Raw genomic sequence first — 125,899 nt, 5'->3', positions numbered from 1 at the left:
AATGTCAAATACCTATAACTTTTTTTGAATTCAATATTTATATTTTGTAGATTCCAAAATGTTTTTGTTGTTTTCATTGCAAATTCTGAAAACAAATATATTGTAGATTCAATAAAAATATTTTTGTCTTCAAATATTATTTTACCTACTTTTAAAAATATATTGTAAAAGCAACACTTTTCCAAAACATACACAGGCTCATTTTGTCAATGTAAGTGTAAATGTAAGTGTAAGTGTAAGTGTTTTCAATGCTCGCGCAATGCTCGGCTTCCCAGTCGCCATTTCTAGGCTTTATTTAAAACGCAAAAATGGACTCGTCGGAAGAAGTTCTTTTTTGAACAAGTTGTCAATTGCTTTCTTGGTAAGGAATTCAGTATTTGCATTTTAATACGTGTTTCCAACGATTTTTTTTCCTAATTCCAGCAAATCAATACACCGTGGAACGTTGCCCGTTCGAAACGCAAACTTTTAATTGCATACCGTTAATAAAAGGTCATAATTCCGTTCTTGTATTTTTGTAAAATTGATAAACCTATTGAATCACTATTTGTACCGTTTGTTAATAAATAAAAAATGATACCATAAACAATTATTAAATTTATTTAAAATTATTTCTTGAATAGGAAAACTACTAAAATTAAAAATTAAAATATTTAAGCAAAACCAATTTTTTTTTTAAATTATAAAAAACAAATTGTTATACTTATATATAGATATATATAGATACCATATGCAATATTCAAATGATGTTATATGAAAATGCCTGCAGTTGCCTGTTGAACTGTGGTCGTTACTTTACCCAACAAGGTCTACACTAATCACTGTAAAAAAATTGGCTGCTACTTTTTGCTATATTGTGAGTAATTGACATTTTTATGCATCACTTTTTGAGACATTTATGTTAATAACTGTATAATAAAGCATGCTATATAAAGTAATGGGTATTTATTGGATGAGTCAAACCATTTTGATAATTATCAGAGTATAAAACTTATACATTTGACGTATATAGGTAAAAAAAGGAAAAACGCAATTTTAGATGTTAGTTTTCCTAATTGCCCGACATTTCTCAACACTTCAAATTACACAACTTTGCCGTAAAAATCATTCGGCTAGAATGCTCAAAAGATAGACTCGAGCGTCCACTATGTGGCGTAAAAATGAACTAATTATAAACTTTCAAAAAGATGGCGCTTTTAGTATTGAGTAACTTTGTAGAACATTGTATTGCTGTAGAAAGCAAACCAACGGCGCTAGAGGTTTTGGCCACGCGAATGGCTTCGGCTGGAGGTCAGTACGGAAAACAAATCTCGCTTCACTTTTCAATAGGTTCTATCTACATTGATCGATTTCTCTTCATCGACACTCTCTTTCGTAAATAACTCGGCTTCACAAATGTTTCCTGTCGTCTTCGTCGAATTAGATGCTAGATTGTTGCTTCTTCCATCGAAAATATCCGGCCGTGGCGATTCAAAGTTGATCAAGGTTGATCAAATAATTTGTACCCCTGCTTCCAGTTTGATTACATGAGCATTTTCTGTGATCGTTGGTTCTGAATATGGACAAACAGGTAGATGAATTCTATTCCTACTCTTAACTGTAATAAGCTTGGTGGCCCTGAAAAGAGCCGTTTGTTGTCAAAGTTGGTGATGATTTAACCTCCGAAACCAAACAGAGTGCGTCTCTGTCACTTCAAACGTAGGATGACATCCATGCCGCTTACGCTTGGTGTGTTTAGTGTAGGTGACAGCATCACGGATCTAATTTTTCAGGAACACCTTCAGCACACCTCTTAATCAGACCGAAGATACGTCAGACACCGCCACGGCGAGCCAGACGACGGATGGTGGTTATCTCGAAAGAATTTCCGTTTGGTTCTGAATATGGCGATGAGTGTGCAAAATATTACGCATTCCATCCTCCCTATTCGCACGCGCCCGAGGGTCGGAGGAGAATGCCACTTCGACTTGTTTCGTCTACTTACTACTCTCTGACGACTGTGCTGGGGAAGCAGCATATGCATGTAGGTAATTGGTGGATTTTGTTAGTTAATTCGACGCTTTTGGACAATGCTGGACATTTACCAGTTTTTCAATAGTTTCTTGTTGAAAATCAACATTTGGAAGCATTGTTATCGATGCGTAGCCATATTTCTGATCGATTGGTGATAAAATTATTGAAATTGGACCAGGGGCAGCTGAATTATTAACGTTCAAATCTTTCTTAATTTGTTACATGCAGGCATGGAAAATCATTTGCATTCATTTCGTGCATTCATTTACATTCATTTGCCTCTAACTTTTTTCTTCAACAGCATTTCGCAAAATTAATGTATGGAGCTTTTGTAGGTTTTGTTATTAACTACAACTTTTGTTAACAAGTCAAATCCGTATCTTCTTATGCATGACGAACCAGAGCCAACAGAAGCCACTACTGTTTTTCAGTGAATGTATTTTACATTCACTGAAAAACAGTTACAAGTTCTGCCCACTCTAGTTCGTGATACATGAGAGATACAGATTTGAATTATGAGCAAAAGTTGTAGCTAATAACAAAACCTATAAAAGCTTTGTGCACATTTTGCGGAATGCTGTTGATGAAAAAAGTTAGAGGCAAATGAATGTAAATGAATGTATGAAATGAATGCAACTGATTTTCCATGCCTGGTTACATGTTCCATTTTCGGTTTTCACAAGTGTACCCCCATATAGAAAGCAAAGACGTAGTCCTACGTAAAAAATCTCGTACTATGTTATCAATTTTTAAATCCATCGACCTCACATATTGTCTAAGTTCTCGGAAGAACTGCTCGTTTATAAAAAAAGGAAAAATTTCATCAAAATACATTACTAATTTGTCAACCGTCATTTCACAAGTTTGAGAAAGTTTTCGAAAAAACATTATAAAAGAAGGAAAAAATACAGCCTACAGCTGAAAATCTCCTAAATAAATTTAAAAAGAAGGGAAAATCTCCTAAAAATATATTACCAATTTTTACACTTCCACTTCTAGTATTCCGCCGCCTCACTAAAACCACAAACGAAGTGACAGACGGAGTGGCTCGAAAACTTTGGCGACTAACCTGCTATTGCAATTTTTCAGTGTACCACATGGCAACACCACTACTACTGGATTGTACCAACAATCAATACGAAACTAACGATTTTAAATTGGCTCACCACTTTAGTAGCCTATTGGTCCCAAGCAAACGATTAACGTACCCTATGCTAGTTGAAATTCTATTACTACACTATGTTTGTTTTGATTCGCTATGAAAGTTTGACAGATAACATCAGGGGTGTGTGGATTCATGCAGAACATGCAGGGGTGAGTGAAATAGCTTGGGACTGCTTGGGACCGTTGGTCTGGTACTGAGTGAGCCAAAAATAATAATGATTTTCTTCGGGACCCAGTGGTCTTAGAGTTACCTCTATGATTGTACCACATGGCAACACTACTACCACAAACGAAGTGACAGACGACTAACTGGCGAAGAAATCCATTTAAATAATGTGGTTCACTGTAATAGATTTTTCTTGGAAGCTTGCGCCATCATCCACCAGATGGGATAGTATTTTTGTTTTGGTTTTGCACAAAGTTGATTTTTTTTTTCTTTATTTAGGAGATTTTTAGCCGTAGGCTGGTTCATCTCCGAAAGTTGATTTTGTGTACAATGATTCTTTGACAGTGTGTAAAGAGTGCGTATCATTTTGTCATTTTTTTATGCATTTCAGTTTTGAGTAGAGTGAAAGAGATAGAACCAAAAACATTCTAGTACATTTGGTGAAAATGCTAGTTCAATCCAGTAGTAGTGTTGCCATGTGGTACAATCCAGTAGTAGTGGCACAAACGAAGTGACAGACGACTAACTGGCGAAGAAATCAATTAAAATAATGTGGTTCACTGTAATAGAATTTTCTTAGAAGCTTGTGCCATCAGCCACCAGATGGGCTAGTATTTTTGTTTTGATTTGAACATAGTAGACAGTGTGCAAAGAGTGTATCATTTTGTCATTTTTTTTTTTTTTTTTTTATGCATTTCAGTTTAGAGTAGAGTGAAAGAGATAGAATCAAAACATTCTAGTACATTAAGTGTTGCCATGTGGTACAATCCATTAGTAGTGTTGCCATGTGGTACAATCCAGTAGTAGTGGTGTTGCCATGTGGTACACTGAAAAATTGCAATAGCAGGTGCGTCACCAAAGTTTTCGAGCCGCTCCGTCTGTCAATATTGCAATTAGCAGGTTACCCACGTAACCATAGGCACGTTATTTCGTCTTTTTGGTTATATACAGCTGGACAACGGCCACACCAGTGTTTGTAAGTTCTGCTGAGGCCCGTACATAACCAAAAAGGCGAAATAACGTGCCTATGGTTACTTGGGTAGTCACCAAAGTTTTCGAGCCACTCCGTCTGTCACTTCGTTTGTGCTACTACTGGATTGAACTAGCATTTTCACCAAATGTACTAGAATGTTTTGGTTCTATCTCTTTCACTCTACTCAAAACTGAAATGCATAAAAAAATGACAAAATGATACGCGCTCTTTGCACACTGTCAAAGAATCATTGTACACAAAATCAACTTTGTGCAAAACCAAAACAAAAATACTATCCCATCTAGTGGATGATGGCACAAGCTTCCAAGAAAATTCCATTACAGTGAACCACATTATTTAAATGGATTTCTTCGCCAGTTAAGGTCGTACTAGGCAGTTCTCATATTGTCTAACAATAAACCAAAAATATACATTACTTAGCGAACCTCTATTCATCATCCGCACTGGCCAGCCCCAACTCATCATCGCATTCATCTTCCGTAATTTTCTTCTTCTTCAGTTTCTTCAGCGTTCGGATGTCGTTTGCCAGTTCTTCCAAGTCTTCCTTCGAAAATTTGGCCTTTTTCTTCTTCGTCGGATCAACGTCTCCGGCTTCGATGGCCGCTTTCCTCTTCTGTTTGGCATCCCTGCGTTTCTTACGAACTTCCTTCCGTTCTTCCCGTTCATGTTTGGCCAGTTCCCAAGGAATGGATTTCTTTTTCATCAGCTTCTTCTTTCCTTTCCATTCGCCAGTTTCCTGGTACACTTTCAGTTTCTTGTCGTACGAAGCTTGTTTCTGCTTGTCTTTGTAGGTGAGCTTGTAGATGTCGATTGGCTCAGCTGGTCCTTGGAAGGTCTTTTTGAAATGTTCCTTCATTTCTGGCATCTTCGGCAGTTGAAGCATTCCGTAACTGGTGGCGACTTTTCCCAAGTCGAGATCTTTCACCCTTAGAATCAGATTGCACTCGTGCTTGCTGTAAGCTTGAATGTGGGAAACAAACGCTCGACTAGCCTTGTCGTAGATGCCACGGTCGCTCTTTTGGATTCGGTGAAGAGCTTTCAGTGTCTCCTGAAATTTTTTCTCATGCGCTTCCAATGTTACTTTCTTTAGTGAAACTTTCTGATTCCGTGTCAGAAAGTCTACGTAGGCATCTTCCGAAGGTAGAAGCAATATTAGTGCATTGCCTACGTTGCCTTGACGTGCCGTCCGACCAACTCGGTGTACGAAGGCAGATGCATTTGATGGTGCATCCCACTGTAACACCCAGTCCACTTCCGGAATGTCCACCCCCCGTGCTAATAAATCCGTACATAGAAGCAGAGCGTTTTCCGAGTCCCTAAAGTCCTTTAAAATTTTATTCCTCTGTGATTTCATCTTTCCGTGAAGAGCCAGCACCTTTGTCGGTTTTAGTAGCTCGGTCAAAGCAATTCCCCAATACTCAACGCAGGCACATGTTGGGAAGAAAAGCATCGCTTTTTTCACCTGTTGCTTTTCAATGAAATCCAACAAGACGGAAAGCTTAAACTCTGGCTCAACAATAACGTAATAATTTTGCAACAACTTCGGTGTACTGACGGTGGCCTTTTCCTTGACACTGACCAACACCGGATTACGCAAACCGGCACGCATTAAATCCTTCACTTCCTTGGTTTGCGTAGCCGAGAAGAGACCGGTCCTTCTTTGTCGCGGTAGATACCCCAAAATTGTATTGATTGTAGTTTCGAAACCAAGATCCAACAACCTGTCCGCTTCGTCCAGCACGAGAAACTCTAAGCCCCTTACCTTTGCCGTCAAATTCAAATCACCCTTCCGCTCGAACAAATCTTTGAGTCTACCCGGAGTAGCAATAAGAACGTTTGCTCCTTCTTTCCTGATCGAATCCACATCTTCCTCGACAGGATTTCCTCCGATCAGAAGTTTCTGTTTGAACATCGACAATTGATCATGTTCCAGAAAACCTTGCAGCACAGCGCTAATTTGCACGGCTAGCTCTCGAGTCGGGGAAATGATTATTGCACCGATTTCAGATTTCTTCCAAGCCGTGTCACGCTGTCTTTTTAGCAACAATTCCAACAATGGTACAACGAAAGCCAGAGTCTTGCCGGAACCGGTAACTGCTTCAGCGGCGACATCCTTGTACGATAGGAGCAATGGGATTGTAGCTGCCTGCATGGATAACAATAAAAAAAAATGCTAAATTTATTCGATACTAGTATATCCGATGGCCGCGCCGATACTTACTTGAACCGGTGTCATTTTTTGGAAGCCAAAACCCTCTATCACTTGAAGCACCGGGGCGCTGAGTGGCTTAGTGAGATCGGTCCACTTGGCACTGGGTTTGGCCATGGTTAGGGCTGTTTGATAGCTCTTTTATTGAGAATGACCGTTGCGCAACTTTGATCACACAGCCAATTTTCTAACAAAGTTATAATCTTCTAAAAACAAGTTATTATTCTAGCAAAAGCAACCGATCATAAGAAGAATAATTCGCACATGTGAATACTTTTGTTTTGATTTGCATTTTAAACTTTTTTTACTGCCGTTTTGACAGTTTTTTTTTCCTTGAAGGGGTTTTTCGAATTTGGTCGAAAAGAGATCTGGCATAAATAGTCCTCTACAGGCGGGTTCGTATTGGTACGATTTGCGTGTGTTAGTAAGATGAAATTTTTTGATAGCTGCGAGAATTTTTTTTTTTCTGTAAGAACTGTCATTCTAAAGTAAAAATCAGTGCCAACATTTCAAAGGGGCGTAATTGCATTTGTAAACAATGGCTTTAGTCGTCGATTTCTCGCGAATAAAATCTCTCTCATGAAAAATAATTACACCAGCAGGTAGAGGAATGTTTCCTCTATCAGCAAGCAATGTAATTTTGTAGAGGTAAGATTTCATTCGCGAGAAATTTACGGTTAAAGTCATTGTTTACAAAAGCAATTACGCCCCTTTGAAATGTTGGCACTGAAATAAACAACAAAACGAAAACAAATCCTAAGCTTGTACGGTAACAGCCAAATACTCTTTTATGAGTAAAAGTTAACCCATTTTTTATAAAAGTGGCTTTACTCATTTATGACTAAATTATTAAAATAACAATGAGTTTCTGCAAACAGTACACAGCAAAAAAAAATGTAATATCGATCAACGTAATTCAAGCTGATGTATGAAATCAGGCATAACATTTGATAACGGCACAAAAGCATTTGTAAACAAACTTTCTAAGGCCCTTTACACGCGAACCAAAGTACGTCAACGCAAACCAACAACATTATCGGATAGGTGCAACTATCACCTTTCCGAAAGTGGTATTGGTTTGCGTGGGCGTACTTTGGTTCGCGTGTAAAGGGCCTTAGAAAGTTTGTTTACAAATGCTTTTGTGCCGTTTTCAAATGTTATGCCTGAAATGTTATGCCTGAAATAATGATGTAATAGCAAAAAGCAGATACAATATTACATCAATGGATGTAATTTTGTTCGCAAAATCGATGTACATCGTACAATGTGATATTACACAACCGATGGATTGACCTGGTTGCAGCAGTTTGGATGTAATATTCAACAACTTGTTTTGCTGTGTAGCTAACAGTTACTACTTAATTGGCAAAATAAATTACTCATTAATTAGTAGTACCACTTTTATTGACAATGGTTAACTTTTACTCATAAATGGGTGTTAAATCAGGCATAACATTTGATAACGGCACAAAAGCATTTGTAAACAAACTTTCTAAGACCCTTTACACGCGAACCAAAGTACGCCCACGCAAACCAATACCACTGTCGGAAAGGTGATAGTTGTCCCTATCCGATGATGTTGTTGGTTTGCATGGGCGTACTTTGGTTCGCGTGTAAAAGGCCTTACAAAGTTTGTTTACAAATGCTTTTGTGCCGTTATCAAATGTTATGCCTGAGATTATTACCAACATTATTACCGTGTACATGGCAGCCCGCATAAACGCGAACCATACGTTGACCTTACCGAAAATGGTTACAAATTGTTTATAATCCCTGCTAAACTTTAACTGAAATGGTTATGGAACTTTACATGAACGTTTGTGTGATAAAGTTTTAACCTTATGTATTATGGTTTTTTGGAAGTAAACCTTACAAATAATGGGTTGTTAAGAACCATTACCATTCTAAATTCTTGTTTTCTCCATACATTTTCTGAAAGAAAACTATATTAGAACCTTTTTACTTATGGTTTGAGAATTTTAATGGTAATGGTTATGGTAGTCAGTAAGGTCCATGGATGGTTTTGTATTGTCGGTCAACTTTACGTGGAATATATCGCGAATTGGTAATCATTAATTTACAGGCAACCTTGTAAAGTTCCATAACCATTTCAGTTAAAGTTTAGCAGGGATTATAAACAATTTGTAACCATTTTCGGTAAGGTCAAGATATGGTTCGCGTTTATGCGGGAGTATACACTAGTATGTGTAAAATAATATTGGCCCTTATTACGGGTGTCACTTCACGGTGAAAACGAAGTGAAGGGAGCAGTTGTCACTCACGGTGAAGTGATTTCCGTGTAAATCAAATGGGAATCACTTCACCGTGAGTGATAAGTTGTCACTTCACCGTGAAGTGACATCGGTAATAAGGGCCATTATTAGATTAGTGTTCGTGAGATCCTGCTTGAAGAACTCAATTCTCTAATAAATCAGTGCCAACATTTCAAAGGGGCGTAATTGCTTTTGTAAACAATGACTTTAGCCGTCAATTTCTGGCGAATGAAATCTTACCTCTCCAAAATTACAATGCTAGCTGGTAGAGGAAACATTCCTCTACCCGCTGGTGTCATTATTTTTCATGAGTGAGCTTTTATTCGCGAGAAATCGACGGCTAAAGCCATTGTTTACAAATGCAATTACGCCCCTTTGAAATGTTGGCACTGAAATGATGTGTAAATATTTACATGATTGATAAATCTCAGGTGCACGCTATTTCAAAACTACCCAAACTTGGGTAGAATCCACCCAGATCCGGCAAAACTGAACCTACCCAAAAATGGGTAAACTGTGTTGGGAGTGACAAGTTGACAAATGAACAACGTCGATCGAATTCATGTCAATAGAGATTAGTGACGTTTAACGCACGCACACTAGCGGAAGCAACGCCGTGTAAAGTTGTTTATTATTTTCCTCTGGCTAACCTAAAAAATGTATGAAAGTAAACCTGTCAAAATGAGTTTGACATCGATTTGTTATGTATTTTCCTCGGATATTCATTAACACGCTCTCACATATCGCACCAATACAACCAGACGTGACATTCCACATCGAACGCTCGACTGTTTCGGTCAAGTATTGCTTGCACTCCGTAATCGGTACTAGTTTTTTTCCCCTATTGAGGTTTTTTTTCAATCCGCTTTCATACTGAGTGCCCTAATAAAAATTGTATGGTTAATTTGCTTAACGACGTGTTCTGGGTATCATCCAAACCATTTGTGGAATAGTTCAATGATTTGGGTTATCGTTCGTTTATGGTTATTTTTTATTAGGGTGGTGTTGTAGTATACAACAGTGCAGTGAGCATCGCGGAATTGTAATTGCCGCTCAATCGTTCGAGAAAGGAAGCAGTCATTTCCGGCCGAGTCCGGCAGATGAGCTGTACATCTCTAACCAACAAGTTTCATCGCATCACGAAACGGCAAACTCAAGGTCATCGAGTTCACCAGCCGGCGAGCCAGCCGGTGCTTTGTTGCAAACACTCGAGGGCAACAATAGAACGATCATCACCATCATTCTCACATCAGGATAGATCATCGTCATCAGCCACACTCCGTGCGCTTGTGTGGAGAGTTAAGTAACAAACGGTTATCTTCCGTTCTCCGCAACCTGATTAATCTCCATACAGTGTTGATTAACTTTTCTGACACTGTTTTTTCCTGAAAAAATTTTCTTTTTTTTTTTCTCTTTTTTTTTCATTTACTGTTTTTTTTTTTTGCAAGTTGATTAATCTCCCTATAGTGTTGATTAACTTTCCTGGCATTATTTTTTTCCATTTTAAAGTTTTTTTTTTTTTTTTTTGCTTTGTTGGATTAAGTATTATTTTTACCGTTATATTTTTTTCTTATTTTTTTTTTTTATTTTTTTTTTTTTCTCAACGCATATATATATATATATATATATATATATATATATATATATAATATATATATATATTTCCTTTTTTATGTCGAAATCTGTTGCGGAGGTACTTAAGACCCCGCAATGGATTAAACCAATGATGGCGGGGGTATTTCGCTAGCAGATATCTCCGATGATGAGTCTGTTAAATCTCCATCATTCGAAAATCTGCTTCTCACTGAAGAGGAAATGGATACCTCAGGGGATTCTACTTCGGACCCCAAAACGAGCACTGGAGCTTACCCAAAGGTGATGTCTAAACAACAACCTCCTTCACCCCCTGCCCCCCCTTCTCCACCATCGCCCCCTCGTCCACCTGTTCCCCCTACTCCAACCGTTCCCTTAAAAATTTCTGCGACCCCCCGCCATAAAGCTTACCCAAGCGACTCAAAAGGTCCGTGGGTTGTTTTTTTCCGGCCCAAACAAAAACCTTTGAATATTTCTCGGATTTCGAAGGATCTGACAAAACATTTTTCGGCCGTAACCGATATCTTTAAGGTAACGTCAAACAAACTGCGCGTTACCGTTGATGACCTGAAACAGGCAAACCGGATTGTTGCCTGTGAGCTTTTTTCGATCGAATATCGAGTCTACGTCCCCAGTTGTGACGTAGAAATTGAAGGAGTGGTCACCGAATCGAGTCTGACTTGTGAGGATTTCCTGCAAGTCGAATCTTTCGGCATTTTCAAAAACCGTGCCCTCCCGAAAGTCAAGATACTGGACTGCATTCAACTGCAGTCAGTGTCGCACATAGGCACAAAAAAAAAGTATACCCTCTCAGATTCGTTTCGTGTGACCTTTTCAGGATCGGCATTACCTGACTACGTCACAATTGGGAAGGTTCGACTACCTGTACGCTTGTTTGTACCGAGGGTAATGAATTGCTTGAAATGCAAACAACTAGGTCACACCGCGGACTTTTGTTCCAACAAACCGCGGTGCGATCAATGTGGGGAGGAGCATACGGAGGGTCCTTGTCATGCTACCCCAAAATGCGTTTACTGTAAGGATGCTCCGCATGCTCTGAGTGATTGCCCGAAGTACAAACAGCAGGGAGAAAAACTAAAGCGGTCTTTGCAAGCTCGCTCTAAGCGCTCGTTAGCAGAAATTTTAAAAACGACCGCTTCATCTTCCCAAACCACCCCAAAAAGCAACAACACATTCCACCTCCTGCCAGATGATGATCAGGGCTCTGACTCAGAGGTGGGTGAGAGTAATCCTTTTGTCTTTAATGGCAACACGAGGAAGCGGTCCAAAATAAACGTCACCCAAAAACCTCGTAAGGCCTCTCGTATGGACTACCAACCTACCTTGACAAATTTAAGAGGTAGCGGAAATGTACCGAAACCCCCACCACCGGGATTTAAATCTTGTAATTTTAACAAGGACTTTCCGCCACTTCCGGGATCATCTAAAACCCCAGATATCCCAGTTTTTCAGCCAGAAAAACAGCTGAATAATCAGCAAGAACATGATGCCATGTTCACGTTTTCTGAAATTGTGGAGAGCATCTTCAATATATTCAACGTCTCTGACTCAACTCGGAACATTATTAATTTAGTGCTTCCATTCGTGAAAACTCTTTTGAAGCAACTAGCTTCTAGGTGGTCCTTCCTTGCATCGATCATATCCTTTGATGGATAATTTTCCGAATGAGGTCGGGGATATGATCTCTGTTCTTCAGTGGAACTGTAGAAGTCTTATACCGAAACTTGACACATTCAAATTTTTAGTTCACAACTCACTTTGTGATGCATTTGCTCTTTGTGAAACATGGCTTTCTTCAGACACCGATCTCCCTTTCCACGATTTTAACATTATTCGCCTTGATCGAGCAGATTCGTATGGAGGGGTGCTTCTCGGGATTCATAAGCTCCATTCCTTTCATAGAATCGATCTGCCTTCCGTGACAGGCATTGAAGTTGTCGCATGTCAGGTAAATATTCGAGGTAAAAGCCTCAGTATTGCCTCAGTATATCTTCCTCCAAGAACTGCGATTTCTCGCCAAGGTCTCTCAGATATCTGCTCAGCTTTATCTGAGCCTCGGTTGATATTAGGAGATTTTAACTCCCACGGTACAGGCTGGGGGGAACTGTACGATGACAACCGCTCAACCCTGATATACGACCTTTGCGATAACTTCAATATGACAATTCTAAACACTGGGGAAGTAACACGAGTGGCCAAACCTCCAGCAAGAGAAAGTAGATTAGACCTCTCCCTCAGTTCGAGCTCACTATCGTTGGATTGCTCGTGGAAAGTAATTCAAGATCCCTACGGTAGTGACCACTTGCCAATCAAAATTTCTATTACCAATGGTTCATCTTCCACTCGCTCGGTTGACATCGCGTACGACCTCACGAAAAACATCGACTGGCAAAAATTTGCGTCCGCGGTTCTCGGTGGTACTGATTCGGTTGAGATACTCCCTCCGCTGGATGAGTACTCCTTTTTATCGCGACTTATCGTTGACTGCGCTCTTCAAGCACAGACGAAACGCGTTCCGGGTGTTTTCGTTCGCAAACGACCTCTCACTCCGTGGTGGGATAAGGATTGCACCGACGCGAACAGCGAGAAGTCCGCCGCGTTTAAACGCTTCCGCAAACACGGTAAGGTCGAGGATTTCGAGCGGTACACCGACCTCGAGAAAACTTTTAAGAGCTTGATTAAAGCCAAAAAACGCGGTTACTGGCGTCGGTTCGTCGATGGTTTGTCGAGAGAGACTTCGATGAGAACACTCTGGAATGTCGGCAGGAGAATGCGCAACGCGTCATCACCGGTCAACGAAGACAAGGAGTACTCAGACAGTTGGATATTCAGCTTCGCGCAGAAAGTTTGCCCGGATTCGGTGTCGGTTCAAACCAACGTTCGTGATAGTCCGTCGGGTAGTAACGAAATAGATTCTCCGTTTTCGATGGTGGAATTCTCACTTGCTCTCCTCTCATGTAACAACTCAGCTCCAGGAATGGATAGAATCAAGTTCAACTTGCTCAAAAATCTCCCAGACGTCGCGAAGAGACGCTTGTTGAACTTATTCAATCAATTTCTGGAGCACAACATTGTTCCGGATGATTGGAGGCAAGTAAGAGTTATCGCCATTCGAAAACCCGGTAAACCCGCGTCGGATTATAACTCGTACCGTCCCATCGCGATGCTGTCCTGTATACGGAAATTGTTGGAGAAAATGATTCTTTTTCGTCTAGACAAATGGGTCGAGTCGAATGGTTTACTTTCAGATACGCAATTTGGATTTCGGAGAGGCAAAGGAACGAGCGACTGTCTTGCGTTGCTTTCAACTGAAATTCAACTGGCCTATGCGCAAAAACAGCAAATGGGTTCAGTTTTCTTGGATATTAAGGGGGCTTTTGATTCTGTTTGTATCGATGTCCTTTCGGATAAACTCCACGATAGTGGGCTTTCACCAATTATGAACAACTATTTGAGCAACTTGTTGTCTGAGAAATATATGAGCTTTCCTCATGGAAACTCGACAACTTCACGAATTAGTTACATGGGTCTCCCCCAGGGCTCATGTTTAAGCCCCCTTCTTTATAATTTTTACGTTAAAGACATTGATGGTTGTCTTGATGAAAATTGCTCGCTAAGGCAGCTTGCAGATGACGGCGTTGTGTCCGTTATAGGGCCAAGTGCACCGGACCTGCAAGGACCATTGCAAGATACCTTAGACAATTTGTCTACTTGGGCTATGAAGCTGGGTATCGAATTCTCTCCGGAGAAAACTGAGTTGGTTGTTTTTTCTAGGAAGCATCATCCTGCACAGTTACAGCTTCAACTAAAGGGTAGAACAATCACTCAAAGTATATCTTTCAAGTATTTAGGTGTCTGGTTCGATTCCAAATGCACATGGGGAAAACATATTGCGTATCTAAAACAAAAATGCCAACAAAGAATCAATTTTCTTCGTACAATTACCGGAACTTGGTGGGGAGCACACCCGGAAGATCTTATCAGGTTGTATCGAACAACCATCTTGTCGGTTCTAGAGTACGGTAGCTTCTGCTTTCAATCCGCGGCGAAAACACATATCTTGAAGCTGCAACGAGTTCAATACCGTTGCCTCCGAATCGTTGTGAAGTATTGAATCCTTTGGTAATAGAACAGTTTGAGAAGCTGCTCGACCAAAATCCTCAAACAAGATTCATGAGTTTGTACTATGAGTACATGACGCTGGAGGTTGGTCCTTCTTCATTAATCTCCAATCGTGATTGCTTCCAAGCCTTCTATAGTTCCTCTGTAAATTTTGATCGGACCATGATGCAAGAAATCCATGGAATACCAGATCACCATCGGTCGATGGTTGTTCCCTCAATTTTTGCAATCAAGTACCACCATGTAAGTAACGATAAAAGATTTTTCACAGATGGGTCAACCATAAATGCTTCCACTGGATTTGGTGTATTTAATCAATTTCATAGCGCCTCCTATAAACTGCAGAAACCATGCTCCGTATACGTTGCGGAACTCGCAGCTATATTTTACGCAGTAGAGCGAATTGCCTCACTACCTTCTGACCATTATTTCATTTTTACGGATAGTCTTAGCTCATTGGAGGCTATTCGTTCAATGAGGCCGATGAAGCACTCCTCGTATTTCCTGCCTGAAATACGATCTAAACTGAGTGCTTTATCTAACTGCTCCTATACTATCACCTTAGCTTGGGTCCCATCTCATTGCTCAATTCCGGGTAATGAGAAAGCGGACTCATTGGCTAAGGTGGGCGCTATGGAAGGCGATATTTTTGAGCGACAAATCGCCTTCAACGAATTTTTCTCCATTGCTCGCCAGCAAGTCCTCATCAGTTGGCAACAAAAATGGAATGATGGTGAATTGGGAAGATGGTTACATTCTATTCTCCCACAGGTGTCGAACAAACCATGGTTCAAAGGGTTGGACATGAGCCGCGACTTTATACGCGTTATTTCAAGGCTTATGTCCAATCACTGCTCGTTAGACTCGCACTTCTATCGAATTGGGCTCTCAGGCAGCAATTTATGTGCGTGTGGCAGTGGTTATCACGATATCGAGCATGTTGTTTGGTCGTGTACCTTACACCGTGTTGCCAGATCTGAGTTATCCACATCCCTCAGGGCCCGAGGAAAACAACCCGCGATACCCGTTAGAGATGTCTTGGCGAGCCGAGACCTTGACTATTTGAATTTAATTTATGTGTTTTTAAAACGGATAGATTTGAGGATTTAGAAGTTAGTGTCATCTTGTGTTCTCCCAAGTTGTTAGCTACCCATCGGTGTACCCCCATGTTTGTCTTTTTCATCAGAGTGTCGCCTAGTTCGAGATCAAGAGCACATTGCTCTCCAAACCTTGTGTTCACAATCCCTACCCTGCCATCCATTTGTTACAATTTGTTACCCCTAACCTCGAGATAGCCGCGAGTAATCGGCCCCCGCTTTACTAACGTTAGTTTTAAGTAATTTTGTTATCTAAACAATGAATATCGGCTCCGCAAAGCTACAGCAAATGAGCCTGGAAAAATAAACGAATTATTAAAAAAAAAAAAATAACCAGACGTGAAAATCTCAATGTTGTTCATTTGTCAATGTAGGTTCATTTTTGACCGATCTGGGTGGATTGTACCCAAATTTGGGTAGTTTTGAAATAGCGTGCATGACATTTTGATCTTCACGATAAGACAGGAATACCTAGAAGCAGGGTAACTTCCACTCACTTGCTATAAAAAAATGTTTTTCGGAATTATGAAATCATGACATAGTATAATGCAAATTAGTACTTGTAAGTTACAAGAAGAGGTCGTGAAGTATGTGTTTGACTCATACAACCTGTCAATTTCACTTTGAGAGCGTCACAATCACCGGTCTTATGATTCGTGAGCGTTCACTCAGAGTGAGCGCTCACGAGTCGTAAAATCGCTGATTGTGACGCACTGAAAGCAATATTGACAGATTTTATGTGTCAAACAACTTCACGACCTCTTCTTGTAACTTACAAGTACTAATTTGAATTATACTATTTCATGATTTCATAATTCCGAAAAACATTTTTTTATAGCAAGTGAGTGGAAATAACCCTGCCTAGAAGTCAGTAAAAAATAACGATAATCGAACAAAAGTGCACATACCTAAATTATCGGTAAACATCGATTACCTAAAATTATCGTAAACGTTAAAAATTACCTATTTTTAAACGTTAAAAATTACCTATTTTTAAACGTTACTTTTTACCGAAAATACTGGGGTGCAAATCAAAAAATATGTGTGGTGAAGGAGTGTTAGGTTACGAACGCTTGTTACTTTGTCATTTATAGATGAAATTAAAATCCAAATACGCCAATCGATAGGATATTACTTTACGAACCTGTTGAAATAAATATTTATCCAATTTTTCCGTAATTAAACTATTGAAAATGTACAAATGATAATTTTATCACTGATTTCATGAAATAAGCCTTTTTTCCCAAACCCAGTCATCACAAACGAATACCACTTGGTTGCACACCATTCTACTTGAACCTGAAAAGATAAAAATCAGCGCTGCTCTCATGCCTCTGCTCATTACCGCTTCGGACGGCGTGGCACTAGGTCCTGCATCAAGCAGGACTAGGTCAGCGGCTAAAGGTGGATCACGGCGTGTCCACCACAATGAGGGATGAGACTTGAAAAAACGTGCATGTAAAACCCCCTCCTGCTTAACAACCCCCTCCCCCTCCCCCTTAACAATATCCCGAAAAAGACATGGACTTTGACGATCATTTTTTTTCGGGAAATAAATTTTAAGCAAACCCTAATAATGTATAAACAATTAATTTTTTACATGCAGAGCCAACATTTTCAAAAAAATATTGCCTCATAGGAGACATACACTCGATGAATTACCAACAACTGACTGTAAAACATATCTGGTACCTCTATATATGCAATTATATTAACATCCAAAGTCCATCCTTTTTTTACATATTCTGCACAAAAGAAACTTTTTGCTCCGCCCCATTCATAAAAAAACGGCGGGAAATCCTATCAGGTTCTGAACCGGAAAAGATATAAAACAGCGCTGCTGTCATGCGTTTGCTCATTTTCGCTTCGGACGGCGTGGCAGTAAGCAGGACCAAATCAGCGGCTAAAGGTGGATCACGGCGTGACCACAATGAGGAAAAGTAATGATGTAAACCCCCTTTCACAACAACCTCTCTCCCTTTCCCTTCACAACAATCTCCCCACCCCTCAACAACCTCTCCTAACCCCACCCCCCCCCACTCATCAACAACCTTTCCTACCCCCCCCCCCACACTCATCAACAAACTTTCCTACCCCCCCCCCCCCCCTCAAATCCCACACATGAGTTGTTGCAACGTGATCAACAAATCAATATCTATGTGTCGGCCATATACTTCATATATGTACATACATACATATAAAAACCATGCGTGACCACACATACTATTCATTTGCGTATAAATTTCATTTATTTAAATGAAAATCATGTGGAATTTCACATGGATATTTGTCAAGAAAAATGTGTAAATTGTTTTGAGTCAACCATAACCGAAACATTGAAATACTTTTGAAAATTTTAAGATAAAGTATAAAAGTAAAAAATGCATGAAAAACATCAATTTTGTGTGGTTCTTCGTCATACTGCGGTCGTGTCTAGGACACAACCCTTTAATTTTTTTTCTTTCTGTTTTATAGGTTTTAGCAATGCTATCGCAAGTACAGCGCTGCAGCAGATGCTATTATAAGATTATTTTTTTTTCGGATTTGATGGTACATTATGTACCCACTCACAATTATATAAACACAAAATCGTTGCAGAATAACAGCTCATTGCGCGCCAACGCTACTGTTTTTCCGAAGCTGGCTGGTGGCTGCCTCTAATCGAACACTCCGAGGACTACTCTGCTTACGGAATTTGACTGGTTTCCTCAAACCTTTGATAGCTCGAGCGATCGAGTACCTTTCCGCAACTCAGCAGCAGCGGGAGGAAGCAGAGCAGATGCCAGCTAGATGGACGGGAGGGATGCCGCGGGATGCTGACAACAGGGCTGGTAGCAGGTCACTTTTTAGTGACTTGGTCACTATTTTCAAGTCAGTCACTAAAAAGTCACTTTTTTCATCAAAAAGTCACTAAAGTCACTATTCCTTCAAATTTAGTCACTAAAGTCACTTTTTACGACCAATGTTGAGAGTCAAGAATTTGACTTTAAAAACCCAAAGTAAAATCTGACAAGAAGAGTTGCGAACATATCAAGCTGAACATTGCATTAGGTCCTAAGTAACATTGATCGATTCTCTTCGTCGACTTTCTCTTTCGTTAATAGCTTGAGCACATAGCCTTGCTGTGTTTGTTTTATCAGATGCTAGATAAAAGCTTTTTTACCAATCTGTGTGCTGAAAATACCTGGGAATGATTTTTTTACCCTTCTTACAAAGAAGGGTATAGATATCACTTGAAAAACCGACTATCGATCCGAGGCCCAGAGGGCCGAGTGTCATATACCATTCGACTCAGCTCGACGAGATCGGAACATGTCTGTGTGTGTGTGTGTGTGTGTGTGTGTGTGTGTGTGTGTGTGTGTACGTGTGTATGTGTGTATGTGTGTATGTGTGTGTGTATGTAACGAAATGAATGCGCTCACGTTTCTCAGCAACCGCTCAACCGATTTGGACAAACTTGGCGCCAAATGATAGGTCTTGGGGTCCCATTGAACGCTATTGAACGGTTTTGGAATCGGTGTACCGGTTCCGGAGATATGGCCGGAATAAGATCCGGTGAATATGGGCCTTCACGCTGGATTTAACGGAAAACGTATCAAAACCATCATGCGACACATCAAATTACTACAGAATTCAAAAATAAAGGGTGTCCACGATGAAATTGCCACACTATGAAATTGCTCTAACTTTTTAACCGTTGGGTAGAATTTAATGAAAATTTGGGTGGATTTAGTTCATAGTGCATTATTTACATCCTGCAAGTTTTAAAGTCCTGTGATCAAAACTCGCGGAAATGGAGTCGAAAGAACAGCTCGTGCGTGATAAAATCTTGCGCATTCATCACGAGAACAAGGATCTCTCGCATCGTTCCATCGCTAAAACGTTGGGAATCGCGAATTCCACGGTGTCGCGAGTGATTAAGCGGTTCGAGGAACGGTTGACCACCGATCGGAAGCCCAGAAGTGAAGGAAAAAGTATTCCGTACAACACCAAAAATCACAACCGCGTAGTTGGGGCCTTCAACCGAAATCCGAACGCCTCCGTTAGGGATGTGGCTAAGAAGCTGCACCTAAGCCGAAGTTTTGTCCAGAAGGCCAAAACTAAGGCTGGGCTTCGAACGTTCAAGGTACAAAAGGCCCCTAATCGCGACGAGAAGCAGAACAAGTCCGCCAAAACCCGTGCCAGGAAGTTGTACCTCAACATGCTGACGAAAGTTGAATGCTGCATCATGGACGACAAACAGATCCCCGGCAACCTGTTTTTCACGGCCAAGGATAAGTTCAGCGTTCCGGAGCATGTCCGCACTCAGAAGATGTCCAAATTTGCGAAGAAATTTCTGGTTTGGCAAGCCATCTGCACGTGCGGGAAGCGGAGTGCACCTTTCGTGACCCAGGACACGATGAACGGACAGGTGTACATAAAAGAGTACCTCCAGAAGCGGCTGCTTCCTCTCCTGAAGGCCCACAACGTCCCAACAATCTTTTGGCCGGATTTGGCCTCATGCCACTGCTCCAAGGACGTGCTGAAGTGGTATGCGGACAATAAGGTCAATTTCGTGCCGAAAATGTTCAACCCTCCCAACACTCCGGAGCTCCGCCCCATCGAGAAGTACTGGGCGATTATGAAGCAGCACCTTCTTAAACGACCTAAGGTAGTGAAGACAGTCGAGGAACTGAAGAAAGTATGGGTTTACATGCAAAAAACGGTTGATTCACAGGTTGTGCAGAATCTTATGGCCGGGGTTAAGGCCAAGGTGCGGGCATTTGCGTATGGACTGTAAATAAAATACGAGTAAAATGGTAAAATGAAGTTTAATAGTTATTTCTCAATCCCTGAAAATTTGATGGCAATCGGATGAAAACTCGAATTTTGCGAATCAATTTTGTGTGTGGCAATTTCATCGTGGACACCCTTTAAGATCAATGCAAGTCGTGTTAAATGTTCCAGACCACATTGGACACACTTGGACATGTTCCGGGTACCCCGGGGAAGTTGCTTGAATATGAATTGAATTAAAACCCATTAAATCACATTAAAATACGATGATAAGGTGATTGGTAGCCTCACCAAATAGACTACACCCGGATATATTCCGGGTACCCCCAGGCAGTGGCGTAGCGTCACTGGATGACACGGGGGTGGGGGGCTTGGTCACTGATAATGATAATAAAACAAATAAACTTGAATAAGTAAGAAGGGTCTGATCACACCATAGGTGGATAAATTCGGGTTTTTTATCTTGAATTTGGCATTTTTTTATCTTGAAAAATGATATAAATGTTCAGAGATTTCAAAAAATGTTCTAAATTTAATATTCTGGCTATTTTACATTGAGATCTTGAAAGTTATCCAAACCTACGCTGCAAAAAAAAAGTTACTTAAAATGCACCTGAAAAGGCACGTAGATATTTTCACATAGAAATCAATTGATTTACACGAAAATTTGTTCGGACTTTCCGATGATCTTCAAATTGGCATCACTTAAAAGTAACGGTACGGGAATTGGCAAGTAAATGTTACTGGATTTTGTTGTAATGATAAAGTAAACTGGTGATACACTATAGATATATATTTCGATTTATTTGAGTCATTAAATGATTGCATGATAGGAAAAAAAAACACTAATTTACATTATTTAATAATTGGCACTGTTGATCTCGAAGTACATTAATCGTATAGTAACACCCTTATAGTTCGTCAATTGTTGATTCTTAGCACCTCGAATAATCAATTCCCGTATTCTGCAATTTCATTTTTAATTTATAAATGAGTGTTAATTTATAAAAAATATAAAACTTATACTTGAAAACATGAAGAATCCTGATAATTCCAACTCGTCCAACAACTAGGAAAGCGCACTTTCTGCTATGGCCATTTTTGAATTACGAATACGACAAAAAAAATCAAGATAGAGCTGGGAATTGGGGCGTAACAGCTTTTGTATATATATACAATGACTTCTTTCGATGACGATGATGATGATGTGCGGCACGTGAACCCTCTTGAATTCCTATTTGGAAGAGGTTACCTGAATTTTCAGGTAAAAATTACCTTTCCCGTTGGTTCCATGTAAAAAAAAATGGTTTAGGAAAATTTTCAAGCTCTCAACATTTGTTCAAAAGCCAGAAATTTGAATAATCTGTAACCCCTCGGTAGCTTTAGTATTTGTCCAAATATCGAGAAAAATAAACCATGTCACAGGTTCTTGAGTTCCTTTTTAAGTCCATTAAATTGTATTGTATTTTTCCATACTTATATTCCGGTAATACCAAAAAAAATCCAGGTCCAGGTCTTAGAAAAAAAAATTAAAGAACTATAAAATGTATTCCTAAATCTCTATTTTTCACGATTGAGATTTTAAGTCCTAGACGAATTCAATTTTGTTTTATGTCCGTGATCATTCCATCTTGGTCATAATAATGAGATTTTTTCTTAAACTGCTATCTAGAAAAGCTGTCTAGATCCCAGAGTTATGATTCTTTTTCTATGTTTGAGGTGTTACAGAAGATTCTATTCTTGGGAGGAATACAGCAAAGTAGAAAGACGACCAGTTAGTAATATAGCGACTACATAGAAGAGAGGGATCTTTTATTAATATACTAATGGCTAAATTAGATCTATATACATTTAATTCTGGACTAAAGTTCTTCAAGTTGTTAAACGTATCGCTTCATACATATCCTAGATCCTCAAAAATTGCTATCCTGAAATTGTCTAAAATCGGTACTTTGAACATTTTTCTCTGTGCCTCAATTTCGCGATCTAATAACAATTTCTTGTGAGGAAATGGAGGTTAGAATTGGACCGTACTCTTGCTTATTCAATTCATACTTTTTTTTATAACAAATTGATGTGATCTTTAAATCATTTGTTTTATTTTAAAAAGCATGAAAAATATCGGAATAGCGGAACAATATCTTTCCGATCAATAAATGTCACTATTGGTCACTTTTTAATTGTTTAAAGGTCACTATTTGGTCACTATTTTCATAATTTTAGTCACTAAAGTCACTACTATTACATCGCATACCCACTACTAGCCCTGTGACAACTAGAATAGGCAAAACAAACAATATCTCGGTGTGATTTTGCTTGATCCGGTTTGTAATTCAAAATCAACAGTTGAAATGGCCTCATCAGCTTTTGTAAACAAAACTTTTTGTTGCCTTTTTTCGTGAATCGGAGGTCGTCTACGCATACCAACAACGCTATCAGATAAGGGAAGCTTCAACAGGTGAGCTCCGATCCACGAGAAAAGGCCGCAAGATGTTTTCTTTACAAAAGCTAATGAGGTCTTTTCTTTTTTTATTGGGTATCAAGCTGGAGCTGCGTGACAGCTTAGTTTTCAAGACTTGACCCATTTGAATAAATTTTGCTTTTATCTTTGACAATACAGCAGAAGGACTAGCCTATGTTGGCCGCTTGAACACTGGATTCCGTATGTATTGTTTCAAGATAGTTATGGAAAAAATGCTGTGACGTGTGCGCGTAGATACATCCGCGTAGTAAACCGATTGAATAAGTAGGGTAGATGTACCAATTATGGCTATAGTTTGTCAGCCGAAATCAATTATTTAGTTCAATTGTTTACATGAATTCATATATTATACCAAATAGTAAAGCTTAAAGTTTAATTATTGAGATAAACCTATCAAATGTAAAGAATTGATTGATAAAACTTAATTATAATTAAGATAATGATGCTTATGCAGAGCACCCATTATGGCCATATGGTCACTTTTCTTCGCCATATGTATGTTCCTATTATGGTTATACTCAGGTTTTCCATTGAAATAAATCATACTGAATAATAAATTATGCTGAATTATGGGCAAAAAATCGTGCAAATTATGGGCAAAAAATCGTGCATTGTGCAGTCCATTGTAACCTCTGGTATAAGCATGTCTTCTTCATTGGGTTCAGCCGGTACAGCACTTAACTCAATCAAAATAGATCCATCATAGCGTTCATAGCAGGGGTCCAAATTATCAATGTTTATAATCTGACATTCGTTAGAACCAGTATCTGCAGGTATTGAAGGTGAAAAACTAGGATCTTGAAGTAACTCGATATTCTGTGTCCCATCAAGATCAAGCTGCATCGAAGACGAGTTACGATTTCCTTGCAAAGTGGATAAGTCATCGAATTTAACGTAGAAAAAACGAATAACGCGTTCTTCTCGCCTTCAATTTTTCCCATTGTTTCGCTACCAATCAAGTCATAAGCTTCAATAATTTTATCAATGTGGATGCGCACATAGTCAGAAGATAATGCAAATTGATTCATAGCTTCAGTCAAAATCGGCAACGGTTGTGGACTTCCCATTTGATTCGATAGGTGTTCTGATAGGAGCGGCGAGAGGAGCGGTTCGTTTGTTGCTTGTGGTAAAACAGGTTCTTGAAGAAAACTCTATAACAATCCATTGGGCAAAGACGGGGTTTTCACTATGCACTTGGTATAGTCAACTGAATTTGCATCAAAGGGCTGCAGACCACATGCTCGAAAGCCATTCTGAATTGTAGTGCTTTTGATTGCCCTTTCAACTGTTGTGTTCAGAACCCCACCGAAGTGCCGCAATGTAAGAGACTCACCCTGATGTTTTATTCTCCATTCTTCAACCACTTTTCTCCATTCGCTTTTCAGCGGTTTAAAAACGGCAACATCAGCTGGTTGCGTAATATGCGTCGTGTTTGGATACAGAGAAATAAGCACGATTCCTAAAGACTGGCATATATCTGCTACTTCCACCGCTTTGTGTGAAGAATGACCATCGACGAAGTAAATTATTGGAAACTTTACACCTTGTCTCACGAGGAATGGATGGAAAATTTTTAGGATGTATTTACGGAAGTTGTGCGTGTCCATCCATCCACGTTCACTCTGACCCAGGCCCCAATCAGATGGAAAACCTTGTGCCACTTCTTTTCGGATGCGCTTTCCCGGAATAATGACGTGAGGACTTACGACAACTCCAGATGCTCCGAAGGAAAACATCACAGTGACATTTTGCTTTCCAGCTGCCTGTTCAATTTCATAAACATTGCGGGATCCTGTGCGCGCAATAACCTCCTTTGTACTGGGGTGAAGGTAAAACGATGTTTCATCCCCATTGAACACTCGGATCCTCCAGTACTTCACGCAATTCATTCTTCATCTACCAGTTGTCCACTGTCTCAAACCAACCCCGAATATCATTTTCGGTGACTCGCTCACTTGCGGTTGACACTTGTTCCGGTGTTCGGGGAGAAAATCCTGGATTACGTCGCAAAAAAGCCTTGAACCATTTTCGTCCTAGAACAATTAAATTTTCCTATTTTGGTATTCATTGGTCTAATTTCTAATAAAAAGATAAAAATTTACCTGGTCGATTATTCTTGAATGGGTTCTCCCGTGAATTCGCTGACAGAAACTCTGCTATTTTGAAGATCAGCGCTTCACGTGTAACAGGAAATCCGTGGTCCTGCATCCCACAAAGCCATGTGACAACTTTATTTTCTTCCTCTGTTGATAGCACCGAGTGTGGTCCAGGCTTGAATTTTTGTTGCCATTGGCCACTTAGTCTGTATCGAATGGTGGAGATGGGTATCCCGAACTCTTTGCATCCGGCATAAACTGATTTTCCAGCTTTTATGCTTCGGATGCATGATGTGATAGCCTCTTCGGAGTATTGTTTACATGCTGATCTTTTCGCCATTCTACATGAAGTACAATTGTCTATAATTATGCTTATTAGTGTGTAAAATCAATGTTTATTCATACCTGAGATGAGAAATCCTGAGCAAAAAGTAGAAATCACTGAGAAATCAACTAAACACTTGCTTATGTAAATATGGAGCTATGGCCAAAAGTGACAGATCGCAGTAGGTACTTTCGCTTGTAGCGATAATGGGTACACCAAATGAAAAATGTACCTACTATGGTGATACTAGAAAATTATATTTTTTCGACATATTTCAAATGTTTTACTTGCTAACATGAACAACGAGCACGTGCATGAAAAGTCTACGCTAGTAAAATGTTAAAAAAGGCTTATTGTTTAAGAAAAAAATCAATATTTCATTTGCATGTTTCGTACCCATCGGATAACAAAAATTACTTTTGCAAGCATGCATATTTTCAAACTCGTTTATATCGGGTTGTAATGTCCTGAACATATATTTTTATATAATTAAAGTGTACAGGCATGTCTGAAAATACACTGGTAAGCATTAATCGAATGATCATGTGAAGTTTTTTTCCAGATAATTTATAAAATGTCTTCACTATAGCCATAATTGGTACTATAGCTATAACTGGTTCATCTACCCTAGATCCGTTTCGAACGAAATTATCTAAATTATGTAAGTTACGAAAACCGCGCGAATTCCGAAAGCCGTGCGAGACAACCGAAGCGAGAAAAAAAGGCTTATTATCATTTAAAGAGTGCCACCAAAATAAATGTGATAGCCTATGTTGGCAAGTTGATTAATTTTGGTTTCCTCCCTAGATATTCTACTTATTTACTACTGAGCTTTGTATCAAATTAGTTAATTTAAAGAACGTATCAATCATTTCAAGATTTCGCAACCACACCGAACAAATTCAATACTACATAAGCTCAAAAGCGTTTGACAAGCTCTACCGAATTGCGTATCACGTCTGCGTAAGCTCCGTAGACGTAGGCGCGTTAAATCCGACAGTCGGCAAAGGTTTAACCTGTACCAACACCGCTTAAGGAACGACCTCGAGTCAGTAAAACCGTTTAGAGCTAAACATCTAAATTACGTAAGATACGAAAATCGCGCAAATTGTGAACGCCACGCGAAACAACCGTAGAGAGAAAAAACAGCTTATTATCACTTAAAGAGTGCCACCAAAATAAATGTGATAGCCTATGTTGGCAAGTTGATTAATTTTGGTTTCCTCCCTAGATATTCTACTTATTTACTACTGAGCTTTGTATCAAATTAGTTAATTTAAAGAACGTATCAATCATTTCAAGATTTCGCAACCACACCGAACAAATTCAATACTACATAAGCTCAAAAGCGTTTGACAAGCTCTACCGAATTGCGTATCACGTCTGCGTAAGCTCCGTAGACGTAGGCGCGTTAAATCCGACAGTCGGCAAAGGTTTAACCTGTACCAACACCGCTTAAGGAACGACCTCGAGTCAGTAAAACCGTTTAGAGCTAAACATCTAAATTACGTAAGATACGAAAATCGCGCAAATTGTGAACGCCACGCGAAACAACCGTAGAGAGAAAAAACATCTTATTATCACTTGCCACCAAAATAAATGTGATAGCCTATGTTGACAAGTTGATTAATTTTGGTTTCCTCCCTAAATATTCTTCTTATTTTACTGTTGAGCTTTGTTTCAATTTAGTTATTTTACCGCACGTATCAATCATTTCAAGATTTCGCGACCGTACCGAACAAATACTATACTACAGAAGCTCAAAAAAAAACTTTTGGTGAGCTCAACCGCATTGCGAATCACTTCAGCGTAAGCTCCGTAAACGTAGGCGCGTTGATTCCGACAGCCGCGAAAAGTTAAACATGCATCAATACCACATAAGGAAAGATCGATTTTACGTAGGGTTTAGTTCATAGATTAACATTGACTGCTGTTTACAAATGTATGTACTTGAACACTAAGAAATAAGTTAACTCAAATGCTTTAACCGCATATATAAGAGATTTCGCGTATTGAGAGAATAATGTAGTAATCGAGTACAACAAACTCAGGGGAATACAATACCTCCAAAAGTTTAAAAGCTATTAATTGTCACCTACCTCTACTTTTACTTATTTCCTAAACTATTCATCTCCTTGTTAATCTACTTAATGCTATTGGTCTGCCTGCGTTTTCTTTTTAAAGTTCAAGACTAAATAAGAAGATTTACTCTACAACTTTAAAGGTTAGTTGCCTCCCTAAGCGGACCCCCCGCATCCTAATTCTTTTGTTAATCTACTTAATGTCATTAGACTTTCTGAAGTTTCTTAATTAAGTTCATTTGATGATTATGATATCTCATTAGTCTAATTTAATAAATTATTAAAAGCTCTAATTCACCTAATCAAGTATAACCCATGCTTTATTAAGTACCTGCACTTGTGATTGCAATCTAAAATTAAACGTGTTTCAAGTACTTTTGATTTAAGCCTATACCTATTTATTATATCTTAGTTCGACCCAGGTAACACCTTCATGTGACTAAAATGCTTCATTTTGAAGTTAGTTTCCTAGCTGATTTTTAAATTATATAGGGTATATGTTCCAATTACGATCTCACGTTTCCACTGTGTCGCACCACAAAATACATATGGGTATGTCACAATAGAAGCACACCACGGTGGAAATCCCGAGCCATAGTTCAAACACTTATCCCAAATCAAAATGAAGCACATATAAGATTAGTTACAATACCATGTACAAAAATTATGTTTAACATTGTTTCCTGAGTAATACTTCAATGAAAACAACAATGAAAGCTTGTCACGCAAATAGAAGGAGCACCGTAGGGCACTTTCTGAAATATTTCAATAGTATAATTCCCTTGCAAACCCAAATAAATCTATCTGCGTAAAAATAAATAAAATAACAGTGATTTGCGGCAAAACCCGCCAGTATCACACCCAACGTCAGTGCCTATACGTAAGCGTACTACGACGCAGCTCTCAATCGAAGGAGTAACAAGTGTGATACTATCACTGCTAGACTAGATCTTTGGTTCTCTCATGCAGTGGTTTATCAGAGAGGGGAAGCTTAGTAATCCCCATTGCCTGCCCATGGCGCCATTCTATCGCGGCATGAGCCAGCAACACCGGCCATAAACCTACCGTCTCCAACACTCCACTAAAAAGCATGAAATTAAGCCCGCCTACCAGCATCAAGGTGCAAAAACTAGCCAAGGGGAGGGAAAAGCTAATGAGGTCTTTTCAATCTTTAATCTTAATTCATTAAACTCACCCTACGGATTGACTGTCGTTCGGTTTCCGCAAGCCGTCGAAAGCTCGAGTAACTTCCCGGAAGGATTACAGCAGCTGCAGCAGGAGCAGGAACAAGCGGGTCACTTAATGCGCACAAATTTCACCCAATTTAAGGTAAAAAGTAAAGTAAATATTTGAAAACTAATTTTAGGTTATTTTATCTTAGCGTGAATCAAGGTAGCTACATATAGGTGTTCTAATGTGTCAAATTCGTGATTCAGCCATGTTGGATTTTTGTATGGGACAGCGACCGAGCTTGTTTACAATTTGCTCTAAAACCGCATCCCCCCCCCCCCCACCCCCCGCGACCTCCTCACCTATATAGTGACAAAGCTGTATCACCATGGCGTGAATGTCTTCAACTCAGTCTTCAAGAATCGATTTTGGTTCAGTGTTCGAAAATCCCAAAATCAACTGTCAGTGACGATTGTCAATTTCGGTTGTCAAATCTGACGCCAAATGCTAATTTTTCTCTTAACTGGCAATACTTCAGTCTGAAAAAAATATCGAGAAAATCTATCTAAGAAAAAAATGACTAAATCTACGTAAACAGTACCATTGAAATGTCATCAGAATTAGGTTAACCGCGACGGTACAAAAACCTTATGATCACCAAGCTTGACGGACATATTTCTTCCAGTCAGGTACGAACGCAGCCAAGAATGAAAGTTACCATCAATTCCTAATTCGTCAAACTTGGCCAGGGCGATTTCGTGATCCATTTTATTCCATTTTCCATCAATTTTATTCGTAAGCCTTTCTCCATTTGGCGAACGACGAAATAAGTAAATGTCCAAGGTTGGTGGTAGCGATGGTGGTAGCCGCCAAGATAGGTTCTATACGCATTCAAGTCAGTTGAATTCAACTGAGTTGATCAATTGACTTGCTTTATCTAAACTCAGCTTAATAGAAAATCCGAACAGATCAATGCGAAGAGTAAAACACCGACAAACCGACACGAATTACCATAGAAATTACCACGTAATTTCTGCTCAAAGCACACTACCGACATCTGTCGTCGTGTTCGCGAAAAATGTTTATCTAAGCCACGAACACGAGTGCAAAATGTATGGATTGGTTCGTGTCTGATCTATTCTGGACAAGTTATTATGTGTGGCAGGATAATATCTAAAAATGGGATTAAACCATCTGCTTTCTGTTTATGGCCGTACGACTGCGCCTATTGATTTAACACACGGCGGCTATTTATCCAGGATTCGCTCCTCAAGCCGCTGCCATAAAATACTAACTAAGTTACCTGTGTATAATTCTTATGGGCGGGGTTGCATCGCACCGTCATCAAATGAGAATTTAACCGAAGACAACAAATCAAGAAGACTGGCAACTTTGCCAGAATCTAAGCGACATATACAATGGCGCTGCGCTTGAGTGAAGGTGGAAGCAACGCATAGAAAAATGAGCAAATACTCAAACCCTTCGTCTGAGGATGTAATCTTGGCTATCAAATTCGTTCGAAGCAGTTACCTTTGAGCGGCAGATGACGCGATTGTACCTGTCTCATGGCGTTCGTATGAGAAAATGGAAGAGTTGCCAGTCTTCTTGATTTGTTGTCTTCGATTTAACATAAGCGCGACAATATTTTTATCTAGATGGAAAGTTTCTATGGTTTTGACAGATGGTATCGCTGCACATTTGAAGCGGCCGGTATACATTTTCGAGTGAAAGTTAAGTTTATGTTTCATGTCGGTTTGTCGGTGAGTAAAACGCTGTCCAGACTGGAGAGTTATAACATGTTATAACGGTTGTCAAATAATTGCAACACAGAAACCACCATCAAGATAGCGCTATAACATGTTATAACTCTGTAGTCTGAACGTACTATAAAGCCATTTCAAAATCCAAATACTCATTCTCTGTTGCAGATACGAGCTATCTTTTTTAACCAAGGGGCACGTTAATTTGAATCTAACAATTAAATTGCAAAATTTTGCTTAATTCCTACATACTGTACTTTCAAAATAAAGGAAAGGTGTGTTCTTTCAAATGAAAAAAAAAAATAGAATCGGAAAATTAATTTCGGATCAATAAAATATCAAGCAAGATGCTATTTTCGAATATAAATATATATGCAGGGTATTTATTTCCATTTTCCCCTTTTTCGATTATTGTATACATTGAGATAGCTGCATAAGAATACGAATTTCATATTTGTAGTGTTTGCTTTGTAGCGATCTAATACAGTTTGTTCTTTTTTCCTGCGACACATCTGTGCTTATATAAACCTTCTTTCCATATATTTATTGTAAGTTATTCTCTTGTTGTCCTTCCATCTAATAATAGCTGCTAACAGTAGCTGTCACAATTATCATACAACCAGAATGCAGTTTTATCTATTTTCTGTCAACCGATAAGTTCCTATAAACTATTGGTACCTAAAGCTTTCGCCATTCCGAGTACAATTACCAGTTACATCATCGGTAAATAACAAATGTGTGAACTTTAACGTCCGACCACAGTTGATTTCTGTTTATATTGAAATTTCTATGACAGCCGAAATAAAAAAATAACAAATATTTATCATAAATATAACAAACCTACCTGTCAGTCCTAAGTGCAGAGTAATTGTGCAAAAGAAATGAATGTAAAATAATAAATTAGTTGCTAAATTTAACAAATATCAATTTAATTTCATTTGCCGCTTTTGGAACTAAACAAAATATACCTGTACTTTTGGAAAACAGAAATGTTTTTTCTCTCCTATTTTAATGTTTTTGGATATGCTGTATACCTATACTCAAATGATGCTTTTGTTGATGCTTGCTTTATGACTTACATATATCTATGTGTGTTTGCAATATGTGGTTTGATAATTTTGTTTGGTGACTATAATCGAAGGCAACATATCAAGAAGACTGGGAACTCTTCCATTTTTTCAAACGCGTCATCTGCCGCTCAAAGGTGAATGCTACGAACGAATTGAACAGCAAAGGTTCCATCCTCAGAAGAAAGGTTTGTGTATCTGCTCATTTTTTCTATGCGTTGCTTTCACCTTCCCTCAAGCACAGCGCTAGTGTCTGTCGCTCGGATTCAGGCAAAGTTGCCAGTCTTCTTGATATGTTGTCTTCGCTATAATCCAATGTACAGTTTTGGCTAAGTAAAGCAATTCAGCTTTCAGTTCAATTCGCTGCAGAAGAAAATGTGGCTGGATGATCAGAATTGATTTATAGCATGTTTTGCTATAGGGGTTCATTCACAAGTTTTTATGAAAGGTTGGGTGGGACGTTGCATTCGATTCTTATTTCATATATATATAACACAATGAGGCCTTCCTGCCAAGATCTTTGTAAAGCCCTCTTCCGTGGCTGTGAAGCATTTTTTCCAGTAGGAAAAATCCTAAAATCATCGCAGCCTTGCTATTGACCAATTGACCAATATCATAGTCAAATTCGAGTTGTTTAGAAATAGCGTGTAGAGCCCTTTAATAAAAATGTGCACGGTAAGAAAAAAGTAGTTTGTCTCCTTTTTCTCCTTCTAATGTTGTCAAAAATGATAGATCAAAACCACCCAACAGAAGTAGTAAAGTGTGGGAACCCTACGTTGAGTATAATCATATTTATACCTACTTTTGTGTGCAACTAACTAACTTTTGGGTAGAAAGCTAGTGGAAAATTCCATACGAATTGCACACAAGTAAATGAAAACCACTTTGACCCGCTTTACCTACTTTTGGGTTCCTGAGGTGAGTGAAAAGAACTTACTTTTGGGTACGTTTTTCTTACCGTGTGAGGGACTGTTACTAATCAAAATTTCAAATGCGTTCCAACCGTTTTAATCGAATTAACGGAACCAGGGGCCTTACTGGCGGCCATGTGTTTAATGCTATCATCTTAAGCTCTTAAGGCCACTTCTGCTTATAACATGACCTTCCATCCCTTTCCACCATCTATAAGTCAGGCGCCTCCGCCTTCTTCTTAACTAAGCAACAACATTAATTTAATCTATTAGGAATCTTGAAAAATGTTCAAATCTCATAATTAATTTTGTGCATAGTCTCGGAAGATCTAAATTTGTTTGACTAGCAGACACATGGAATAGATCGAACGTTATTGGGCTGTTTTGGTTAAACCTGGATATTGAATAGTAAAAATTGATCTATGATATTTTAATTGAATTCCCGTTGAAAAATAATTAGCAAAAGCATTTTGAGAACGCGGACAAGTTCTTTGATAATTAAACAAACCAAGAAATTTTTCATGATTTTGGAACTTATCAATATATTCAATCATCTAAGACTTGAATTTTTTTTTCAGTGAGAAAAAAATTCTATGAAACTGCATTTCAAAATAAAATAGAAAAATCTTGGTTGGGGACGGCCCCGTCTAGTGGTTAACAATCATACCTCTCACTCCAAAATCACGAGTTCAAATCCCATCCCTGGACAAGTCACGACTGACCCAAAACTGTTAAAGTGACTACTACCCCTCTGCGCATCAGAATTTTATCTTTCAATAAGTACACATAACCGTGATTTCACATCTTTCTCATTCATTTTTAAGATGGGTATTTAATGTATACTTTGGTACCATAAAGACCACTGAAAAAACGCATGGGTTTCATAGAACATTTGAACAGATATGCAAGATTCTTTTGTTATTTTGTTCGTCTTGGTGTGCTATGCTTATGCACTTTCCCAATGCAATAAATTAGCAGAACCCCATCTACATTTCATGTTACAAATATTAACGTTACTACTTATTTCATTTTGAGCCATGAAGAAAACCGAAATGCAACGGATATAGGGGAACTAGGGGCAAGAAGGTCACCCGGGGCAAGAGTGCTATCTCACGATGAACCTATGCACGGTATTTCTATGAAGCATTCTAAAAAGTTCTGTCCGAATCGAAGTCGTAAAAAAAATGCAAAAAATCATTTTGTGTTGATGCATTGAAAAGCTAGTTTTTTTTATAAGAATAAGGCATCATAAAATAAGGTTTTCGGAATTTCCCATTTATTTTTTTCACAATTTCTGCATTGAGACGTCACTATTGATGGTTGATTGAAACATTAGTAACAATAAATTATTGAATATTTTCTTTAATTAATCAAAAATTATATTCCTAAAAAAAAACTTTATACGGGGCAAGAGTGCCACCCCCACATTTATGTATTAAATTGTACAAAACTGTTCAGAAATTAGCACAATTGGGCATTTATGTTTTCAATATACATTTTTTTTTGTGAAATTTTGGAAAACAAATTGTATAAGTTTCCATTTGAATTCTTTGACGCACATGGTTTATATGTTTGTGATAAAAAAAAATATCAATATTTTAGTGGAATAAACAATAAAAGCAGTTGCTGTCATACCTAAGAATAGTAATTTGTTGTTTAGATATGAACATTTATCAGTTTCACTTCAATTTAGACATATGGTATTTTTGCGTGGCCCTCTTGCCCACAGCAGGTACGACATTAAATTTTGAAAAAAATCATTAACATTTTTTGATGGGGTTTAATTTTAATTTCAATGATGATACATGGAGACAAGGTTATAAACTTACAATTCGGTTCACGAGCTCCTATAAATATTAACGGAATCGCATATTAAAACGCGCTATCGTTAGGGTGACCTTCTTGCCCCTAGTTCCCCTAAGTGGGTCAGAAAAGCATGTGTGGTGCGATTGAATTAGGAATTTACGTATTTTCGTCAATCTATGCAGCATCCGCACTTCTATTAGCATTTTCTCAGCATCACGCACACATATGACGTGTTTGTTTGTTTACATTTATCTGCTGCTTGCTTCTCTGTCCATTCAAATCGATCTAATTGTTCAAGACTGGTTGAAAGCGTTTTTAAAACGCTCCAAACTACTCAGGTGAGTGTGACTATTGTCGGCAGTCTCTTTTTCTTCGACAACCTTTCCATTTGATCTGCGCCTTAACCAGCTGTTCTATTATTGGCAACTTGCGTATATTTCATTCAAAGACAAATCTGGCATAACATGACAGCTCAGTTGTAAAAATGTAATCAGATTGAAGCTGAGGAATCGTATGAATACATTCAGCGAAATGTTTTGACCGGTTTTGGGAATAAATAAAAGTGTGTGAGCTTCTATTTTACTTTTATTGAACATATTTCATTAACTATATTAAATATCCAGATTAATTTCATAAATCTTTTAGCTGTCAAGTAACGAGATGAATATTGAGGCATATTGAAATTAATCTAAATTTCAATATCTGAACATGACACCGTTATAACAACATCCCTGTTTTCGGCTGTAGATGTTACTGAATGCATTCTATGATTTCCAAACTTCCAAGCGGTTTTCAAACATAAAACACATAAAGGGTGATACGGTCAAAATTTGGTCAAGGGAAAACGCGTGTAAATCGGTGAAATCGTTTATTTAAAAAATCAAATTAAATTTCTTTTTCAAGTTCAATTAGTATAAAATTCAGGAAAAATATTCAGTTAGGCTTCCGCTTTTCCAAATCCGAATTGCCGGGCCTTACGCTTGACCCCTGCCATCAGATTTTGTACAGCCACCTTGTCCACCTTCTTCGCCGCAGAAAGCCAGTTTGCCTTGAACTGCTGCTCGCCCTTAGCAGTTTTTTTGGTCTTCTTTAGGTTCCGCTTGACAATAGCCCAGTATTTCTCAATTGGGCGGAGCTCTGGCGTGTTGGGAGGGTTCTTGTCCTTGGGAACCACCTGCACGTTGTTGGCGGCGTACCACTCCATGGCCTTTTTACCGTAATGGCAAGATGCCAAATCGGGCCAAAACAGTACGGAACAACCGTGTTTCTTCAGGAAAGGCAGCAGACGTTTATTCAAACACTCTTTCACGTAAATTTCTTGGTTGACAGTCCCGGAAGCTATGAAAATGCTGCTTTTCAAGCCACAGGTACAGATGGCTTGCCAAACCAGATATTTCTTTGCAAACTTTGACAGTTTCATGTGCTTGAAAACATCTGCTACCTTTCCCCTTCCTTTTGCCGTATAAAACTCCTGTCCCGGAAGCTGCTTGTAGTCGGCTTTGACGTAGGTTTCGTCGTCCATTACCACGCAGTCAAACTTCGTCAGCATCGTCGTGTACAGCCTCCGGGATCGCGCTTTGGCCGTCATATTTTGTTTATCATCGCGATTTGGAGTCACTACCTTCTTGTAAGTCGATAGTCCGGCTCGTTTTTTGGCTCGATGCACGGTTGTAGACGATACACCCAGCTTATTTGCGGCATCTCGGAGAGAGAGGTTAGGGTTTCGCTTGAAACTACCGGCAACTCTCTTTGTCGTCTCAGCGGCTTCCGGTTTTCGATTTCCCCCCGATCCAGACTTCCTGGCTGTCGACAAACGTTCCCCAAACACTTTAATTACATTTGTAACGGTTGATTTGGCAACTTTTAGCGATTTTGCCAACTTTGCGTGCGAGTAGCTCGGATTTTCGCGATGCGCGAGCAAAATTTTGATACGCTGCTCTTCTTGCTTGGACGGCATTTTGACAACTGAAGAGTGAATTCCAAAATCAAAATAGGAGCAACATTCTACACACACACACCTTCAAAATGAGGGGTGTTCAGGTTTTTTAAATGCAAAATTGAAAGAAATACGTCAAGTTGATATTGACCAAATTTTGACCGTATCACCCTTTATGTCTAAAAAGTTATGTTTAAAAAGGTCTGATTCCGGGGATGAGAGATAATTCAATGGATCACGGCATTTTCTACTAGATCAGTGGTTCCATGGAAAGTACCTTGTATACATTACGCTGAGATGAATAAAAACCATTCATTTGATCTATTAGTTATCCGTTTTATTTGAAAATACTATGTTAACAACAGCCAACAACTCGTTCAGTGCGATTGTTGTAGATCTCAAATCTAGTTACGATGCTGCGAATGTGATCATGCCAATATCATATCTTCGTCAACGTTTCTTGTCATGGTTTTAATGTGGAGAAGGATCTTCAATGTCTGCTAGGAGACTTTGGGATACGACATGGCACGCCAGAACCACTGGTTCAAATATTGTTCACGGAACAAATCACGAAATGAGGAATCATTTTTCAGGTCCAAATATTCATCCTGTGTTTCATCAAGACTTCCACATCCACATCCAGGTAGAAAACGGATTGCGGACTACATCAGCATCTTCTTGTATCAGCTCAGGGAAACACAGCTCACATTGATGATCCAGTGAGTGAAAATTAGCAATAATTTCTGATTAAAGATCCGAATTTAGCTCGTTCGCTCTTTTGTCAGTCATACTGCAGAGTCTATGGAACATGGCAACATTTCCAATACTAACCTTTCGGGGCCAGTTTTGCTTGAATGTCTTGGAAGTGAATTAGATGGGTTTGCTAGCCCTCTGAGATGAGCTAGCCATCGGCTAAAAATCTCATTAATAAAGTATTTAAAAAAATTACTGGCCCGTAGTTTCAAGTCCAGTGAATTTTGATGCACAAACATTCATTGAACAAGCTAGACGCTTATGCCAACATTCCACACTAAAATTAGCAATGAAATCATTTTTCCCTTGAACTTCCAAGAACATTTTGATTTCGACCTTCAATTCAAAAGCACGGTTGAGAACATTGCCTTTGGACAACCAGCGCACAACAGTGTAGAAAAGAGCCACGTGATCTGAATTAATTTGCTTGTAGAGTTCTTTGAATAAACGAGTGTTCAGAGCTCCAGATTTGATATAGTTAACAATAACAAGAATCAAGTACTTTTAACATAAGTTCCGGCAGAGTATTACTCTTGCTGGCAAGGCATATCGAACACCTGTGGCGTATGGAGCAAGCTCCATAATCTCTTTCTGAAATCTTGATTTGTTACCAAGCATTGCTAGAGCGCCATCGTTATTAACTCCACTTACTTTTTCCCACTGTAAGCCCGATTAAAAAATGTTTTGATTTTAGCTATGATATTGCCACTTTTGGCATATTTTTTTTAGACCAAACAAACCAAGACCCTAGCGCCCCCCTGAAAAGACTTCGCGGCCCTACTGTTCGCCGCAGACCACCGGTTGGGAAACCCTGTACTAGATGGTAGTGATTGCAAACCCAATCTCAGCTGATGTTGACACATCTCAGGTCATACTTCCGCAACCAACCGGTTTATTATTATGTCAGCCATTATACTACTTGATTGATTAGAAAATTTAAGTGACACTTCCATGTGTGTTGAACACTTAATTTGTATTGCCTATGTTTCAACAGCCGATTAGTTCTGAATTTTGTTTTGATGCGGCTCAGCTAACAGACTAGAATAGATATTTTCAGAGATACCAGCAAAAATAAATGCCGAGCTAATTGGCTGTTAGAGATTTTACCGAGCAAAATTGATTGTGATTGGTTATCATTGTTAAAGTTACTTTGTGTATAAAATATACTACGCAAAAATATGCATCCTTTCCTTGCATACTGCGCATGTAAGTATTATTTTCTGAAAAGTAATTATTGGGATGTTTGTTGTTGTTTTTTCTACATGGCTACAAATTTTTTAGATTAATAATCGCAGAAAGCGCAAGATGCCAACACTGTATAAATAAAAAATCTGATCTCAGCATTTGGTTGTACTTAAAGATAGATCTTCAGCATATTTAGATTTGATAGTTTTGAACAACTTTCAAGAATATAACAACATTCTATATCGAAGCGTTTTGATGTAAGGGATCTTTCTCAAAATTTGTAATCTTTAAAATTCAATATCTCTTGAAAGAAACATATTATTTTTTTTCTCATAAAGAGATTCTTATGTAAAGAAGTCCGCTAAACACTTTAGCGTCATCAAAATGAGGGGCGTTTTGAGATATTTGCATTTAAAGTTTTAAAATTTAAAAAATACAGTTATAAATAGAGTTGGCAACACTGTAGAAAATATAAAGTCACACAATTTGATTGTACGTTTAAAACCGCTTCAAATGCAGTGCCCAATGTCGTTTGCATCTTTATTGGTTTCAAAGATTTGTAAAAATTAAAATTGGTGTTTATTAAATATCGGTCAAAAGTGTACCGTTCCCAGAAGGCACAAGACCGTCAAAATGCACCGCTTTGCTCGATTGGAACAGCTTTTTTTCAGTTTTGTGGTGACAGTCGTCCATACTTTAACTAGAGGGCTTTACAATCAAGGCATAATCTCATTCTGCGTTATGGCGTTCGGGGAAATGACATTCGGGGTAACGACATTTGGAGTAATGAAGCACAACCTGATTCAAATGTCAAAACCAGGATCTTTGGCAGACATATTAAGTGTGGATGACCACTTTGGACATACCTGGACATGATAAGGGTGCCCCTAAGGCCTAACCGTTTGACATAATGGTCAATTGATGTAACTGCCGCTTTTTGCCTGGATGGATACTTTTTTTTTTATAAATCATGCACTCGTTCGAAACATTGAGAAGATCGAAGCGTTGGATTTGTATAGTAGGAAATCGGCAAGCACCAAAAACTGGTCTTGGTTGTATGGGAGGATATGTAAAGAGGATCCCCGTTTAAATTTGGCATACAAGACAAAAAATGTTAGATCATTTCAATTTTTACCGCAGGTGACTAATATAATGACGCCGTCCCAAAAAAGATGAACATATTGCTTAAGCATAAATCAATCCCTTCATGGATGCCACATTTATCTGCGCTGCAGTCTTCAACGTCACAAATTCCCTTCAAGCTAGCACAAAACTAAATCTACCGAATCCCATTCTGAGATTATTTTCAAGTACATTTAAAAATCCAGAAAAACGGCTTTACTTTCGAGTGTAACAGAGATTCGGTCTGTACCTTAAATGAATAATTTAGTAAAATAGGTACTAGTACTCACCATTAGCCGCATCATCGTTCACGTTTTCCGCTTCTGAGATTCCAAGGCGTACAATCATGAGAAAGGATTACTGCGTCGTTTCAGCGAACCAAACTTCTTCTCCGCTTCCAGCAAGGTTCGGTCGTTCCGGACCACTTCGAATGGACCATGCCGTTGGGCGGTGGGGCCGGCTCGATGCTCCTCGATGGCATCATCCGAAGGAAAATCCTCAAAGCTCATGTTGCTGAAACCCATCTGCTTACAAGCTTTGGCTGATTTTGTGCTGTTCTCCTCGTAACGCTCTCCTCCAGCACTACCGTTGGATTTTTCTTTCTTACTAACCTTGGCGGACACTTTTTTGTAACCGCCCACATTAACCTTTACCTTTTGACTAAGCTTTACTGGAATTATTGATGTGTGATTTCCCGCGGACCCGGATCCGCTAAGCATCATAATGCTAGAATCGTCCTTACCCGTTGGCGTCTTGTGGTCCTTTAGGGAATTGTATTTCACTTTCTCCTTCTTGCTGAGGAACCCACCACCCTTAGAGGAACTCTTCACAACCGTGTCGCTACTATCGTCGTAATCGTCCGATTTCAACTTCCGAACATCGTCGTCGTCGTCGTAATCTGTTTGAAAGTTGACATAGTTGTTGTCCGGGGAGAAGCTGTTGATGACGCTTTGCGTTGGAATTTGACCAAAGTTGATGTAGGACGATCGGGCGATCATGGGGGGATTTGGATTTGGTTTCTGGAGGATGGGCGGCGGTGCCGGTTCCAACGGGATTACAATAGGTAAAGCTGCCATTGTGTTTGGAATGATGTGCGTCAGTGCGACGGATCCCGATTGGACGGTAACCGTTGGAATTGATGTGGCTTCCGAGACAGGTCGGGTAGCGGGTATGGGTGGAGATAACACAAGTGGAGGAAACGGTTCCAAACCGAACAGATCGGTTCGAGCGTTTGGAGATCTTTCACGAAACGGTACCGGTTCGGGGGCAGTAATCGGAACCGTAACTGGAGGTGGTGGTGGTGGTAAATCTATGGGTTCCAGTTGAGATCTAGCAGGCTTGATAGGTGTAGAAGTACAAAAATTGTCCACAGATGGTGGCGGTGGCGGTAGCGACGGTGCCGGTATGGTCGGACAGTTTTCCGGGATAGGATTAACATTGGGCATATATTTAATACTGGTTCGCTTGGGAACTGCCGGCTTCTTGAAGGGTGCCATAGCGAAAGGATCCAAATCAATTTCATCCTCCTCTGTCAACTTTTCCGATTCGTCAGGTAAAGATTCCGGAGTGAATGGATCCATAAGTACTTCCTCACCGCTGGTGTTGTTCTCGGGAGCGGATTCGTAATCCAATTCATCATCCAACAGCAGCGGTTTGTCACCCTGTATCATATCTTCTTCACCCGAGTCGTCCTCATCGATTACGCTATGTTTGGAATCATGTTCTCGTTTCTTGACCCGTACTCTTGTGACGATTCGACTGGAGTTATCTTCATTGGTGGTAACGCTTTCACACTCGGCGTGATAGGCACTTGATCCACAGGTCTTAATACTTTCGCTAATACAATCATCCACGCTACCATCACCAAAAGTCATCCTGTTGAGTTTTTTCGAAGGTTTACCCGGAACCGTTTTACCACTCTCTCCTTCATCTCCATCGGGAAAGTCATCGTTTGCCCGCAAATCACTCGCCGATCCGATAGAATCATCCGACTCTCCTTCCTTACCTCCTTGTTCTCCAACCGATTTCTTCGCATGCTGCTTATCTTTGGACCTACCGACCTTTGGCTGACCCTTCTTTGTTTCAACCTTACCGCGCAGTTTCTTCACAATCTGCACATTCTTAATCTGACCCTTATCAACCTTATGGTAGACCGCCTGTAGCTTCTCCGGTATATTATTCTCTACAAACTGCTTAAAGCTGTGCTTCTTGACACCTCCAGCCGAATCCGGATAAAACTCCGAATCACTGTCATCGGATGTCACGTCGTTCGAGTTCAGCTTTTCGTACTTGTTCCTGTCGTCCAACGGCAGCTTGATGAAATTTGGTGAGCCCTTTTCTCCACCACTGATCAAATCGTCCAGCTTAATTCCCAACAGCGCTGACTTGTCCACTCCTTCGTCAGCATTGTCGTTCCTTCCATTCTCTCCGCTCACCGCACCAGGAGTCGTCGAAATCAAACTCTCCTTACCTCCTCCTCCTCCTGTCGAATGCCGCCACAAGCCTCCACCTCCTGCCGCACCAGCAATCACTTCACTTAGCTTTGAAGTCAACTTTGAAGACCTACCGGTTTTATCCTTCAATCGCTTGGGTAGAGTGAACGGTGCCGAACCGAACGGATCCTCTTCCGGGACGATCTCCACGGTCGACGACGGCAGCACGCTGGTCGAACAGGCTTGCGTCAATGTTGGCAACGAAAAGCGCTGTTGGCGTTGAGGTTTTCTCAACCAGGAACGTTCGGACTTCATCTCTTCGGGTGAAGTCACGATCGACGTCTGGCTGCCACCTTCCAACCGCAGCTTATCGAATTCTGCACCAAAGAGATGATCTTCGATCAGCGTGGAACTGGGACTGAACGGTGATGCATCGCCAAACGGGTTCCAGGTTGAATTGGAAACGGGTGACACAAGGGATTTCTCACTATTGGAATTGCTCAAGACGTGATGATGTCGACGATGTTGTGATGATGAAGTCGATGACTTAGAGTGGTGATGTCCAGCAGGGAGCAAAGTTGTCGGACGGGGTCGGGTTGATGACGAAGACGAAGACGGTGGCTCCGGTTCGAACGGCGAAAGCAACGATGCCGGAGAAACGGCAGACGGTTTATCTTTCGGCACGGAGGATTCCACCGGTGGAATCAGTAGGTGTTTGGCATCTGATGGGAAACATCTGCGGGAAGGAAACAGAATACAAGCATTAGGTAAGTTGTACGTGCCGACTATATTATTTTTTCGTGAAATGTACAGAAACAAGAAAGAAACACTTACCTAAAACCCACTTCAGCGATATTTCTCTGTGTTTCTCCGACCGCTACTGACTGGTGTTGGAGATCCATGTTTAACCCGGCTGGACTCCTAGCGCTCTGTTGGGCACATGCCGTAGGAAAATTGTCACTAAAATTGGCAACAAATAAGGCAGCACTTGCCTTCTCCTGCCCGGTCAACTGCCTGACATCGGCTTCAGCTCCCGGAACAGGGGACACCACATTTTTCGGCGATGGATTCAGTGGAGGTGGTCCCAAGTTGAATCCACCGCCAGTACCAGAGTGCTGACCTTTCGGACGGGATCTCGGAGCAACGCTTGTGCTAACACTGAACGGTGCCGATGCTGCCAACCCCACGATTTGGTGATGCTTCCGTTCGTTATGATCTGAATTACTATAGTTGTTGTGGTGGTTGTTGCCCAATGACTGCGATTTTTGACGCTCCCGAGCTATTCGGAGTGGATTATCCTTTCCGGAAATTTTAAATGCAAACTCACAGACTTGGTAGATACTGGGACGCTTCTCGGGATCAGCTTCCAACAGAAAACGAATTAATTGACAAAGTTCCGGAGAATATCTGCACTTTTCTGGAATGTTATACTGACAGTGTAAGATAGCTTTGGAACTTTCTCCGAAGGGTAACGTTCCAAAGCAAAGGCGATACAGTAGACAGCCAAGCGCCCATATGTCGCCCTTGGTAGTAATGCTGTGACCCGAGTTGAGATCAATCATCTCCGGGGCCCGATAGGCTTGAGTGGTGTTCTTTTGGATTTCCTCTTCGACTGCTTTCTTTCCGTGAGCCACCGGGTTGAGAAACCGGGTAGTTGCTGTGCTCGACTCGGACAGGATGAACCGCCCCATATCGTTTTGTACCACATTTTCCACCTTTAGGTCTCGGTAGATGACGGGTGCCTGGCTGCAGTGCAGCTGGGCCAAGGATTCGCACACATCACAGAAAACTTTCAACACTTCATACTCGCTGAAACCCGCCTGTCCGCGACCCTTAATCACGGCAGAAAGTTGATTCTTATGCTGAGGCATGCTGTTTCAGTACTGATTCGCCTGAAACAGGCGTATCCATTGCTTTGTGGAAACGAACGTCGCACTCCCACACTTTCAGTTTGTCAGCACTGCGTTGCAAAGGTTGATATCCTGTAAAAACGAAAGTTTCAGCATATACCAAGATAATTAGGTATGCAGCAAAATTCATATTCTGATCAGCGGTTTGTTTACATTCTCTTACAGGATAATCAAGCGAAAAGGGCCATTAGTGCCAAGACACAATACAAACATGGGAATACCCCAGAGGTACTTTTTGCTGATGCATGAACATTTTTAACTGTGGCTGCAACTATTTCGCAGCAGCTGCAAGTAGAAATTTGCGTGTCTACGACCCCTGAGAATGCACAGCTGATGTTATGCTACGTCAGCGATCATCACCAGCGAAGGAAAATCGTAGTTTTCGTTGTTATTGCAGCCACTTGACTTATTGTTCTAGGTAAGACACTAATCGGTACTTACAGTTGCTTTAAATAAACGCTTTCACACCGGTTGGAAACACTTGCACAACATGAAATACAACGAAATATTCCGCGAGAGTTCCCCGATACTGCTGCAAATTCGATAATCGTATTTTTGTGAGTTTTCACCGCGACTGACAGCGAGAAGGAGAAAGTGACATTCAGTGTTTTGGTTTTCTTTCTGAGGCTTTGGTGTTGGAAAGTCGAATGGTCCTGACACCGCACAGTGTATTGAAAAATTGCGCGAAGACTGAAACCAAAAGTTCCAATCGAACCGTCAAACGCGGTTCCAATCGAGCAATGTAAATAAACACGAGCCCTTCACGAGGAAAAGCATGGGGAGCATTGAGATTGAGGTTGAAATTTAAGGGTTGAGATTTAAATTATCAAAATACGTTTGCGTATGAAAAGTATAAAACATCTCCCGTGTCAGGCTTATTACAATCTTTTACATCATCATAAATTTAATTATATGTTCCCTCGTTAAAATCCGCAACAATTTCAAAAACAGGAACTGCACCCGGAACTGCCACGTATTCATTTTTAAATCCACTTTCATCTAAACGACAAATTCAATTATCAATACGGTAAATTAATTAAGCTACGTAATCGATTTTTCCGTCACGCTTTGACCGAAAGAATTGAAACCGAGATTGAAACCACTTTTGTCTGATGACGCTGTCTTTGGAAAACCAGAAGAAACATACATTTTTTCACGCTTTATTCGGTGTATTTTTACCGAGATTTTTACAGAAAGATACTGCTCATATATAAAATTACCATAAACGAACGATAACCCAAATAATTGAACTATTCCACAAATGGTTTGCATGCGTCGTTAAGCAAAATAACATTTAAAATTTTGTTAGGGCGTGTATTTCAATTGAATTTTTCAAATAATTACCGAAATGTGTTTTCTAAAATACAAATATCTCCGACTGTAATAAAGTTATATCACAGACAAACAGACATAACACATTGAATATTTCTCACTGTAAAAAATCGTCGCTAAAACATTATCGCCATCTGTTGACTACACTGTGGTGGGTAGTACGCTGAACAGATGGCGGTGGTGTGTAAACGTCATACGCAAGGGAATTGACTGTGCGCGCCACAGGTGGCGGTACTACCAACTACGATACTTTTAAATTGACCGTTAAATGCTTGTTCGATGATCTACTTGCGAGAGTTATGTCTGTTTGTCTGTGGTTATATTATTTATTTTAACGCCAAATTAGAGATTATAAAATTTGCTTTCGATCGTTTGAACCCATTTTTCAGTGAGGTTAATGGTACAACTCGTGGTACAATCACTACAAACATTTTTATTTACACTGCTTAAAAATGCAAAATAATAAAAAAAAAAATAAACAAACTATTAATTAACAACAATACCACTAATCTCACTGACAATTGCTGTTCAGTTGATCGAAAGAAAATTTTCTTACTTTTACCTTGGCGTCAAAATAATTGATATCGTCTCATTAAAACCGGAGATATTTGTATTTTAGTTAACAAACTTTTTTAATGTGAAATTTATTTTTTTAGCTGTATCTCAAAAACAAGATCATTTTTTTCTTCTTTTTTGTAGACAAGTGTAATTACAAAAACAATTTTGTATTTCTAGTGCCTGCGCGCAAATGTGTTTTTAGTAGATCAATTGCTACACGGAACCGAATTTTGATCATTTAAATCAAAAATATAAATGTTCATTTTATAAACATATGAATAATTCAAAATAAATTAAGAACATGTTTGCAACAAAAATACTTGTGTTTGAATTAAAGTCAAAAGCATGTTTATTTCAACAATATAGCATTTGGGTAAACGATTTTTAGCGTGCCCTGCCTTTTTTTTCCTTCTTGTAAATATTGCCCCAGCTTTGCCAATCAACTGAAAGTGACCCGCAACAAAACCGATGTCATGGATCCGGAAACCCACCTAGGTAAGTGTCTTAACAAAGTTCCAGCTCAATAAAACCGGAAGAACTCCACAGTATCGACGTCACTCTGTCGTTTCTGATGCCGATCCCTGTATCATCCTCCTCCACAAGTGACGTCGGAAGAAAAACGAAAATCTGAAATGGATTTTGAATCTATTCCGGATCCTCCAGCCACCTCCCCCCTTCTCCAACACCGAGCGTAGAAAGAGGCCGATACGCTATATATCACAAAGTGTCACTGGTTTTACTGAACTGGAACCTCCGGACACTCACCTCGACGGGTCCCCACACCTCGGACCATGACACATCCACAGCCCACCTTTAATCACATCCGAAAAAGAGGAGGAGTTTAGATGCCCTGTCTGCAGATCCTTTTTTTGGTTTATCCTAGCAACATTCAAATGCTAATATAATTTAAAATTAAGTATGTTTCTTTCAAACATAAGAAGCATGTTTAAAATAAACATATTAATTTTTGTACGCATAGCTGTCAAACCAAACAAAAATATTCATGTTATGTTTAACACAAATATTTTTAAAATAAACGTAACAATATTTTTATTTTAAACATTAATATAACATGACTTCAAACATGGGATACGTTTGAAATAAACCTTGTTATTTTTTATGGCCAGAACAAACTGAGTTTACGTTTAAATTTACCTCAATTATTTTTGTTTTAACGATAAATTTTTCTGCGTGTAGAACCTGCACCTTAAAATTTGCGTTACAGTTTGTAACAAAATTTCAGCATCCCTGCATTCCCTTCCACGTTTCGTAATATTTTAACGGACCCTTATTTCATTGTTTTACCCGTTTTACCGTTATCGTTATTTTTTTTGAAGATTTTTTGAATTTAATGAGAAGAGAGCTCACTGTGAAGTCGATTGAACGATTTGTATTCCTTTCGAACATAAATCTAATACCGATTTCGGAAAAAAAAAATCAGAGCCAAAAAACAAGAAGCATGACAACTACTCGTACCACTCGTACCGCTCGTATCATGCTAATTCAAATTTCTCTGAATAAAATATTATTCTTTGTGGTTGTCTTTGCAGACGGCTAAGACCATAGTTTGGTCCATCTCGCCATAAATTATTCTTTAAGGCTTGTAATTTTGTCATAAATTAAATTAAGGACATTTAACAATGAATTCATTCAAATGTGTTTGTAACTGTGACTCGGAACCGCGTTTTATATTGAATGGATTGCACGACTCGACAGAGTCAACCCAACTGGACAAAGCCCTCGATCAACTGGTCGATTCGGCTTGGGGAGACGAAGATGAGGAAGCTGATGAAATACTTGTAAGTTTTATAGTCGTGATATGCATTTTCTGAGACATTTTTCTTGAATTGGAAAAATTGCATCAAATTTAGGCATGCTTCATAGGAAACCTCAAGAAAGGAAACTACACCCATTCGGAAAATGACTTCGAGGATGTCTTTAGCAGTAACAAAGGACTCAGTCCGAATGCGATCCTAACAAGTTTAACATACGATGGAGGATCCTGCCACTGTCGTCAAGTGTCTCACAGGATTTCTATTGCGCTAAACTGGGGTCTTGCCGAATTGCACTGCAGGAGCCAACCGAACGAGCTGCGTCTCTTGGAAGTTCTTGAATTGGTGGAGCCCTTTGCAGGAATGTCCGTTAACGAGAAAGGCTGGCAATCTTTTCTTCAGCAATTGTGGAAGTTCAGTATCGAGTCAGGTAAAAGGAAATTAACGGCTAAAATGGTATCGATCTACCCAGACGAGATTAATCGTTTACTGGAAAAGGTGTTGAGTTCTGATGTCATTGATGGTGAATCATTTCTGGATAATTCGGATTTCAATAGTATAATTTCCATTATAACTCTGCCGGAGGTGTTTAGACATGTAAGCTTATATTTAGCACAGAGAAACTCAGTCTGTTCAGTTCAGGTTCAAATCTTGCTAAATGCAATCCTGAAAGCATTGAAGTCAAGTTTACCAAAAAGTCGTTTGTTAGCTCTTTATTCCGATAAGCTAAGTTCAATCGCGGTAATACTGCATGAAACTATTAATCCAGATGATCCGTTAGTGGCGAATCTGCTTGACCGGGTCAAGGAGGAATGCTGTCTAGATTTCCTTATTCTTGTTACACACTTTCCAATTTTTTCACATATGAAATAACATTTCTTCGTTGCGTGATTTATTTTCCAAAGAAATCCCTATTTTCATTCAAAAATTATAAATCTCTCGTTCAATAAGTTGAATCCATGGTGCCAGTCGCTTATTGATTCGTTTCAGTCTTAAATTACAACCGATTAGTTCCCTGGCTTGCTCCACTCGTTCACATCCCTGAACATCCAGAATAGGTATGTAGTTGTTCGCCATTGATTGTTTTGCTTCTTGTATTCGATTGGCTGTATCTGCAACATTCATATTCTGGCGCTTTGCATCATCCTGCAAATCCAACAGGTAGCATATCAAATCTTTGGAACTGTTGAATGAAGAGTCACTTGGACCACGTAGCTGTACAGACCCATAGATTCGTACGCAACAGTTTCGAGGGACTTGGCCGAAGTAGTTGTCGAAGCACAACTGCAGACTCCAGCTGCTATCGGGTATTTGAAGTTCCCTAAAGTTGAATTGAGGGTTGTTGAGAAAAAGCAGGCGTTGGTCGTGGCAATTCTCTCTATGGTACTTACTGTGACAAACCGGGTACCATTAAAGATTCCAAGCAGTTGCTACGTTCTCGAAGATATCCGATTATGGCACATTTTCCGTAGTGTACTGATGTAGGATGACTTGCTAGGGTAACTTCTTCGACCAGAAGTGGCTCGTAGTGTTCACAGAATGATGGTATTTCTAGAACTGTTTGTTCTTGATGATCTGATGTTTCCATTTCTAGTTACAGAATGGTCTTAAATCTAAGCTCCGCCTCACGCTCTCTCGTAAATGTGACTTAAAGAGTACCTCAGCCCAGTGGCAGGCGCGTAGGCCAATGAGCTGGATTACCGAGGTGGAGCAGTCGGTTAAGTTGTGTGAGTAAAACCCCTGTATGATACATGCAATTAGTGACGTCACTACTTGCGTTTAGGTTGATTTTTTGGATTACTAAACAACCATATTTCACGATCTGCTTCACCTCTCTCGCGTAGGCAACATGTCATACAGTGACAGCGGGCCCAGCACAGCAAAATAAATTATTTGAAACCGGGACATGCTGCCTACTGTCAAACGCTGCTGTTAGTATCTGGGGGGGGGGGGACGGACGTACTGTCAAATCAGCCTACACGGTGTTTCGCGAAAACCCATTAATGGGTATAAAAATACCCATTTCCGCTAAAAGTGCCCCTCCTCATTTAATAGGTAAACTATGGTTTACTCATAAATGGGTAAATGGGTGGTCTGTCAATAAATGGGTGTTTTTTCACCCATTTTCTTATATTGTGTTTACCGTAAAATGGGTGAAAAAATACCCATTTTTACAAATGGAGGATGCAAGCGCTCGTTGATGTAAAAATGTTTTTAAAACATTGAAAATAAATGCAGGTGTTCCGCTCAAATTTTTCACGAAACATTATAATACAAATTATCCATTGTATTGACTTATCCGTAAGCCTCTCCAACGTTTTGGATTCTAATATTTTCCGGAGATCGTTGCTGCGGACAGTAACTGTTTGCATCGTGGTTTGCATTCCCAATGACGGAAATGAGACGATAAAATTTCGAAGTGTTTTTTCACCCATTATTGGGTAAAAAATATACCCATTATTCAACCGTGAACTGATTCTTTAAATGGGTATTTTTTCACCCATTTTATGATTTCAAAATTCCCCCATTTTTTGACAGCTGCATACATGGTTTGAAAATGGGTATTTTTTTACCCATTAATGGGTTTTCACGAAACACCGTGTACTGATCATCTTGTATGAAACTGGTTCCAAACGTAAACAAACGCTGTACACAGAAATTCAAAACAACCCAAAATTAAGTTCTTTTCACTCATCTCCCATGTTCCGTACGATAAGCCAAATTTGGGTAAACCGGCTCAAAGTAGTTTGCATTCAAGCACGGCAAAAAAAATTACCCATCGCTAAGTTATTTTCAATTTTTTCTACCCAAAATTAAGTTCAATTAACTCAAATTTGGGTATATCGCATATTGCTCAATTTTGACTTCTCGTACGGAACTAGACGGTTGAGTCGAATCTTTCGTTCTATTTTTGACAACAATAGCGAGAGGAAATGAAACGGGCAGAGGTCAAATAACTCAAATTTGAGTTTAAAAAACTCAAGCGGTGGGTAGTTTTGTTTTTCTGTGTAAGTTTCTTATGGCTTGTTTACGTTTGGAACCAGTTATGCGAGGTAGGCGACGATTGTTCGTATTTGACAGCCACCTCCCCCTCCTTGGTTAGTATAGGCCTTGTCACTGGCCTGGAGTACCTAAATAGTCTATGATGAGACTAGACCCTACCCCCCCCCCCCCCCCGCGACCTCCTCGCCTATATAGTGACTAAAGAGCCTGAATTTATAAAGAGACGACATGTCAAAATTGGAACAATCGATTGTCTGTCAAAGTCATAGGAAAAGTCATCCCGCATAAACGCGAACCATAAATTGACCTTACCTAAAATGGTTAAAAATTGTTTATAATCCCTGCTAAACTTTAACTGAAATGGTTATGGAACTTTACATGAACGTTTAATGATAAAGTTTCAACCTTATGTATTATGGTTTTTTGAAAATGGACCTTACACAGCAAAAAAAAATGTAATATCGATCAATGTAATTCAAGCTGATGTATGAAATAATGATGTAATAGCAAAAAGCAGATACAATATTACATCAATGGATGTAATTTTGTTCGCAAAATCGATGTACATCGTACAACGTTATATTACACAACCGATGGATTGACCTGGTTGCAGCAGTTTGGATGTAATATTCAACAACTTTTTTTTCTGTGTACAAATAATGGGTTGTTAAGAACCATTACCATTCCAAATTCTTGTTTTCTCCATACATTTTCAGAAAGAGAACTATATAAGAACGTTTTTACTTATGATTTGAGAACATTAATGGTAATGGTTATGGTAGTCAGTAAGGTCCATTAATGGTTTTGTATTATCGCTCAACTTTACGTGGAATATATCGTGAATTGGTAATCAGTAAATTACAGGCAACCAATTCGCGATATATTCCACATAAAGTTGATCGATGTTACAAAACCATTCGTGGACCTTACTGACTACCATAACCATTACCATTAAAGTTCTCAAACCATAAGTTAAAAGGTTCTAATATAGTTCTCTTTCCGAAAATGTATGGAGAAAACAAGAATTTGGAACGGTAATGGTTCTTAACAACCCATTATTTGTAAGGTCCAGTTCCAAAAAACCATAATACATAAGGTTGAAACTTTATCATTAAACGTTCATGTAAAGTTCCATAACCATTTCAGTTGAAGTTTAGCAGGGATTATAAACAATTTTTAACCATTTTAGGTAAGGTCAATTTATGGTTCACGTTTATGCGGGATTCCAATCGAGCAGAAGACCTGTCAAATGGATAAGATGTCGCCTCTTTATAAATTCAGACTCTTCAATAGTGACAAAGCTGTATCACCATTTATATACCCACCATGGACCCTACTAGAGTCGGTGTATAATGAGTCACGCCAAGAGTGAAGCCAAGTCTACCTATTGAACTGTCAAACTGGCTACCTATTGAGCAAAGTAAACAAACATTACGATGCTATGAAAGGTTTACGAAAGGTATTGCAATAAAATGTAAAATATAATCGAAATGATCATAAATACGCAGTGAGCATTAACTTGTCATGGGATACGTTTAGTAATGACCAGTAATGAGAATTTCTACTATTTTTTGTTAAGATAATTTGACAAAATAACTGATATAATGATTTACTACAGCCGCTATTTTTATTTATGGCTAGAAGACTTCGTCATTTGAAGTTGATGTAGAAGTCCTCTGTTGCCAAGTGAAAAGAAAGGGAATCTTTCGAAAACCGTGATGTGAGTTAGGTTAAACTGTTTTTCTCTTGGTGTGACTCATTATACACCGACTCTAGACCCTACATTCTAAATCTCAATCAAAAGTTGGCCCTGTTGGCGAAAATAAGAACTATCGATTGATGGTTTCAAAATTCCTTCAGGTGAGGTCGTATGAGAATACCGTGGACCCCCGCTAATCTGAATGACATTTTATTCATACTAACAGCACAAACGAAGTGACAGACGACTAACTGGCGAAGAAATCCATTTAAATAATGTGGTTCACTGTAATAGAATTTTTTTGGAAGCTTGTGCCATCATCCACCAGATGGGTTAGTTTTTTTGTTTTGATTTGAACAAAGTTGATTTTGTGTACAATGATTCTTTGACAGTGTGCAAAGAGTGCGTATCATTTTGTCATTTTTTTATGCATTTCAGTTTTGAGTATAGTGAAAGAGATAGAACCAAAACATTCTAGTACATTTGGTGAAAATGCTAGTTCAATCTGGTAGTAGTGTTGCCATGTGGTACAATCCAGTAGTAGTGGTGTTGCCATGTGGTACACTGAAAAATTGCAATAGCAGGTTAGTCACCAAAGTTTTCGAGCCGCTCCGTCTGTCACTTCGTTTGTGCTAACAGGGTTAATTTTTAATTTGATCTTCTAGTTACCCTATGAGCATAAGAAAATCGATTTTCTGGTAACCTTATTTGCTGTTTTGATTCTGCGTTCTGTTTCATAATGTTCCATTTCGCTTTACTCTGTTCCATGACCTAATTGACGTTTGAACCAGTTTTAGTTTGCACGGCGTGCAGTGTTCAGAGTAAAAACGGACAGATTGCCGGGGGTCCACGGTAATTCTAATAATATTTTTTTAATTATTCTTAAAATGCTTTAATAGAGAGCTGCACCGTCGCTTTAACCTCACATTTTTTGACATCTGGCAGTGGTTTGTTTACATGGACTAAGAAAAAATTTAAAAAAAGGTATTAAATGTTTTTTTTTTAGATTTTTTGAAGTGGAATATTTTTGAAAGGAACATAGTCGGATATCATATGTTTTAGTTCTTTATATTTAAAACCTAAAATCCACTTGAATTGCCTAAAAAGCATAGGTAAACAAACCACCACTGGATGTCAAACTGATGAATGCAGGTTCATCGCGTTCATTCGTGACGTCAGCGTGCAGCATCTTATGGTTGGTTGGTTGCTCAGCCTAGAAAATTAACAAAACAAACAGGTAAAACAATGATGAATCTAGCATGTGTGAGAAATCGGCGACTGACGTGTTATACCCCGTTCACACTACAACCTATATTACGTGATATAGCCTATCTTGATATCAGCATCCATACATCTAGTTTTCACTGGAAATAATATGTATGACGTTTGATATCAAGAAATTCTATATCAAGTAATATAGGCTGTAGTGTGAACGGGGTATTAGTTTATAAAAGCAATTCTAGACCAACAATCGAAATAGACGAACAACCAAACGTAAACAATGGCTTTAATCGCAAATTTCTGGAGAATCAAAATACACCCATGCAAATTAACAATACTATTCGATAAAGGAAGCTTGCTCTATCAGATGGTGGTGTTAGATTGCGTGGATGTGTTTTGATTCCCGAGAAATTTGCGATTAAAGCCATTGTTTACGTTTGGTTGTTTCGCCTATTTCAATTGTTGGTCTAGAATTACGCCCAAATCTCGAAGTTCTCCGAAGATAACGAATGGGTGAAAATGGTAATGACGTTTTGATATCTGTCAAATTGTATGAATTTTTTTTTTTTAGTATAGTATCAGATATTATCATCATTTTTGTAATTGCGGATCTTAAAACTAGGTGTCGCATGATCAGTAACCGTTTTGGCTTTGCTTTGATTCGCCAATTAATCATTTTTTGTTGTTTTTGACATCATCCACATCCAGAGGGCCATTCACTTTCGAATGTATGGGAATGGTAGGAAACCATTTGGAAATGCTTGAAAATTTTCAGTTTTTATTCATTATCGTCTTTATGGGCAGTTTTAGATGCACAAAAATTGCACGAGTACATTACTATGGGGATAAGGTAAACGCTCGTTTATTTGTTTCCTTCTGTGAAAGCATGTTTAGTCACAAATCGTGGATTTTCTGATATTCTCCATACTGCAAAAATGATTTTCCTACCACTGAAGGGGTGACATCTCTCGGATCTTCAGTATAGCTACTACTCAAATCATATAATTAATTGGCGTCTTGCAGTGAAACTTTTCCAAGCTTTCGCCACCTACATTTCGAAGTGAGAACTACTAGAAGGAGGATAGTTTCCAAATTCTCCAAGTAAAACAGACGATTTTTGGGGCAATTCGGCACATAAAGAAAAACTAATAATTTCCGGTGGAAAGTTTTGCTTGAATCGTGTAAGAAAACGTGTTTGCAAACTAAATGTTATTATTTCGGTATGGATCGGAGATGTTTCCATGGAAAATTATGCATAACAAGTTTGCACCCAGAGGTAGAGGTTACCTACTGCGCAGAAAATGGTGAATATGTCGAGGAATATGTGCGATTTCCACTAGGATGAAAGTGGAAATTAAGTGAATTTACTTAGGAAAGATTGTATCATGCTGGTGATAATAGAGAAATGGTTGTATAGGACGCCAATATTCAAAATGTTCATTTTATCCTTTTTTAGGAAAACATTAATACTCACAATTTTCGACAGAAAACGCAACGGAACTTGATATACTCAATACGCACCATACTATAAAATGATGCTCGATGGTTTTTAAAGTGATAACAAGAAAACAAATCATGTTTATTTTGAGTAATTGAGCAATTTACTTCTGTTTACATCTTATGTACGATGCAGCATTGATGGAGCTGTGAAATGAAATGAATATATCTTATGAAAGTTCATCTGGAAAAGTCAAAGATGCTCATCAGTCTGATCGTGAAAACATTTTCTCCTTCAATTCGAATGTTATATTGGAAGGATTTTACGCAGGCTTGATGAAAATTATGATTTAATGCTAATTTTCACGAATTTTATATGCAGTCTGTCAACATTATCATCATCATGCAGTGGCGACATCTGCGACGAGCTTTTACGGTAATCTCTCAATCATCATTAAACATATTTTTGTTTACCTTTTTGCGCGCCAATCATCGATGTATTTGCGTCGTCAGTCGAACGTACAACTTAATCGCAAAGTTTGCATTTGACCCCCTCATGATGGTGTATATTAACATCGACTCTGGTGTAATCAGTGTAGTTTCGACCAAAAATGTGAAACCCGTGAATATTATAGTCGCTATATTCATAGTCTTGCGGATAGAATTTCGATTTACCAAAAAGCGGAACCAATTAAATATATTGTAGACCAACAATTGAAGAGGTACTATCAAATTTTAAAAACAAAACGTTGATTATTCTTTCCTCGTTAATCGAACGCAAATTACCAGCATCATCGGATAGGGGATACTTTACCCAATCCAAAGATGGTATTAATTTGCGTAGGCGAGTCTTGAGTCACGAGAAAAAGAGTTCCGAAGTTTTGTTGGCAAATAGCTGATATGCTCTTTTCTGTTCTTGGTCGTGATTTGCTCGATTGGTTCCGCTATTTGACAGCTCAATTGGTTCCCGTTCTATCCGCCAGACTATGAATATAGCGACTATAGTGAATATGGGTTTCGCACACCAGCTGTCAAAATAGAAAACCGTTCAAAATATCGACATTCTATTCTATCATCACAAACACAATCCAATCTACAATAATTATTTTGCTGTTCATTCCATTCCAGTTTTTGTGTGTGATTTATTTGTGAAAAACAACTAGTATGTCGCAAGATCTTGAACGGCGCGAAGCTATCGTTCAAACCTGCATATCTGACCTGATAACAACGCTCACTGGATTCGATGTAAGAGAACAAAACAACTACCTACTACCTCTGAATCTCAAAATAAGTTTTTTTTTAAACTCTAGGAAACGGAAGAAAACTTCACCCTCTGCTATCAGTTTGCGCAGGCCACCATCCGGAATCACCGGTTCCTATCGGTAAACAGCCACGAGATTCGTCGTAAAGCCGATGGACTGATGGAAAACTTGCGGATATCAAATCTGGACCGGTTTGCCGAACGGTTCCGCCAGTTGTACGAAGGTTTCATTGCGGAACCGGTTTGTGCAGACCATTATGTGCATGATATTCAATGGTCAGTGCTGTTGTTTCTGATGACGGTGGCCCACAATCCAATTGGAGCGTTGCGGGAGAGGATAAGGAGAGGCTCACCGGTGACAATGATAGAAGCGAAACCGTTTGAATCTGTGCCTATACCGGATAACGAGAAGGAGGAGTTGCTGGAAGACCTCAAAGCCGATAATATTGCCTTTGAAGATGGAAACGAGCATGATGGTTCCGATCTTAGCGAGTGGTCAGATTCGGAGGAGGACGAAGAGGAGAATAAGATAGTTGAGGTAGAGGAAAGTAGGAAGGAGGTTGTCGTTTATAGGAAAGTGGAATCTCCGCAGCGAGACTTGGGATATGAAAGTTTCGATGGATCTTTGTCGGAGCAATGGCTCAAGAAGCACATTCAGACGTGTTGGTGGAAAGATCCGAAGGCCAAAGCGGAAGTCAACAGCTCTCACGAAGGGGCATCGTTTTGCGACTACTGGAATCAGACTATTCTGAAAGCCTCGTACAGTTTCATTAAACCGGATCCAGTTTCAACCGTTTCGGAATACTGTCTAATTCGGGAGATTTTTTGGATGTTTACGAATCCAACCAATTGCAAGTTCTTCCGCATTGACGACGATCAAATCTGGATCAATCCCAGTGTATCGCTGTCTAGTGCTACCGAACGTGGTTTGCATACCTTCCTGATGAATTTCACCCAAAATATGACGATCGTCTACCGTCTCCGTAACTTTTGTCGTCGAGTTTCGGAAGCGACGAGCAATCCCATTCCTGCTCCGTATAGCTTCGAGTGCTACGCATCCGGTATTCGCGACTTCCTGGATCACTTGGAAGCTACAATTGTCGGGTTGGAAAAGGAAGCCGTCGCCCAAGAACCCGATCGAATCTACACCATCATAACGCTGTTCCACGATCTGGAACCGGAATTCCAACTGTTGGCGAATCTTAACGATATCCATCGCTTCTCGGTGCTCGATTGGACCAAATTCCCCGCGCACATCGCCGTTGCGCATCTTTTGTCGGGACTCTTCAGGAGCGTTAAGCTGAGTGGTAGTCTGGAAAAGACAAACCTTGCTTTTGCATTGCTCCTATCGACTCTCAAGGGCTACATGAATATTATCGACACTTGGTGGACCGAAGGCAGGTTGGACGACTGGCGGGAAGAGTTCGTAGTGGAGAGAACCTACGCATTGGAAGGCGGTAGTATGACCGGTTATCGGGCTCGGTTGTTTTCCAAGTGCAAGAAACGGTCGTTCTACGTTAGTTCGGTCATTTCGGAGGTAATTGAAAATGATGCCATCATAAAGTTGCTGATGCATCATTCACTTGAGGCGGGCTATACGTTGAACATTTTGAACGATCTGGATAGGATCAGTGATCTGAGGAGTGGGAGTGATTCGGAGGAACCGATGGTGTATGTGGGATTCTTGGAAGCGATTGTGGACGTGCTGGAGGGTTTCAGGACGACAGATGGCGAAGTCGTCGCAACGGATCAGGACGGCGAGAGACAAGCCCAGAAAATGATGAAGGTGAGTGAACTGACCGTAATTATGTCTGTTTGGATTCGTAGGATTCGTGGTCGTGCGGTTAGCTGCATCATCCGTCGTTCTGGCGTGTTGTGTGTGTGTGTGTGTGTGTGTGTGTGTGTGTGTGTGTGTGTGTGTGTGTGTGTGTGTGTGTGTGTGTGTGTGTGTGTGTGTGTGTGTGTGTGTATGTATGTATGTATGTATGTGTGTGTGTGTGTGTGTGTGTGTGTGTGTGTGTGTGTGTGTGTGTGTGTGTGTGTGTGTGTGTGTGTGTGTGTGTGTGTGTGTGTCTGTGTCTGTCTGTGTGTGTGTGTGTGTGTGTGTGTGTGTGTGTGTGTGTGTGTGTGTGTGTGTGTGTGTGTGTGTGTGTGTGTGTGTATGTGTGTGTGTGTGTGTGTGTGTGTGTATGTGTGTGTGCGTGTGTGTGTGTGTGTGTGAGAGAGAGAGAGTGTCACGGAATGAGGGTTCGTCAATTAGAGACGATCTCCTACATCTGTATTTCTTTCTTCTTAATTCGTTTTTCCGTCGATCTTGTTTTCCGTGCTGAGCACCAATGCAACCGACGCCAGGGAGGCAGTTCCCACACCTGGACCCTACCTCATGAACCATGGACCAACGGCTTTGTTATGTTATGCCTTATAAGCAGTCCCGCAACTTTTGTTCAGACTTTTGGAGCAGTTTGAAGATCTATAAATCGAGAACCCTTAAGATGTTTCGATAGTTTTAGAGAAGTACAGAGACCTTCAGATAATTTATGAAAATTTATTTCTCAATTATTAAGAACTGGGAAACGTGATTTTGGGTGAAATAAGCGGCAATTGATTGGCAAGATGTGACTGGCACTCATAAAATAAATCACATAAAACCAGTGGAAAATATCCATGTGGATCTCCCATAACACATGTGATCCCATAATTCAAAATTGTTCCACTAAATCACATGTGTCCAATGAAAGCTATATGATTACTCACATGGAATGTATGATGTTATGTGATATTTAAATAAAAAATCATTAATTTTGCTAAGGCTGAATTTATCCACCTATGGTGAGATTTGACCCTTTTTACGTATTTTATTCCTGGTTAAATTGCTCAATTCTGCATTCAGGGAAGAAAAGGAAAATTATGTCTGATATGTGGGTTTGCGTCTGATTTTTCATGTGCTGGCTCATAGCAGATTTTGACCAGAGAGCACACTCGAAACATGCCTTGGTGTGACCAATACGACTTCCGGTGCTCGATTTCGCCACAAATGGTCATATGGTTGTGATTTATTTTACGTCAGATTCAGGCCAATTTCCATGTGCATGTTTGGCCGATGTGGTTGATCCCTGATACAGGGCTGGTAGCAGGTCACTATTTTGAAGCCAGTCACTAAAAAGTCACTTTTTACTCCAAAAAGTCACTAAAGTAACTTTTTCACTACTAAAATAGAGCGAAATTTAAAAATATCAACAAAATGTTTAAATTTAGTACTTGACACTAAGAAAGTCTACAGTAGTTTTAAACAAAAATATATATATCTGTTAAAACATTGAAAATTTTAACCAGGGACCAGTGAACCGCAAAACTTTAGAACACCAGGAAAACGTTTAGGAAATGCTTTCAATTTATATTAAAAATTGGGGAAAATATACCTCCCTTTCCCAGAAAATAAATTGTAAACCTTGGAAACTTTCCAAAGGTATTTGTCTGTGATAGATTTTCAAAAGTTTTTAAAAAAATCCAAAGTAAATTTTAAGAGAATTTTAAAGGATTCTACGGATTACATCAGAGATGAATACCAAAGTACAGACTACGAAAGTCTCATGTAAAATTAAGTGCTCTGAGGACCGATTTCTTCATCTCCGCTTAAATCTTAAGCCAGGTTTATCTATATAGTTAAATTTGGCTTAACACATACGACCGTCGCTTTTGATTATTGTTTAAATTATTAGAGACGCAAAATTCAGCTCCAAAACAATTTTGGAAATAATTCCAATATAATTGAGAGTGCATTTTAACGAGAGTTCAGAGAAGAATTCCATGATGATTGGATGAGGATTCTAGGTCCAATTCTAATAAGGATTCAACATTAGTTCTGAAATTTTACTTAAAGGAGCTCTGATGAAAATTCCATGAAAATCCCGTGAACTCCAAAGATGGTCTCTGTGGATATAGTTCTAAAAGAATTCTGGGGTGATTTCTGAAGATACTTCCAAGATAATTCTAAAGAGTTCAAAATAAATTCCCAGAAGAATTCCAATGGAATCGAATTTTGAGGGTTCGATCGCAAAAGAATTCTGAGAAGAGTTCCAAAGATATTCTGTGATGGATTTTTGGTTTTGAGAATTATGAGGAAATACTATGGGAGTTCTAAGGAGAATTCCAATTAAATGCAAGGGAGAAGTCCAAGATTATTGTCTAAGCAGAAATTAATGAAATTTCTGAGGTTAATTGCATTGAAGTTCTAAGGAGGATTCAAATAAATTTATAATGGATTTATAGAAGAAAAAATCGAAAATAATCTAATTTAACTAATGATGTGTCATAACTTCATGCGTGAATTTAACGATTTACATGGTTGGAGATGCTTAACGTCAAATATCATACTCAAAGAGGAGATTTTATACGATAGATGAGCAGATTAAATTTGAGAGTTGATAGTTCCGTTATAGCATGGCAGTGTGAAAATTGTAAAAAATTGAACAATTTTGAGGAAGGTACGAATCGGGTAGTTGTTTACGTCAGATGGAGACTTGAGTGTGAAACAATCGATAGAACTGTTTCCGCACATCGAAGGTACATGAACAAATCGGCAATCATCCCTTTTGCGAGTGGTGGCAGGGAAAACACCCCTCACCATCCATCATTAACGGATGAGCTCCATGACATAAAAAGTTTATTTCAATATCAAACCGTGTTTGAATTTCTAATTTACCATATAAATGGTTACTTATTTAGTATTTACAAGTCACTATTTGGTCACTATTTCCATAATTTTAGTCACTAAACTCACTACTATTATACCGCATCAGCACTACCAGCCTTGCTGATACTAAAAATAATCGCCAAAAATGTTAATAATAAATTCGCATGTAGTTTGATGTGGGTCTGTAAACTCAAAATTACCGTCACAGATCTTATTCTTTAGTTCTCATGTGGTTGATGGGTTTTGGCCCTTGAAAGGAACTGAAAACTACCCAAGGTGCGTCAGGAACATGCCAGGATAGGGCAGCACGTTCATAAACTACGTGGACAGTTTTTGAAAGATTTCAGACCCCCGCCCTCCGCGTGGACAATCTTTCAAACATTTTTTTTTAATTTCTATAGACCATAGACATTCACCAAACCTAAGGTGTCTACGTACGTGGTTTACGAACAGCCCCTAACTTGGTGTACCTCGCAGCTCATAACTGACAATAGTCGCTAATGCGTTTGATAATTATTATGCGATTGTTTACTTAAAATGTTTCGTTATCTGTTTTTATTAGTAGAATGTCCTGGTTCTGCGAGTTTCTTTATTTACTTATTGTTCATCAAAGGCCAATTTCTTCAACTAAGGAGAATACACAAATGGTCGTTGTCATGAATTTGGCTCCGGCTGAAAATCTTGTTAATAGAAAGAAGAAATAGGATTTGCTTTGTAAAATCAGCTATGATAGTGGCCATTTATGGATTATATCAATCTTGTCCTCAAGCCAGGTTTAACCATAAGGGTAAACCTGGTTTATGATTATAATATCAATAACCGGCAGTGGAACTTGTTGGATATTCATTGGCATTTTTTAACGCTTCCTTACAGGAAACTGCTACAACCTCAAAGCTGCAGAATCTTCGAAATCAAATCAAAGAAATCTGCGACGATGAACTGCTGATGCTGGCATTGGACAGTTCGTTGCAACTTGCATGCACCGACGACGAAGACGAAGAAACCAACCTTCCGGCGGTACCCTCAAGCAACTGCCTCACCAACGCTTATTCACTGTACCGTCGTCTGAATTCAATTTCCGGTCAATTAACGCTCCCACTAGAACACGTACTGTTCAGTGCCATAAAGAATCTCATGGAAACGAAACGCCAAGCTGCGAACCACTTCGTTACCACAATTTACAAGGAGGAGTTCCTGGTTCTGAACCACTTGAAGAACATCCGGAAGGTGCTGCTCTTGGAAGCGAGCGATCTTATGTATTACTTCTATAGTGACCTGTACCGGCGAATCGAAGCAGGTGAGAATTGGGCCAACCCCTATCTGCTGACCATCCAGTTGAACGACATCCTGGCATCCAGATTTACCGATATGACGTCCCTCTTCACGATCGAAATCGTATCGGAGTACAAATGCGAAACGACCACCGTGTTGGATGCGATCAATAAGCTGCGGATTTTGTACAACCCGAGCGACGATCTGAGCAACATGATCAACGAAGAAACGATGAGCAGTTACAATTGTGTGTTCCGATTTCTGCTGAAGGTGAAATGGGCTTTGCATACGTTGGAATCGTTGCGATTTCCCGAGTGTTACAAAAAGCGACCACCATACGAGGAACCCTGTGTACTGGATTTAAATCTGAAACGATTAGCGATGTTGAAGTTCTGGATGATCTTCACTGTCCAAAGCATCCATTCGCATTTGATGACGCATGTACTGCAATCGCTGGGAATGCAACTCGACGAGCGACTGGAAGCTGCCGATAATCTAAACGATATGATTGCCGTCCACCAATCGTACATTAGCACAATCTACGAGCATTGCTTTCAGACAGAGGAAAGCAAAGTGTTCCGGGAAGGCGTCATCCGACTGCTGAATCTGGTTCATATTGTGCGTGACGAGTGGAGCAATAATGTCCTCTATGCGGAAATGGACGCTCGAGGGGATATCGATGACAATAGCATGATAGGGGACTTCATCAGCAATGCCCAAGTCGGTATGCTGGAGAAAACGTACTGCAAATGTCACCACCAGTTGGCGGAGCAACTCAATAGAGACGTTTACACGAAACACAAAGTACACCGTAAGTAGTATCCATTAGATAACCAATTGAGATGCAATTATTGATAATTATTTGCTTTCCAGTCACGGCGTTGGAAGACGCACTGAGCTCCAATGTTCCTTATTAAACTAAGTGGAATTGCTCGGCTTTCTCAAACAGAACAACCACAACCTAATCGATAGTGTTGTCACCAAGTTTACTGTTTCCGGATTCGGTAAGCACAGTTGATTATGATTAATACTCTTCCCTTAAATGCAAATACCTATACCCACGGGTCGTTTGTTTAGTGCGTGGAAAAAATGAGAACATCCCAGCTTCTCCATCCAGCTTAGTACTGCAAACTACGCTTCGTGCCAATATCGTCAAGAATTTGCCTCAGCTCTTCGTCTTCGAAGCGTCCCTCCAGCGAAGGAATGAGTGCTTTTGCCTCTTCCGGAGCTTCCGGGCAAAGGTTCCCCAATGCTGCAAGTTCGAATTTGTGAAGTTTCTTCGACATTAGTAAACTAAAAGCGCAACAAAAAACTCATTACCAAAGTCATCTAGAGATGGAGTGTGAAGGAACATACCTTCGAACGCTGGCAATCGTCTCTTTGTTTTTAAATTTCCGGAACATACCGGTGTAGTTGTAGGTTTTGAGGAACACCTCTGAAAATTCCTGCTCTTCCTCGGAGGATTCGTTTTGATTCTTGCGGTGCTCCAGCAGCATGTGAACTTCACTGATCAGCAAGGTTTCGGCATTTTCAAATTCTAGGTAAATATAGCGAGAAACATCGAGTTTTTTGGTGAACCGGAACACACATCTTGCTCATCAATCGAAATTCTTACCTTTGGGAAACTGCAAATCAGCGGCGTCCTCCTCCACAAGATCAACTGGATTGTAACCGGCCATAGCTATATGTTACTCACTATTCACCGGGCTACAAACTAAATGTTTATCTGGTATACCTGGCAAATTAAGAAAATGCGATTTCCGGATGCGGAATGCTGATGCGACCGAAAATGAGCGGACTCAAAATATTGAGTTGAGATTGACGTTTCTCACTGCTTCTTGTTTTTTTTTTCGCTGTTGCATTTTGATTGCAGCAGTGCGAACATTCAGCCATGTATACACACTCGAAATAATCTACACTCAAAAATAATACTGATTGAGGATAGATAAAACTTAAATCTTTATTGTATTTAGCTGTGTTTATGTTCGTATTTGACAGCCACGTCCCCCCTTGGATCCAAGAGAGGTTTTTCATTGGAACTGACAGCTAGAAATCAAGAGTGTGTGAGTGATCTGGTGTTAATGGTGCTGAATGTTAACATAAACAAAGCAGAAATTAATATGAGAGTGAAAGTTCTACTGTGATCTGTCAAAAGTTCTTGGTAAACAAAAAAGTCAGCTGATCGCAACTGGTTCGTGGACAGCCTTATAAAATTGTTATGGTTATTTTGCTTAACGACGTGTTCGGGGTATAATCCAAACCATTTGTGGAATAGTTATATTATTTGGGTTATCGTTCGTTTGTGGTATTTTTTATTAGGGTAGCTTCCCGTAAATAAAATCAAATAAAAATACAATGATTTTCATTGTCATTGTAACCACCAACAATCAATTTGTGCTGATTAAAGGCTGAATAAGCAATTTTTTAGCTGAAGAAGCGAATATTTTTGTCTGAATAATCTATTATTTTGAATTCAATGTTTGTTGGGCATGATATTTACTGTCAAAACATTGAACCTTTTTGTCCATTACCATAAAATAATAACGAAATTCATGGTTCACAGCAATGAAAATCATGGTATTTGAGAAATTTACAGTAAAAAAGGGGGGGTTGTTAAGCATCTTAACAATAAAAAAGTGATTTTTCTCAAACAAATTTGATCTCACCATACTAATTTTCATTATTTGAGCATTGTATCGTTAAAAATCGAAATTTATGTTTTCTCCCGTAGCAATAAATTTTAATATTTTCTAAATTCAACAGTAAAAACCAACCGGTGGAATGTAACGATTTTAAATTGGCTCACTACTTGACTATTGGTCCCAAGCAAATCGATTAACGTACACTAATCCAGTCGAAATGTTCGAAATCGAAAGTTTGACAGATAAAATGAGGGGCTCGTGGATTTTCCTATGTTTCGAGGGGTGCATCGATTAGCTTGGGACCGAAGATAGTACCAGAGCTGAGCCAAAAAGTTGAGCACGTTTCTTCAGGACCTTCTGGTCTTATAGTTACCTCTATGGTAAAAACCATTGTAATTTCGTTGTTTTAGAATAATATTTTTAAACACGCAACAAGCACATACTTTGCTCAATCATTATGCTAGTTGATGATTTTGTCTCTTGTATTACTTTTTAGTGTAAAATAAAATCTAAAGCCTGATTACTTTTTAAGCCAACCGATGTATAATCAACGTTTATACCTGAAATGTATCAAATTTAATCATTCTTGGAATAATATTATTTTGAGTGCATTCTTGTTTAAATTCTGGTACTACACTAGGTTTGTTTTGATTCGCTATGAAAGTTTGACAGATACAATGAGGGGCTCGTGGATTTTCCTATGTAATTTGCAATTACCTCAAAACCCCTAAAGAACCCAATTTCATTATATGATCGGTAAAGTTGAAAACCGAAATAACCCACTAGTGACAATTTTACGAGCAATTGATCATTTTGTCAAGCTTCTGCATTCATGTTCCATCAGATGTCACAGCTGTTGTTTGTGGTGACATCTATCGGAAACTACACACGATCTGTTTTCCTATAATTGTTCACAGAGGACACTGCAGTGCAAAACATGTCTGGTACCTCTATATATGCATTTAGATTATTATTCGAAGTCCCTCCTTTTTTACACATTCTGCACACAAAATAGCTCACCCCTCACAGAATTTCCCGCCGAATTTTATGTATGGGGCGGGGCATGAAGTATCTTTTGCGCAGAATATGTAAAAAAGGAGGGACTTCAAATGATAAAGCAAATGCATATATAGAGATACCAGACATGTTTTGTAGTGTCAGGTACTCTATTTTGTAATCTGTGAAAGGGAAATCACAAATCGAGTGTCAACTAAATACATGGCATGTTGAGAGATTGAGCTCGTGAGAGAGAATTTCTCTCTCAAATTTGAATTTTCGTGGCTCTCTGGGGACTGGTAGTAAAGTGGGTAAAATTGTATGGGGAAAAATCATTTTTAATTAATTGTAGCTTGATTAACTATAATTTCCGGGAAAAAACTGAACGACAAAGTCCCTGATTAATTTCTTTAGGTTGTCGTTCACTTTTTTTCACCTGAATATGCACCGAAAGCGAATTATTCCCACTTCTCTCAATTTCTATATGGGGATTTTTATCACTTCCTACCAGGGGAACAGCGCCATCTCTGTGGAAAATGGTCGAACAAAATGATTAATTTTACTCGTTCTGTACGTTGAACATAGTGTTGGAAGTAGTGCGCTGTAATCGCACAATGATACGCTATGAAACGCACTACTTACGACACTTATGGCGGTAAGCTCCAACTCGGATTAACTTTTAATACCGTCCCTGTTTGTATGATCTGAAAAATGTTTGCTCAGAATTATGTTGATTAACTCTGATGTCGACATCAAACCAGCCGGACATTCTTGATCGGGATTTAATCCGAGGATAATACCGGTTGGAGCTTACCACCATTAGTGGGTTATTCCGATTTTCAACTGTACCGATCATATAATGAAATTGGGTTCTTGAGGTCGTATGCTTGACTTTTCCCGTAAGAATAGCACGGGAAAGTAAAGTAAACTCTTTTTATTCATACGATCATACGGCCCAATATATGAAAATTTCTGTGTAAACAATTTTAACACCTCTCTAGCATTTCTACAAACCTTGGTTTTATCCGATGTTGTAGTGTAGACAATGCTGAACTTAAAATTGTTCCCAGTTTTATAATTTTAGACTACGCCCCTGTTTGCATTATAGTCGCTATAGCGACTATAGTTTGCATTGCATCTTCGAAAGGTCAGTTTTCTTTCGCGCAGATTATTTTTGGCGTTTGAAGATTGTTCGTTCAGTGCAGTGGTGATAGTTTTTCCAACAGAAAATTCTATAGCTTTCTAGTTGTGTGCATTTTTTGGTGTTGTCCCCTCGCCAAACGGATTACTTTTTGTGACCATTTCGGTAGTTCAACAAGTTTTGTGAAGGATTTCAACAGGAATAGAATAACCCAAACACCATGGACGACGGCCGAGAAGAGGTAAGCGTTCACTTAAATTTTCTCACTCCGCTTGAAGTTCGAAGGTTTGGTTTGCTTACCACCAGCTGACGTCGATTTTTTTTTGTACATTCCTTAATCGGCCTATGATAGACAAGAGAGGGACTGGGAATCTTGAAGCTTGCGTCATTTTATAATCATTATTCATTCCGGTAGGTAGAGGCGGTGAAGGAGACAATCTTCATGTAAATTTCGTCGCCTACTTGAGATCATCATCCCCTCGCTATGATCTCAAAATGTAAATAAATTGCAGAAAAATTAGCTGAAGCGTTTCGTGAACGACAAAAAATGTCTTCTTGGTACCTAGAAGGATTGCAAAATCAGACATGAGCTATATGAGAGCGAGAGAAGCGCTTGTTTTGGTTGTGGGAAGAATATTTTTCGGCGTAAGAAACTGTGTCGTCGTAGGTATCTGCCTATAAAGGCAAAGGCCCTGGCAAATAAAATTCGTAAACATCACCCTCGCTACCGAGCGAAACATTTGATCGATGGTAACGATTAATTTCAAGGGGAAAACATGTCCACTTTTCTGTTGTTGATCGATACAGAGGGGTGCAGTGAAAATCGAGTCCAACCAACTTTTAGCGGATCATTTTCCTGTACCTAATCATTAATCCATCAAGGTCAAGTTCACGACTTTTCCGTGTTTTGAATGATTCATGGCAGTTCAATTTGACAAGGATAACATTATAATCCATTTGGATTTATTCTTGTTTGACTTGTAGCACGGGTCACGTTGAAGTTATAGACTGTTCCAGAAATTATGAGTACACTTAAAGTAAACTGAAGTGATTTTAATATTTTTATTCAATAAAAGACAACAGCGTTCACATTCTTACCTCGTTTACTCCAAATATTTATTTGTCTACGAGTAGTTCCTCATCCACCCGTACCGAACCCGATGCATACCGCTTGTAGTTTTCCTGAATCTTCTGGTCAATTACAGGGTTAAATTTTTCCGCGCCCCCTCAAACGTACACTGTTCCATCTATGTGCACAATATTGTTCGCCTTCGCTCGTGACAAAGACTACATATTTTGATGTTTGACCGCCATAGGGGTAAGAGGGGCATAGTGAGCATCCCGTGTACCAGTTTGGACTTCCGGCCGGAACAAATTGGTTGGTGGTAGGATCAATATCATAATGATATTGAACCTACTACCAGTTGATTTGTTTCATGCCGCTGGAGATCCAGAGCCAACCTGCGGGATGCTCACTATGTCTTACCTGTTCACTATGCCCCTCCTCCCCATATATACATTTTTAAACCCGCGACTGAACAAATAAAAAAAAGATGCAGCCATAATTATTTGAAATACTGTGAACTCTCTACAACTCGACCATCGAGTTATCAAATAACTATCCTATACAAAACCGCTATCACAGTAGCCATGATATTCATTTTTCGAGTTAGTGGATATCGAGTTGTGGAGAGTTGATTCTGCGAGTCGTGTGACTATCTGTCACTAGCAGCACAGATAAACAAACATAACACTCGCAAGTTATTCATCGGACACGCATTTAACGGTAAATTTAAATGTTTTTTAGGTGGTAGTACCACCACCAGTGGCTCGCATATTCAATTGGGTTCTTTAAGGGTATCGAGGTAATGCATATTCGTAATCTGCATTAAAAATGGAACCCAAAACCAAAATTTCATCAATTTTGGTACACTGGAACTATTTTAAATGATAACGATTACATTTGCAAAAATCACCTTATTAGCTCCCCTCGGTGTCACTTTGTATGGGAGCGAGCTGTCAGTTTGTCAGTTTAGTGTCAAACAGTAAACTTATTATTTTGCTTTAAATTTTGATTTAAAAATCGAGATGAAAGTGTGTGGGTTCGAAAAAAATATTGCTGTGCTCAGAAAACGAAGCTCTTTCAGATGATATATAAAAACCGATATATTTTTAAAATTAAAGAACCCAATTCCCTTGCATTTGACGTTCACACACTACCGCCATCTGGTCAGCGTAGTGCCCATCACAGTATACTCGACAGATGGCGGTATTGTTTTAGCGACTTCAATGAGTTATGTCTGTTTGTCTGTGCTAGCAGTGATGGGCAAATATAAAAAAATCAAATCTCATCCATGCACAGTGGTTCCCTTAGCTCAGTCGGTAAAGGGCGCAGCTACAAAGCAAGACAATGCTGGAGGTGGCTGGATTCGATTCCCGGTCCGGTCTAGGAATTTTTCGGGTTGGAAAATTTCTCGACTTCCCTGGGCATTTAGAGTATCATTGAACTTGCCACACAATTATACTAATGCAAAAATGGTACCGGCATCGAATGCTCCCAATTAATAACTGTGGAAGGGCATCTAGATCACTAAGTTGAGAGCACGCAATAAGCTAATATGCAATGAGCAATAAGCTTGAAATGTGAATAAGAAAAAGAATAGTTTTTACATCTGGCGTGGATTTTGTGTTTCGTGCGGAATTTGGTCGATTTGTTATTCGGTCTGTTGTGATGATCTCCAGGTGTACCGATATGGGAGGCTGCGCTGGAAATAAGTAGGTTTTACGTATGGCAATTTTCTTGGATGAGGCTATTCTTGTAAATAAGTAGGTGCGCGCTGAACTTTCTTATAATCGGTCTAAATTCCTCCTCCTGGTCAATCTGAGCATTGAGATCTCCAATAACGGTTTTGAATCATGGCTTGGATAGCTGTCGTCTTATCATTTCAGCTACGCTTAAGAAGTGTTCTTATCGACATCATCGCTTCCTTGGTGAGGGCTGTTCATGTTCATTATGCTGATATTGAAGAAACGACCTTTTATCCTCAACTTACACATTCTGTTGTCGATAGGCCACCACCCAATCACGCACTTTTACATTTTGAAGTATAAAAATGCGTTTTATTTTACATAGTTCAATGTAACAGCCATATATTAGTAGGTATTATGCTTATTGTAAGAACATTGTTTCAGTCTTCCTTACCATAGGTTATTACTGGAACTGTTGACCAGTATTCCTCAATTGGCCTTAGTTCCGGAGTATTGGCCGGATTCATCTCCTTGGGAACCACTGTAACGTCATTTTTGCTGTACCACTGTTTGGTGGAAATTGAGTAGTGGCAACTTGTCAAGTCCGGCTAGAATAGACAATCCACCTCATGGTCCTCCTGAAAAGGCAGTAGTCTCTTCCGAAGGTATTCCTTCTGGTTCATGATCCAAGAAGTAACTAAAGTTTCGCTTTTCAGCCCATAACAATTGCTTGCCGGACAAGGAACTTTTTGGGGAATTTCGTTTTCTTTTTATGCGTAAGGAATCAATGACATCGACACATTTTATTTTCTATCTTTTGGGGTAAGTGGGGCAATATGACCAATGGACAATGTAGCCCCCCGTTTAAAAATCAACCTTTTGAACATATTTTACAAAACATGTGTTGCACGTTTAATGCTTGAAGCCTACTTCTACTATCCATTTCATTTAAGTCTAACAAAATATTTTTCTCTAGTGATATTCGAAAAATGTTAGACTAGCTCAAAACGTCAAAACTGTTATAAGATTTCTGAATCAGAAAATAAGGTCTATCAGTAGTTTTGTATAACTTATCGTTAATATTCCTTCAGCAGCTTTATAAATAGTCATTAATTTTTTATATGACATAATGTGTTTCTAGATTTTAATAAACATTAAAGATTTTCTTAACAAAATATTACTTAAGTCCATTCGAGGCAATATGAGCACCACTGATATTTCAACTTAAATTCTTCAATTTTGCATTATTGCTTTCATAAATGTGACTGTATCATATGAAATCGTGTTTTGAAACAGCTGCTTTGGTAAAAAATCAGTCATTCACAAGACTGTACAGTACTTCTGAAATTTAATTTTTTCTTCAGAAAATAATTGTTTCTGTTAAATTTTTTTTTTACTAAAACTATTCATTGTTGAGCCTTCATAGAGCCTAAAGAAAACATAATATTCTTACCCGTTGTTTACAAGATCGCTCATACCACCCCGATAGGGTGGCTATCCCGAGCAAAGTCTGAGATCAAATTGAAATCTAAATTTGATGTTGTGATGTCGTTGATAATGGTTACTCAGGTTGCTGTCATTTTGGTAAAAATTGAGAGCATCACTTTGAAAACTATTTCTGCTATCAGTGAGAGCAAATTGAAAACTCAATTTGATTGATATTAATTTTTCCTGGTGACAACAAAACAAGTATTCAATTTGATGTTATCCTAAGGCAATGAAAACAAACCCGCAAAAACATATGTTTGAAGAGCAAATGTACAGCAAAATTAAAACAAAATTTAGTAAACTGGAATCAAATTATGATTTCAGTTTGATGTTGATATCAAAACTTGATTTCAATTTGCTGTCATTTTGATGCTGAGCGGCGCCGGTGGTGTAGTGGTAAGCGTGATTACCTGGGTTCAATCCCAGTCGGCGCCGCCGGGATGTTCTGAGGCATAACATCTCTGATCCAAGGGAAGTAAAGCCGTTGGTCCCCGGTTCATGAGTTGATGGGTCGATAGGTAAGGTCCAGGTGTGGGAGCTGCTTCCCTGGCGTCGGTGCATTCGGAACTCTGGAGTCTTTTTTAATTGAACCGTATGTAGCATTTTTTGTCAAGTTGTGTCGGGTAGCATTAAAATGTCAATTTGTTTACGTTTTTCACATACGACCTATTCAAAAAGCACCCCATAATTGTTCGGTAGAAGAGATTTTTAACTCTGGAAGGTTTAAAAATGAGAACATTTATTCTGAACTTGTACAGACGTAGTTTTAATGATAAATAAAATTTGTCAATTTCATTGATTCCTTACGGATAGTCATTTGAATGTTTACCGACTATTTCAGGAATTCAACTCCTTCTTCTTCATATTTTTCATCGCATTTCAAGCTTATTGCTTACCGCATATTAGCTTATTGCGGGTTCTCAACTTAGTGTTTCAGATGCACTTCCACATTTATTAATTGAGAGCTTTTGATGCCTGTACCATTTTTGCATTAGTATAATTGTTTGGATGGGGAAGTCGAGAAATTTTCCAATCTGAAAAATTCCTAGACCGGACCGGGAATCGGTCCCAGCCACCTCCAGTATGGTCTTGCTTTTAGGTGCGCCTTTACCGACTGAGCTAAGCAAGGCCCTGTAATTCATAAACCCAGTAAAAAACACTGACTCCTGTAAAATAACCTAAGTATGTATATTGTATACCCAAGGAAGTCGAGCCAAAATTTCCAACCCGAAAGATTTCCTTGATTGGACCGAAAATCGAACCAACCACCTCCAGCTTGGTCATACCGTGCATTTACTGACTAGACTATCTGAAGTCCCTTGGAAAATAATTCTCCACCGTTCAGAACCATACTTGAAATGCGATAATCGATTTTCTCTTCGCATTACCATAGTTCAGTGAACCAATTTTCCGAAATTATTACAATACAGTGAAGTGAAAGGTTGTATTAGCTAGCAAAAGCAACATCAAACGCACCGAGAAATGTTAATCCAGCCGAGCTATTAACAAAAGAGGAAATCGATGAAGATAATCGATCATCGCACTTAGGCCTTTATGGTTCAGAACGCTAGAAATAGATTTAACGAAGTGTATCCATCAAGTATGTAAGTACCTACAGGATATGCATTTTTTTTGGCGCCTCGCTGCAACAAATCAGTACATACTAAGATTTCGATGAGTTAATGTAGACATCTAAAAACATGATGACATACTAAGTACTGGAAATAAAGCCTCATCACGGTCATCGTCATCACCACTGACACGAAAGGTGCATGTTTGTTAGCACATTATGAAATTGATCAAACATCAGCGTGGTGCAAAAACTGTGTTGCTGCTTGCCACATTCTGGAAGCTCGTGCCCTATCTGGAAGCAGTAATAATCAATGCAGGTAGTAGCAAATCACAAAAGTTGGGACCCCCTTGTTTATTTTGATACCGTAAGGTACTGTAACAAGTTTGTTACATCAAAAAATATTTTCAAAAATTAAATGTTTTAAGCTATAAAACTTGTTACAGAAGCTTACGGTATCAAAATAAAGAAGGGTATCTCAACTTTTTTCGTGTACAAAAATCTGGCAAAAATCGCTGATAGTAGTTACAGTATATACCTACTTCACTCGGAAGAATGGCTAGCGATGTTCACTTTATTTGAATGATGATAGCAACATCCAACAATTATAGAATTCTCCGTATTCATAAAACTTTGAATGTAATTCCCGATAGTAATTTTCAAAATAGTTTCAACATCTTTTAATAGAATTAGTTATGCAACAAAAAACGCCGTTCCTAATAGGTCGCGGCTTTCAAATTCCTCACTACCTTTCTCTCTTTGTATAGTACGAGCATACCATAGTTGAATTTCACCTCCTTCCGTGAGAAAAATTCTAACGAGTGGTAAATTATGCTAAGGTAACACATTCGTCGAGGCGCCTTTGAGGAATTTCCGTATCTTGTACATGCGTGCGGCAGAAGTGCAACAAATAGGGTAGGTGTTCTAGTAATAGTGGTGTACCTATAGCTGCGATATGGAGGTTGTGCCGGAATAGTGAGGAGGACCCGGCTAAGATTATTTTGCATCGGTAGCTGTCCTAAAATAAAGCATATTTGCATATTTCAAACTTAAAATTAGTCCAAACATTACGGAAAATCATTAACTTTCCTTAAGATTTTCACACCTATAGTTGCGGTAGTGTTCCTATAATATTGCAACCCATAAGAAACCAACGCATTCCACTATTATAGGAACCAAAGTTAGCAACTACCACAACTACTGGAACAGTGTTCCTATTAATGGAGGATGAGTTTTCTAAAATTGTATGCAATTTTATTACAGAGTAATATTTTTCTACCAAAATAGAGGTTGAAAGCTATAGATTGACGTATAACAATTGTGTGTACATCGTATATTTATTGTTTAATTAATAAATTGGCTTAGTACCTCCACTACTGGCTCACCCACCCTAGTCAGTCGGGGTTTTCCTATCGGGATATGGCGAAAAAATGTAACAACAACAGCGAAGCTGTCCTGGATCTGGATTTTCCTTTTTGTTAGTTAAAGGCTGGCAAGCAACCTTCGCGGATCCACGCGAACATAAAAAATCAAACAAACGAACGAACTGAGGATTACGATAAAGTCATCATACTGCAGGGAACGTACTCTAATACACAGTTATGTTGATTCTTTACCAGCATCAATTCGTTGTGGACGATGTGAGCAAAATTATCAAGGAAGCAATCGAAACCACCATCGGAGGCAACGCATACCAGCATGACAAGGTGAACAACTGGACCGGGTCGGTGGTGGAAACCTGTCTCAGTGTACTGACCAAACTGCAGAAACCCTACAAATATATCGGTGAGTAGAATCAAGTGCTATGTTGTTTTCTGGTAAAATTGGTAAAGTCATAAACGGTAAGCTTTGTGAAATACGCACAGTTGAAAATATGTTGTATAATTGATTGCGATTGAAGAAAAAATTCCAGAGCTCATTTGCAATTTTACATTCGTTAAAATTTTACTTATAATAAATCTTTTGATTTTGTCTCAGAGCCCAACTTGCATTGAAATTCTATTATTGCACTCTTTGTTTCTAATTATTGCACACCCCTAAAATATGGCTAGATGCATATTAGAATGCAATTTTTCAACAAGAAGAATCCTTCACGAGTTCTGATAGATGATTGAACGTAACTCTCAGGTTTATTGTACTCACGATATGAGTTATTTTATTAATTTAATTAAACCAGTCAACCACGCACGGCTACTGAAAATAACTCATTAATTTCTCATACAACTGAGTAAAAATGAAACTCTCTGAGTGGCCGTGTGGAAGGAAAATATCCAGCTTTCCACGATCTTGGTAATGGGCAATGGTGGCTTTTACGGGTTTAAAAATGCAGCGTTTGCTGTTTTTTTTTTAAATCTAGTTCGTTTATTTGGAAGGCTCAATCGCTTTACGGAGCCGATAGTTATTTCTATGTCTAGTAGGAGTTGGGCCGAATACTCGTGGATTACCCAGGGTTAGAGGGGTAGAATATTGAATGATAGGATCAGGGGAAGAGCTTGGGGTGACGTTTTGTTGTCTGAAAAGAGAGCGGTTGCTGTTGTTTTTGACACTAACCTCCAGTAAGTGTCAAAAACTACTGTAAACGCTGTATTTTAAGACCCGCGTAGACCGCCACTACCGCGCGTGGAAAGTTGGATACGTAGCAGCTGTTTTATATGAACCGTTGCATACCTTTACTACCGGTGGAAGCATAATTGTCCCATGTTACAAAACACAAAAATGAGAAAACTGCAGTTAAAGTTTTAATAGTCTTTTTGCTGTTATCGTAAAATTTCACGATTAAATTTGGTTCTACTTCTAGAAAGTTTGTCAACATTATCCAAAAAAATAAAATGGGGCACTTATTCCGCGAATTTGTTTGACGAGTTGAAAAATGTACGCATATTTGTCCCACTGTGAACGTGTCGTAACTTTTGAAAGCTTCAAATCGGTGGTTGGCAGTGCAAAGACAGTGACTTCTTCTAAGCCAAGTTGAATGTCTCACAGTACACGTTGAACTTATTCAAGCCTCGCCCGTACGTGGTGTTCATGAGAAAAGTGAATTTTCATAAAGGACGTTATGCGCTAGGATACGCAAGCAACATCAACAGTGATACCTCAAATACTGCAAACTGTTTTCCATGAAACAACTCCAGCCGATCGAAAGGATACGTTCTCTACTGAAGCTAACGTACTCTAGCATAGGTCTCATCGTAGAATTGAAGTGGATAGGAAGACCTCTCGGTTGGCAGTGGCATGCATCAGAATAATAGCAATGTAAGGTTAACCGTTTATTTTTAAAATAAATCTCACAATTTTACCCCATAGATTTTCAATGCCAAATTATCGTGTGTTACGAAAAGGTACAAATAGGGTAAGGTGTTGCTAGATAAGTTGATTAGTACATTTAATAATTTATTTGTTTGTAAACAGCAACAGCACTGAGAATGATGGCTCAAATTTTCCTAAAAAAAGTGTTAATGTGCTTACGACGTTATCGAGGTATCATCCAAATAATTTAAAGATTAATTTAAAATTGGAGCAGATATGCGTCCATTTTTACAATGGGACAAAACGGCTTCACATCATTTTTTTCTAGAATAAACAGCGTATTTTAAAATACGTATTGATATATAACGTTAAGCATCATACCCTAAAAAAGTCAAAATGTCACATGGGACAGTTATGCTTTCACCGACAGTTTAGGCGTTATCCCCATAGACAATAATCCAGGTCCGCCGTTTATGTATTGATGTATTGCCTCCGTTTGCTCAGTCGGTAAAGGCGCAGCTGGGTTCGATTCCAGGTCCGGTCTAGGAATTTTTGGGGATGGAATTTGTGGAAGTTATGTTCGATTTAGTGAAAATGCAAAAATCTAGTCAAGTCTTTGTGAACTTTTTAATTGAAAGTATAACTTATAAGTTTTTTTTTATCTTACTGAGATCGTTCTGACTACATTTTTGGATTGGATATGGGAAATGGCCATCAGCGTATACGTATACACAGTTTAAATATGCTGTAAACTAGTGTAAATTATCGCACTAATGCCACGGATACACTTGTGTGACAAACTATGAATATGAGTATTGTTCAACTTTTCTGCGAGGATCTATAGCGTCAACTAGAGCGCCAATTGTGGGGAAACATAATTAGGCTATTCCTTAAGATGCCCGCATTAGATTTGTTCTTCTTTAGAAAACAAAAATGTTCGGAATACGCCCGGTTCAAAACAGATAACTGTTTCTCACGTTGAGTTGAGTTTCTGTAAAAAATTTCAGCAAAATCGGTGATATTTTAATTGAGGCTCAAGCTAATTTTGTGATTTTTCAAGTTAATAATGAAGGGATGTGTAATCTACCTTCCATTGATTCCTTTTGACGCCATAGTCTCTTATTTCAAGAATAATGATTGACTCTCGCACGTTCCATGACATGCTTTCAGTCTGAATAGGGAAAATGGGCCTAAATGTCCCTAATTTGGGCCCACACATAAATTCAGCAATCGACTAAATTTTCAATAGCGACCAGAAATATCCATTAGTACCGTCCCAATGACGCGTTCATCTAGATAAAATTAATAAATAGCATTTTTTTAGCAATGGGTCCAATCTTAGATCCATAGGACAACATTAGAGCCATTTCCCCTATATTGAATCTGACTGACCGTGTTCGATAAGCTATCTGTGGTGATTGGCTTTTTTCACCATATGTGTAATTTTCACCACATTCCTACCCATTGGAAAAAAGTTCAACCAGCAAAGTGATGAAAACTTGGACTATAATTTCCGATATTGGCACAAACTATCAACTAGATAGGAATAGTTCCGCCGTGGTTCAAAAACTCATTAAATGTGAGATTAAAGAAAAACTTTTCCTATTCTTTTTTTTTTCCTGTGCTCGTAAAACAATAATATACGACCTAGCTTACTTCATCCCCTCCCGGGGATGCCCGAATGATTATCGATATAATTGTTTCCTTATCTTCTTCTTCTTGTACGTTTACTTTCCCAACAGTCACCTGTATGATCATGCAGAAAAACGGCGCCGGACTGCACACGGCTAGCTCCTGCTTCTGGAACAACGAAACGGACGGTTCCTGTACGGTACGCTGGGAAAACAAGACGATGTACTGTATCGTGTCGGTGTTCGGGTTGTCCATCTAAGTTTTTTTTAGCACTATATATTCAATGTCGCCTCCGGAATACATTACCGAAAGGAAGCGAAATTCTATTGACTACGCAGGCAGAGAAGCATACTCGTGAGCTCCTGCGTTTATTCTGGCGCATTCGAATCTAGCTGTTGGTAATTCTTTTTTTTTATATTAACAATGCATGAAGGCAGTCATCACTATTTATATTCCAACAAAGAGGATGGATTTTGATGCTTTACTTTATATTATCGTAAATTATTTAATACGTTATCAAAAACCAGTTTTGCGTAAATAAAATTTAGAAATGGGTTCTTTCCCATTCCATTGATTTACCAAATTTAAGTTGAGTATTTTGAGGATTTTTTTTTACAATAATGATAGGTACCTAGATTGTCATATAATTTTCCCGTTATCGTCATGTTATATTATCCTTTCCTAAAAAAGAGAAGTTACAAAATAATGAAATTAAAGGTAGACACATGTTGTAAAATCAGCAGATAAAACAATTGGCCTTGGATATGATCGGTTGATTAACCATAAACTGATGTGAGCGAGAAAAAGAGCATTTGACGTGGATGATGAATCGACGAGCGTAAATATATGAATACTGGGAAGGGCAATGTCGCTGCGCTTGAACAAATTTCTGTTATCGTCAAAACAGTGCAGTGTAGCGGGAAGAGAATGTATGTGCTGATATCGGAATAAAATTTAGGCTGTAGGATTTAACGATTATATTTGGAGTGTCTTTATTGTTTTGTCCGAAAACCAATATTGATAGAAGGGCAGATAATTTTTACATGGAAACCGATGCACTCGACGATGTAGAAAATATGGTGTTCTTCTACACAGAATAAAAAGTTGTTGAATATTACATCCAAACTGCTGCAATCAATCAATCGGTTATGTAATATAACGTTGTACGATGTACATCGATTTGGCGAACAAAATTACATCCATTGATGTAATATTGTATCTGCTTTTTGCTAAATTACATCATTATTTCATACATCAGCTTGAATTACATTGATCGATATTACATTTTTTTACTGTGTAGTTATCGCAAGGGTCTGCTAACAAATTACGTAGCGATAAAAATCTAGTTTTATCATCAACACCCTCTCCCCTCGGTGTAACGCGTAACTATGTTTTTTTCAAGCAATAGAATTAGTTGCTCTCTATTTGTTGTAGCGCAGCAACTAAGGAGTAGTAATTTCGTATTTCTAGCGTTCAGAATCATATGAGCCTAACTGCAATGATCGATTTTGTCTTCGCATTACCGCAGTTCAGGGAACCAATTTTCCAAAAATATCACAATGCAATGTTGTATTAGCAAACAAAAACATCATCAAACGCACCGAGACATGTTAATCCAGCCGAGTTAATAACAAAAGAGAAAATCGATGATGAGAATCGATCATCGTAGTTAGGCCCTTATGAGTCTGAACGCTAGATTTGTATATTTTGTGGAAGCTGACATTTGTGCTTTTGAAGTTTCAAGCTAAGGCTTCCTCTTAGAGTATCACCTTAAATCAAAATATTATTAATAAACATGGAATTTATATACATAGCACACGGTATACTACCCAACCGCCCAATTTGAATTTAATATCAAGCAAAGATGGGACTGTTATGTTTTTATGGGCAGTATAACAGCTTTTATTTGCGATGAAGTTGGTAACACAGTATTATAAAACACCACATATAAAAAGACAAATCTAAGGATAATTAGGAACCACATTAAACAAGTTAAAGAAATCTAGTGCATTGAGGTCATTTTTTGCCTGGAAACAATAGGGGAATTTACGTATTCTCGTCAATCTAAGCAGCGTCTGCACTTCTACTAGCATTTTCTCAGCGTCACGCACATATATGATGTGTCTGTTTGTTTACATTCATCTGCTGCTTGCTTCTCTATCCATTCCAATCGACAGAATTTTTCAAAACGTTTTGAAAGCGTTTTTACAACGCTCCAAACTTCTCAGGTGAGTGTGACTATTGTCGGCAGCCTCTTTTTCTTCGGCAACCTTCCCATTAGAACTGCGTGTTAACCAGCTGTTCTATTATCGGCAACTCGAAATCAACCCCATTTTGTAGTGCGTATGCTTTATTTGAAGAAAAATGTAGCATTACTGGATTGCTCGATCGTTCAAATCCAGAACAACATGTGAAAAGGGCATACAAGCTTTTTGTAAACAAACCTTTGTAGGCCCTTTTCTCACCAACCGAGGGTCGCCCACGCAAACCAGCAATATCATCGGGAAGGGGAAAGTGTCCCCTACCCGGTGATGTTAAAGGTTTGCGTTGGTGTCATATGGGTGGCGAGAAAAGGGCATAAGAAGGTTTGTTTACAAAAAGCTTGTATGCCCTTTTCACATGTTGTTCTGGAAATATAATCAGATTGAAGCTGAAAGGCTAAACAATCGTTTGGACACAATCAGGGAAGTGCGTTGATGGGAAAACATAGTGAAATTAACGTTTAAATTTTGGTTGCCGAAAACAGTCAATGGGTGCCGAAGCCAACATTTACCCTATGTAATTTTTTTCTAATGCATTAGGAAGGTTAAAGCACATTCCTGAAGATATATTTATAATTTTTTTTTAAGATACTACACAAAAAACAAGGTTCTGATGTCCTGATCCGTTTGAAAATTTAGTCGTTAGTGATAAAAACCACACAGCAGATTGGTGGTTGTAGAGCGGCCGACAGTAAACCCATGTTGATCAGCACTCAAATACTGCTTGTAAATGGAACAGCAACGGTTCCATAATCACTAGCTCGAATAGCTTCGAGACGGCACTTAACGATATAATTCCTCGATAGTTAGCCAAAGCTCGTTTCCTTCCCTTTTTGTGGACGGAAAACATGTACGCAAATTTCCAACAGGATAGAAATATGCCACTGGAGAGAGACATGTGGTACAGACGATGAAGCGGAATTAATAAGCTAGCAATATGTCTCTTCAAAAATACAGATGGAACTCCATCAGGTCCAGGATTGAAGGATGACTTGAGCAGAGTCGCAGCTTTGGAAATCATCTCAGCATTAACATCAATTCCACCCAGCGTTTGATATGGTAATATGGTCGTCAGTTAGTATTTCATTAGTGAATATACTGGCAAACTTGTCGGAAAAAGGCGGCATATATCCTGAGCGGTGGCAGCCCCCCTTATTCTGCGAGTCACATGACTCTCTCTCACCGGTGAGGTGACAATTGTCACCTCGTGTGAGGTGACTCTCCATGCAAATCAAATGGAGAGTCACCTCACACTTTTTTTTTTTTTCGCCACGAGCTGTCTTCGGGCGCGGACGCATTTGCATTTTGGTCCGCAAGTAATTTGTATATATATATATATATTTTTTTTTTACACTTCGACAACGACGCGTGTGGGTCTCGCTGGCCATTTGTACCTTATATTATCGCGTCGAATATTTAAAACATAAGCAGTTATGCCGTGCGGTGTAATATCATGCAGCATCAACGACGACCGCTTTCTATGGAAGTGCGAATTTTGCAACAAAAAATACCATGCTGCCTGTGTCGGAGTACAGCGACAACGGGAGCATTTCATCACGGCATTCATGGTGCCTATGTGTGCTGACTGCCAGCACATTTTACGGAAGGAAGCCGACGTGAGGAAGCTGCTTCATCAACAGGAGCAACTTGTGGAAGCAATCCACTCTCAAACGGACGCGAACCACCGCATTGCTGCTGACCTAAAAAAATTCTGCTTAGTATCAGAATTATTCGACAGCATTGAGCACCTGCTAAATGACGTAAAAGAAACGTTGGCAGTAATAAATAAAAACAATAATAACATGTGCAGCGCGGTCGGCCAGCATATGAAAACGTGTGATTCACAAGCGCACGCGACAATAACCGGCATCAACGAATCAAATTCGTTGATGTCACAAAAAATTACAAAATTACTTGACGAACGGCTATCAAGCTTATCTAATGACATGGCACTTTCAATAAAAGGGGCCGAATCATCACCTCATCATCATCATCCAGAGCCGAAACTTCTGGAAATTCTTGAGGAAGTGAAATTTGTATCTGGGGCTGTTTCTAGTCTTCAGATAAATGCTGCAGAACCTCATCAGAAGACCTTGGAGGAAGAGTTAGCTGAAAGTCCTCCAGTACACAAAAATACAATATCTCCAAAAACTGACCATTCATCTCCTGGATGGCGGTTTTTAGGCAACAAATGGCACTGGAAGCAGGACTGGTCTAAATTTGACGCAAAACAACGGACTCGCAGGTTGCAGGAAAAAGCTGCTGAAAAATCCAAACGCAGCAGAAAACGACGAAAACAACAACAAATCCACACCAGCAGTACCAAAAACATCATCCAAGGAAATGAATACAGCCGCGCCAAGGGATCGGACAAGCAACTACTGGCCACAGCGAAAGTACAATTTGCTGGTCCGCCATTGACCACCGACCACCCAATTGCAGCCCTCTCGGTCCCAAAATTCATCAACTTCAGGAAGGGTGAAACCATCAACCAATACCGGACAGAAAAGCAGGTACAACACAACAACAAGACTGAAACGCCGTCATCATTGCAATCAAATACAAATACATCAAATCAAACATCTGGATGGTCACTCGACCCTATGCGCCCACCCATCGTAAGCTTGACGCAGCAATCAGCTGATGGGGACGGGCGTTTCCTGAAAGCACGACTACGGGACACAAAAATAATGTACATCGTTCGCCTTTATTTGGCATATATGCATGACAAGGAGCCATCGTTTTGCCATGAAGGAATGACCACTACTAGCATCAAAATTAATTTGGCATCCGAAGGACTACCGACTTCAGCGGAGGAACTTCGGAAAATCTTTTTCGAGGTGCATGAAGAACATGGTGTACCAAAACAGGCGGCATCTGACGATTTGGAATCCTATCGGCGTCATCTTAACAACCAGAGGATCCAACACCTGCAGCGTATAAGGGAAAGCGCCGACAAATTTCACAACCCGAATTTTCGGAAGCAATGACTCCTTTCGACGAGAAAGAGGTAAATAATAATACCAATGAAAATATTTTATCAACCGACGTACTTCCAAAAATCTCTTCACATAAACAGAATGCGACTGAAATTTTGATTTACTGTCAAAATTTCAATCGCATGAAAAGCCCAGCTAAAATGAAGGAAATCTATCAAAATTTATTATGCTCATCCTTCTCGGTCATTCTGGCAACTGAAACAAGCTGGGACGAAAGCGTGAAAAGTGAAGAAATCTTTGGAAATGCTTTTAATGTATTCAGAGACGACAGAAATTTTCATGCAACTCAGAAGAAGTCAGGCGGTGGAGTCCTTATAGCTCTTTCGGCCAATTTTAACTCAGAAATTATCTTTACACCAAAATTTACAGAATTTGAGCATATTTGGGTGAAATCACACATTGCCGGTGAAACGCACGTGTTCGCCTCAGTGTATTTTCCACCAGACCATGCTCATAAAAGCACTTATGAAGCCTTCTTCCAAAGTGCTGAACAAATTCTATCTGAGCTTCCTCCTGAGGTTAAAGTTCACATCTATGGAGACTTTAATCAACGCCATGCTGACTTCATTCTGGACTCTGAAAATGAATGTATCTTACTCCCAGTCGTTGGGGATAATGAAACATTGCAGTTCATTTTTGACAAAACTGCTAATTTAGGACTGAACCAAATTAACCACATCAAAAATCAACAAAATTGCTATTTGGACTTTTTACTAACGAATATTTATGAAGATTTCTGTGTGACCGAATCATTAAACCCATTGTGGAAAAACGAAGCGTTTCACACAGCAATTGAATATTCTTTATTTGTACACGAATACCAAAGACCCAACGACTGCGAATACGAGGAAGTCTTTGAATACAAATTAGCAGACTACGAAAAAATCAAACATAAATTAAACAGCGTCAATTGGCAAATAATTCCAAGGAATGAAGGAAATGTCGAAACTGCTGTAGACATCTTCTACCAAATTTTATCAGGAATAATTTTGGAAGAAATACCTTTGAAGAAAAAAAGACGCTACAGAAGCACAAAAAATCCAGTCTGGTATAACAGACAAATAAAAAACTTAAAAAATCGAAAACAGAAAGCACATAAACATTACAAAAAACACAATAATAGTGAAAATTTGGCTATCTATTTGGACTTATGCGATCAACTAGATTTAGCCATCAGTAATGCATTTGAAGAATTTAATTCAAAAACTGAACTTGAAATAAAGTCCTGCCCAAAGAACTTCTTTAATTACGTAAAAACCAAATTAAAATCTGACAATTTTCCATCAATAATGCATCTTGACGAACGTGTCGGGGATAGCTCGGAAAAAAATTGTAAGCTTTTTGCAATTTTTTTTCAAGAAATCTATACGACATTTTCCGATGAAGATCGCGACCGCGATTATTTTGCATTTCATCCAGAATTTTCAAGGGACATTGGCGTCAATCAACTTCAAGTGCAGGATATTTTGCAGGCTTTAAAGAATTTAGACGCCTCAAAAGGTCCTGGACCTGACGGAATTCCTCCAGTATTTTTAAAAAGTCTAGCAATGGAACTCACTGCTCCATTGTTTTGGCTTTTTAATATGTCACTGGAATCCGGAACCTTCCCAAAAATATGGAAAAGCTCATTTTTAGTACCTATTTTTAAATCTGGCCGAAAATCTGACGTACGTAATTATCGTGGAATAGCCATTATCTCTTGCATTCCAAAGCTTTTCGAGGCAATTGTAAATGAAAAATTATTTCTTCAAACCAAAAATAGAATTACTGACATGCAACACGGCTTCTTTAAAGGACGTTCGACCTCGACAAATTTACTTGAATTTATAGACTATTCATTAAATGCAATGGATAATGGAAACCACGTAGAAGCTCTCTATACAGACTTTAGCAAGGCATTTGACCGAATTGACATACCAATGCTTCTTTTCAAATTGAAAGAAATTGGAATTGAGCCAGGACTCCTGAAATGGCTTGAATCATATTTAACTAACCGCCAACAAATAATTAAATTCAACGGAAAGAAATCGACCCCAATTCAAGTCACCTCAGGAGTCCCGCAAGGCTCTCATCTTGGACCTCTTCTTTTTATTCTGTACGTAAACGACATTTCCTTCATTCTCAAAAAAATAAAATTGCTAATCTATGCCGACGACATGAAGCTCTTTTTGGAAATAAAAAATGATGAAGACATCAATATATTCCAGAGTGAAATACACATATTCTACACATGGTGTAAAAAAAGCCTATTAGAACTGAATGTAAAAAAATGCAACTTAATATCATTTAGCAGAAAAAGAACACCATCAAACATTTCAATTGCATTAGGAAATCAGAATGTAGAAAAATGTGAAAGAGTCAGGGATTTAGGGATTATCTTAGACTCCAAACTAACTTTCATAGACCATTACAATACAATTATTCACAGGGCAAATAACATGCTAGGCTTTATCAAGCGCTTTTGCTATAACTTTCAGGACCCATACACAATTAAAACACTATATATTGCCTATGTGAGGTCAATACTGGAATATTGCAGCATTGTATGGTCTCCATTTTCAATCACGCACGAAGAAAGATTAGAATCAGTACAAAAGCAATTTCTATTATATGCCCTTCGTAAATTAGGTTGGACATCATTTCCTCTTCCATCATATGAAGCACGCTGCATGCTTATAAACATACAAACATTAAAAGAGCGTCGTGAATATGCAATGGTTTCGTTTGTAAACGATATCGTTTCGCAGCGCATTAACTCAGCAGAACTTTTATCAAAATTAAATTTTTATGTACCTACTCGACAACTCAGAAATCGAAATTTATTTGCCGTAACCCATCATCGCACAAATTATGCAAAATTTGGGCCATTAAATCGCATGATGGCGTCTTACAATCAATACTGCGAAACCATTGACTTTTCAATGTCTCGGCATAAACTAAAACAATATTTTAACTCCATACGGAATCATAACTCGTAGGAAGTAAAAATATAATAGCTGACAATATATTTTTTAATATTCTTAAGAAAAACAAATTTGTATATGTAATTGTACTAGTCTACATCGGTTGATGAAATAAATAAATAAATAAATAAATAAATAAATTGTCACCTCACCGGTGAGAGAGAGTCACGTGACTCGCAGAATAGGGGGGAGCAACTTCTCCGTTGAATTCCATAGACGATGGGAGGCTGGACTCCCTGCGTTGCTCGTTCACGTCGTTCCAAAAGGATTTCGGTTGTAGCATAAGTTTGCGCTTGGTGCCTCTTTGGAAACTTGAAAAGCATTCACGACTCGCTGGCCTCACTGACTTCAGCCTCACATAATGAAGTTTCAGAGGAAGCGTGCGATACTTCGTAAATTTTCTTCTTCTTCTTTTCCTTTATTTAACGTCGGTCTCTGTTCCACAATCTAGTGCCAATCACCGACGGACATCGATTGCCATCCATTGACGACAATCGAATGTGCAGGAAGGCAGCTTCCACACCTGCGTAATCGCACCCATTCAAACACACATGGGCCGGGACGTAAATCTTCTCAATGATGCTTTCTTGATTGACTTCAACCTACGTATACCGACAAACCGACATTCTGGCTTATGCCCGAAAATCGTTAACGGCCGATTTAAATGTGTAGTGATCCGAACTGTCAAAACCATAGGATATTTTTATCTAGATAAAAATAATTTCTCCAGAATAGATCAGACACGAACCCATTCATAACTTTTGCAAGCGGGTTCATGGGTTAGCTAAATATTTCCCGCGAACACGGAGCCAGATGTCAGTAGTGTGCTTTGGTCAGAAATGTTATTGTTTTTACTATGGTCATTCATGTCGGTTTGTCGGTGCTACGTAGCTCTCTCGTCTGCCAAGGAGCGTGAGACACTTTGTGGTGAGTTCTTTTCGGGACGTGTCTGTCAATGACATATGCCAAGATATGTGAAAAGGTTTGCGCTGCAGCCTCAACTTCATCAGGATCAAGGATGTTCTCCCAACCCAGGCTAGACAATCAGGGTTATTCTGCGTGGCGAATGAGGTGAGACGACAATTGTCACCTCGCAGTCACATGACTCTTCTCACTCGATTCCGAAAGTTGACTCGGGTGACGTGAGAGGTTCATTCTTAGGTGAGTTGCAAAGTGACTCGGTGTTCATTCGCCGAAATGTCAGTTTGCTTTGTTTTTCGAAAAGGGCCTACACAGTTTTTGTAGGTTCATTTATCAGTTTAATCGCAGGTTTTTATTTTTTACTATAAACATGCGTTTCGAGTCGTATTCCATGTCAAACAAGGTAGATTAAAATATTTTATTTTTTTCTTAAACATAATCCGCGTTCACATGTTCGAAATCATGCATAAAAATATCATTAAAATGAATTGAAAATTTTCGGTCTGTGCTAGACCCTTTCAGTTTTTACTGTTTGTTGTTTTCGATTGCGAGCGAAGATTTTTTTTCCGATCGAGTTTTTTTTTAGTTATTAATACACTGGAACCTCCATTTACGAACCAAACCGGCGCGGTGGTTCGTAAATCGAACCAGACGTAACAAAAACTCATTACGTGGGATTTATTTCATAACAAAGTTTTATGAAAATATTATCAAATACCCCACAATATGGGTATTTTTGGTATCGGGGAGACGTGCACGGACCGGACATCGATGTCTGGGGCCGTTTTGAAATTTAAGATGGCGGCTTCCGGTTAAGGAAATACTTCCAAATCACTCACAATATTGGGTATTTTTTTAAATCTTGGTGACGTGTAGGGACCGGAAAACCATGTCTGAAGCCTTTTTCAAGTTCAAGTAAGGACCGTAAATCGATGTCTGAGGCCTTTTTGAAATTCAATATGGTGATTTCCGGTTAGAGAAAAACTGCCAAAATATCCACAATATGGGTATTTTTGGAATCTTGGCGACGTGTAGGGATCGGAAATAGATGTCTGACACCATTTTAACACGGAGACCAAATTCGTTAAGTTAAGATAACAATCCTAATAGTTACTTTCACATGGAAAAATATTGTTGTTTGAAAGAAACCTATAGTTATTCCAACATTAATTTGACCGTCAACTCAATCATATCTACCTAATAGATTCAACTGTTCATCTTATACTTAATTCAACTATAATTTGATCAATTATAACAACCGTCAAATGTAATTTATTTATATAATTTGGTTTCAAGTGATCATCATAAATCCACATACTTTTAACTTGTGATGCGTAGAGCAGGCCATAAGATAGCTGGCTCTCACGCAGATGAACACGGTTCAAATCTAAGTTGAATGTTCTTGTTCACTTTTTTATGATTTTGCAGTTGTGTTTTTGAGATCGATAAAGAAGCAAAACAAACTTTATTTAATATGTCGATAATGAAGAGCAGTTCGTTTAATGAACATTGTAAAATTTTGCTTTTCTAACAATAGTTTTCTTGAATCAACTAACGCATAGTTATATTTTGAAGTTTGGCGTTTGTTCATCTACTGAAAAATATAGTTGAGCCAACCGAGGAGCCAACTATGGACTATAGTTGTTGCCCTCTATATATAGTCAAATCAACTATAGTCTAAAACAATTGAACAATATAGTTATTTTGACCGGAAAAGTAATTGCGTCTGCTATAATTTGTTCTCCGTGAAATTCAATATGCCAGCTTCCGGTTCGATAAAAGCTGGGAAATACTGCCAAATTACCCATAATATGGGTATTTTTAGAGTCGGGGTGACGTGTAAGGACCGGACATCGATATACGAGGCCGTTTTGAAATTCAAGATGGCGGCTTCCAGTTAGAGAAAAACTTGGAAATTCTGTCAAATTCCTCTCAATTTGGGTATTTTTGGAATCAGCGACGTGTAGGGACTTGAAACCCATGTTTGACACCATTTTGAAATTCAATATACCAGCCTTCGGTTAAAGAAAAACTTGGAAATACTGCAAAATTACCCACAATATGGGTATTTTTGGAGTCTAGGGAGTGTAGGGACCGGACATCGATGTCTGACGCCTTTTTGAAATTCAATATGGCGGCTTTTGTTAAATATCCCACAATATTGGTACTTTTGGAGTAGGGGTGACGTGTAAGGGCCGGAAATCGATGTCTGGCCATTTTTAAATTCAAGATGGTGGCTTCCGGTTGGAGAAAAACTAAAAAAATATTGAAGTAATGAAGTAATGAAATTGGGTTGTTAGCGGAATGCTTAAATAAAACAGCAAAAAAAGGTTATCTTCCATTTAATTCCACTTAATTAATTTTGGTATCCATGACGGATACGTATTTCGACTACAATGTGCAGTCTTCATCAGTGTCATTCCCACTAAAGAACTATTCAAAATCTAGCCCCCTTAAGTACTCATCCCCTAGGTATAAAACTACAATGTGTTGAATCGGAACCTACCTAACTAATTAAAACCAAAGATTTAAGTAAACTAAACGAGAAAAATCTATTCAACTCTCTAATAAGGAAAATCCCAAAGGCTTGGTAGCCATCATAATGAAGTAATGAAATTGGGTTGTTAGCGGAATGCTTAAATAAAACAGCAAAAAATGGTTATCTTCCATTTAATTCCACTTAATTAATTTTGGTATCCATGACACATTGTAGTTTCATTTTTATACCTGTGATCTTGACTTTTATACCTAGGGGATGAGTACTTAAAGGGCTAGATTTTGAATAGTTCTTTAGTGGGAATGACACTGATGAAGACTGCACATTGTAGTCGAAATACCTATCTGTCATGGATACCAAAATTAATTAAGTGGAATTAAATGGAAGATAACCTTTTTTTGCTGTTTTATTTTAAAAAATATGTCAAATACCTCTCAATATGGGTATTTTCGTAATCTTGGTGAAGTGTAAGGACTGGAAACCCATGTCTTACACCATTTTGAATTCAATATGCCAGCTTCCGGTTAGAGAATAGCTGGGAAGTACTACCAAATTACCCACAATATGAGTATTTTTGGAGTCTTGATGACGTGTAGGGACCGGAAATAGATGTATGAGACCGTTTTGAAATTCAAGGTGGCCGCTTCCAGCTAGAGAAAAACTTGGAAAATCTGTCAAATACCTCACAATATTGGTATGTTTAGAGTCGGGGTGACGTGTAAGAACCGGACATCGATGTCTGGATGTCTGAGGCCATTTTAAAATTTAATATGGCATCTTCCGGTTAGAGAAAAACTAGGAAATTCTGTCATATTCCTCTCAATATGGGTATTTTTGGAATCATGGTAACGTGTAGAGACTTGAAACCCGTGTCTGACACCATTTTGAATTCAATATGGCGGCTTCCAGTTGGAGAAAAACTGGGAAATACTGTAAAATTATCCACAATATGGGTATTCTTGGAATCAAGGTGACGTGTAGGGACCGGAAACCCATGTCTGACGCCATATTAATTACATATGGCGACTTCCGGTTAGAGAAAAACTGGGATATACTGCCTAATTAGCAACAATATGGAATCTTGGTAACGTGTAGGGACCGGACATCGATGTCTAAGGCCGTTTTTAAATTCAATATGGCGGCTTCCGGTTGGAGAAAACTTGGAAATTCTGTCAAATACCCCTTACTATGGGTATTTTTTTGAAACGGGGTGCCGTATATCGACCGGAAACCCAAGCCCGGCGCCATTTTGATATCCAAGATGGTGGCTTCCGGTTAAATAAAAACTGGGATATTCTGTCAAATACACCGCCTAATGAGTATTTCAGGAATCTTGGTGACGTGTTGGGACCGGAAATCGATGTCTCACGCCTTTTTTGAAATTCCAGTTACAGACAAATTGAAAAATACTATCCCCTCAATAAGGGTATTTTTGCTTGTGGTGATGTGTAGAGACATTTTGAATTCTGTCCAATTGAGGGGTAAATATGGGTATTTTTGGAATCGGAGTGACGTGTAAGGACGGAAAGCCCATCTGTATTTTTTTCTATTTTTCTGTATTCGGAAGCCACCATATTGGATTTCAAAAAGGCGTCAGACATTGCTTTCCGGGCTCTATACGTCACCTCGATTCCAAAAATACCCATATTGTGGTGTATTTGACAGTGTTTCCAAGTGTTTCTTCTACCGGAACCCACCATCATGGATTTCAACATAGCCTCAGACATGAATTTCCGGTCTCTACACATCAACGATTCCAAAAATAATCATATTGAGGGATATTTGACAGTATTTTTATATTTTCCTCTACCTGTAAACTGCCATTTGGATTTCAAAAAGGCGTCGGATATGGACCCTACACGTCACCCCGATTCCCATTCCAATATCCATATTGTAGAGTATTTGACAGAATTTTCAGGGTTTTCTCCAACCGGAAGCTGCCATCTTGAATTTCAAAACGGACTCAGACATCGATTTCGGGTTCTCACACGTCTGCCGAACTCCAAAAATACCTATATAGTAGTGACAGAATTTCCAAGTTTTATAGTTCACCAACTGGAAGCCGCCATTTTGAATGTCAGAAAGACATCAGCCATGGTTTTCCGGTCCCTACACGTCACCCGGATTCCAAAAATACCCACATTGAGGGGTATTTAACAGAATTTACAAGTTTTTATCCAACCGGAAGCTGCCACCTTGAATTTCAAAGAGGCGTCAGGCATCTATTTCCGGTACAACACGTCATCAAAATTCCAAAAATACCAGTATTGTGGGTAATTTTACAGTATTTCCGAGTTTTTCTCTTACCGGAAGCCGCCATATTGAATTTCAGAAAGACGTCAGATGTGGTTTTTCGGTCCCCACACGTCACCCCGACTCCAAAAATGCTAATATTGTGGGTTTATTTGGCAGTATTTCCCAGTTTTTCTCTAGCCGGAAGTCGCCATATTGAATTCAAAATGTTGTCAGACATAGGTCACTACACGGCACCCCAATTCCAAAAATACCCATATTGAGGGGTATTTGACAGAATTTCCAAATCTTTCCAACCGGAAGCCGCCATATTGAATTTCAAAATGGCCTCAGACATCGATTTTCGAACCCTACACGTCACTCCGATTCCAAAAATACCCATATTGAGGAAGCCGTAGAAACAAAAAAAAATTGATTGAAACAAATTTAGAAGTAATAAATTACCGAAAACCGCAACCATCGCTTATATAACTCTAAGGTTTTCCATCCAGTCGACTGCAGCGGAGGTTACGACTCTTGTCACTTAAAATCGTCACTTCAGTACGACTTTTGTCACCGAAATACGGCTGTGAGAATAAGGTGAGAGTTCACCGGGTTCATCCCAAGTGACTTTTCTCACCTCACTCGCCAGCTGGAATCGGGTGACACGAGTGACTCGAGTCACCTCACCTCATTCGCCACGCAGAATAACCCTGAATACATCGATGGTCAACTTTACGGAAATTTTAAGAAACTGCAGCAGGGTAATCGAAATCACGCACGAGTTTGTCCTCAACAATGACAATTAGAGGAGGGTGATATGGAACTAGCTTAGTTAGTGCACAAGGAACCGAGAAAATTAATGGAACCCTGTACTGAGTGCTCCCGAAGCAGAGGTCCAAACTACGATTATTTTCGTCAACTACATGGTTACATTATTACCAACCGGTGGAAACTAACGATTTTAAATTAGCTCACTACTTGACTATCCTATTGGTCCCAAGCAAATCGATTAACGTACCCCATTCTAGTTCAAATTCTAGTACTACACTATGTTTGTTTTGATTCGCTATGACAGTTTGACAGATAAAATGAGGGGTTCGTGGATTTTCCTATGTTTCGAGGGGTGCATCGATTAGCTTGGGACCGAAGAGAGTACCAGAGCTGAGCCAAAAAGATGAGCACGTTTCTTGCACACTTAAACAGAGACCCTGAGTTCGGTAAAAAAAATTACCGTCTTAGATCGGTAATGCTAAAAATTACAGATGTTTCGGTATTTTCTAGCTTTATTGCTGAAAACTGTAAATGAAATGACCGAATTTCGGTAATTTCATTTTAATTTACCGAAAACGGTAAACATTTTTACCGGCAGGTCTGTAAATCAGCCTCATCACTGACTTCGGTGAAATATTTTACTGAAGTTTCAGTAACCAAAGCGTTCCATTACTGAGTTCGGTAATGGTCTAGGTAAACGTAAAATCCACCATATTGTTATTTTCGATCGACTTTAAAAGCGTTCGCGCTTGTGAAAAATAAAAAGGTGAAATTATGGAGGCTGTTATTCAACACCAAAATGAGTGAATCGTAGATATTTTCCGTAAATAATTAATTTTCGTTATCTAAATAAATACCGATTACAGATGGCCGATGTTGTTGCTTGTTTTTTTCTGTCGGTCCAAGTTCCATTCCCGTTGACGACGATCTGAAAACAGCATTTGGAATATTCTTCCAAAGCTTCCTTGTTTTCAGTGTAGCGCCGAATCCTTCCGACAAAAACTTGGTTTTGTTCATTGGTGGTGCAATTTGCAACACTAACTTATTGATCACGACAATAGCCAAATTCAGTGTTCACTCGGCTGTCGACAAAAGCAGGCCACTCTCGATGTGTGCTACGCGATCGTCTGTTTACTCGGCAGCAACCATTGTGTGGTCCTCCTCATTGTTCTTCATCAGCAGTTCTTTCGGTCGATGCGTCGTCGACTTTGGAAATCAACCGTTTCGTGATGAGTGTGTGAGTGCTGACCACGTTTTGCGTCCATTGCTGCAATGGACGCGCTCTGACCCTCGTTGGCGTACAACAATTTGCCATACAATGAAATTACTGGAAGCGGCTCCAGTTCTGATGGAGGAGGCTTTTTGGATAGCGGAAGATAAAGTGTTTATTGTGTTGTACCTTTTGACTATAGCTTTAAGATGTATTGTATAGTGACCATGAATCCTCGGCTCTGTTAAGTTAATTCGGTTGAGCCTTATCAAATAAATTACTATACAAAAAAAAAAAAAAAATAGCCAAATTTTTGCATGGGTTGCAGTGAACGCCACCTTGAAACAATATTAAAGAAAATCACAGTTGAGTCGGTTACCTTTTTAAAAAATTACAAATCTCTCGGTAATTTTCGATTTGCATATCGTCCTCACAATTACAGATCTCCGGTAAAGTCGACTACAAATCAAGCAATGCACATCGGTAAACGTTACCGATCGTTCGGTAAATTTGACAGCTAATTTTGCTGATCCAGTTTACAGATTTTTCGGTAATGTTCTCGATTACCGAAAACATTACCGACCGTTCAGCTGTTGAGAATTCGGTAAATAAATTACCGAAGTCGGTGATTTTTTCTAAGTGTGTGGGGACCTTCTGGTCTTATACCTTGTACAGACATACAAAGTACATTGTTGTACCAACAATCAATACGAAACTAACGATTTTAAATTGGCTCACCACTTTAGTAGCCTATTGGTCCCAAGCAAACGATTAACGTACCCTATTCTAGTTGAAATTCTATTACTACACTATGTTTGTTTTGATTCGCTATGAAAGTTGGACAGATAACATCAGGGGTGTGTGGATTCATGCAGAACATGCAGGGGTGAGAGAAATAGCTTGGGACTGCTTGGGACCGTTGTTCTGGTACTGAGTGAGCCAAAAATAATAATGATTTTCTTCGGGACCCAGTGGTCTTAGAGTTACCTCTATGGTTGTACTACCGTTGTATTTCTTTAAGCTAGTACCTCAAATTGTACCTTTTGAGGTACTCGATTAAAGGAGTACAACGGTACTGCTTTGTATGTCTGTCAATGGTATTAGAGCTACCTCTATGGTATTACCACCGACAAACCGACATGAAACTTAAACTTAACTCTTGATCGAGAATCCATAACGGCGGATTCAAATGTGCAGTGATCCCATCTGTCAAAAAACATAGAAATTTGTTGTCTTTTTTAATTTTTTTTAATTTTTTCATTTTTTATTTTTTTTTGGGTATCAAGCTGGAGCTGCGTGACAGCTTAGTTTTCAAGACTTGACCCATTTGAATAAATTTTGCTTCTATCTTTGACAATACAGCAGAAGGACTAGCCTATGTATGTTGGCCGCTTGAACACTGAATTCCGTGTGTATTGTTTCAAGATAGTTATGGAAAAAATGCTGTGACGTGTGCGCGTAGATACATCCGCGTAGTAAACCGATTGAATAAGTAAATCCGTTTCGAACGAAATATCTAAATTATGTAAGATAGGAAAACAGCGCGCATACCGAAAGCCGTGCGAGACAACCGAAGCAAGAAAAAAAGAGGCTTATTATCATTTGAAGAGTGCCACCAAAACAAATAGATATTCTACTTATTTTACTATTGAGCTTTGTTTCAATTAAATTATTTTACCGCACGTATCAATCATTTCAAAATTTCGTGACCGTACCGAACAAATTCTAAACTACATAAGCTTAAAATACTTTTGGCAAGCTTTACCGAATTGCGAATCACTTCCGCGTAAGCTCCGTAGACGTAGGCGCGTTGAATCCGAAAGCCACGAAAAGTTAAACATGCATCGATGCGTCAATACCACATAAGAAAAGATCGATCTTACAGTCACGTAGGGTTTAGTTCATAGATTAACACTGACTGCTTTTTACAAATGTAAGTACTTGAACACTAAGAAATAAGTTAACTCAAATGCTTTAACCGCATATATCAGAGATTTCGCGTATTGAGAAAATAATATAGTTATCGAGTAAAATAAACTCGGGAAAACCAAGGTTGCAAATACTCATTTAAGCTAAAATAATGTTTTTCGGAATAATAAAACCAAAAGATGGTATGATGGCATGTTTTACTTGTAACATACAAGAAGAGATTACAAAGTATGCGTTTAAAACATAAAACCTGTAAATTTTGCTTTCTATGAGTCACAATCAGCGATTTTCTGATCGCTGAGTGAGTGAGTGAGTGAGTGGGTGAGTGTGTGAAAAATCGCTGATTGTGACTCTCATGAAGTGAAGTAAACAGGTTTAATATGTCAAACACATTCTTTGCAACCTCTTCTTGTATCCTACCAATTCAAAATATGATCATGGCATCTAATTATTTCATAATTAAAAAAAAACATTGTTTTAGCTGAAATGAGAATTTGCAACCTTGGGGAAAACAATACCTACAAAAGATGAAAAGTTATCAATTGTCACATACCTCTACTTTTACTTATTTCCTAAACTATTCCTCTCCTTGTTAATTTGCTAAATGCTATTGGTTTGCTTGCGTTTTCTTATTGAAGTTCAAGGAAGATTTATTCTACAACTTCAAAGGTTAGTTGCCTCCCTAAGCGGACCCCCGCATCCTAATTCTTTTGTCAATCTACCTAATGTTATTAGACTGAATTTTCTTATTTATGTTCATTTGATGATTATGATATCTCATTAGACTAATTTAATAAATTATTGAAATCTCTAATTCACCTAATCAATCATAACCCATGAGCATGAGCATGAGCATGATTGACCGCCCACGGTTGCTACTCTGTTATTGCCAGATCAGCTGCAATTACACAGAGAACCAATAGACGATGCTTGGGACTAGCAATCATCCTCAATGTGTAAAAACTGGTGATCTCAAATTAGGCAATACCAGCGCCAGCCGCGCCTGAACGCAGGTCAAGAAAGGAATGGGTAGGAATGTGTTGACGTGACACTCGCTTTGATGGAAGCCGAGAAATCCTCTGCACTTCCACGAGGAGTCACTGGGATGTTGGGTAAGAGGGTAGGGTTTGCAGCAAGGTTCGTTTTGGTAAACGATAAGCTGAATTGATGTTTAAACTATAGGGAGGGGTTACTGTATAAATAAATAAAAAGGAATGATCTCAGCCAAATAACCAAGTGGAGCTGCACCAAAAGCAACCAGCCAAATTCATATTATATTATAATAAAATAAAAAGTAAATAACAATGATTAGCTATTTGATACACCTTCTGGTCCTTCAGGATCTACAGGACAACTTTTTCTAGAAATGAAAATTATAGTTATATAATGATAGTTATATAGTGATATAATGAGATTTTAAAATGTGAAATAAAACTAATATACTAGTCATGCAATGTATAAAATAATGTTAAATAAACAAGTATTACAAAATACAAATAAGCTCGATTTCAGTTAACCTCAATACATTCAACTGATTTCAACTTCTGATATTTTATTTGAATTGAAACAAACACCCTATTATGCACCATGGAATTTCTTAACGCAATATGGAATACTTTTTTAAAATATTGGTAAACTTTCATAATGCATCAATAGTCAGAAAAATCGAGGCTATTTGGACAGTTAACAGTTTTTATGCAATTGTAATCATGCATTCCAATGTTTTTTTGTATTTTCCTGAACGAAGGCTGAAAATAGTGAATCATTATAATATTAATCTAAAAATGTCGAAGAGCTGAAAATAAACTTAAAGATTTAAATCAATGCGTCCAGCCTAAACGGAGGGCTCGCGAACACAATAAGCTTCCTCATCACTCATATTCAGAATTTGATTAAATAAGTATTTATAAATATACAAATAAATATATCAATAAGTTATGTAACTTTCTATCCTGGAAAGGAAAAATTAAATGTTTAATTTCACTGTCATATAAACGTTAAACATACATTAGAGAAAATCAAATGATGTTACGTTGCTTCTTCCAGTTGTGTTTTGACCCTGTTATAAATATTTATCAATGAATATTTAATAATAATATAATAGGACCTAGGATGTATTCAAACTCAAACTATATCAAGATGGAAATAAAATCATAGTGAATTATTCGTATACACCTAACCGTAAAAAGCCGAGGAACATGCATCATGCGACCGTGGTCATCACTCTGACAAATGAAACGATGAACGATGAACATACATAAATCTCGAATACTCCCCAGAAGGGACGCATTCACTCCCGCAAACAATGCATCCCTTCGTCAATCCGGCACAACCAGCATCCCGCCCACGCATGCCAACACCACCATCAGATAGGAGAAATTTTCCCCTACCTGATGGCGGCGCCACAGCGCGCGGGCGAGCCACCAACCACACCAAACCGACAACCAAACGCACTGCCTACAAAAGCAGACACGTCCCCTCAAAAATGCAATCGAGAAATGTGTAAGAACAATCTTCAACTGGAACATACTCACCAAATCAATACATCCGGGAGCGCATTCCTGATGCTTATCTTTCTCCCTTCCTCACTTTTCGGTGTGCGCATATTATTAAAAAAAAAAATCACAGAGAGCAACCGACGAGTCACAGACCGAGAGAGAAAGAGCGGGCAGCTAAACGAACGAACGAGCGATACGAAGTCCACCGAAAACCGCTTCTACTTGCTAGCTATCTGCCGGAGCAACGAGCAAGTCGCCACCGCCGCCGCACCATCATCAAGCAGGCCGTAGATTATCCACACACACTACTGCAAGCGCGCGCGCTCACACACTTTTGCTGCCGCTGCCGCCTGAATAAATTTGAACTTTTTGGGGAGCAGCCGCCGTACAGCGCGCATATAGAACATCATGATCATTGTGCGGGGAGCTTACTTTTTTCTCGATTCGTCGCTCTTGCTCTAACTCACACACGACACACCAATCACTCGTTACTGCGGGAGGGAGTGCGGACACTCTCGACCAATTCAAAGAAAAAAAAATGGTTTAACAATCTTCCACTCCTTTCCCGCACACCCGTCGCAATTACTTCATTCGCGCACTTATCCCTAATCAATCATAACCCATGCTTTACTAAGTACCTGCACTTGTGCTTGTAATCCAAAATTAAACGTTTTTCAAGTACTTTTGATTCTGACCTATACCTATTTATTATATCTTAGTTCGACCCAAGTGACTAAAATGCTTCACTTTGAAGTTAGTTTCCTAGCTGATTTTTAAATTGTATAGGGTATATGCTCCAACTAAGCTCACACGCTTCCACTAACCAACTCATACATTTTGTATGCGTGCTCGTGGCTAGGATGTACATTTTTCGCGAACACGGCGGCAGATGTCAGTTTTGTGCTTTGTTCAGAATTTTGATGGTACTTTGTATGGTCATTCATGTCGGTTTGTCGGTGTAAACAGTACCACTGAACTGTCATCAGATTGAGGTTAACCCCGACGGTGCAAAACCTAATTGGAGAGTAATCATCGGTAGGCTGTGTAGTTTTGACTTCTTCAGAAGAGTTGTTTATTTTATCAAGATAATCAACTTTTTCTAAGTCGTCAAGTCTTCAAAACACCATTTCAATGCATTAAAAAAAGTTATAGAAAAAATACAATCTCAAAAACACCAAAACATACCTCTCTCAAGTTTTGATATTTTGTTTATTGCGTATTGCTTAATTTTTGCTGAAAATATCAGGTTGCGATTTTTTGCGCTTTAGGAGATATTAAAGTTCAAAAATTGTTGTTTTTTTCGGTTTTCCTACAATATCTTTAAAATTTGAAGCTTAAACCAATATGTTTCTAGACAAAAGTTATTTATTTAAAGCATTTGCATAAGAGAAAAATGTAACATTATTTGGTTGTCAGCAAAAAAAACCGAAACAGAACGAAAAAACCATATTTTCGACATTTTTTTTCTTTAACTCCATATAACTCGGAACCAGTAGGCTGTGAAAATTTTACGTCTTCAAAAGAGTTGTTTATTTTGTCAAGGCAAACAACTTAGCCCAGGACATCAAGTCTCCAAAACGTCAGAGAAAGAAGTTAGATTGTGGCGCCATCTTTGCGGAATAGTTTTGAACTCTTTGTTTATGTCAATAGATGGTCCATATTATGATGAGAAACTTTATCGAAGACACCAAGTCGCGGAAATGCTTCGTTTTGGAGTTATTAATTTTGCTCCGCTAGATTGCATTTCTGGCCCAGTGTGCATTGGTGTTTCTGATGCGAAGAATAGAGCACAAATATCATGGCTACTATGTCACACTGCAGAATACAGTATTTCCCATAGAACAGTTGCTTGAACATGTCATAAGATTATCAATCTCTTAAACAATTAATAACAACTTAATTTAACATTTGGCTGAAAAACAAGACTCAGCAAAGTTGTAGCTTAGAAAATTTCCCGTAAGAATCGTTATAGAAATTTTCAAAAAAGCAATATGGAAAATGGGTAGCAGACAATGAACAAAAAGTTTGGTTTTCCCACAGTAATTTCCATATAAACTTCGAATATTTTGTGCCAAGTCAGTTTCTTACCAAATGAGTTTAAATTTTGGGAGGCTAATCAGGATCTGATTTGAAACCGTTTGAGCACTGTGGAGCGAAATATATATATATTGATAGCATCATATTGCGGAGTTTCTAGTGTAATAAGACGCTTTGTTGATTATTCGTGAACTCTTGATCGCTGGGAATGCTTGTGAATATTTGAGGTGGACAAAAGGGTGAAAACGCAAGTAACCAAAAGTTCTGATAAAAGGCTATTTGAGGCTTAAGCAGCTTGGTTGAAGGTGGCCTATAGACTTTAAGGCAGTCTCATTTTTAAGTCGTTATAAGAAGTTGAAACTTCCGGCATTATATGCAGCTTCTGCTGAAACTTGAACGGCTCTTTTAGAAAATAAGTTTTAAAATGGTTTTTGTCCTTTACAATAATTTCATATTTAGTTCGAACTTTTATGAAAGTTAATTCTTAAGTAAGGTCTTTTTGAAAGTTATTTCTGCCAAGTATAAACGTGTATTGATTTATCAGCATTAGTAGTAGTATTAGAGCTGTTTGAACTTCAAACTTTGAGGAATTAAATCCATTCTTTCGGCGTGAGAGCCTCAGCACAAACCGGTACGCCTTCTGGGATATATTAAAGCGAAGTTAACAACTTCAAAGATAACAACAATGGCAACTCTTTCATTTTCTCATAGATACGCTATTAGACAAGTACATTCGCGTTATCTGCCGCTCAAAGGTAAATGCTTCGAACGAATTTGGTAGCAAAGATTACATCATCAGAATAAGGGTTTGTGTATTTGATCATTTTTCTATGCGTTGCTTCCACCTTCACTCAAGTGCAGCGCTACTGTATCTGTCGCTTGTATTCTGGCAAAGTTGCCAGTCTTCTTGATTTGTTGTCTTCGATTAAAGTGAGCTGAGGAACTTGTTCTTTTTTAAATGTTTGGATAGAATATTGATGTACACTGGAGTCGCTTTTTACGCGGTTTTTTTACACGGTTTTTTTACGCGGTTTTTTTTACGTGGATTTCGGAATTTACGCGGTTTTTTTACGCGGATTCCGGAATTTACGCGGTTTTTTTTTACGCGGATTTTGGTTTTTTTTACGCGGATTTCAGAATTGACGCGGTATATCGCTTTTTACGCGGTTTTTTCTTATACGGTCTTTTTTTGCGCGGTTTTTTTTACGCGGATTTCGGAATTTACGCGGTTTTTTTTACGTGGATTCCGGAATTTACGCGGTTTTTTTCACGCGGTTTTTTTTTACGTGGGACGTATCACCCGCGTAAAAAGCGACTCCAGTGTACTGCATAAATAAAAGAATTGCGGTTTACTCACAGTGGCTCACACTGATCATTTCATATTTACGTACATGACATTTTGTTACTAATAAAGACTTCCTAACTAATTCACTATGTAAACGCTTCTCTCATTTCATTTATACAACCTCAAGCTGTATTCAAACGTCAGAAGATATGAGGAAACCTTTACTCAACCTCTATACTAGCAAATCTGGTGAACTTAGTCAGCTACTTATGGCTGTTTGGACGGTTGGGACAAGCTCTTATTACATATACATTTAGGCTTCTATACAGCTGTTATTCTGCTGTTTAAGTTGTGTGTGAACTTGAAAGGCGCTTATTCAACCTTTTCCCGGTTATCTAATAATCACTACACAAGCTTCTTGAAGCCGGGTTAAATATTATTCATGTTTTTTTTTCTGTTGGAGGAATTTATTAAGTTTATTTTGCTGTGAATCAAATTAATCGAAATTAGTTATAAGCACACCACCACATTATTTACCCTGCACCGGAACCTGGAATCGAACTCGAGATGACCGCATTTGGCAAACCTTGACACTACCAACTTAGCTACGCCAACACTTTGAACTTATGTATAAAAATCTACATGCCCTTCTGCAACAAGATCGCTGAGTAGAGGCTTTATAATAGTGCACATGATTCACTTTCCCTGACTAGTTACTTTGACTTTGTAAAGGAGCAGGGTAAAAGCTGTAAAACTGCACACGTCTAAAAATAAACCTAGTTGACTGTAAAAATGCTTCCAAAGTAGCGCTAACAGAGTGTATTAGCTGAATACAGGTTGTTTAGTTGTTAAAAAGGACTTTTTATGTTTATGTTATTCAGCAAGAGTGGTTGGTTGTGTAGAAGCCATCAAATGAGTAATGTATTAGCTTTGTTTTGCAGCTACTAGTTGAAAGTTGATTAATATTTTCATATAAGTGACATCAGAGTTTATTGGCTGCTGTTATTCAGTGCGACTGACAAATTGAATAATGGTTGCGAAAAAGTTGAGTAAACGCTCTTTAAAACTATTTTGCTAGCTTCTGTTTGTAGCTGTACCTGCAGCTTTTTCTGCTACTTTACAGCACAACGCTGGAAAAGTTGGCTTATAAAGTTGAAAATTTTAGTTGGGTTGTGCGGATTGTCTCATGTTTGCTTTGACGGACCTATTTAGAAACTTACAAGTTGCTAAGAAGCTCCGCAGGGAATTTTTAAGAAACTTTAAAGTTGCTGAGATGTTCCGCTGGGAACTTGTTCGGAACTTTGTTGCGGCCATGTTTTCAGCCTTGCCTGAAGTTCCTAAGAAGTGCTTAGGGATGCTTTTTGAAACTTTTTTTTGAAGTTTAAGTTGCTAAGAGTATGCATTAGAACTATTTGGAGCCTGAAGTTCCTCGTGTGTTTTCTACAGCATCTAAAGTAGTCAGAAAGTTCTGTTGGAACTTTATATGCACTTTATGGAACTTGAAAGTGGGTTTTATCGTGGAATGTGGAACTTTTGGTTGCTTGGGAAAAAAGCTCTGTCGGAACTTTATTTGAATTTTATGGAACTTGAATGTTTTGTTGGAACTTCAATTGAACTTTTTGAACTTAACAGTTCTACTGGAACTTTATTTGAACTTTATGGAACTTGAAAGTGGGTTTTATCGTTGATTGCGGAACTTTTGTTTGCTTGGGCAAGGAGGTGAACGCCTAAGCTTTTTCAAATTTATATAGATGTGAAGCAACTGAAAATTGTTGAGGGAATTTATGTTTGTAACTGTAACCAGTTCGTTTTGTTTGCTAATCTGGTTAAGATGTCATACTTAATTAACTTAAAGCTAAATCGTCCTGATGAAGTAATGAAATTGGGTTGTTAGCGGAATGCTCTAAATAAAACAGCAAAAAAGGTTATCTTCCATTTAATTCATTTAATTAGTTTTGGTATCCATGACAATCGATGAAGAGAATAGATCCACAATGATAGGCCTTTTTCTCGTGTTGCGCGAGATATCTATCTCGAAAACTCAGTTTCAAAGTTGGTGTCCGTGATACATCCGATTTGTTCAGTTGTTTTTTAATGTTGTTTAGAACTGTTTATTTAAGGTCTTGATCGTTTGGATTTACCATGTTATGAAAATTCGATTTTTTAGAGTCGATTAAAGGCAGTTTTTTTTACCTGTTTTTTGTTTAAACTTTTTTTAGGTCAATTTTCTTTTTAAATCTATCGATCAACTCCTGAATTTACTGATTGTTAATGCAACCCCTTTGAAATTTGGCATTTCAGATAATTTCTGCTCGAGCCAGCGTGGCCACCGCGCAACGTCTTTTAAAAAAAATAAACAACAAACACTACCAGGAAACATATAATATTATGATTTTCGAAGACGAATGCAATGCATTGTTCAGACTACAGAGTTATAACAACAATCAATACGAAACTAACGATTTTAAATTGGCTCACTACTTGACTAGCCTATTGGTCCCAAGCAAATCGATTAAAGTACCCCATTCTAGTCGAAATTCTATGACTACACAATGTTTGTTTTGATTCGCTATGAAAGTTTGACAGATAAAATGAGGGGTTAGTGGATTTTCCTATGTTTCGAGGGGTGAATCGATTAGCTTGGGACCGAAGGGAATACCAGAGCTGAGCCAAAAAGTTGAGCACGTTTCTTCGGGATCTTATAGTCTTAGAGTTACCTCTATGGTTATAACATGTTATAGCGCTATCTTGACGGTGTTGCAATTATTTGACAACCGTCATAACATGTTAAAACTCTGCCGGCGCCGGTGGTGTAGTGGTAAGCGTGACTGCTTTCTAACACCCCGATGGGTCTGGGTTCAATCCCAGCCGAGGTAGGTGGGATTTTTCTGAGGCATAAAAATCTCTGGTCACGTCTTCCATCGGAAGGGAAGTAAAGCCGTTGGTCCCGGCCCATGTGTGTTGAATGGGTGCGATATCCTACGCAGGTGTGGAAGCTGCCTTCCTGCACATTCAATTGCCGTCAATGGCAATCGATGTCCGTCGGTGATTGGCACTAGATTGCGGAACAGAGACCGACGTTAAATAAAGGAAAGAAGAAGAAGATGTTAAAACTCTGTAGTCTGAACGAACTATAAGAGAAATAATTGTTTGAAAACCAGCTTGAAATATGTCACTTACTTTCCGAAAAAAAATCTAAAAATTTTGCTTTTTTTGGCCTCGAAGGTAGGCTTACCCCCTGAACTGTGGAGGCAGCAGTGATTGACATTAAATCCGTATTCAAGGTACACCCTAACCTGAACGAGCACTGCCAGCATCAGACAGCATTTGAAGAAACTGCGCGCTTTGCCACTTGAGAGCGATTCCTCCATTCATTCTCACGTTTGGGTCTCGCTCTCTCATATCTGCATCTTCGTTGAGAGAACTGCGAGGGTGAGAGCCAAATTCAAACCAAAACATATGTTTAGCACATTGCGCGCCTGGACCTTTCGCCGATCTCGTATCTAAGCAGCAGTCCAGCAGAGCTAAATAGGCGAGACGAGGTCACACTATCAGTTTGAGTTTCTCTCACACCGGACGGCCCACTGACTGTTGTGAGATACGCGGACAACTGCCGCCGGACGGACACGGTTCCAGTAGAACACTAACCGACAGCCGACGAGGACGTGTGCATGTTTCACGACGTTTCGTGCGAAGTGTGTTGTGTAAACCGAGATTTCGTGTCGAACTTCAATAATAATAACGCGCGGCAGTCAGTGCAGTGAGTGGTGATTGGCGTGTGCTCTGGGCGAAGCGGCGATCGTTAATTGTTGGATGCTGTAATTTGTGTATTTTTTTTTCAATGGCATGTACCGTGCGATGATGAATGTGTTCAATTGGCAGATGCTGGAGGGAATCTAGTTTGCTTGCACTATCTGCGTTTCTGTGTGTGTGTAGATGGTTAGCATTTATATAGCATTTGATTACAGGTGTGATAAAAAGAGAAAAGCGGAGAGAACGATCCAGCGGTTGTTCGTAGTGCAGCGTGTCAAAGAAGTGTAATTGATTTGTGAATAAATAATAGTTGATTGGCAGGTTACCGCGTCGATGTTTTTTTTTCGTATTCTTTGTAACGTTGAGCTTGCTATCGAAAGTTGGAATACCGGGCGAATTGTGCTTGGGGTATAAAATTTCGAGTATTTGTGCTATTCTTGTATTCGTGCAGTGAGTGGGGGGGCTTTTCTATCGTTAATACTGTTTTGCATATTTTATATGTATTTGGACATTTACGATTTGTTTCCCACAACGGTGTCCAGAGTTTGGAGAAAAGTTGACGGTGTTTGAATAATGGAAAAGTTAATTTGACTATGCGCCCAAGATTAGTTTTTGTGTTATAATGATGCATTTTGAGTAATTTAAGAGGGCTTAACAATTGAGAAATGATTCTCCTAATTTGATTGTTAAATTTGATTAGAAATGTAAATGTCGTTAACAATATTTTATTTCTTGATTTCATCAACAAATTAAAAAAAATGCTAATGCTAAGGATCAAAAAAATATCATTCGTCATTATTAAATATTCTTTTGATGTTGTTATTCAAAAATAGAATCCATAAACCGGCTTTATGGCCATTTCCCATTCCTAAGCTCCGTAAAAAAAAGTCTAAATACTTTTTTCCTATGAAGATCCTGCTTAGCTATCCTGGAAACGTGTCCACCATCACCGTCCACCTTCGAGAAGTTTTGAAGAAGGTGAATAGAAGTTGTTAAAAATTCATCGTACCCTCTCTCAAGAAGATCGAAGTTACAGTTTTCGCTTGAAAAAAAAAAGAAGAAAAGTAAGCAGAAAAGAAGAATACGTTTAGTCCTCGGAGAAGAAGTGTTTCCAGAAGAGTGTACTCCAAGGGAAGAGAAGTGTTTTCCAAGTATAAATCGAATAATAACAATTTGTTGGCGCGAGCTCGAGTGGTTTGCCGTGGGATTGCTTTGAAGTTAACGTATAGCAGCCAGCCCAGCAAGAGAGGTGTAAAGTTGTGCAGTGCTTCGTGCTGGTCCAGCAGGAGATAGCGGGCGACCTACCGTACCGCGCCCAGTATTATCAGCAGTTCGGGGAAGGCGAAGGACCAGTGCGTCTCAAAGCGGCTCTAGTCAAGAAAGATGCAAACAATGGACATGAGGATCAACGTCACGCTTATGTCAATCTTACTCGGTAAGTGGGGCGGCACGTGTCCAATTTCCGGAAGCTGCTGTACAGGGTTCGATTGATTAATTATTTATTCTAGCTATTCTCGTTGGCTCTCTCTTCCTTCCTCTTGATTTAATGGGGCGTTTCGCGCTGTAGAAAACGGACCTTCTATCCTCTGAGTGTAGGGCTTAAGTAGCATAATGATTGAATGAATGAGTAAAGTGCTGTCACTTTGTTTGTTGTTTGATGCTTATTGTGAAGTATTGAGGCTTTGATTTTGAAGAAGGGATGAGTAATGCTGATGGTCGGTACGCATGTAGAAGGAAGAAGAAGTTAACATACGTGCATTGCAGCTGATTTGGCCTCCCGAAAGCCTAACTGGTTAAGGCGTTTTTATCGATCATACCATGCTGGAAGCGGTTGGATCGATTCCCAGTCTGGTCATTTTTTTTGTTCGAACTCGTATTCCCTAGAAATAGCATATTTTTTTCATGGCTGTTACAATAGGCGGAGGTATGTCGCGAATTTGACCTTTCAGTCGTAAAAATCGCGAAAACATAAAATCAGGCATAACATTTGATAACGGCACAAAAGCATTTGTAAACAAACTTTCTAAGGCCCTTTACACGCGAATCAAAGTACGCCCACGCAAACTAATACCACTTTCGGAAAGATGATAGTTGCCCCTATCCGATGATGTTGTTGGTTTGCGTGGGCGTACTTTGGTTTGCGTGTAAAGGGCCTAGAAAGTTTGTTTACAAATGCATTTGTGCCGTTATCAAATGATATGCCTGAAATGATGTCGCGAAAATCGAAAAAAGGCTGATGTGCCACCACAAAAATTGCGGGATTCATTTTACTAGAGTGAATTGTTTATTATAATTTTTGGGATTTTTTTTTACAATTTTCTTTTTATCTTGTATTATGAAGTACAGAGCAGTCATGCCAACATTCCAGTTTAAACTTCCAGTTTTTTTGGACGCATCCAGTCAAACAGTATAAGTTTGAAATCTCCAGTTTTTTTAGAATTCATCCATTATTAATAGCAACATATTTTGAAGTATGATTACCAGTACAGAACGATAAAGATGCTTATACTTTAAAGTTTTTTATTGAGCTGAAAATGCAGTACATATTTAATTGAAATGAAATATTGCAAATGAAATCTGAAAAATGTGTGGCGATGATACGATCTAGCTCGCTTCACGACAACTGGACATTTTACAGTTTTGGTATTATGACAGGTCACATAAATTTATGTCAAAGTTATCCTAACTGATGTTAAGACCTTGTAACAAATCAGTAAGTTTCAAAACAATGGAACCATCTCAAATCTAGCCGTCAATAAAAGATTTATCTTATTAAAAAATATCAGGGCTTCTTATGCCTTCGTTATCTTCTGTGAATTTATTTAATGAAATTGAAGTAACATTTTAGCTGATTCTTATGCAATGTGTCCACTCATTTGGCTAAATAAAATGTCCTGAGTTTTTATCGGTTTTTCCAGAACTTTTCAGATAATTTCCATGTTTATAAGGAACCTGTTTTCTAATTGCGTAAAAAATATGTTATATATAGTCAAACAACAAGTTTATTTCCACAAACTATTTCACATATATATGGAGGTCTCCATACACAACAATAGGCTTCTAACGCTGCTAACGCACCGCAACAATAGGGCTGTTTCCCCTATGTACGGAGTACTTGGTCTAAAGTAGAATAATAATAACCTTTTGTCTACAAGTCGAATCAATTTCCAGTATTGGCCAAAGTTGTTCCGCTTAGTATAGGGGAAACAGCCCTATTGTTCCGGTACGTTAGCAGCGTTAGTGCCTATTGTTGTGTATGGAGACCTCCATACACAACAATAGGCTTATAACGCTGCTAACGTACTGCAACAATAGGGCTGTTTCCCCTACTCAATAAATATCCGAGGTTTGGTCAAAATTTATCCTTTTTTTAATTTTTTGACAGGTATCTGAACAGTTTTGTTCTATTTCCCATTCATTTTCCCATACAACCTTTAGTGCTCTCCCGCAAATCCAGATCTTGACCAAATTTAATCAAATTTGGCCCAGTTGTAGGGAGCTCGGGGTTCCCTAGCAGCAACTTGTCGCAAAGCGGTTGTAGCAACTCCGGTCGCAATCAAGTTGCCACAACTTTTCAAGACGGAAGTGTGTTGCTTGGGTTGTTAAGTTTACCCACCCTAGTGCTCATGGATTCACTCAACAATGTGGGTCAGCATCAGATGAGCACATAGAGTATTCATTAATCCACTTAAAATTGTGGGTGCTTTCAGAAAATTGGTCGCCAAAAATCAGATCGAAAGTTGTTTTTCAATTATTGCTATATGTGACCATCATCAGGAAATAGGAATAGAATAATTTTAAAATGTTCAATTTGGGACATAATCCCGGTGCAATTAATTTGCATCATCTTTTAAACTGTCCTTAAGAAGCGGCAAATAAAAAAAAAAATGGCTCGATTATCCGGAGTGATTGTTTTTTCAAGCCTCCGGATAATTGAGTAGGATTTGTATTAGGATAATCTCTAGATAGTTCTGAACAGAACTCTATGAAAATTGTGAGGAGAAATCCAAGAGAATTCTATCGAAGATTTTACGGCATTCTGAAGAAATTTCATTTTGTTTAGCAATGCGCAACATACTCCTAAAACTTCCTTGCCTCTGTCTATATCCTTTCCTTGACAGAAGTAACAGTAGTAAATTAGTATAAGTAATGATAAGCATATCATTGTTTGAAGAATTTCACTACCATAAACAGCTGACAATAATCCGGTTGTTAAACACAATCATAATAAAGGAAAACAAAAGCTAAGAAAATCCTAAAGATTATTCTGAAGCGATTCTGAGCAGATTTTTAAAGGCATTCCGGAACATAATACCGAGGAAGTTTAAAAAAATGAGAATGATTCCAAGAGAATCAAATATCATGGATATTTATAAAGAATTTTTGAATAGAAATTTAAGAAAATCTGTAAAAGCATTTCTAGAGAATACTGTCTACTTGTATGAAAACGTTGGACTGCTTCATCAAAATTTGAACAGTATCTTATAGGAAAAAGTCTCAGCTTTCTAAATCGGTGGGAGGTAAGCTCATGAAAAATGCATTTTTAAGAATAAATCCAATATGGTGGCCAAATTATAAATGGCCGCCAGAATTTCTGAACATGCCAAATGGTAGCCTTTAAAATGGTGTATAAACATTAGGGGTTTTCTTGAGAATATAATTATTTTAATGAATCAATAATACTCAAAAATTGAGCCCTTTTCAAAACTGTTAGAGTCCCTAGCTACTACCGAGGGGTCCATAAAATTGACTATTTACGAACGATTTTCTTAGTTTCATAACTACATCTTCAAATAAATAAATGAATAAAACACATATTAACTTATATGCATATATAATGCATATGGCTTTAAATTACATCACGAGAGGCTTTTCTGTTGGGTACTTAGCGCTGCGACCATTTATTTAATGTATTGAAAAGGAAATTACTTATTTCCTTTACCTCCTATTTGTTTTGTATGAGTTCTGTTAATTCCATAATTCATTTTAATTCGTCTACCCAATAGTTCTTTTTCATCAACCTCGCAGTACCTGATACTTATTTTTGTTTCAATGCTGCATGTGCAATAAGTGCTAGGACTGCAAATCTCTATAATGAAGAAAAAACAAAACGTACTATTAGCGATGATGAGCAAAAAGTAGCTGACCGGAAATGATTGCTAATTAGATGATTATTCTATGCTGTTCTTGCTAATAAATTTTCAAAACTAAAAAGTGTTGGGTTTGAATCTGTCTATTCACAGTCTTTATTATCAACGGCGATAGCATAGACGTAGTTGGACCTGAAAAAGCTGATCTAATATTAAACTCATACATCTACTGAAAGCAGGATCCCGTTATCCATAGAATTTGCTAATAAACTAATCAAATACCTACACTTATATGTATCGTTCGTTTGAAAACCCACATTCGTAAGACAATGAAAAAAAAAGTGTTGGGTCCCATGTCGTCAAAACATACTTGTTTATTTGATTCTAAATGGCTGCTTTGCTTTACAATTAAACATTGGTTTACTCAGTGCAGCAATCAAATTAGAAGTGAAAAAATTATAAAATGCATATCTACATATGACCCAAGTGTGGTTCCTCAAGCAAGCAATTCTCGGTTATAATATTATTAGATTTCATAACAAGGAACAATCATACCAATGCACACCTGCCTACGTGTGCTGTTTCTTGCAAAGTATCACTCAGCAGCCGTTCGTGAACTTGTTGAATCAGTTCCGTCAAACGTCCTTCGCTTCGATTCAAAACACACAAGAGCTTGTTATACATAGGTATTTTTGGCACTCGCGTAATTAGCAGACCGTTCATATATCGTGTAGGTATAAACACTTCCAAACTCGACCTAGTCACGCCGTGTTATCGATTAAACAATCTTCTCGTGCGATGACTGCCTCCCATCGATTGCTGTCATAGATAACAATTAATAGCTTCATTCAGTGTCAATAGAACATCGGCTGAAGAGAGCAGTTCTATTTATCACCGAAAATAAAAATAAAAATTAAAAAGAGAACGCGAACCCACCAAATTGAGCGCAGTTTCATCAATCACTGTCAATTTTCTGGACTCTGGGTGTGATGCGAGTTCGTTTCAAAATATCATGGCTTTTTACTTATTCGATGTAGGTTTCATTCCACAACGACTAAATTAACTCTAGCCGCGCTGTGTGAATTGCTCCTTATATGAATCATCGGCTTACTGCCTGATGCTGATTCTTTTGTCGGATGCCTTTATCGAGCTCGATCTTTTACTACTTCAAAGGTACCTACGTACTTTTCGTGACGGTCAATCAAATGGAAAAAAGTTTCGCGCCACTGACAGGAAGAAAAGTTTTCTTATCATTCGATATGAATTCATGCATGAGTAAACTTTCTGACAGTCCAAAAGCGATAGGGATTGTGCATTAATAGTGGAAGTTTTCACGATAAAACTTTCGCCTGTTCCGTTTTGTTTTCTTCCTACTGTGAAGCTCGGTACTATATTTGAACTTTTGTTTATGATAAAGTCAAGCGGATCTTGTTCTCACGTTTCATTATTGATATTCCTTGGTTCGGTTAAACGTTATATCGTGAAAAGGTGGCATAGACGCACATTGAAAAAAAATGCAGGAATCCCCTGAATAACGTGGTGTATGGTGCCTGGACTGATGCAAAATATGAAATTTTCGCTCCACAAATCGGGTCCTGATTAGCCTCCCAAAATTTAAACTCATTTGATAAGAAACTGACTTGGCAAAAACCATTTGAAGTTTAGATTGAAATTACTATGGGAAAACCAAACATTGTGTTCATTGCCTTTTTGCCTTTTTTTTCCATATTGCATTGTTAAATAGTTAAGCTATTCTCAATGTCTCAATGTCTCAATGAAACACTTAAATCTAAATGTAGTCACTCATTAAAAATTAAAAATTGGCCAACAGCAAACGATGACGAAACATCGAGGCATTGATGTCAAAGTCAAATAGGTCAGAGGCTTCGTTGAATTGATGAATCATGGCGACAAAGGAACTGTTTGCAGCATAGTTGGTTGCATGTACTACTTCATGTAGCAAGGTTCTCGGACGGAGTGTTCGGGCAGGAGCATACAGATTAATTTTGGCCAGTAACTCAGGAACATCATATTCTGCGAGTAAAACTTTAGCAACGAAGACGACCTGCGATATGTTTCGTCGCTTAGCAAGGGTATCCAAACCCAGTAAACGACAGCGGTCAGCATACGGTGGTAAATTCAGCGGGTCACTCCATGGAAGATAGCGCAGTGCGTATCTGACGAATTTGCGTTGAACAGCTTCGAATCGTCCACTCCATACAGCTTGGTAGGGATTCCAGACAACACACGCGAATTCCAGTAGTGAGCGTACCAATGAACAGTAAAGGGCTTTAAAACACAGAGGATCACGAAATTCCTTAGATATCTTGAACATGAATCCAAGCTGTCGATTAGCTTTGTCGATCGTGGTTGAGAAGTGGCGAGTGTATGTGAGCTTTTCATCCAACATGACACCGAGGTCTTTAACGTGATCGACACGTTGAACTGCAGTTCCAGCAACGTTATAATCAAACAAAATGGCAGTCCTAGTTCGACGGAAACTAATTACGCAGCACTTTGAGACGCACAGGACCATATTAATTTGTTGAAGCTCACTGAACAACTATATCTGGTTGGGATACATCCTCGTGAACATGTACTAAATAACTTGATTGACGTCACCGAAAAGAGCCAATCTAATCAAATTACAACTTTAAGCAGAATTACTTACAACCGTTTAGGGAAATTCTTAGAAAAAGTTCAATGTCTTTCCTGATATTTGGAGAAGGTCATGGATGTTCTGTGATCATGATCGAATTGAAAGATCTTTCAAAAAATCATTATGTAACTTGAAAGAAGTTGATAAAATTTCGTAGAAGGAGAGAAAATGTTCACGAACTAAGGCTTAGAGAATCTGGACGCAGAATTTATTTTGTCGCAGTGAGGGGCACTAGGGGAGTGGTTTGGGGATGTTTTGGACTGCAGTTTATCAAGCAACATGCATGCTCTATAAGAGTTTATATAACCTTTGTATGACTGATTTTGGTTACTCAACATAATTACTATGAATTTGTGTTACTTGGGTTGTTTGAAAGTGCAGTGCTGATTTTAATAGTTATGCCAGATCAGATGCCACATGGGAGCCGTGAGGAAAACAAATGTTTTGTGCAAATTGGGTTCTTTAATTTAAAAAAATATATCGGTTACTATACATCATCTGAAAGGGCTTCGTTTTATGTGCACAACGATGTGTTTTTCGATCCCATAGACTGCCATCTTAATTTTTAAATCAAGATTTAAAGGAAATAATAACTTCACTGTTTAACACTTAACTAACGCATTGACAGCTCGCTCCCATACAAACTGGTGATTTTTGCTAAAATAGTTCCAGTATACCATCATCGATGAATTTTTGGATTTTGGTTATTTTTTTAAAGCATAAAATTGAATACCCCTTTTGTTAACAACATGAAAAATGTACATCAAACTGAGTTTTCGACAACAGACAGCAGAATAAGTTTTATATATGATATCACAGGAAGATTTTTTTTCTTGATTTTGATATTTAAACCTTTAAAACGACCAAAACGACAGCAACCTGAGAAATCATTCTCATCAACATCACAACATCAAATTTAGATTTAAATTTGATCTCAGACTATGCTCGGGAAACCGATGTGGTCGGCTCAAAAAATCGCAAAAACAATGAAATTGGCAAAAAAATGGCCACGGAGGAGAAGTAAGCGGTAAGTTAAATTCTTAAGTTATTAGAGAACTGTTTAAATTTTCCTTCTTTACTTTACTTAATTCTTGGGTTATTAGTTAGCTAGGTTCCGATTCTGCACGTTGTAGTTTCAGGTTTATACATGTAATCTTGACATGACTAAAGTACTTAAGGGGGTCAGATTGCACATTGTAGTCATTGCTGGTGGGCGGGCCTTATTTCATGCTTTATAGTGGAGTGTTGGAGACGGTAGGTGGGCAGGCGATGGGGATTACTAGGGTTCCCCTCTCGATGAACCACTACATGAGAGAACCAAAGATCTAGTCTAGCAGTGATGCTATCACACTTGTTACACACTAATCCAGGCCTCCGTCGTTCGGTAAATTTTGAACTACAGAACTGTTCGGTCAAAGTTTAAAAATCAGTGAAAAACCCAATTATTACAAAATTTATTCCGAACTTGTACAGAATTTGTTCAGTACCCCATTTATTGATGAAAAATAAAATTTAGAAATTTTCTTGATTTCTCACGTGTAACGGTCATTTGAAAATTTTACCGACTTGTTCTGCTGTTCAAAAACCTGATAAAATTCTACTTCGGTGATCTGAATTAAGTGTGTACTCCTTTGTTTGAGAGCCACGTTGTAGTACGCTTACGTATATGCACTGACATTGGGGCGATACTGGCGAATTTTTCCGCAAATCACTTGCCAAAAGTTGTTTGAGCTTATATAGTTTAGAATTTGTTCGGTACGGTTGCGAATTTTTAAAATGATTGATACTTGCGGTAAAATAACTAATTTGAAACAAAGCTCAATAGTCAAATAAGTAAAATATCAAGGGAGGAGACCAAAATTAATCAACTTGCCAACATAGGCTATCACATATATTTTGGTGGCACTCTTTAAGTGATAATAAGCTGATTTTTTCTCTACTGTTGTCTCGCGCGGCGTTCGCAATTTGCGCGTAATTTAGACGTCTACTTCTAAACGATTTTACTGATTCGAGGTCGTTCCTTAAGCGGTTTTGGTACATGTTGAACCTTTGGCGGCTGTCGGATTCTACGCGCCTACGTCTACGGAGCTTACGCAGATGTGATATGAAATTCGGTAAAGCTTGACAAACGCTTTTAAGCTTATGTAGTATAGAATTTGTTCGGTACGGTCGCGAAATGATTGATATGTCTTTAAATTAACTAATTTGATACAAAGGACAGTAATAAATAAGTAGAATATCTAGGGAGGAAACCAAAATTAATCAACTTGCCAACATAGGCTATCACATTCATTTTGGTGGCACTCTTTAAATGATTTTTTTTCTCGCTTCGGTTGTTTCGCACGGTGTTCGGAATTCGCGAGGTTCTCGTTACTTGCATAATTTATTTGCGCACACTTCGCAGCATTTTTTCTATACCTATCTTGAAACAATACACACGCTGCTGCCAACATACACAGAGAAAAAAAATACCCTAAATTTAAGTTATTTTTACCTAATTTTGGGTAATTTTTAGTTATACATCCCACTCTCACTTTTTGTTGTTGTCAAAAACGGAACGAGAGATTCGACTTTCTCATGACTATTGTTCAATAAGAGGGGGTTTAACATGTGTAATTTTCCAAGTATCATTCCTCATTGTGGTGGACACGCCGTGATCCAACTTTAGCCGCTGACATGGTCATGATTGCTGCAGGACCAAGTGCCACGCCGTCGGAAGCGACAATGAGCAAAAGCATTTGACTTTTTTCGACTTTAAATGATCTTTATTTAGTGCTAATTTCGTTAATTTTGGAATCTATTTTGGTAATGCCTGCCTCTTCGTGTACATTTGTTATTCTAGTGTCGAAAGGACGATCAAGAACCATTCTCAGCACTCTATTCTGAGCTACCTGAATTTTGTTCCTGTGAGTCTGTGCACATGATTCCCACACCGGAGCTGCGTAGAGGATCGCAGGTGCTATGATTTGTTTGTAGACGGCCAGTTTGTTCACCCTTGAGAGGTGGGATCTGCGGCAAATCAGCGGATACAGACACCTAACCAAGACAGAACACTTGACTACAGTTTTCTCTACATGCGAACGGAAGAGGAGCTTTTCATCGATCAACATCCCGAGATAGGTTACTTCGGCGGACCACTCAACCCTTGTGCCATCCATGATTACAGTACAAGATGGAGCCGGTTTCAGTTTGGGCGATTGCCGATGTAGGAACATGATCGCTTGTGTTTTGGAGGAATTGATTTTAATTTTCCACGTGGTGGCATAATCAGCAAAGGCGTTAAGGCATCGTTGAAGTTTGTTCGTTATTTCGCGAGGCATCCTTCCTTTGACGGCTATTGCGGTATCATCTGCGAACAGGAAAAACACACAACCGTCTCCAAGGGGAGGAATGTCGGAAGTGTAAATGCTGTAAAGCAAGGGGCCCAGCAGACTGCCTTGCGGGACTCCTGCTGGGATGGAAAACGTGTCGGAAAGACAACCATTCAACGATACCTTAAACGACCTTTGCTGGAGGTAGTTACGGGTGATTTTAACCAGATGTAATGGAAAGTTGAAGTTACAAAGCTTGTATACAAGCCCATTGTGTTAGACATTATCAAACGCTTTCTCAACGTCTAACAAGGCCATGGCTGTGGACTTGGATACAGCTTTGTTACTTCGGATGTTATTCATCACCCGTACTAGCTGGTGATTGGTGGAATGCCCCTTTCTGAATCCAAATTGTTCCGGAAGGAGAATGTTATTTTCCTCGACAAACTTGAGCAAACGATTGAGAATGAGTTTCTCGAACAATTTGCTCAGCGTTGAAAGTAGGCTGATTGATCTGTAGCTTGAAGGCAATGTTGGATCCTTTGCGGATTGGTATGATTTTTGCTACTTTCCAGATGCTTGGAAAGTAGTGCAGTTCCAAGCATTTGTTGAAGATAGTGGTTAGAAGAGACTGCACTTTCATGCTGAGTCTCTTCAAGATCAAGTTGAATATACCGTCAAACCCGGGAGCTTTCAGGTTCTTGGTGCATTTCAGCGCTGAGCAAATCTATTGAACTGTAATCATATCCGCCGGAGGCACGACACAAGGGGAGGCATCTAGGTTTTGAACGCATTGCGCAACCTGATCATCGAACGGACTTTGGATAGTCGAGCCAAGCAAATGCGATGAAGCAACATGCTTGCCCATCGCATTTGCTTTCTCCTGTGGGGTGATTAAAAGCCGATCGTCATCATTTTCGACTCTGAGAGGTGGAACGGGTTTGGGATGAGTTTTCAGGACCTTGGCTACCTTCCAGAATGGTCTGGAGCGTTCGTCCAGATTCTGGACAACACGCCTGAAACTTTCATTTCGGAGTGAGTCCATTCTGGAAGCAATCTGCCTGTTCAGATCGGCCATTTCACGTTTTTTGCCCAGGTCTCCAGTCCTCTTAAACTGGCGTCTACGCACATTTCTCAATCGAATCAATAATTGTGTGTGGGAATCAATAGCAACAAACTTACCCCTCACAGGAACTTGTCGAACGCATGTCTCGTCAGCCTCGGATATGGCCTGTTGGAGTCCTTCCAACGCCCGGTCGATGTCATCCACGGTGTCGAGCAGTGGATTTTCATCGATGTTGCTGTCCACCATTCGACCGTACTGCACCCAGTTGACATGGTGGTAGTCTTTACGCAGGCAGCTTCTAGCAGGAACCACGTTGACACCGACTTCAGTCACCACCGGTTGGTGGTCGGAGCTGAGATCGTTGTGCGCCTCCGGCTTGGATAGTCCGATGTTTGACAGGAAGAAGGCCAGGGTGGAGGGATTTCCCGTCGGAGAGATCAAAGCTGGTTCGTTCGGAAATTGCACAGTGTACAGTCCATGTTGTGCGTGGTCGAACAATAGACATCCGTTCCGGTTCCGCTGGTAGTTCCGCCAAGTTTCATGGCGGGCGTTTAGGTCGCCCCCAACGATGAATCGGGAGTTAGTACGAGTGATGGCGGTCAGGTCGTTCTTGAATTGGATGCCTAGGCCGTTGCTTGTGGTACACTGACGTGGGCAGTAAACTGCGATAAACCGGACGTTTCCAGTTGGTGATTCCACCTCCAGACTAATGGCCTCGATGATAGAAGTGCGGATGTGGGGCACAGTGCAAAACTTGATTCCCTTTCTGACGATGACCGCTACACCAACCCCCTGGAGCTGGTGCGATCAAGCCGGATAATGTTGTGGTTAGGCAACCAGAAGCTGTCGCCGGACTTTAGGTGGGTTTCGGTTAGAAGACCCACGTCGATGCTATGCTTGCGGAGGAAGTCGGCAAGCTCAATCTGTTTAGCTCCTACAGAGCAAGCGTTCCAGGTAGCGATGGTTAGTGGTTTAGACACCATATTGGATGATGAACTTACCGAGCAATTGGATCTGTTCGGGCTTATTGCGGCACTTACGTAGAGCACCGGTCATGTTGATAAAAATCTCCATCAGTTCATCTGCTGAGAACAGATCGGGATTGTTTGTTTGAGCTGTTGGTTGCCTCCAGAATACAGGGAGGGGGATGGAGAGCTTTGTCCAGCAGAAGATCCAGACGTTTCTTGAAGGGGCGCGGATCGCACCCTGGGATTTGCTTGTCCATAAAGAGGCGGAAAGTTCTCCGTCCTGAAAGCCGGGGCCTTATCCTTCCTTGGTGCTGGTTGATTGTTCGTGGACGCCTAATCTCGGATGCGCTTGAAATCCTCGCGTTTAGGGCACTGCTTGTTGGATCCTTGGTGAGCACCACCACAGTTGGCGCATTTGGACGCCACAGCTTCATCCGCAGCACATTCGGAGGTGGCATGGTCTTGAGCGCAATTTCCGCAGCGTGGCTTAATGTTGCAGTTGCGGGTACCGTGTCCGAAGTTCAGACACCGCTGGCACTGAGTCACAGTGCGATGGCCGCCACGGTATGGCTCCCAGCGAACGATGATGGAATTGATGGACCAGATGGCTTTCAGTGCGTTGAGCGTCACCGTTCTCTTCTGGAAGTGTACCAGCAAAAGGCTATCAGGATACGCCTTCACATTCTCGTCTCTTCTTGTCATTCGATACACGGCACTTGGGGCCAGCTTGTACCGGCCCTGATGTCATGTTCGATAAACTTCGGGGATGTCGTGTGTGAAGAATTCCACCTTGGAAGTCCTCATGTGGGCGATGACCAAATCATACTCCGCTTTGGTACGGAGCACCACCTTGGTGCCGACTCTGCCCAATTTGAATTCGGCTTTGACGCCCAGCGACTCCAGATCCGCGATGAGCTCGTTGAGATGGGCATTTTTCACTACCAGCGGAGGTAGCTTCACTCTTGCCGCGCTCATGTCGGCAGCATTTTCTTTATCGGCAGCGTCACCGAAATCTCCGTTCGTCGCTGAGGCATCGTCTCGACCAATCGTGCCATCGGACTGGCCTAGATTCTTCTTCCTCTTCTTGCTGCGTTTTTCCAACACAGCTGGCTGGATATCCCCATCCATGGGGAGAACAGCAAACCTGTTCGAGGTAGGCACACCGGAGCTTCCTTCACCGGGGTTCTGGACCTTCGCCGGGCTTCGCGACCGATGCTTCCCCATTACGGGGCACACACACACGCACGACAAACCGCGAAAGAAAGAGTGCGAACACTATCGCCACGAACTTTTCAAACAACTCGAGAGAGCGAGCTAACACCGAACTAAACTGCTTGACGATCAAGCAGAGAATCTGTTGAGCAAAAGCACGACACCAGCGCTGTTTTATATCTTTTAAGGTTCAAGCAGAACGATTTGCAACCGCACCTGACAGGATTTCACGCCGTTTTTTATGAATAGGGCGGAGCAAAAAGTTTCTTTTATGCAGAATATGTAAAAAAGGATGGACTTTGGATGTTAATATAATTGCATATATAGATGTACCTGATATTTTTTACCGTCAGTTGTGTGTAATTCACCAACTTAATATCATCGAATGTTTTTCAAGTAATTTTTTTTTCAAATTTGTAAGTTTAGGTGTGGGAAGAAATTAAGGGAAAAACTCCTGTTTTTACTAATAATTGTCGTTTGTTTAAAATCTATTTTCCGGAAAAAAGTGATCGTCAAAGTACATGTCTTTTTCGGGTTATTGTTGGGGGGGGGAGGGGTTGTTAAGGGGGGGAAGAGAGGTTGTTGTGAAGGGGGGAGGGGGTTCACATACATTGGTTTTCCTCATTCCTCATTGTATCGCATTCCTCATTGTGGTCACGCCGTGATCCACCTTTAGCCGCTGACTTGGTCCTGCTTGCTGTAGGACCAAGTGCCACGCCGTCCGAAGCGAAAATGAGCAAAAGCACGTAGTAGTAGTAAAATTATGTTTATTTCTGTTGATTATGGTAGTACATTCATTTATCATATAAATTGATTAGCCTATCTGGCTCTTCATCTTAGTTTAATTTGATATTCTAATTTAAAATTTGCGTTTTTCAACTAGTTTACAGAATACCCCTTTGTGGATTTGTTTTATTTGAATTGAAAAAAGTGATAACCTACCTAACTAGAGCAAAAGAACGACAGCAGTGCTGTTTTATATCTTTTCAGGTTCAAGCAGAACGATGTGCAACCGAACCTGATAGGATTTCCCGCCGTTTTTTATGAATGGGCTGGAGCAAAAAGTTTCTTTTGTGCAGAATATGTAAAAAAGGATGAACTTTGGATGTTAATATAATTGCATATATAGAGGTACCAGATATGTTTTACAGTCATTTGTTGGTAATCCATCGAGTGTATGTCTCCTGTTAAGCAATTTTTTTTGAAAATGTTGACTCTCCATGTAAAAAATTAATTGTTTGTACCCTAATTGTGGTTTGCTTAACGCTGACTTGGTTCTGCATGCTGCAAGACCTAGTGCCACGCCGTCCGAAGCGGTAATGAGCAGAGACAGGAGAGCAGCGCTGATTTATATCTTTTCAGGTTCAAGCAGAATGATGTGCAACCAAGTGGTATTCGTTTATGATGACTGGGTTTTGGAAAAAGGCTTATTTCATGAAAACAGTGATAAAATTATCATTTGGACATTTTCAAAAGTTTAATTACAGAAAAATTGGAAAAAATATTTATTTCAGAAGGTTTGTAATGTAATATCCTTTCGATTGGCGTATTTGGATTTTAATTTCATCTATAAATGACAAACTTATAAGCGTTCAAAACCTAACACTCCTTCACCACACATATTTTTTGATTTGCACCCCAGTATAGTCGACAAAGACGTAGTTCTACGTCAAAAAAGGATCTGTGTGAAAAATCACAGAAAATCTGTGAAAAATCACCAAACTGTTTACCGAACGTTCAGCTGTTGAGATTTCGGTAAAATTTCACAGATTTCGGTAAAATAATCTTAGTGTGTACGTTGCGTCGTGTACGTTGTGTCAGGAACAAAATGCGAAAGTTCTGTTTTTAACATCGGTTGAAGAAGTAGCGGCAGCATATATATGAAGCTCTCCTTTGCAACATCGGGTGAGATCTTTCCTTTATTTTTTATCTTTACTTTTATTCCACCGAAGCGAAATTGATTGGGAGAGTGAAAATACCAACTCCCTGTTCCTAACATTTCGTGAAAAGAAGGCGGGCTCTTCTCACCACTCCTTGGAACATCCTCATGTTGGATGCCCTGTTTTTTGACCGGTTGTATGATCCTGTTGTTTTAAGGAGATTCTCATTTGGGCGATGTAACCCACTGATTCACCCAAACCGTTTTTGGCCCTTCATACAATGGCAGTTTGAGAACAATTAGAGGTTATTAAACTTGATCAAGTTGAACAGCGCGGATAGTCCAAATTCTACCGACAGTTGTCTTGCTACAGTAAGCGGTAGTTCCATATCATCATCATTTGAAAAGCTGTCACTGCAGCTGTGAGATATTTCAGGACGGCCGTGTCCAAAGGAGTGGATTTTATCGAAAGGGACATTAATCCATCAACTGCCTCCAATTACGCTCAATCGAAAATTTTTGGACAATTATCAACCGAAAGTTGAAGAAGACTGGATGGGGCTTGATATTTCGCATAATGGAAATTGCGCAATGCGCATTATCAACTTCACCAACGCATTTTACAACAGTAAAAAGTAAACGTTTTCGTTTCAAAAGTTCTACCTTCAAAATGATAATGCAAAATTATCGCAGTTTTCTGCTCGAGTAAGTCTTTATTGCAGACTGTCAGTTTCAGGAAAATCAACGATTGCAATCATACTTTTTATGCACCCTTTTTTATAAAAGGAAAACCGCGTTCGTTCAGAGAAAAAAACCGTGAAAACGAAATCCCTTCATTGTACGTTGTTTGTCTCCGTCAATTTAGAAGCTGTTGAATTGTTTCAACTCATACCCCCCTCTACCTTTGTTTATTGATTGTTTTCGCATCGTTTTGCTAGGAGGAGCTAGGTTTTGTAGAAAATTATAAGGCAAAAGTTGAATTTTGCCGCATCCGCTGGAGAACGATCTCTCCGGATACGAACCCAAAGCTGTGATAAGATGACAAGTGTTTTGCTTGTTATACCTACTTTCAAGAAAGAAGCAAAGTTTTCGGCTTTTTACATAATCAAAAGTTGGACAATTCGTTGGTATTGGGACGGGGTTCAATTAGTGAAATTTGGCGTTTGCGGCATCATTGAAGTGTGGCATTTCATAAAGATTATTTCAATAATCAAACGAAATGCTTTTTTTTTTTTTTCAGTTCAGCTTCGAACCTGTTCGGATACGGTTGTGTATAAGTTTATTTCTGTTTTGTGCGTGCGTTCGCTGATTTTGCCAGATTAGCGCTGGCACTCTGCCTCCCGGACGGTTATACGTGTGTGATTGGTGGTTTTCTCGCTTTCCGAGAAGTTTTGGAATCGAAAAAGAAAACGTGATGCATCATGTTTGTAGGCATCAGAAGAAGTGTCGCTATCTGCGTTGTTTGTTTTTTTTCTTCGCTTGTGCTCCCGGTACAGAAATTTGTGGCGTCGCGTGTGTTAGTTTTTGATTTCAGTTTGTTTACGCGTTGTATGATTTTGTGAGCGGTCGCTTCGTGTTCGCGTCATGGAGCAATCGACTACATTCGACCAGAGGATTGATCCCCGTAGGGCGGGTCTATGATCGGAGCTACTACACCAAGCGTGACATAGCTGCTTGCAAGGGATTCAGTTGGACTGATTTGGTGAGATTGTTCCATTTTTCTACTTTTGTCTATTTAAACTTAATTTCTATGAATGCGTATCGTTTGGAATCATTTGATTCGGATGAGACTCTTAACTTTTATTTGTTTACATTGTGTTTCAATTGGTATTCTTAAGAACTTCATAAAATAAGGTTTCAATATTTAAATTGAGCAGATCGACTAGCCTGGTTGCTGCCGCTTTTGCTTACTGAGTAGAAGACCGTCGGGGATCCACATTGTAAAGATTCCCTATTTTCAGCTTTTTTACAGGCTGGAGTTGTTGTTTGAACCATTTAGTTTATCAATTTAATTTATCTGTATAACAATTATTCACAAGCATTCTTCCAGGTCAATTCAAGAATAGTTTGATGATGATAAATCTTCCTAATATTCACATTACAGTTAAGACCCGATCCTGTCAATCTCTCCGCGCATCAGACTGTTATTTTTCAATAATTCCACATAATTGTAATTTCATACCTTCCTCCTTCAAGATGAATGTTTAAGATACACATACTTTGCTAGCTGACAAAATGGGGTCATTGCTGTATAATTATTCTCTTTTTGCAGCCTTCATTCAGACTGGATCTATTGATTTAAATTATTTGAGTTTTCTTCCAGCTCTTTGATGACGGAACATCACTAGATTTATACTGTAATGATTCACTCTTACAGCTTTCACCCTGGTTTTGTCTGTTGATTTGATTTGTTTGAATTGGTTTTCAGCTCTTTGGTGTTGGCAGTCGCGGGCGATCAATTTTGCTCATGCTCATGCTCTAAGTTCATTTTCAGCATTTCGATGATGGAACGTCTTCAGATTTATATTATAAGGGGGCTTATTACGGATGTCACATCACGGTGAAAAGTTGTCACTTGTCGTCACGGTGAAGTGATTCCCATTTGATTTGTACGGTAATCACGGCTCTTATTCTGAGTATCACTTTCTTATCACCGTGTAGTGACACCCGTAATAAGGCCCAATGATACACCATTTGGTTTTGGCTTCGGGCAAATCCAAGTATAATGCATGATAACACTGATTCATTTAAAACCATGGTCGCATCACTTATCAAGGTGAATCCTGATCCAACGAACCCAACTTACTAACAAAATCTCCTTTTCTGTGTCTTTTGTTGGAAATTTCAGGGTTACATCTTCCTTATTGGGAGTTGAGGAGACATAGAGCTGCATCATATTGTATGTAAAATAATTATTATTTTCATTGCGGAATACCAGTTTTTTTATCCATATAAATGTATTTTCATTATTACGTATTTTAATGTTCTGATATATTTCATTTCTCCATTACATATGTTTACTATATATATAAATAAATACTGGGTTGGGAGGGAGCATCAGGGTATCATTTGACCTGAAACTGGACGATTGGAGTGGTATGACAACCGGAGTCTAGGAGGGAATAAACACTATCATTTTCTTTATCCTACCGATTCGATTGTGATGGTGTGAATTCTACTCCAACAGTTTCAGTGAGATTGACGCGCCCTTCTTAACAAACCATCCTGTAGGAAGCTTAATAAGTATTGCGAATTGCGTTATTCGATTTGTTGGATCGTATCGTTGGAAGGAGATTCTTAAATTCCCGTGGATTTCGCGTAAGTGTCTCTGCTTACGGGTCCACCCCACCGTTTTTGGCCCTTCATACAGCGATATTGTGAATTCAGATCGGTAGCTCAAATTGATCTTGCTATTAAGTGGAGCTGCATACAAGACAAGATCTTCGAAGGGATGGTGGCTACCTTACATACATACATACAATCAAACGAAATGCTTTTTATCCTCCCAAGTTTACAATCGTACCAGCAATCAATTTCGAGAATTTATAGCTTTTGTGCCCAGTGCTTCCATTTCTATCATCTTAAATCCCTTATCAAACGATTTTATGGCATCATGATCCCAGATATCTCAATTAGGTATTGCCACAATCGAAGCGGAAATTTTTCCGTTTCCCTGTCCATCGGACAGTAATCCAGAGTTTACTGTAGAACTGTGGATTTAGAAACTGCCTTCATATAGTCGTGCACTGGAAACCAAGAATGGTACATAGGTATTACAGCGTGGTACAACCGGTATGGCATAGCAATTGAAATGATTTACGGCTTTTGGAGGAGGATGGAGTAGGGTACGCAATTGGTGCAAATTACAGTGTTATATTGAAGCATGGAAACATCTGCTTCAACATCACCACCAGAGCGCGCGCCAGGACCAGACCAACCGGTGTGAGCATGGTAATGAATGTCGAACGATTTATGATCGTAATTGCAGCAGGAGACCAGATTGGGCTGATATTTACTTGACTTCCGGATTTATCCAGTATACCTGTTGGTGCAACATCTGACTGCTGATACGGATTTCCTTTGCAAGAAGGGATTTTTTTATTATTATTTCCTACAGTTTAACGTAGGAACATTAAAAATTACATACGGCACCTGCTACACTTAAAATTTCACCAAATGTGACATGGAAAACTTGCTAGTGCCATACCCTTTGGGTTCATAATAAGCGCTTTGACGTTTGGAAACAAATTAAATTAAATTGGAACTCTTTTCAAGATTTTTTCGAATTTTTTTTTAAGAATTTCGTTTAAATCATTCTGGAATTTCCTATAAGGAAAGCCTACCTTCGAATAATTATGGTTTCCATAATAATATAATTCTTTGCCAATTACTCATGGAATTCATACTACAATTCTCCTCGAATTTAAATAATTCTCATAAGAATTCGCTTAAATTTCGCTCAATTATTCTTTTCAAAATTATAATGAAAATTCTTCAAAATTCTCTTGGTACACGCAATACAAATTTCTCTTACATCCAATGCAAGGTTGGAATTATTATATCCGCTGCATATGTGTATTGCATATTGCATCAAACGTAATGGAAGTGCTTGCAATGAGCTGCAGCGTACAATGAAGTTTTTTCCAGAATGCATATTTCTCTATAAAACCTTCATGATTTTGAGATACGCAATGCAAAATTATTTTGAAAACCTTCCGGCGACCGGATTACATAATCTGTTCATGTCGCGAAACATTGCGCATCCTGCATACTTTTCATGCAAATCTGTAATAGAATCTTGCATTTCCCAATAGGCCTCCCTTAGCTCAGTCATTAAATGCGCAGCTACAAAGCAAAACTATGCTGGATGACTCTAGGTTCGATTCCCGGTCCAGTCTAGGAATTTATCGGGTTGGATAATTTCTCGAGTTCCCTGAGCGTAGAGTATGATTGTACTTGCCACACAACTATACCGTGGATCCCCGGGAAATTTACCGTTTTTAATCTGACCACTTTTTAATTTGAATCCCGGTAATCTGCATGCCGTTCAAACTAAAACTGGTTCAAACGTCAATTAACTCATGGAACGGAGTAAAGCTAAATGAAACATTGTGATACAGAACGCAGAATCAAAACATAGCAGCAAATAAGGCTACAAGAAACACGAAAGCTCTCAATTG

At 39.1% G+C, this 125,899-nt stretch overlaps 7 protein-coding genes and 1 pseudogene across 10 annotated transcripts; 3 read left to right on the top strand and 5 right to left on the bottom strand.

The window, feature by feature from the left end:
• Nucleotides 1-4,745: 4,745 nt before the first annotated feature.
• On the bottom strand, nucleotides 4,746-6,812 carry LOC135715028 (probable ATP-dependent RNA helicase DDX55 homolog). The gene is made up of 2 exons (XM_065238437.1): nucleotides 6,559-6,812; nucleotides 4,746-6,483 (listed from the first exon to the last, which is right to left on the bottom strand). Exons 1-2 carry the CDS (start codon nucleotides 6,661-6,663, stop codon nucleotides 4,765-4,767), a joined length of 1,824 nt encoding a protein of 607 aa, XP_065094509.1. The 5' UTR covers nucleotides 6,664-6,812; the 3' UTR covers nucleotides 4,746-4,764.
• Nucleotides 6,813-7,012: 200 nt separating this feature from the next.
• Nucleotides 7,013-44,001, bottom strand: LOC135715032 (uncharacterized). 3 transcript variants are annotated; one of them, XM_065238445.1, is made up of 4 exons: nucleotides 43,906-44,001; nucleotides 42,389-43,536; nucleotides 39,413-42,290; nucleotides 7,013-7,029 (listed from the first exon to the last, which is right to left on the bottom strand). In XM_065238445.1, the coding sequence occupies exons 2-3, from the start codon at nucleotides 43,423-43,425 to the stop codon at nucleotides 39,467-39,469; spliced, it is 3,861 nt and encodes a 1,286-aa protein (XP_065094517.1). In that variant the 5' UTR covers nucleotides 43,426-43,536; nucleotides 43,906-44,001; the 3' UTR covers nucleotides 7,013-7,029; nucleotides 39,413-39,466. The 3 variants fall into 3 exon arrangements, with proteins under 3 accessions (XP_065094517.1, XP_065094514.1, XP_065094516.1); XM_065238442.1 differs by lacking the exon at nucleotides 7,013-7,029 and adding an exon at nucleotides 30,694-31,195; XM_065238444.1 differs by lacking the exon at nucleotides 7,013-7,029 and adding an exon at nucleotides 31,675-31,772.
• LOC135715035 (uncharacterized) lies at nucleotides 24,448-25,417 on the bottom strand (annotated as a pseudogene).
• A 2,903-nt stretch (nucleotides 44,002-46,904) lies between the features above and the next one.
• LOC135715033 (uncharacterized) lies at nucleotides 46,905-48,006 on the top strand. Its single transcript, XM_065238446.1, has 2 exons — nucleotides 46,905-47,153; nucleotides 47,226-48,006. Exons 1-2 carry the CDS (start codon nucleotides 46,995-46,997, stop codon nucleotides 47,997-47,999), a joined length of 933 nt encoding a protein of 310 aa, XP_065094518.1. The 5' UTR covers nucleotides 46,905-46,994; the 3' UTR covers nucleotides 48,000-48,006.
• An 11-nt stretch (nucleotides 48,007-48,017) lies between these two features.
• On the bottom strand, nucleotides 48,018-48,757 carry LOC135715034 (uncharacterized). Its single transcript, XM_065238447.1, has 2 exons — nucleotides 48,518-48,757; nucleotides 48,018-48,447 (listed from the first exon to the last, which is right to left on the bottom strand). The coding sequence occupies exons 1-2, from the start codon at nucleotides 48,712-48,714 to the stop codon at nucleotides 48,048-48,050; spliced, it is 597 nt and encodes a 198-aa protein (XP_065094519.1). The 5' UTR covers nucleotides 48,715-48,757; the 3' UTR covers nucleotides 48,018-48,047.
• Nucleotides 48,758-55,032: 6,275 nt separating this feature from the next.
• Nucleotides 55,033-62,667, top strand: LOC135715029 (gamma-tubulin complex component 5-like). Of its 2 annotated transcripts, XM_065238439.1 has the most exons (5): nucleotides 55,033-55,048; nucleotides 55,615-55,731; nucleotides 55,797-57,533; nucleotides 61,314-62,523; nucleotides 62,586-62,667. In XM_065238439.1, exons 2-5 carry the CDS (start codon nucleotides 55,651-55,653, stop codon nucleotides 62,627-62,629), a joined length of 3,072 nt encoding a protein of 1,023 aa, XP_065094511.1. In that variant the 5' UTR covers nucleotides 55,033-55,048; nucleotides 55,615-55,650; the 3' UTR covers nucleotides 62,630-62,667. The 2 variants fall into 2 exon arrangements, with proteins under 2 accessions (XP_065094511.1, XP_065094510.1); XM_065238438.1 differs by lacking the exon at nucleotides 55,033-55,048 and having other exon boundaries at nucleotides 55,554-55,731.
• Nucleotides 62,668-62,686: 19 nt separating this feature from the next.
• On the bottom strand, nucleotides 62,687-63,443 carry LOC135715030 (DNA-directed RNA polymerase II subunit Rpb4). The gene is made up of 3 exons (XM_065238440.1): nucleotides 63,328-63,443; nucleotides 63,069-63,249; nucleotides 62,687-63,005 (listed from the first exon to the last, which is right to left on the bottom strand). Exons 1-3 carry the CDS (start codon nucleotides 63,389-63,391, stop codon nucleotides 62,831-62,833), a joined length of 420 nt encoding a protein of 139 aa, XP_065094512.1. The 5' UTR covers nucleotides 63,392-63,443; the 3' UTR covers nucleotides 62,687-62,830.
• A 3,095-nt stretch (nucleotides 63,444-66,538) lies between these two features.
• LOC135715031 (dynein light chain Tctex-type) lies at nucleotides 66,539-78,155 on the top strand. The gene is made up of 3 exons (XM_065238441.1): nucleotides 66,539-66,732; nucleotides 73,917-74,082; nucleotides 77,286-78,155. The coding sequence occupies exons 1-3, from the start codon at nucleotides 66,712-66,714 to the stop codon at nucleotides 77,432-77,434; spliced, it is 336 nt and encodes a 111-aa protein (XP_065094513.1). The 5' UTR covers nucleotides 66,539-66,711; the 3' UTR covers nucleotides 77,435-78,155.
• Nucleotides 78,156-125,899: the final 47,744 nt, after the last annotated feature.

The sequence above is a fragment of the Ochlerotatus camptorhynchus genome, unplaced genomic scaffold, assembly GCF_037179485.1.
Source record: "Ochlerotatus camptorhynchus isolate MF236.1 unplaced genomic scaffold, CSIRO-AGI_Acam_v1.1 ptg000787l, whole genome shotgun sequence".
Classification (NCBI taxonomy): domain Eukaryota; kingdom Metazoa; phylum Arthropoda; class Insecta; order Diptera; family Culicidae; genus Ochlerotatus; species Ochlerotatus camptorhynchus.
This window is presented reverse-complemented; position numbering and strand designations above follow the sequence as displayed.

Coding starts and splice junctions, on each gene's coding strand:
- LOC135715033 (XM_065238446.1), top strand. CDS start 46,995: ATGAATTCATTCAAATGTGTTTGTAACTGTGACTCGGAACCGCGTTTT. Junction 47,154..47,225: donor AGGAAGCTGATGAAATACTT/GTAAGTTTTATA, acceptor CATCAAATTTAG/GCATGCTTCATAGGAAACCT.
- LOC135715032 (XM_065238445.1), bottom strand. CDS start 43,425: ATGCCTCAGCATAAGAATCAACTTTCTGCCGTGATTAAGGGTCGCGGA. Junction 42,291..42,388: donor ATCGCTGAAGTGGGTTTTAG/GTAAGTGTTTCT, acceptor TCCTTCCCGCAG/ATGTTTCCCATCAGATGCCA.
- LOC135715028 (XM_065238437.1), bottom strand. CDS start 6,663: ATGGCCAAACCCAGTGCCAAGTGGACCGATCTCACTAAGCCACTCAGC. Junction 6,484..6,558: donor AAAAAATGACACCGGTTCAA/GTAAGTATCGGC, acceptor TTATCCATGCAG/GCAGCTACAATCCCATTGCT.
- LOC135715034 (XM_065238447.1), bottom strand. CDS start 48,714: ATGGAAACATCAGATCATCAAGAACAAACAGTTCTAGAAATACCATCA. Junction 48,448..48,517: donor ATGGTACCCGGTTTGTCACA/GTAAGTACCATA, acceptor ATTCAACTTTAG/GGAACTTCAAATACCCGATA.
- LOC135715031 (XM_065238441.1), top strand. CDS start 66,712: ATGGACGACGGCCGAGAAGAG. Junction 66,733..73,916: donor TGGACGACGGCCGAGAAGAG/GTAAGCGTTCAC, acceptor ATTCTTTACCAG/CATCAATTCGTTGTGGACGA. Junction 74,083..77,285: donor GAAACCCTACAAATATATCG/GTGAGTAGAATC, acceptor CTTTCCCAACAG/TCACCTGTATGATCATGCAG.
- LOC135715029 (XM_065238439.1), top strand. CDS start 55,651: ATGTCGCAAGATCTTGAACGGCGCGAAGCTATCGTTCAAACCTGCATA. Junction 55,732..55,796: donor CAACGCTCACTGGATTCGAT/GTAAGAGAACAA, acceptor TTTAAACTCTAG/GAAACGGAAGAAAACTTCAC. Junction 62,524..62,585: donor CACGAAACACAAAGTACACC/GTAAGTAGTATC, acceptor TTTGCTTTCCAG/TCACGGCGTTGGAAGACGCA.
- LOC135715030 (XM_065238440.1), bottom strand. CDS start 63,391: ATGGCCGGTTACAATCCAGTTGATCTTGTGGAGGAGGACGCCGCTGAT. Junction 63,250..63,327: donor TGATTTGCAGTTTCCCAAAG/GTAAGAATTTCG, acceptor ATATTTACCTAG/AATTTGAAAATGCCGAAACC. Junction 63,006..63,068: donor ACGATTGCCAGCGTTCGAAG/GTATGTTCCTTC, acceptor TTGCGCTTTTAG/TTTACTAATGTCGAAGAAAC.